Source organism: Chlorocebus sabaeus, chromosome 23, assembly GCF_047675955.1.
Source record: "Chlorocebus sabaeus isolate Y175 chromosome 23, mChlSab1.0.hap1, whole genome shotgun sequence".
Taxonomy (NCBI): domain Eukaryota; kingdom Metazoa; phylum Chordata; class Mammalia; order Primates; family Cercopithecidae; genus Chlorocebus; species Chlorocebus sabaeus.
Genome location: NC_132926.1, coordinates 28,148,318 through 28,292,496, shown reverse-complemented (window position 1 = coordinate 28,292,496; position 144,179 = coordinate 28,148,318). Strand labels below are relative to the sequence as shown.

General features: G+C 40.4%; 2 protein-coding genes across 9 annotated transcripts; one reads left to right on the top strand and one right to left on the bottom strand.

The window, feature by feature from the left end:
- Positions 1–70,898: 70,898 nt before the first annotated feature.
- Positions 70,899–123,644, bottom strand: FAM114A2 (family with sequence similarity 114 member A2). 6 transcript variants are annotated; one of them, XM_038005710.2, is made up of 15 exons: positions 123,553–123,599; positions 122,990–123,130; positions 119,392–119,615; positions 118,910–119,009; positions 118,370–118,462; positions 114,057–114,148; positions 112,762–112,896; positions 111,790–111,948; positions 111,009–111,132; positions 91,930–92,009; positions 82,694–82,816; positions 82,083–82,222; positions 76,931–77,003; positions 74,049–74,102; positions 70,899–72,240 (listed from the first exon to the last, which is right to left on the bottom strand). In XM_038005710.2, exons 3-15 carry the CDS (start codon positions 119,599–119,601, stop codon positions 72,106–72,108), a joined length of 1,518 nt encoding a protein of 505 aa, XP_037861638.1. In that variant the 5' UTR covers positions 119,602–119,615; positions 122,990–123,130; positions 123,553–123,599; the 3' UTR covers positions 70,899–72,105. The 6 variants fall into 6 exon arrangements, with proteins under 6 accessions (XP_037861638.1, XP_008013270.2, XP_008013269.1 ...); XM_008015079.3 differs by lacking the exon at positions 122,990–123,130 and having other exon boundaries at positions 123,553–123,644; XM_008015078.3 differs by having other exon boundaries at positions 122,990–123,612.
- Positions 123,639–142,540, top strand: MFAP3 (microfibril associated protein 3). 3 transcript variants are annotated; one of them, XM_008015076.3, is made up of 3 exons: positions 123,639–123,706; positions 134,641–135,101; positions 138,029–142,540. In XM_008015076.3, the coding sequence occupies exons 2-3, from the start codon at positions 134,807–134,809 to the stop codon at positions 138,820–138,822; spliced, it is 1,089 nt and encodes a 362-aa protein (XP_008013267.2). In that variant the 5' UTR covers positions 123,639–123,706; positions 134,641–134,806; the 3' UTR covers positions 138,823–142,540. The 3 variants fall into 3 exon arrangements, with proteins under 3 accessions (XP_008013267.2, XP_072866667.1, XP_037861655.2); XM_073010566.1 differs by lacking the exon at positions 123,639–123,706 and adding an exon at positions 128,907–131,315; XM_038005727.2 differs by lacking the exon at positions 123,639–123,706 and adding an exon at positions 131,359–131,379.
- The last annotated feature ends 1,639 nt before the right edge of the window (positions 142,541–144,179 follow it).

Here is a 144,179-nt window from a genome sequence, read left to right as displayed (position 1 = left end):
TATTCGTCTAGCTAGTGGTCTACCTATTTTATTAATTTTTTCAAAAAACCAGTTCCTGGATTAATTGATCTTTTAAATGGTTTGTCATGTCTCTATCTCCTTCAGTTCAGCTCTTATCTCTGTTATTTCTTGTCTTCTGCTAGCTTTGGGGTTTGTTTGCTCTTGGTTCTCTAGTTCTTTTAGTTGTGATGTTAGGTTGTTAAGATGAGTCTCTAGATTTTTTGATTTGGGCATTTGGTGCTACAAATTTCCCTCTTAACACTACTTTAATTACATCCCAGAGATTCTGGTACATTGCCTCTTTGTTCTCATTAGTGTCAAAGAACTTCTTGATTTATACATGAATTTCATGATTTACCAAAAAGTTATTCAGGGGCAGGCTGTTCAATTTCCACGTAGTTTTATGGTTGTGAGTGAATTGCTTAATCTTGAGTTCTAATTTGATTGCACTGTGGTTTGAGAGAATTTTTGTTATGATTTCAGTTCTTTTGCCTTTGCTGAGGCTATGTGATCAATTTTAGGGTGTCATGTGGTGATAAAAAGAATGTCTATTCTGTTGTTTTTGGGTGGAGAGTGCAACAGATATCCATCAGGTCCACTTGATCCAGAGCTGAGTTCAGGTCTTGAATATCTTTGTTAATTTTCTGTCTTGATGTATTCATCAGATTCACCTGACCTAGAGCTGAGTTCAGGTCCTGAATATCTTTATTAATTTTCTGTCTTGGTGAGTTGTCTAATATTGTCAGTGGGGTGTTATATTTTCCCACTATTATTTTTTAGAGTCTAAGTCTCTTTGAAGGGCTCTAAGAACTTGCTTTATGAATCTGGGTGCTTCTATATTGGGTGCATATATATGTAGGATAGTTAGCTCTTCTTGTTGAATTGAACTCCTTACCATTAGGTAATGCCCTTCTTTGTCTTTTTTTAATCTTTGTTGGTTTAAAGTCTGTTTTGTCAGAAACTAAGATTGCATCCCCTCTTTTTTCTGCTTTCCACTTGCGTGTAAATTTTTCTCCATCCCTTCATTTTGAGCCTATGTGCATCTTTGCATGTGAGATGGGTCTCTTGAAGACAGCATACTGATGGGTCTTGGTTCTTTATCCAGCTCCCCACTCTGTGTCCTTTAATTGGAGCATTTAGCACACTTACATTTAAGATTACTATTGTTATGTGTGGATTTGATCCTATTATCATGAAGCTAGCTGGTTATTTTGCAGACTTGTTTATGTGATTGCTTCATATTGTCACTGGTCTGTGTACTTAAGTGTGTTTTTGTAGTGGCTGGGGGGTACTGACCTGTTGCCAGCCCAAACACATCTGTAGGAGGTGGCTGGAGACCCCAGTTGGGAGGTCTCACCCTGTTAGGAGGAATGGGACCAGGGACTTGCTTAAAGAAGCAGTCTGGCTGCATTTTGGTAGAGCAGCTGTGCTGTTGGGGATCCCTTCAGCCTCTGCCCCAACCTCAATCAGTTCTGGCTCTCCAAGGCCCACAAGCTGGACTAGCTGAGACACTCAAATAGCAAAGGCAGCAGCCCACTCCACTCCCTGGGCACTCCATCCCAGGAGAAATTAGGATTCTGTCAGCTGCAGAACACAGGTAGGGGTGTCTAGAGGCCCTGACTGGGAGGACCCACCCAGCAAGGAGGAATGGATTGGAGTCCCATTTAAAGAAGTGGTCTGGCCATGCCTCAACAAAACAGCCTCACAGTGCTGGGTGGTCGACTTAGACTCTCCAAAGCCCACAGTCTAGAACAGGCAAGTAATCCAAAAACAAAGGTAGCAACTTGCCCCCTCACCCTAGACATTTCATCCTAGAAAGACCAGAGTTGGAGGTAGCTGGAGGCCCTGGCTGGGAGATCCTGCCCAGTGAGGAGGAATGGATCAGACTTCCACTTGAAGAAGCAGTCTGGCCACATTTTGGTAAAGCAGCTGTGCTGTGCTAGGGGGTCCCCCCTTGTCTGGACTGTTTGGACTCTCCAAAGCCAGCAGGCTGGAATGGCTGAGTCATCTAAACAACAAAGGTGGTAGCTTGCCTCTCCTGCTGGGCACTCCCTCTGTCCCAGGGACAGAGCAGGCAGGGTTGGCTGGAGGCCCCAGCTGGGAGGTCCTGCCCAGTGAGGAGGAATGGATCAGGGTCCCACTTAAAGAAGCAGTCTGCCCTCATTTTGGTAAAGCAGTTGTGTTGCAAGGGAAGTGAAGGGGGGCGCTCTTTCCTTATCCAGACTATCTGGACTATCCAAGGCCCACAAACTGGAATAGCCTAGTTGTCCAAACAGCAAAGATGGTGGCCTACTCCTCCCCCTGGGGGATCCATCCCATCTCAGGCAGGCTTCACCCTATTGCCAGTGACTGGCTAGAATTCCAAACCAGTGGGTTTTATCTTGTGAAGTGCCAGTGGAAGTGGAGCCCGCAGACCAAGACTGCTTGGCCCCAGCTTCAGGCCCCTTCCTAGGGGTATGTACAAACCTCCCACCTTGCCTGAGTTGCAGTCACCTTTATCAGGGATCCCAGGGCTGGAGTATGTAAAGCTCCTGGGTCTCTGTGCATGCTTGAGCAGCTGCTCTGTGGAGACTCCACATAGTCCTATGTGTGTTGGACCCAAGGCCCTGGTGGAGTGGACTCATGAGGGTATCTCCCGATCCCAGGGTTGCAAATATCCATGCAAAGATCTGTGGAAGAAACGTGGTTTCCCAAGGTCACAAATTCACTCATCGTTCCCCTTGGCTGGGAGTGGGGGTTCCCTTGGCTCTCTGTCGCTCTTGGGTGGGTTGTCACCCTGCCCTGCTTTTCTTTGTTCTCCGTGGATTGAGTTGTTTCCCTGATCAGTCCCAATGTGAGTACCTGGATATTTCACTTGAAGGTGCTGTATTCACTCACCCCTCTGTTCCTCTCCATGAGTGCCCCATGGTAGCTGCTTTTAATCAGCAATCTTGCTCCATTTACTGGAATGTTTATAACATTCTGTAATGAAGCAAAAACTAATCATGAAAATTTTTGGTGCCACACTGAGATTAGCTAATTATTTTATGAGAAAATACCAAAGAGTTGTTGAAATTAAAGTTATTCTTTTTTAAAAATGAAATTTTGGGTCTAAAAAACTAGAATCTTGCAAATCTTGTATTTTCTGGGATGACAACTAGCTGTCAGTTTACACTACCAAGTATATATTTTCAACAATGACAAAAAGAATGCACCCTTCAAGGTAAATGTGAAATTTTCAAAATGTATTTTTAAAAATTATCTGCTTTTTAAAAAAAAAAAAAAAACTCATGCTAAAGAGAAGGCATTTTGAAAAGAAATATTGGAAATATTTTCCTGTTGTATGTTGCCTAGATTGAGTTCTGAATAAAACTTCACTTTCTAAGCTGGATTTTAAAAATCTTCCAAATGAAGAATTTCAGTGGTTTTAACCTAGTTTTAAAGAGAAAGCAACAACTAATTAGCCTCTAATGAGATAGAAATTTGCTAACCAAATTTAAACTAAAACCTGTATGTAAAAGTGGTGGAGAGAATTTTAAAATGAACATTATGATTTACAAAATACATCCAATTATACCTTTCTTCTCAATGGATTAACATATTTCTGTGCAGTATCTTTTTTATTTTTATAGTCATTAAAAAGCAAGTATAAGAATAAACTGAACTTGGACAAGAATTCCTAAATATCTAAGTCCTAAACCAAGCATAGCTCAACTACATTGATCTCCCTAAAATATTAATACTGTTTAACTGTTTTACATGCTATGTGAATAATATTTAACTAAGAGTGAAAAACATTTATTTTTAAATATTTTATTTCAGCTCTTATGCTTTTAAAATATCTATTTACTGTATGTTTTATAATATACCAAATATCTAGTACAGTGAAATTTGAATGTCATCTTAAAATAAATATACACACATTGAAGATGTGTGCTCCACAATATCTTACTGAGACGAAAGCTGGTACAGAAAGCTTGGTAGTCTCTGGTCTAAAGACTCATAGATAGGGGATTTGGAAACCCAGGGCCTAGAAGCACTCTTGGCCATGGTCATATTTGCCAGAGTCAGAACAGCTCGGCATCAGATGCCAAGTCCCTGCCATGGCAGCCAGTAGATAAGAACAACTAAGCCATGTGAGTTCTCTGAATGCAGGGAAAACCCCAAGGGTCACTCTCCGGTCCTATCTCAATTCTAACAGGTTACATGTTTTTTGAAAAGCTTCACAGAGTTTAAAACTTCGTGTGGAGCTAGTGTCGAGCCAAAATATTTCCCTTGCTCAAAGTTTACAATCCATGGACCTTTCCTATTTTCCACTGAATTTCTCTTACCAAAAAAGGAACAAATTTTACAATAAACTCACATCATCCTTACATTAAAGATTTTAGAGTACATCAATCCAATGGTAGAGTAAGTAGTCATTAAAATAATAAAGTAGACACTTATTGATTGATATGAGGTAGAATAATGTTTATGATAAATTGTAAAGCAAAAAGCATATGTACAGGATATGTACAAAATATAAGTGCAGAATAACTCTGCAACAAACATACACACACACACACATAATTTCTAACTGTAGTTACATCTGAGTGATGGGATGGGGGTGAATTTTTTTATTGCTCAAGTGTATTTTTTTTTTTCCATTACAAACTTGTATCATTTGTATTGGGAGGAAAAAGGCTGTTGTTTTTTGTTGTTTTGTTTTGCTTTGTTTTGTTTTGTTTTTTGAGACAGAGTCTTGCTCTGTCGCCAGGCTAGAGTGCAGTGGCGCAATCTCGGCTCACTGCAACCTCCGCCTCCCAAGTTCAAGTGATTCTCCTGCCTCAGCCCCCAGAGTAACTGGAACTACATGTGCACACCACCACGCCCAGCTAACTTTTTGCATTTTTAGTAGAGATGGGGTTTCACCATGTTGGCCAGGATAGTCTCTATCTCCTGACCTCGTGATCCACCCACCTCGGCCTCCCAAAGTGCTGGGATTACAGGCATGAGACACTGTACCCGGCCAAGGCTGTTTTTTAATTGAACTGATCCAAATAGGTATTCCCACTGAACGGCCCCTAAGACGGGTTTTACTTGAAACAATGAGAATAACAATCACCCTTACTATAGAATGATAATTTTGTTTTAAAAGCCTTTTTAGTCCATTACCTCCTTCAACTCTGGCAACACAATATTCTTAAGGCACCAACAACCTGAAATTGTTTCTCTCCTGCTCAAACCCCCTTCTAAAGCAGTCTACTATTCCAGAATAAAATCCAACATCATTTGTATGGTATGCGGAACTCTTATAATCTAGCCTTATCCTGCGACTTCAGCTTCATTTCCTTCTGCTTCCCACCTTCCCATATATTCTAGCTACCCTGTTCCTGAATCCATCATACGCTTCCCTGCCTCTTTTTTATCTTTTCTCTCTAGAATGCCCTTTGTATATGTTCTACTTTATGAACTCTTGTCCGTTCTTTAAAACTCAGATCAAATGTTTCTCTATTGGGAAATTATTACTCACGCATTATATTCTCTTTATCCTCACAGCCTTTTCATTTTTCTTTGCTAGCACACTTCCCTAGGGGACAGCAAATCCCTCAAGAGCAAGAGCTCTGTTTATTCAATTCTGAATTAACATTAAGAACAAATTCTGGCACACAGGTGATAGTCAATAACTAGTAGGTTTCTTAAAGAAAAGAAAGGTACCTTTGCACAAGACATAGGGAAGAAAAAGTTAGATTAAGATAGGATTCTCAAGCGACATGGCTAGACTTAGTAAGGGAAATCTCAGTGTGGTTCAACAATAAGTGATAAGACAGACTCAAGCAGGAAAGGGTATAGCAACTGCTATATTTGAATCATCCCACCCAATCAGTACTCCCAAAGGTCTCACTTTCTCTTGACAAGACAGGAATTTGATACTTTTCATGTAAGTTTGTGATGCTAAAGACAAAACAAAACAAAACTTGGCAGGAGCTTCCCATGGTCCTGAAGCTGTTGAACTCTAGCCACCCATTTCCCTTCATTCATGAAGAAATTACTGATGTCCTTATGTGGTAATGGAACTGCTTTAGGCTCTAGATTAGAAATATAGTGGTCAAAAAGACAGATAACAGGCCTGGCGTGGTGGCTTACGCCTGTAATCCCAGCACTTTGGGAGGCCGAGGTGGGCAGATCACAAGGTCAAGAGATCAAGATCATCTTGGCCAACATGGTGAAATCCCATCTCCACTAAAAATACAAAAATTAGCTGAGAGTGGTGGCATGTGCCTGTAGTCCCAGTTACTTGGGAGGCTGAGGCAGGAGAATCGCTTGAACCTGGGAGGCGGAGGTTGCAGTGAGCCAAGATCGCATCACTGCACTCCAGCCTGGTGACAAAGCGAGACTCCATCTAAAAGAAAAAAAAAAAAAAAAGATAGATAACAGCTCTGCTGTGTTTTTGGAACTTACATTCTAGTTGTGGACAAAGACACTAGACAATGAAAGAAAATACATACCAGATTCTGAGAAATTGCCAAGAATTAGAATAAAGTGACATGAAGATAAAAAGTGGTTACTTTATTGGATGGTCAGGAAAGGTCTCTCTGAGAAGGTAATATTTAAGATAGAGTCTGGAAACAAGAATCTACCAGCCAAAACAAAAGCATTCCAGACTGATAAAACATTGTCCTCCTCCCTAAGAGGAGAATGAGCTTGGTATGTTCAGGAAAGAGACAAAGTCAAAGTTGTTGCAGCATGGTGAATGAAGGAAACAAGATGGCGGGGGGCAGGAAGAGCAGGTATATAATCAAATAAGGCTTTTTATGCTAAGGTAAGGAATTTCAATCCTTTCCAACTTGATGAGATAATTTGCTAACAAGGAATTTTCAGGCAGCACCAACAGATGGGTAGAGGGCTGTGACCCTCCTCTGGACTAATCCTGAACCTTAATTTTTAGGACTAACCAACCATGTGATTTCTCTGGTTATGGTCTTGATCCCTAAGACCAGACTACGTAAAATTGAGTGTGGAGAATATGGGGTTAGGAGTATATACAAACGAGAAAGTAGATCATTTATAATTCTATGAGAGACTAACATAAAACCCAGGGGAGCCAATTTGGAATGTTGCTAATCAGACCACTAGAATGTGAGCTTCAGGAACGCAGGTCCTTTGTCTGTCTTATTTATAACTAGATCTCCAGTGCTCATAATTGTGCCTGACACACATGAGGTGCTCAATATATACCAAATGAATAGACAAGTGAAAAAAAATGAACAAAAGATGTGGTAGCCAAGCCAATGTATCTTGCACATCTCCAACTACTGGGAACTTTGTTTACCAAACGTCACTGATGAAATTCACCAAGTTTCCCATGGACTTCCACCAACCAGTGCCCGAAGGTGGCACAGATACTGTGGCATGCCCATTATGGAGACACAAGTCTCCCTGATAGCCTTAGTGAGTTTTCCTTTGACTGCTCATTGGTCTATGATGCTTCCACCAGGCCTTCTTTCCTTCTTCCTTTAGTAGGAGCCTGACTTGCATGTTAGTCTGATAGATCTCCCAGCCTCTCCTTCTTCCCTCTCCATTATTTCTCCCAGCACTTCTCCTAATTAAATCCCACCTTGGCTTCTGCTTCTTGGAGCACCCAGACTAATGCAAAAGATTTAGAGTACTTTCAACTGAGATGCAAACTAACAGAATCTCTTGCTCATCTGGTATTACCTATTTATGTACTTCCTTTCAAGGCAGGAATTAAGCAACCCTGAAGCCGAAGAGAAGAACAGGTCTATAATTGCTCCTAAACAGTAAAAGGGAGATGTCAAAGAGATACTGAAAAAGCTTTCTTATATTTCTTCCTATGTTCTGCTGTATATAAGCTACTTTATATCCTAGTAAATTCTTACTTTAATGTCTTTAAAAATTAGGTTCTTTATAGCTGCAATTTCCATAACTCAAAGCCTTTGATCAGAAAGCAATTTTTTATCTAGTCTCCTGAATTCACTGATAAAATAACCAGTGATTTCTGTGCTGTATTCAAAGATATACAAATCTCTCACACATCCTTGATCAAAATTTATTATCCCAACATCCATGTAAATTAAGTGGAGCACAGAATACTATACCCATTCCACAAGTGAAGACACTGACATTTAAGAACACAAAGTAGCTTCTTAGTAATTTACAGAATACAGAGTACCCACACATAGGTCTCGTGACTTCGAAAACAGGGCTCTTTCTCCACATCATGCTACCTGTCATAGCTAGGGCCACGGAGTGAACATCTTATTTTTTTCCATTCCCAAAATCTATTTTGCTTTTTTCTGACAACAGCATCCCACCTCTATTTTATATTATATGTTAATTACGGGGCTTTCTACCAGAGCTCAGAAGGTGAATATATGACCCAAGATATGCAAATCATACATTAAATTCTCTATAAATAGACAAAATAACCCAAGCAGGGCCACTGAAAGGCACCTGGAATCTTGCTGTATGGATTAGAAAAATGGTGTTTTCACTGGAATTGCTAAGCTGGTAGGCTGTAAACATGAGACATTATGCCTGGGAATAAATCAATGCAGCAAAATGTACAAGGAGCTCAAACAATTCTATTAAAATATAAGAAACATCTAATAGTCTAATTTAAAAATGGGCAAAAGGTCTGCACAGACATTTCTCAAAAGAAGACATACAAATGGCAAACAGGCATATGAAAAGGTGCTCAGCATAAGTGATCATCAGAGAAATGCAAATCAAAACTACAATGAGATATCATCTCACCCCAGTTAAAATGCCTTTTACCTTAAAGGCAAGCAGTAACAAATGCTGGCAAGGATGTAGAGAAAAGGGAACACTTGTACACTGTTGGTGAGAATGTAAATTCATACAACCACTATGAAGAACAGTTTGGAGGTTCCCCAAAATACTAAAAGTAGAGCTCCCATACAACCCAGCAACCTCACTCCTACTCTGCACCCAAAAGAAAGGAAATCAAAATATCGAAAAGATATCCATACTCCCATGTTTATTGCAGTACTATTCACAATCGCCAAGATTTGGAAGCAACCTAAGTGTCCATCAACAGATTAATGGATAAAGAAAATGTGATACATATATAGAATTAAGTACTATTCAACCATAAAAAAGAATGAGATCCTGTCATTTGCAACAACATGGATAGAACTGGAGGTCATTATGTTAAGTGAAGTAAGCCAGGCACAGAAAGACAAACACCACATGTTCTCACTTATTTGTGGGAGCTAAAAATAAAACAATTGAGATCTTGGAGACAGAGATTTACCAGAGGATAGAGAGGTTATGGTAACTCTCCATCTAGGATAGAATGGTTACCAGAGGTGGGAAGGATAGTGGTGAGGTTAGGGGAAGTGGGAATGGTTAATGAATACAAAAAGAAAATAGTTGGAAAGAATTAATAAGACCTAGTATTTGCTAGAACAACAGGGTGACTATAGTCACTTTTGACTATAGTAAAAAAATTAACTGAATCACACATTTTAAAATAGTATACAAAGTATGATTGGATTGTTCATAACACAAAGGATAAATGTTTGAGGTCATGGATATCCCATTAACCCTCATGTGATTATTACATTCCTGAATCAAAATATCTCATGTAACCCATAGATATATATACCTACTATGTACCCACAACATTTTTAAATTAAAAAATAATTTTAAAATATATTAAAAAGCTATATGGTGAAAATCACGTCCTAGAAATGGAGAAACATGAATGCTCAGGCCAGGTGCAGTGTCTCACACCTATAATCCCAGCACTTTGGGAAGCTGAGGCAGATGGATCACCTGAGGTCAGGAATTCGAGACCAGCTGGCCAACATGGTGTAACACTGTCTCTACTAAAAATACAACAATTAGCCAGGTGTGGTGGCATGAACCTGTAATCCCAGATTCTTGGGAGGCTAAGGCATGAGAATCTCTTGAACCCAGGAGGCAGAGGTTGCAGTGAGCTGAGATCACACTACTCCACTCTATCCTGGGAGATATCCTGGGAGACTTAATCTCAAAAAAAAAAAAAAGAGAGAGAGAGAGAGAGAGAAAGAAACGAACAGAAGAAACATAAATGCCCAGGGATTCCAGCACCTGGATCTAGCTATGCCTAAAGCTGTGAATTCTAGATTTTACAATTTTGAGAGCTAATAAATGCCTTTTAAAAAATTTTAGATACATTGAGTTGCATTTCAGTCAATTGTCAAAAGCATGAAAGAAAGGAATCAATATTATATAGATAGTGATAGTAACTCAGAAAGGAAAAAATAATCACAGTAATTGTTATTATTTAGAACTGGAATGTGGCTAGCATGTGGCTTTATGTAAACTAATTCTTTTCCTTTGTTTTCCTTTGCTTTTGTTTTTGTTTTTGTTTTTTTAAGTCATGGAGAACAGTTTCCAAAATCCAGTTTTATTTCCATTTCTACCAATGAGCAGAGACAAGAACTGAAATTAAGAAACTTCAAAGGGATTTTTCCTTGAACTTCAAAAAGTCAGTTAGATAATTCTTCCTAGACATGTTAATGTCTGCACCAGAAAGAATAAAATACAGTTTCTATAATTCCACAAGCTTTAGATTTTCAGAGGAAAGGTAGTTTGTCACTGAAGTAAAGAGATGAAAAGTGGGGATAAAGGTGGCTCAGAGGAAAGAGGAAAAACTTTAGATCAATACTGGAAAATGTTAGAATATACAAGTAAAGTCTCACCCCAGCATCCTCTGCTCCCCTCACTTTATCTTTCTTCATTGCACTTACCACCTGACATACAATATGTTTATTTGTTTACTTATTGTCTACTTCACCACCAAGAACATGAGCACCATGTGGGCAGTAGCTGTGTCTGTTTCGTTCATTGCCCTATCTCCACCTTCTAGAAAGGCAATGGCACATAGTGGCTACTAATAAATAATCGTTGAATGTTTGTTGAGAAGATATTTGCATTTCTACAACCCTTTTTCTGAATTATGTATTATATAAGAACATTTAAGTATTATAGCAATATCAACTGATGATTACCTTCAACTATTTAAATGAAATTTGATATGCATGCAAAAAGCAGAAATGTATGCTATCAGCAACATGTCTATTTACCATGCAAACTGGTACCATGGTTGATTGAATCATAAGTCATGGCAGCATCACTTTTGCAGCTAAAACACCTCAGAAGGAGAAAATAGGCTACAGAGCTGTGCTCTCTAATACATCAATCACTAGCCACAGGTGCCCACTCAGCACTTGAAATGTGGTGAGTCTGAATTGAAATCTGTTGTATTAAAAAAACAAAGTAAGTGGGGAGCTAGTTGGCTTAACAGAAGCCTCCAACAATTGTCCCCTCCAAAGGAACTTCAAATTTCACAACTATGTACACATAAACAACACCTTCATAAGAACCAAAAATCAGGTGAGCACTCCCCTTACCTAGTTTTAACTTCCTATCACTGAAAGATGCACTGAAGAGGGAAGAAAGGCCATTAAATTGCTGACACCATCCCTCCCCAGTCCCCCCACAGTGGCTGTGTGGTGTTGAGAGAGAGTCTGTGCACTTGGGAGTGGGAAATTGCAGTGACTGGGAAACTTTGCTTTGAATTCAGTGATGCCCCATCAGAGGAGAAAGCAAAACTCAGCTGGACTACACTCACCCATGTAGGGAGCATTTAGACCAGCCCTAGCCAGAGAGGAATCACCCATTCCAGTGGTTGGAACTTAAGTTCCAGTAAGCCTCACCACTGCAGGGTAAAGGGCCCTAGGGCCCTAAATAAACTCCAAAGGCAGTATAGGCCACAAAGATGCAACTCCTAGGCAAGTCCTAGTTGCTGAGCTGAGCCCAGAGCCAGTGGACTTTGTGGGCACATGACCTATTGAGACACTGGCCAGGGTAGCTAAAGGAGTACTTGTGCCACTCCTCTTCCATGTCCAGGCAGCACAGCTTGCAGCACCAAAAGAGACCCCTTCCTTCTGCTTGAAGAAAGGAGTGGGAAGAATAAGAGAACTTTTCTTGCCTCTTAGATACCAGCTCAGCCACAGTAGAATAGGGCACCAGTTAGAGTCAAGAGGTCCACAATCTAAGCCTTAGGTCCCGGACAACATTTCTAGATGCACCCTGGAACAGAAGGAAATCTTCTGCCTTGAAGGGAAGGACCTATCACCTGCTGACTAAAGAGCCCTTGGCCCCTGAATAACCAATAGCAATACCCAGGTAGTATACCATGGGCCTTGGGTGAGACTCTGAGAGGTGCTGGCTTTAAGTGAGACCCAGCACATTCCCAGCTGTGGTGGCTACAGAGAGAGACTTCCTCTGCTTGAAAAAAGCAGAGGGAAAAGTAAAGGGGACTTTGTCTAGATACATGCAACTTACCAAGCTTGAACCATGAAGAAATCCCAAACCTAAACAGACCAGTAATAACTAATGAGTTGAAGCAATAATAGAAAGTCTCCCAGCAAAGCGAAGCCTGGGACCCAATAGCTTCACTGTTGAATTCTGTCAAACATATTCTTTAAAGAAAAATTAATACCAATCTTACTCAAAATATTACAAAAATAGAGGAGGAGAGAATACATCCAAACTCATTTTCTGAGGTCAATATTACCTTGATACCAAAACCAGTCAAAAACACCTCAAAAAGGGGATAGGCACGGTGGCTCATGCCTGTAATCCCAGCACTTTGGGAGGCCGAGGCGGGTGGATTGCTTGAGGTCAGGAGTTCAAGACCAGCCTGGCCAATATGGTGAAACCTCATCTCCACAAAAAATTAGCTGGGCATGGTGGCAAGCACTTGTAATCCCAGCTACTCAGGAAGCTGAGGCATGAGAATTGCTAGAGCCATGGAGGTAGAGGTTGCAGTGAGCTGAGATCACACCACTGTACTCCAGCCTGGGTGACAGAGCAAGACTTTGTCTCAAAAAAAAAAAAAAAAAAAAAAAAAAAAATCAGGAAAAAAAAACTACACGTCAGTATCACTGACGAACATTAATAAAAAAAATCCTCAACAAAATACTAGCAAACCAAACTCAACAACACATTAAAAAGATCATTCATTATAACCAAGTAGGACTTATCCCAGGGATGAAAGGATGGTTCAACATATGCAAATCAATCAGTGTGATATGTCACATCAACAGAATGAAGAACAAAAATTATATAATCATTTCAATTGATTCTAAAAAAGTATTTTATAAAATTCAGCATTGCTTGATGATAAAAACCCTCAACTGGTTATAGAAGGAACATACCTCAACATAATAAAAGCCACATGTGACAGACCCATAGTTAGTATCATACTTAATGGCAAAAAAAACAAAAGCCTTTCGTCTATGAATGGAAACACGACAAAGATGCTCACTTTCACCACTGTTATTCAACATAGTACTGGAGGTCCTAGCTAGAGCAATCAGACAAGAGAAAGAAACAAAAGGTATTCAAATTGAAAAGGAATAAGTCAAATTATCCATGTTTCCAGATGATATGATCTTATATTTGGAAAAACCTAAAGACATCACCAAAAAATACTATTTGAACTGATAAACAAATTCAGTAAAGTTGCAGGATACAAAATCAACATACAAAAATCAGTAGCATGTCTACATGCCAACAGTGAACAATCTGAAAAAGAAATTAAGAAACTAATCCCGTTTACAATATTATAAATAAAATTAAATATCTAGGAAATAACTTAACCAAGAAGTGAAAGAGCTCCAAAAAATAGGGTATAAAGCATTGATGCAAGAAATTAAAGAGGACACAAAAAATGGAAAGATATTCCATGTTTGTGGATTGGAAGAATCAATATTGTAAAAATATTCATTCTACCCAAAGCAATCTACAGATTTAATGCAATCCCTACCAAAATACCAGTGCCATTCTTCACAAGAATAGAAAAAAAAATCCTAAAATTAAGAAAAAAATTCTAAAATTTATATGAAACCACAAAAGACCCAGAATAGCCAAAGCTAAGCAAAAAGAACAAAACTGGAGGAATCACATTACCTGACTTCAAATTATACTACAGAGTTATAGTACAGTATTGGCTGGCACAAAAACAGACATATAGGCCAGTGGAGCAGAATGAAGAACCCAGAATTAAACCCGTACATGTACAGTGAACTCATTTTTGACAAAGGTGTCAAGAGCATACATTGGAGAAAGGACAATCTCTTCAATAAATGGTGCTGAGTAACCTGGATATCCATATGCAGAAGAAAGAAACCAGATCCCTATCTCTCACCATATGCAAGAATCAAATCAAAATGCAGTAAAGGCTTAAATCTAAGACCTCAAACTATGGAACTACTCCAAGAAAACATTTTAGAAACTCTCCTGGAAATTGGATTGGGCAAAGATTTCTTGAGTAATCTATAAGCACAGGCAACCATAGCAAAAATGGACAAACGGGACCACATTAAGTTAAAAAGCTTCTGCACAGCAAAGGAAACAATCAACAAAGTCAAGAGACAGCCCACAGGATGGGATAAAATATTTACAAACTACCCATCTGACAAGGGATTAATAATCAGAATATATAAGGAGCTCAAGCAACTCTACAGGAAAAAAAAAAAAAACCTAAGAATCCGATTTTGAAATGGATGAATGATCTGAATAGACATTTATCAAAAGAAGGCGTACAAATGGTAAACAGACATATGAAAAAATGCTCAACATCAGTGATCATCAGAGAAATACAAATCAAAACTACAATGAGATATCATCTTGCCCCAGTTAAAATGGCTTTTATCCAAATACAGGCTATAATGAATGCTGGCAAGGATGTGGAGAAAAGGGAAACCTTGAACACTGTTGGTAGGAATGTAAATTAGTACAACCACCATGGAAAACAGTTTGGAGGTTCCCCAATATACTAAAAGTAAAGCTACCATATGATCCAGCAATCTCACTTTTAGGTATAAAACCAAAAGAAGGGAAATCAGGATATTGAAGAGATGTCTTCACTCCCATGTTTATTACAGTTGGTATTCACAATAGCCAAGATTTGAAAGCAACCCAAGTGTCCATCAATAGATTAATGGATAAAGAAAATGTGGTATTTATACACAATGGAGTACTATTCAGCCATAAAAAAGAATGAGATCATGTCATTTGCAACAACATGGATAGAACTGGAGGTCATTATGTTAAGTGAAATAAGCCAGGCACAGAAAGACAAACATCACATGTTCTCCCTTATTTATGGGAACTAAAAATCAAAACAATTGAGCTCATGGAGATAGAGAGTAGAAAGATAGTTACCAGAGGTTGGGAAGGGTAGTGGTGGGGTAGGGAGAAGTAGGGATGAGTAATGAGTTAGAAAGTTAGAAAGTTAGAAAGAATAAAAAAAAAAAGTTAGAAAGAATAAGACCTAGTATTTGCTAGCACGACAGGGTTACTATAGTCAAAAATAATTTAATCACACATTTAAAAATAATTAAAAGAGTATGATTGGATTGTTTGTAACACAAAGGATAAATGCTGGAGGAGATGGATACCCCATTTGTCCTGCCATGATTGTTACATATTGCATGCCTATTTCAAAATATCTTATGTACTCCATAAATATATACACCTCCTATGTATCCACAAAAATTAAAAATTTTTAAAAACTCTAAAAAAAATTACACAAGTATTCAGCCTTAGTACAACAAAAGACTTAATAATTTTTACTTTGATTACATGTTGAAACATTTTTATATATTGGGCTAAATAAAATATATTTTAATTACTACAACAAAAGGCTTAAATTAATAATTTTTACTTTGATTACATGTTCAAATGATATTTTTATACATTGGGCTAAATAAAATATATTTTAATTAGCTTCTCCTATTTCCTTTTCCTTTCTTTAATGTGACTATGAGAAAATTGAAAATCTTTGGCTTGAATGTGTAGCTTACCTCCTACTTCTGTTGGACAGATTACTACTGAGTGCCTGTTTTACAAACTCAAGCCTGGAAACTTGAATGATAAACACTAAAATCACTTTCTGGCCTCTCGCTTGATTATTCCAGGAAGCATCAAGTGTCAATGTAGTGTCAATGTTATAATAAATACTTTCTTTTGGCTACATTCTTTCTCTCTTGAGCTAATTGTTTAATGTCTTTGTGAGATGGTCCTTTTTTTAAGCCAAGAATTCCAATAGTGGAATTCCTGACAAAGCAAATGCCACAGGGGGTAACCACAAAGTGCCCTCGGTACATGAAATATCTTACTTATTAATTTTGATGCCAGAGACAATTTGATATCTCTCTGTTTAAAAATCTTGCACATTAAATCAGCAACGTTGAAAAAATTGGCTTCTCTCAATCCTTACTCCCTTGCTACCTGCAATTCATACTGTTCTCCCTTCTTGGAATTTCCATCTCATTTTCATCAATTTTAAATGTTTTCTCATCTGGTGATATTAACAAAGAGGGTTGAATTGTTGCTTATCTACCTTCAAGGTCTATTTATTTTATCGCTTATCACCCAGAGTGGGATTAGAGTTCACCCAGTAACTGTAAATCTTAGAGACAAAGCCTTCTAATTTTTTGCTTCAGTCCTGCTTCTCAGGAGACAATAGTCAAAATGAATGAATGAACCATCTAGGCCCCAGGAATATTATCTACATTGCTCAGCTGATTTCTCAAAATCAAAAGAAATCCAGAGGAACTGCTCTGATTTTCCATAAGTCAAGGTTCAGATGCCACCCACGGCCCGTCCCTGATTTCCCATGCCAAGTCCAAGGGCTGGACTTGTTTGTAGACATGTTTGGCTAGACTGGGAGGCAGGGAGCTCGAGATCGATAGTGTGGTCCTCGGAAAGACACTTCAGAATCACCTGGGATCTTATTAAAAATCCAAATCAGTAGACCTCATCTTATACTTCCTGAGTCAAAAATCCTGAGAGGATTTCTGGAAAAAATTTCCAGTCTTGGCCTGGAAATCTGTACTTCAGTACACTTCCCATGTACACATGCCCTAAAGCTTGAGAACCAGAGAGAAGTGTAAGCAACAATATGGAAGGGAAAAATGCAGGGAGAAGACAAAGGAAAAAGCAGACAGAAAGGCAGGGATAAACATTTCCAGAGGGTGGTATTGCTCTACATTTCCATACTATCATGTAACTTTTTCTTTCTCAAACATTTTTCTTTAGAATACATTGCACAACACTCATAAGCACATTGTCCCCCAATGTCTTCACCAACAGCAGCTGAAGCATTGTGCCAACATTTATGAAAGATAAATGAGGGTAGGCCACGTCTATAACTCTTCTGGGTAGTCTTGTGAAATCCTTAACCAAAATGAATTGAGCCCAGATAGGATATTCTAAGGAAGAAAGCACAATAGAGCTTACTGATAAAGACAGCCTGTTCTACCCACTCCAAAGCCAGGCTGATTATAGTAACTATAGACCCCTTCATAGTGTCTGCAAAGCTCCCCAAAGTCCTTTGAATTCCTCAGCCCACCAGCTCCACAAGCCATATTTACACAACATGACCCTGCCCCTAAGTCACAGTTGTCTGGCCCTTTCTTTGGGGAACATGGAATTGAGGCTGAGAGATTCTTGTTCAGTCTAGGCTAGTCTCCTCAATGGGGTAGATACAAATTCAAAAGTTGTAACATGGCTGTATTCTGGCATCCCTGTAATCTAAGAAGAGAAAGCCAGTGCTCGGGGTTAACAAAAAATAAGAGATGGCCAGGTACCATGGCTCATGTCTGTAATCCCAGCACTTTGGGAGGCCGAGGTGGGTGGATCACAAGGTCAAGACATCAAGACCATCCTGGCCAACATGGTGAAACCCCGTCTCTACTAAAAATACAAAAATAAGTTGGGCATGGTGGCATGCATCTCTAGTCCCAGCTACTCAGGAGGCTGAGGCAGGAGAATCCCTTGAACCTGGGAGGCAGAAGTTGCACTGAGCCAAGATCATGCCACTGCACTCCAGCCTGGTGACAGAGCAAGACTGTCTCCAAAAAACAAAAAATAGACAAGAGCAGTGTATTAGTCCATTTTCATGCTGCTGATAAAGACATACCTGGGGCTGGGAAGAAAAACAGGTTTAATTGGACTTACAGTTCCACATGGCTGGGGAGGCCTCAGAATCATGGCAGGAGGTGAAAGGCACTTCTTACATCACAGCAGCAAGAGAAAATGAGGAAGAAGCAAAAGCAGAAACCCCTGATAAACCCATCAGATTTTGTGAGACTTATTCACTATCACAAAACTAGCATGGGAAAGATCAGCCCCCATAATTCCATTACCTCCCCCTGGGTCCCTCCCACAACATGTGGGAATTATGGGAGATACAACAAGTTAAGATTTGAATGGTGACACAGTCACACCATATCATTCTGCCCTCAGCCCCTCCAAATCTCATGTACTCACATTTCAAAACCAATCATGTCTTCCCAACAGACCCCCAAAGTCTTAACTCATTTCAGCATTAACCCAAAAGTCCACAGTCCAAAGTCTCATCTGAGACAAGGCAAGTCCCTTCTGCATATGAGCCTGTAAAATCAAAAGCAAGCTAGTTACTTCCTAGATACAATGGGGGTACAGGTAGGTATTGGGTAAATACAGCCATTCCAAATGGGAGAAATTGGCCAAAGCAAAGGGGTTACAGGATCCATGCAAGTCTGAAATCCAGCAAGGCAGTCAAATTTTAAAGCTCTAAAATGATCTCCTTTGACTCCAGGTCTCACATCCAGGTTACACTGATTCAAGAGGTGGGTTCCCATGGTCTTGGGCAACTCCACCCCTGTGACTTTGCAGGGTACACCTCCCTCCTGGCTGCTTTCACGGGCTGGTGTTGAGTGTCTGTCTTTTCTAGGTTCAAAGTGCAAACTGTCAGTGGATCTACCATTCTGGGGCCTGGAGGACGGTGGCCCTCTTCTCACAGCTCCACTAGGCAGTGCCCCAGTAGGAACTCTGTATAGGGGCTCCAACCCCACATTCTCCTTCCATACTGTCCCAGCAGAGGTTCTCCATGAGGGCCCTGCCCCTGCAGCAAATTTTTGCCTGGGCATCCAGGCATTTCCATACGTCTTCTGAAATCTAGGCAGAGGTTCCCAAACCTCAGTTCTTGACTTCTGTGTACCCACAGGTTCAACACCACATGGAAGCTGCCAAGACTTGCGACTTCCACCCTCTGAAGCCACAGCCTAAGCTATACATTGACCCCTTTTGGCAATGGCTGGAGCAGCTAGGACACAGGGCGCCAAATCCCTAGGCTGCACACAGCATGGGGACCCTGGGCCCAGCTCACAAAACCACTTTTTCATCCTAGGCCTCTGAAAATGTGATGGGAGGGGATGCTGTGAAGGTGTCTGACATGGTCTGGAGACATTTTCCCCACAGATTAACATTAGGCTCCTGGCTATTTATGCAAATTTCTACAGCTGGTTTGAATTTCTTCCCAGAAAATGGGCTTTTCTTTTCTATTGCATATTCAGGCTGCAAATTTTCCAGACATATATGCTCTGCTTCCCTTATAAAACTGAATGCCTTTAACAGCACCCAAGGTACCTCTTGAAAGCTTTGCTACTTAGAAATTTATTTCAATCTACTTAGAAATTGATTGAAACCCTCGATGATCACTCTTAAGCTCAAAGTTCTACAAATGTCTAGGTCAGAGGCAAAATGCCACCAGTCTCTTTGCTAAAACATAACAAGAGTCACCTTTGCTCCAGTTCCCAATGGAGAAATTGGGAGAATATTGCTATCAGCATTTTGGGCAAAGCTATTTAACAAGTCTCTAAGAAGTTCCAAACTTTTCCACATTTTCCTATCTTCCTTTCAGCCCTTCCAACTGTTCAAATTTCTGCCTGTTAACCAGTTCCAAAGTCACTTCCACATTTTCAGGTGTCTTTTCAACAACGCCCCACTCCTGGTACCAACTTATTGTATTAGTCTATTTTCATGCTGCTGATAAAGACATGCCCAAGACTGGGGAGAAAAAGAGGTTTAATTGGACTTACATTTCCACATGGCTGGGGAGGCCTCAGGAGGTGAAGGGCAGTTCTTACATGGTGATGGCAAAAGAAAATGAGGAAGAAGCAAAGCAGAAAATGCTGATAACGCCATCAGATCTCATGAGACTTATTCACTATCATGAGAATAGCATGGGAAAGACTGGCCCTCATTATTCCATTACCTCCCCCCTGGGTCCCTCCCACAACATGTGGGAATCCTGGGAGATACAATTCAAGTTGAGATTTGGGTGGGGACACAACCAAACCATATCAAAGGTCAACCTTTTGTTCTATTCAGGCTTTCAATTGATTGGATGAGGGCCACTTACATTAGGGAGAGCAATCTGCTTTACTCAGTGTACCCATTCGAGTGGTAATCTCCTCCAGAAACACCCTCACAGACAAACCCAGAACCATGTCTAATCAAATATCTGGGCACCCTGTTGCCTAGGCAAGTTGACATATAAAATTAACCATCATGGGGACTCTCTCAACCTGTTGCAAACATACTTCATTTGGCCTCTACTGCAATTCCAGCTACAGGTCCCAGGATTTAGCTTTGGTACATCAGCCCCATCAACACCTGCCCAATGGGTGCTGGTTTTTGTAGATATACAGTGCAGAAGTTAAACAAGAGGATCCAAACATCTCTTATATAAATCACACTTCAATTAAAAAAAAAAAAAAAGCAAAAGGAGTGAAATGAGGGCAATGTTTCTGCCATATGACCTGCAGTGAGACTTTGCATCATGACAACTGTCAGAACATCCTCAATGCATTGACAGATGCCCAACTGGAGAGTAAGAAACCTCAAGCTGAGGAAGCAATATGTTTGAAGTAGCAGAGGTCCCCAAGACCATCCCAGGTTTGGTCAGAAGATTTAGTACTCAAAGCCATGATGTATTATGCTGAAAAGATACAAATCAAACTTAGCAAAGGAAAAAGGCACATGGGCAAAGTCCAGAAGAAACCAGGAACATGCTTCTAAGAGTCATCTCCCAGTGGAGCCACATTTTCTCTATGCTTAATTCCTCCAGTATCAAATTGTGACAATATATGTGAAAGGCTGTCTACTAGGGAGGCTTACTGGAGACTCATCACCCAGGGTTCTCATTAGGGGTTGCTTATGTAGGTACCCTCTACTTGGCCCAGACCAAAATTCCAGGCTCCCAGAGGGAATGTAAGTGTGCAGCATAAACCACATTGTTTGCACAAACAATTTAGGCACAGGGAAGGAATGAAGAAATGATGAGAACTACACTTATGTCCCTTCCTTTGCATTTTAGCTAAAGGGACATTCCCTTTAAACAAGTTCCCAGACACCAGACAAGAGTCAACCTTGCAAGCAAGCTATTCTAAGAATAGCGATCTCAAGCCTACTATATGATTTTTTTAACACAAGCTGGAAAGAACACGTGCACACAGACACAGGATTGGGGATGAGTGTGAGAATGGAGGAAAGGCAACTGTTACAGAGAGGGAGGTGGGAAAAGCGAAATTCAGTAACAAAAAGTTGTGAAATGTAGAGTTCCCTGACCACCCCATGGGACTTGCAACAGAGGTGCTGCTCATTTGTTCAACTGTCGCAGGCTCAAACCCCTTATGGGAGAAGGAACAGGCAGAGGGGCAGGTGCAAGAGCCAGGGTGAGCACTTTTGGGCTGCAGCCCCATGGTAGCATACAAGGGTGTGTTACAATTAATGCTGTTTTAGAAATTTCCATCCATAGATAGCTAATTTCTAATTACAGCCTTTTACACCCTGCCTTATTGGTACCAAGGTCCTTGTCCACCATCCAAGAAAAATCAGTTCGCACAAACAAAGGATGGTGAATGCAGGTATTTTATTGAGTGATGGAGTGGCTCTCAGTGGGATGGATGGAGAGCTGGAAAGGGGATGGAGTGGGAAGATGATCTGCCCCTGGAGTTGGTCATCCCACGGCCAATCTCCTCTCTAACCATCCCCAGCCAAACTCCTCTCGATGTTCAGACACTCCTTGTCTTCTCTTCTCTGCTGTGCTGCTCTGCAATGGAGTTTGGGGTTTATATAGGCATGGGATAGGGTCATGGTGGGCCAGAGTGGTCTTGGAAAAGACAACAATTGTGCACATAAACAAGAATGCCTGTTCCCATTTAGGGCCGGGGGTTTCCAGTCTTGAGAGTGGGGCCTTTGCTAGGGAACCGCTCTCTTCTACCCAGCATTTCCTTGCCTCCCGTCTGTATCAGTTGGGCCAAGAACTGGACTTTTTTCTGCCACTTTCTCCTGCTGGCCTCACTGAAGGAACTTGGAGATGTATTGTCCCTAGTTCAGAAGTCACTGGAGGGTGAGAGTGGGAGCATTTACTTCAATGGTCACACAAGGAAGGCAAGAGAATTTACCAACTCTCAAAGAATTTGGGTACTCAGCCAGAACACACGGACAGAGATCATAAGGTCATCACTGAGTACCCCAATATATCCAGAAGTCCTATTTACAAAAAGGATCAGCAGAAATGTGAAATTCTGAATGCTCACATAAACTATCTGCAGTTGATGAAGCAAAAATTGAGCCTCCTGCACAGGTAAAACAAGTAGACAAAGGTTTCAGGGTTGTAACATGGAAAGGAACACAACTACTGAACACTTGCAATTGAATGAATGTATCTTCAAGATGTTGCTATTTAATTATTCATTGCACACAAGTTCTAAAGATTCTAAATAAAGTAGAATTCGCTGTTACTGGAGTTTCTTCAGTTGCAATAGAATATTCTCTTTTTGTTTCTCAGAAAATAAAAATTAACAACTCATCTGTGATTCAAGAAACATTTGCAGAAATATTTTTGCCTTTTTTGGTCATGAGGTTAGAACCACAAATATGTATCAAATGTTAAAAGAAAACTGCCCTTAAATCAGCAAGATACAAGGGCACTGTAAAGCAGAGATCTTACAGGAGAAAAGATCCCTGGTGGCAAACAATTGCTCTTGCCTTAGGATTAGAGTTGTGTGTATTTAAAAGGCGATGGTTTTTATTTTTAAAGTGGTTGCCTAAAAATTCTTGGCATCATCTGAGAAAACCTCAAGGACAAAGGCAGAACCTAAATGCAAAAATGCTTTGGATGGCCTTACCAACTCTCCATCACAGACTGAGAGCTTTGCTACACTTAGGCCCCTTCCATTGTATTTTAGCTAAAGGGACATTCCTTTTAAACATGTAAATATCTGTTATAATCATAAAAATCCTGCAGATACCAACCCCAGGGGAAGGCTGAAAAGCAAGATGAGCCCATCTGTTAGCTTAATAGGAAAGGCTCAGAGCCTGGGGAGGACATAAACAATGTCTTCCAAGGAGCATCTTTCTCCCTCTCTCTGACTCTATTATACTGATAGTCATCTACATAATAGTAACTTACTTTTTAACAGACTGAAAAGTTCAATGTCTGAAGTCAAGGGGATCCACCATCTTTGTTGGATTAGACAGGATCTAGGAAATTGCAAAGAAAAGGAAATTTCTGCCTGAGTCTATGGATGATAAAGGAGTCTGTTCAGAGATGTAATCATCCAATACATAGTGCTGTGTCCCGCACTCAGGGGAAAGATACTCTAAAAGCTTACATCATTGTGAGCATCTTATGTCTTCCTCCATCTTCCTTATCACTAACAAGTGGTAGGAATAGTTGTATTTGATTTGTACCTTTGGGGGAAAATCTTTTTATGTTAAAATGCACTTGATGATTCTATCTTTCATAAATCTAAGTGTAAAAACACAAAACACGGAGGAAGAAAACTAGATTGTGTTCGTGCTGAAAAGCAGTGGGTGGGTGCAGAGACACTGATCGAGCTCTCTCCATCCTGCAGCTAGGCTGGGGGATGACAATTTTTCCCATCACCCCCTTGGTTCCCAAACTGTATTAGACATCTTCCTGTCTGTAGTTTCTCCCCCGCACCAGATTTCTGAGTTGCTTTAGAGACAAAATGGAACAAGCCTGGTATACTCTCACATATTAGAATGATGATGGCCAGAAATCTATTAGATTTCTTGTGAAAAAAGTTACAGCATCAGATTTAAGATATAATATGGGGTGATGAAGTGGTTATCTAATTGGGCCATAGCCCATGATTCTGTGGAGAATTCCAAAGTGGGTGAAAGGAAAACCAAGAGTAGATCTAGCCACTACCCCTACTTTGGTCAGAGCTGCTCCTTCCTTATTTATCTGCATGTGTGTGCTCACATGTGTATACCCATGTGTCTATGCATAGGAATGTGCATATATGTATTGATCATATGATTGATCTGAAAAAAAGGATTGTGTTACCCAGAAAAACAATTTAACAGTTTATGAACTATTGCTGGAGATGACGAAATAGTGAACTAAGAATCAAGTAATTAATTTCCTATATGGCCTCAGGCAAGTAACCTCATCCCCCTAAACCCTTTTAACCTGATCAGCTATATAAAAGGGGTAGCCTTTCTTTGTCCAAAGTTCCCTCCAGCTCCAGAAGTTCATGATGCTTTGATGGAGAAGAGAGTACCTCAAGGGAAGGAGTCAAACTATCACAAGCGTGCAGAACTCTCCTTGGAAATCAGAGAGGCCGTCAACGCCTTTGGAAAGGGTGAAATGCCTTTTCCTGTGTTAAAGCAAATGCAATACTTGGCAAAATGCCACTCCGAGCCATGTCTCAGTCCCCAGATGCTTTCTGAGATAGCTTCTGGGCCATAGAAAACAGAAGTCCAAATCTTGCATTGAAAATAATTGCTTTTTCCCCCCTAGAAACTCTTCACTTTGCTTCTGTTGTAAACCAAAAATAAACTTCTGAGGCCCTACAACCATCTGAATGGACTTTCTCTTTGGCCAGGGCACTCTTAAAATTTAACCTGAGAGACTGGTTCAGACCATGACAGCAAATGGGGGTCACACAGGCTTCATTATACCTCTCCTGCATTAAAATCAACACAGACCTTAAGTCTGATAACAAGCATTTACAATCTATTCTCTCTAAAGCCTGCTACCTGGAGACTTCATCTGCATAATAAAACTTTGGTCTCTACAATCTCTTATCACAACCTAGACAATTCCTTTCTGTTGACCCCAGTTCTTTAAACTCAACCAATTGTCAACCAGAAAATTTAAAATCTACCTACAACCTGAAAGTCTCCCTACCCCCAAGTTGTCCTGCCTTTCTGGACTGAACCAATGTACATCTTAAGTATATTCGACTGAAGTCTCCTGTCTCCCTAACATGCAACCAAGTTGCACCCCAACCACCTGGGTCACAGGACCTGCTGAGGGTAGTGTCACAAGCCATGCTCACTCGTATTTGGCTCAGAATAAATCTCTTTAAAGATTTTACAGAGTTTGACTCTTTTCATCGACAGTATACACCTTCCCCCACCCACATGCACATGCATATACACGTTATTGTCCCCAGCACTAGTACACTATAAGCAAGGAAATTCAGCATCTCCCTGAATACACAGAGGAACTATGGGCTGAGATGTGGGATTGATTGGCAGCCAACTCCCTGGAAAAGGTCAGACTATCGGGAATTCATGAATGGGGCTGTCAGATAAGTTCCTTAAGTAAGTTCCTCTTCAAAGGTTTAATTTCTGACTTCCTTGTTCCCTGTTCTTGAGATCAACTTCCTTGTCCCTTCTCCTAAGCTACCTGCTCTGTAAATGACTTCTCCCACCAGTCCCAATCTGTAATTCTTCCTTATTTGGAAAGAATTTTTCCAAAATTCTTCCTTATTTGGTAAGAGCCAATCACATCTCTTCCTTATTTGGAAAGAGCCCTCTTTTACTCCTAGCTACCCATTCTGTATACTGCCCCTCTCACCAAAAGAGCTCTTCCCACCAAAACTACCCTTCCCGCCTTTGCCACACCCTGACATGCCCAAACATGTCTTGTACCATAAAGGACAACCTCTCTCTTCCCTAATTATGTATGTAATTATTTATGTAATTATATGTATGTAATTATGTAATTATGGCCTAATTAGCCATACTCAATTTTAGACAGTAGCCAATCAGGTCAGTTTAGACTGTGCAATCCAACTCCAGCCAATGGGGACAGGACACAGAAGCAGGGACTAACTGCATTAGGCATAAAAACCCCTTCCCTCCTTTGTTCGGTGTGCTCTCGCAGTGGCCAGAAGTGCAAGCAGCACCCTTCTGCAGAAGTAAATTTGCCTTGCTGAGAAATCCTTTGTTTGAGTGCTCCTTTCCCTCGTGACTCAGAGCTCTTGTTTCTAACAGGGCAGAAAAAGTATCTTCAGGCCATCCAGTTACACTTTCTGGAGTCTCTTTCTCTTAAATTCTTCAAGCTCCAGGTATCAATTTGGCAATTGTATGAGATGCTATGCTAGCAGCCAAGGGTACAGAGGTGAGCAAAGCATGGTCTCCAGTTCAAGAAGCCCTTAGCCTGTGGGTAGGCAAAAAAATACCCACTATAATGTATAATGCTGAGGACTCTGATTGCTGAGGGCAGGAATGTCTTGGGCATTATTCTTTACTTAGTGCTTAACAAAACTTCAGTAGCATAGCACATGCTCAATAAAGATTTGTAAAATGAATAAATAAACTTATGGAAATGTAGGAGGGAAAGCAGTTAGTTTTGACTGAGTTGTGGGTGGGGGAGAAAGCAATTGAAGCTGTACCATTTGTTCATAGGAAGACTCTGATAAGCTGTGAAATGCCTGATGCCACTTGTTGCTCTTCTTTCTAGGAATTTGTTCATCTTACCAGGATACAGAAAACTTTCAGTCAAGGGAATCAATCTCTGATGTTAAAATACTAGACATAACCAAGTGAGGTTTCTCAGGGTTGATTTGTTTAGGTTTTAGGTAGAAATGGGTACACTGAAATGTTCAGTCTCAGTTCTGATTATTACTGCCTTTTTTGCATTGCCATCCCTCCTGCCTTCCAGCAATATGCACCAAGGCAATAAGTGATTTATAATTTAACACCCAAGCACACTAGTTTAATTGAGGGGTGCCAAAACACTAGAACCTCAAAAAGTATAATTAACATATTTCAATTTATTCAAACCTTCCTCTCCACTTATAATTAATGGGGCTGGGAATAGAATTACCAGATAAAATACTGGATACTAGATAAATTGAAATTCCAGACAAACAGTAAATAATTTTTTAGTGTAAATGTGTCCTCAACATTGCATAGAACATACATAACCCTAGACACATGTAAAATGTGGCAGCCCTAGTTGGAGGGAGAAGAATTAAGGTAAACAGAGCAAAGAAGTATGTCCTTAACAAAATTTGCCACCACAAAAGCCAAAATAGACAAATGGGATCTAATTAAACTAAAGAGCTTCTGCACAGCAAAAGAAACTACCATCAGAGTGAACAGGCAACCTACAGAATGGGAGAACATTTATGCAATCTACCCATCTGACAAAGGGCTAATATCCAGAATCTACAAAGAACTTAAACAAATGTACAAGAAAAAAACAAACAACCCCATCAAAAAGTGGACAAAGGATATGAACAGACACTACTCAAAAGAAGACACTTATGCAGCCAACAGACACATGAAAAAAGGCTCATCATCACTAATCATCAGAGAAATGCAAATAAAAACCACAGTAAAATATCATCACATACCAGTTAGGATGGTGATCATTAAACAGTCAGGAAACAATAGATGCTGGAGAGGATGTGGAGAAATAGGAATGATTTTACAGTTTGTGGGAGTGTAAACTAGTTCAACCATTGTGGAAGACAGTGTGGTGATTCCTCAAGCATCTGGAACTAGAAATACCATTTGACCCAGCCATCCCATTACTGGGTATACACCCAAAGGATTATAAATCATGCTACTGTAAAGACGCATGCACACATATGTTTATTGCAGAACTATTCACAATAGCAAAAACTTGGAACTAATCCAGATGTTCATCAATGATAGACTGGATTAAGAAAATGTGACACATATACACCATGGAATACTATGCAGCCATAAAAAAGGATGAGTTCATGTCCTTTGCAGGGACATGAATTAAGCTGGAAACCATCATTCTGAGCAAACTATCACAAGGACAGAAAACCAAACACCACATGTTCTCACCCATAGGTGGGAACTGAACAATGAGAACACTTGTACACAGGGTGGGGAACATCACACATGGGGGTCTGTCAGGGGGTGGAGGGCAGGGGGAGGGATAGCATTAGGAGAAATACCTAACTTAAATGACAAGTTAATGGGTGCAGCAAACCAACATAGCACATGTATACCTATGTAACAAACCTGCACATTGTGCACATGTACCCTAGAACTTTAAGCATAATTAAAAATAAATAAATACATAAATAAATAAAGTAAAAAATTAAAATAAAAATTGCCACTAAATCCAAAGTTCAGGTGTTAGAATCAGTTTCAGACTTTCCCGTATAGTCCTATTTCCTTGGAATTCCATTAGTCCTGCAAACATTTGCTCTCTTCTAGGTATTCTTAGAAAATCCTTGACCAAAATGAATTGAGTCCAGATAGGATATTCTAAGGAGGAAAGCGCAATAGAGTTTACCTGATAAAGACAGCCTGTTCCACCCACCCCAAGGCCGGGCTAATGATAGTAACTGTAGATTCCTTCATGGTGTCTGTAAAGTTCCCCAAGGTCCTCTGAATTCCTCAGCCCACCAGCTCCACAAGCCATACATATACAACATGACCCTGCCTGCCCCTGAGACAGTTGTCTGGACCTTTCTTTGGAGAATATGGAAGTGAGGCTGAGAGATTCTTGTTCAGTCTAGGCTAGTCTCCTCAATGGGGTAGATACAAATTCAAAAGCTGTAACGCGGTTATATACTAGCATCCCTGTGATCTAAGAAGAAGAGAAAACTGGTGTTTAGGGTTAATAAAAAATAATAGACAAGAGGAGTGTATTAGTCCGTCTTCATGCTGCTGATAAAGACATACCCAAGACTGGGAAGAAAAAAAGGTTTAAGTGGACTTACATTTCCACAAGGCTGGGAGGCCTCAGAATCATAGCAGGAGGTGAAAGGCACTTCTTACATCATGGCAACAAAAGAAAATGAGGAAGAAGCAAAAGCAGAAAACCCTGATAAACCCATCAGATCTCGTAAGACTTATTCACTATCACGAGAATAGCATGGGAAAGACCGACCCCATGATTCCATTACCTCTCCTGGGTCCCTCCCACAACACATGGAAATTCTGGGAGACATAATTCAAGTTGAGATTTGAATGGGGACACAGCCAAACTATATCATTCTGCCCCAGCCCCTCCAAATTTCATGTCCTTATATTTCAAAACCAATCATGCCTTCCCAACAGTCCCCCAAAGTCTAAATTCATTTCAGCATTCACCCCAAAGTCCACGGTCCAAAGTCTCATCTGAGACAAGGCAAGTCCTTTCTGCCTATGAGCCTGTAAAATCAAAAGCAGCTAGTTACTTCCTAGATACAATGGGGGGTACAGGTATTGGGTAAATACAACCATTCCAAATGGGAGAAATTGGCCAAAACAAAGGGGTTACAGGGCCCATGCAAGTCTGAAATCCAGCAAGGCAGTCAAATTTTAAAGCTCCAAAATGATCTCCTTTGACTCCAGGTCTCACATCCTAGGTAGCTCCACTCCTGTGGCTATGCAAGGTATCTCCCTCCCGGCTGCTTTCATGGGCTAGTGTTGAGTGTCTGTGGCTTTTCCAGGTGTACGGTGCAAGCTGTTGGTGGATCTGCCATTCTAGGGCTTGACGATGGCGGCCCTCTTCTCACAGCTTCACTTAGGCAGTGCCCCAGTAGGGACTCTGTGTGGGGGCTCCAACCCCACATTTTCCTTCCACACTGCCCTAGCAGAGGCTCTCCATGAGAGCTCCACCCCTGCAGCAAACTTTTGCCTGGGCATCCAGGCATTTCCAGACATCTTCTGAAATCTAGGCAGAGGTTCCCAAATCTCAATTCTTGACTTCTGCGCACTTGCAGGCTCAACACCACTGCTGCCAAGGCTTGGGGCTCACCCTCTGAAGCCACAGCCTAAGCTCTTTGTTGGCCCCTTTCTGCCATGGCTGGAGCAGCTGAGACACAGGGCACCAAATCCCTAGGCTGCACATAGCACAGGGATCCTGGGCCTGGTGCATGAAACCACTTTTTCCTCCTGCACCTCTGGGTCTGTAATGGGAGGGACTTCCATGAAGGTCTCTGACATGGCCTGGAGACATTTTCCCCATGGTTTTGGGGATTAACATTAGGCTCCTTGCTACTTATGCAAATTTCTGCAGCGACTTGAATTTCTCCTCAAAAAATGGGTTTTTCTTTTCTATTGCATCATCAGGCTGCAAATTTTTCTAACTTTTATGCCTGTTTTCCTTTTAAAACTGAATGCCTTTAACAGTACATTTAAAGTCACTTCTTGAATGCTTTTCTGGTTAGAAATTTCTTTCACCAGATACCCTAAATCATCTCCCTCAAGTTCAAAGTTCCACAAATGTCTAGGGCAGGGGCAAAATTCTACCAGTCTCTTTGCTAAACCATAGCAAGAGTCACCTTTGCTGCAATTCCCAACAAGTTCCTCATGTCCCTCTGAGACCACCTCATCCTGGACGTTATTGTTCATATCACTATCAGCATTTTTGTTAAAGCCATTCAAGAAATCTCTAAGAGGTTCCAAATATTCCCACAGTTTCCTGTCTTCTTCTGAGCCCTCCAAACTGTTCCAGCTGCTGCCTGTTACCCAGTTCCAAAGTTGCTTCCACATTTTTGGGTATCTTTTCAGCGACGCCCCACTCTACTGGTACCAATTTACTGTATTAGTCTGTTTTCATGCTGCAGATAAAGACATATCCAAGACTGGGAAGAAAAAGAGGTTTAATTGGACTTACAGTTCCACATGGCTAGGGAGGCCGCAGAATCATGGCAGCAGGTGAAAGGCATTTCTTACATCTCAGCAGCAAGAGAAAATGAGGAAGAAGCAAAAGTGTAAACACCTGATAAACCCATCAGATCTCGTGAGACTTATTCACTCTCACGAGAATAGCAAGGGAAGATCGGCCCCCATGATCCCATTACCTAGGTCTGTCCCACAACAAGTGGGAATTCTGGAGATACAATTGCGCTTTGAATGGGGACACAGCCAAACCATATCAGATATTCAGAAAGGGACAAAAAGTAAAGAGAATGAAAAGTCTCATCATCTTCATTTTAGCCCCTTCTGAGAGTCCAGCTGCATTTCTGCCTGCAGTTTCCATGAAAACAAGCTATATCCTTAATAAGTTCCCCCCTCTTACTTGATCCAATTCAGGTCAGTTTCTATAATATCAGTTAGTACTGCAAATAATTTATTTTTTAACCTGCCTCTTTTCACAAAGGATTTCAGACACCCATGAATAAAAGATGGATAGCCAGATGGATAGAAGACAGACAGATTGACTTCTTCCTGAGAGTGCAGTCACTGATGGGCAAAGCAGCCAAATCACCTATCCTGTTCTACTAAATCCATCAATTTATTCTGCAAGATGTCCATTGAGCACTTGCTCTGTTTCAGGATCTTTTTGGGGTGCTGGGATGCAGTAGTCAGTAAGTTGACCAAAGGTCTGCCTTCCCAGAACTCTATGTACACACACACACACACACACACACACACACACGTAAACACACACACAGTGGGGCAGTAATCCAGAACAAGATGATGTTGGAAAAAACAGGAAAGAAAATTCAAATCCAAGATACGTTTCAACAGAAGACATTGAAAGAATTATTGCCCCATTAAATACATGGAATGAAGAAAATATTATATTTATGCCTATTGCCCAGGAGAATGAAGGTGCCACTTAACAAAAAGAAAAACTACAAGTGAGGAAAAACTTAAACTAGTCTTCTGCTGCGCTCTGTGTACAGTATGATTGTTTTATCATTTTTTCCAAATTATCAGCCTTCCTCATTCTTTCAACTAACCTATGTTCTCCCTCTATTTAAAAAAGGTAATTCAAAAACTATCACCACACACCTGCTAATCATAAAATCAGAGAAAATATTAATAGAGATAACAACTGATAGAATTGACTATTAAAAAAGAAAAATAGGCCAGGCAAGGTGACTCACACCTGTAATCCCAGCACTTTCAGAGACTGAGGCATGAGGATCACTTGAGGTCAGGAGTTCGAGATCAGTGTGGCCAACATGGTGAAACCCCATCTCTACTAAAAATACAAAAATTAGCTGGCCATGGTGGCAGGTGCCTGTAATTCCAGCTACTTGGGAGGCTGAGGCAGGAGAATCGCTTGAACTGGGGAGGCAGAGGTTGTAGTGAGTCGAGATCATGTCACTGCACTCCAGCCTGGGTGATAGAGCAAGACTCTGTCTCAAAAAAAAAAAAAAAAAAAAAAAAAAAAAAGAGAGAGAAAAGAAAAATATATATGGAGTTCATATAAAAAGATAAATATCTCAGCATAAACATACCCAAGGGAAAATTGGATCACACAGGGACAAGGAAATACAATATAGGTACAGGTAATTGGTAAATTAAAAGCCTATCAATCTCTCCAATAATCAAACAAATGTAAATCAAAATATAAAACTTATTTTTCACCTGTCAGATTGTCAGTGTTGAAAAAAAAAAAACCAGCATATATATAGCAGGTAAAAAACTGTGGTGGACGGAAGTGAGGATTCTTCACACTTCACAGAGAGCAGTTTGGTGATACATGCCAAAACATTAAATACGTTCACTCCATGGCCCAGCAGTTCTACTGCTCAGAAGTTTTCTTTAGGAAATAGGAATACAATGGAATATAGTTATAATGACATTATATTCACTGTAGATATGCTTACAATAGAAAAAAATGGAAACATTTCAACACATCAGTTAACATGGGAATTGATCAAATCAACTAGGTATATCTACCCATACAATGAAATATTAGCCACATAGTAAAGATGATAATATAGGTTTGTATAACATTCACTGGTATGGAAAAGATGTTCACAACCTACTACATGAAACAAAGCAGTTACAAAATAGTTTGAAAATAGGGACTCCGTTTTTCTCGTTTTTAACATATGTCCCTATTTACATGCATGTATTTGAAGAAAATTTACCACCTGGCCAGGCATGGTAGCTCACACCTGTAATTCCAACACTTTGGGAGGCCAAGGCAGGAGGATGGCTTGCACTCAGGAGTTCGAGAGCAGCCTGGAAAACATAGTGAGACCCCAGCTCTTGAAAAAAAAAAAAAAGAAAAATAAATAAAAAGAATGTTCACCACCATATCAACAAGGGTTATGGGTGGCTGGATAATGGCTGATACTGACTTTCTCTTTTAAAATGCATCTTCATTTTCTGATTTTTCCAAAGAGAAATCTTACAATCAGAAAAAAATAGCTATTAAAAATACTATTATAAAAAGATTTCATTCAATAATAAGAACATTTCATAATTATAATATAAATAATTGGCCAAAATATATTAGCAATTCATTAAAGAAGTTTAAATCACATACAAACATGGGAAAATATTCAACTTTATAAGTAACCAAAAAGATGAAAACTAAAATATGCCTTTAATTTTAGTGAATATTTTTTAAACTTTAAAATATGCAATGCAGGTTAGCAGTAGTTAAACAAGCATGATCAAACATTGTTAATAGACATATAAAATGGTACCACCCTTTTGGAAAGCAATTTTCAAATATTTTTAGAAATCTTTAATTCTTTAATTTATTCATACACTTTGATGCAATATTTCTACTTTATAATATTTCAAAACAAATAAAATTAGATGCAGAAACACACACATGCAATGTTTAGCAAATCATGTTTATTATAAACAGAAATTTTTAAACAAAATAAATATCTATCAACTAGGGAATGATTTAGTGTATCTTACAATGGAATATTATGGCCCAGCACAGTGGCTCGTGCCTGTAATCCAAGCACTTTGGGAGACCAAGGCAGGCGGATACTTGAGGCCAGGAGTTCGAGACCAGCCTGGCCAACATGGTGAAACCCCATCTCTACTAAAAATACAAAAATTAGCTGGGCATGTTGGCGCACACTTGTAATCCCAGCTACTTGGGAGACTGAAGCAGGAGAATCGCTTGAACCAGGGAAGCAGAGGTTGCAGTGAGTCAAAATGGTACCACTGCATTCCAGCCTGGGTGACAGAGCAAGACTCTGTCTCAAAAAGAAATATATATATATATATGTAATGTATCATGAGACACTGGTTATTATATTTATAAAGAGTTCATGATAATGCAAAAGCACTTACATTTTTTAAATATATAAAGTTAAATATATATAATTTACATAGGCATATTACATATGTATATGTAAAAACTAAGTAAAAGAAAATAAATAAGAAAAAGAAAAACTATACCAAGTTCTTAAAAATGTCTATGAGTAGTAGGACTAAGCGTAATTTTTTCTTCTTATACTTTTCTGTATTTTCTAAATGTTAAATCATGAATATAGATTATTTTTATAATTGAATTTTTCTCCCAATTTTCTTCTCTAGGCTTGGTAGCTTTTCTACCCCATGAAGCTACAGCACTTAAATATTCAGTTTGCCATATATAGTCATGCCCAATAGCTCATTTTTATCATATCATACCCTTCTCAAACCTCCTGTAGTTCCCCATTGCCTAAGATACCAAGTTCAAATGGCATGTTGGCATGACTTTCAAAAACTCAATAAGCTGCCCCCAACCTAGCCTCATTTCTCACTCTTCTCCTAAATGGCACCTGCATGCTCATTTCTGACCATTTTCATTCCTAGTTTTGATCCAGGCTGTCTCCCCACCCGAATGGCCCCTCGCCATGACCTCTGCCTCTCCAAGAGCTTTCTCTCCTTATGAGGCTCAGACTAACCCCACTCCTTTGGGAAGCTTCCCATGATTACTCTGGCTGTCCTGATCTCACCCTTCTCTAACTCAGTCTCTATTATTTAACAGCTCACTTTGACCTTTGCCTTACACTGCCCTCTGTAGCTAATTGGAACAGTATTTTTCAGGTGGATTGTATATTGGCAGGAAGAGACGCTACACATGAGCACCTATTAACATTTTCTGTCTACTTGCTAAAATAAATCAGAAACATAAGGCAGAGAAAAGTGGCCTTTGCAGAGCAAAAACCATGGCATCACCTTTCAAATGTTCCCCCAAGTCTCCTAGTAGGGAACCAGCAGCTGCTCAGTAGGGTGGAGGAACCCTGTGCTTCCTCCACCACAGGTATGATCTTCCCTATCTGCAAGGTTCAGTGTTAGCTGTACAGTGGTCCTCCCTTATCTGCAACGAATATATTCCAAGACCCCCGGTGGATGTCTAAAACTGTGGATAGTATCAAATCCTATATTTTACTATGTTTTTTTCTACACATATATACCTATGATAAAGCTGAATTTATAAATTAGACATAGTAAGAAATTAACAATAGCTACTAATAAACTACAACAGTCATGACAATATGATATAAAACAGTTGTGTGAATGTGGTCCCTCTCTCAAAATATCTTGTTTTACTGTACTCCCCTATTTTCAGCCTGCAGTTGACCACTGGAAACTGAAACTGCAGTTAAGCAGAGACTACGGTAGTAGAGCTCTTTTGTACCCAAGCCCACCTTACCATTTAGGAAAATTTACCCAATAGTCTGTGTATGTAATAATCCCCTGTGAGGAGATATTTCTAGATGTTAGACTCTCCTGGTTCTTGAAATGACTGCAACCTCAGTGAAGCCACATCTTCCCCTAGGAGGCAGAAAAGTAGAGTGTGTGCCCAGGAGTTTCTGAGAAGTGTAGCTTTTTTAAGCATCCCAGGTAGCCATGGCCCCTCCCTTGGTTAGCCACCATTTACAACCATAGGGCTTCACCCTCAGCAAGACTGTAAGGGTAAGGGAATGGGAACCAATGCTTTTTGATCACTTGCCATAACCATTAGGGTCACCATCATAACATATTAAGCACCAGTTTTGAGCTGCTCATGTGGGCCAGGAATGTGATATGAATTATCCAATCCATGTGATAATACTGTGAGGTGAGTATATCATCTCCACTTTTTCAGATAGAGACACAGGGTCTCAAGGTCAGTATCTCACTCAAGGTTGCCTACCTTCAAAGTAGCAGGGCCAGATGCAGAGCCTCTGCCTGCAAAGCACCACCCCATGGGGCTTTCTGTAAATCCTTCACAGTGACCATCTCAGTCAAGAACTCTGTCCTGACATCTAACCTAATTCCTGCATGTCGCAGCTTCACACCCTTTCTTCCTGTTCTCTTCTTGGAGGAACTGGTCCCCAGGCTTGGAAGCAATCGCTCTTTTGCCAGAATTGTTAAATCACTCTTTGGCCATCTTTCAGGATGAATCATTCTAGATCTTCCTAGGCCTCATATTTTGAGCCGTTAATCGTTTCCATTCTCTTCTCCTGAACACTCTTCTCATTCTCTGCAGCCCTGTGACATGCACTCTCCATTTTGAAAGGTCCTTAAGAATTTCCAGAGTTGTTTTGGGCTTTTTATTTTTTTTTCCAAGGGACTTGGAGAGGCATGCTGGTCAGGGATAGGAAACCTTTCCATCTATCCAAATAAAATGACTTGTTTCTGAGGGAAGAGAGATTAGAGGAAAGCTCAGAGGGCTGGGGCCAGGAAAATAACTTTGAGACTTAAAATAGATGAATTCAAATAAAGATGAATCAGAAGCACAGGATTAAATTTTTCTGAGGCCTCCAATTTAGCAGGAAATGTGCTGGATAAAATAGATTTGGATTTGATTTATCAAATGCAAAATGTTTTTTTCTTTTTTAAAAAGTGGGTATGATTCTGAGTATACTCCAAGCCCTCTCACTATCAAAATCAAGTACCACCAGGCAGCCATTGCCCATGAGTCAGAGTCAGGTTAAAGCTGGATGCCTGGCTGAGTCCCTCCAGAGCTGGCATTTTCCAGTGGCTTGCCATGTTAATCGGCGTAAGAAACAGCAGGGGTGTAGAAGCAAGAATTCCAGGCTGGAAATCAAGCCCCAGTTCAACCAGATGACCTTGGCAAGTCCTGGGCCCTGGATCTTCCTGGCCCTCCATTTCTCCAAGTTTAAACCCAAGGACTTGAGACTACATGATCTCAATGGTCCTTTCTAGGTCTTATATTTCATAGTTCTCCAACGAATATCAGCAGTTTCCAAAATGGCTTCCACCAAGCACTGATCCTACAAGATGCTCAGTGGAAAAGCAGTTCAGGGGTCCCATATGCTGGTAAAGCCTGCATATGTGAGCTTCCCCTTGAGATTTAAAAAGCTTAACTTAATTCAACCCATGAGTTCCCAAATCTTATACCATGACACTCTTTTTTTAAAGGTACTAATACCCTGTGAAATGTATTTTGGGAAACACTGACAGTAAAAGTCCATCCTTCCTCCCTTCTTACTTCTGGAGTTTTGTCATCAATGGTAACTCTCCTCCCCGCCATATCAGAACTTGGAGAGCTCCATTTGGCATGAGAGACCCTGAGGATTCTGCCCTTAATTAAAGGAGCATAAAGGAGCAAGTCAGACAGTGGGCAGGCAGAGGCAGACGTGGGCTATCTGTGTTTGCAAACAGAACCAGGGCTAAGATGGCAGAATGATGAGATCACTGTGTATTATGTTTTGCCCTTCATGCTATGGAGAGACTGCAGGTGCATCCCTCTCCCTGAACATCACTATGGAGGCCCTTGCAGCATGCTGCCTTTCCTCAGGGGCTCAGGTGTTTCTGGACAAATCAAAAGAGTAGCAAGACCATCCGAATAACAACTACCCACTGGGCTGCTGTTTTGGAAAAACCTAACCTCACTGAGGGGCTCTTAGTCTTCTCAGGCTGCCATGATAAAATACCACAGACTGGGTGCCTTAAACAACAAAAATTCATTTCCTCAGTTCTGGAGGCTAGAAGTTCAAGATCCAGGTGCCACCGGGGCTTGTTTCTGGTGAGGCCTCTCTTTCTGGCTTGTAGAGAGCCTTCTTCTCACCGTGTCCTCACGTGAACTTTCCTCTGTGCATGGGTGAGAGAGAGACCTTTGGTATCTCTTCCTTTTCTGTAAGGACATTAATACTATTGGATTAGGGTCTCACCATAACCTCATTTATCCTTAATGATCTCCTTAAATGCCCTATCTTCGAATACAGTTACCTTGGGGGATTAGGGCTCCGATGTAGAAATGTGGAGGAGACACAATTCAGTCCTTAACAGGGAGATTCCTCTGGATTGCTACAGAGAGGGAGGGAGAGATGTGAGTTTGAGAGTTTAAGAAGCAGAAAGAGAGGAAGAAGCAGCAGAAATGTCTTCAAGGGTTAAGTGGATGAATGGCTGTAGTCTGTAGGTATATCCTGCTCCAGCAGAGCCCTGGGAAGTGCTAGTACATCAAGGGGGAGGTTGTGACACATCTGGAGAAGCTGTGCCCTGACACCATGCATGACTCCTTGGGCCACCTTGGCACAGAAGGGCAAAGCCACCTGCAGTGAGGTCACATAGATTTGGACAAGGAATGACTTGTGTGGACACAAAGTCCAGGCTGCCCACCAAGTGCGCAAGACCTCAGGACATTTTCCCATGCCGTGGAATAAGAAAGAGCCCAGAAATGACAGAAATTTATTTTCCCACCATCCATAATGATGAAATCTTGCAGAAGATTAAATTTGTTTTAGAGAAATAAAATAAACACAGCCCACACTTTGTATTTTGGAGGAAATTTTACAGCTGACACTCTGATGACACTAGTTGTAAGCAGGATGGGTGGGAGGCCAGGCCACTAAGATCCAGTCCAGATATTGGTGAAAAAGATTTGGCAGATTCCAAGCAAGGGACAGCCAGCTAAAAGTTATTAGACAGGATTTGTATTGATAAGCAATGCAGTCGGATCTGACCCCTTCAGGACAACCAGGCCCCAATAATTCACCCTGTTTTGCCCTGCTTGTTGATTTGATGAGAGGTATATTAGTTTCTTGTGGTAGCTATAACAAAATATCACAAAGTTGATGGCTGAAAACAACAGAAACTTATTTTCTCACAGTTTTGGAGGCCAGAAGTCCAAGATCAAGGTATTAGCAGGCATGCACTCCTGCCAGAGACTCTTGTAGGGAGCTCTGTTCTTTGCCTCTTCCAGATTCTGGTGGCTGCCACCATTCCTTGGCTTAGGGCTGTATCCCTGACTCTGTTTTCACAGTCTCTGTTTTCACAACACCTTCTCCTCTTCTGTGTGTCTGTCTCAAAATTTCCTCTGCCTCTCTCTTATAAGGTCACCTATGATTGCATTTAGAGTCCATCCAGACAATCCAAGATAAGCTGCTTCTCTTGGGATCCTTAACTTAATCACAACTTTTGCAAAATAAGGTAACATTCACAGGTTCCAGGGAGCTGGCATAGATATCTTGATGAGGGGCTGGTATTTTCAGCAGACCACAGGAGAGTCAAGACCATGGGTAGCTTAGCCAAGTGGGGCTTATTCCACCAGCAGACAAGTCCACCACCACAGCCCCTAGTATGAGGCCTGCCACACAGTGGGCTCTTAATGTTTGTGAAATGAAGACTTTGTTGGATAAGGGCCAATATGATAAGAACTAGAGCTATCAGCTGGGCTTACCCTTGAGAGGACTTCACCCAGTAGAACCCAAACTTTTATATTCTTTTTGACTAGATTAACTTACACACAAGCACGAAGCAGAGAGTGGAGGTGGAGTATGCATATTCAGGTATCCACTTACAACTTCCAGCTTTTTCAATTGCCAAGTGAGGAGAGTAAAAGAAAATGGCATTTACTTTAACGATCATTTCATAAAAGAAAGAGCATTTTAGTACCAAAAGGAAGGTCATTCCTTTAGAATAAAGGACAGTGTTTAAAATTAAATAAATCCAGCCTCATTAAAAATTCACTTTGTGGTCCTTTTTTTCCTCAGTTTGCCACAAATGAAAATTCCATCACAGACCTACACCAGTTTGCAAATGGGCATTTGAAAGCAACTGCAGGGAAAAAAAGGTTGGAAGGGAAAAAGCCACCTGATCCTAGGAATGAGGAAAACAGCATCTGTCATTGGGAGAGTCTCCCCCTCCCCCAGATGCCCCAAAGGCCATCGGAACTCCAAGGCATTGTCCTATGACCCTTTCCCTGCCCATAACACAGCCACTGCAGCCTTCTACCAGGACCCACTGAGAGTGAACACAAGGGAACCTCTTGAGAGATGCCCGCTGTGGCATGAGACTTGGTGATAATAAACAACCTGAACCCTTCCTTCTTGTCTCTGCCTTCCCAACTTCCTCCTTCCCTCTGACCAACTCAATCTCCGCCCACTTCTGCCTCTGGCAAGACCTTCCCTCCTGTGGCACTGATACAAAGTCCGAGAGGCCTTTGCCATTTCAGTTCCTGTCACTCCCCACCTGCCAGCCTCACCAGATGGCCTATGGTGTGTGTGGTCTTGTGCATATGCCCACATTCTTGAAGACCCTCTCGCCCAACCAGAGAGCTACCCCAGGGCTGTGTAAGCAGCATCACTTCCTAAGACCTAAAGTGTCTCTGTGCCTCATCTGTAGGTCCAGGTAAGGCGACCTCCACATCGATTCCCCTATTGCTGGGGAAGCCAGCCAAGGAAGGATACATGTTCTGCCTGGTGCAAAGTAACCACGGGAGCTTCAATGCTGCAGTCCACAAAGTTTTCAGGACATGTTGCAAATAGAAGGCCACTCGTACCCCAAAGCCAAGCCTGACAAAGTCCCTCATGCCGGATAAGAAGTTCTCTCCTATTCGTGAGAAGAACTTAGGACCTTGTAGATTGCTGATTGACCTGGTGTTTGCACAGCAGTCTGGAGGATAAAAAAGACCAAATGCCTTAAACACAAGCCAAAGCCTTTGACCCAGTGAGGTCAATTCTAAAAATTCTAAGAAAACATCAGAGATCCATCCACAATTTAGGTATCAGGATGTTCATTACAGTTACATATATAGTTTTGGGAAAATGGGAAATATTGACACGTTGGAATCTCTTGCAACTAATAAAGGTTGCCTTGTAAAAAGATTTCTTAATGGCATTTAAATACAGTCACTGTGCAATGTCACTATATAATAATAAGTTGAGATATTAGTTGGTGTTTGTTTTTATTATGTAGAAAAATCAGGGGAAATGGGAGCTGTTGTATTTTGTTCTCCCTAGTTTTCTTCTCTCCTATACAAGCTAAGACTGCGCTCACTGGTCCCAGGGGAGATACGTGTTGCAGGGAAACCTCCCCTCTGGGTTTTTGTTCCAAATTCTAAATTCACTGGGGCAATTTGCAGAGGATAGGGAGAAGCTGTTGATGGGGAGAGACGGAGGGGAGAGAAGAGAGGGCAGGAGAAAGAATTGCGGACTGTCCCTTTGCCTCTCTTACCATCCAATCCCCCCTGTACCACAGCCAGATGATGTTCCTCAGGGGAATGGTGGCAGCGTGTCCCGGGGCATTCGGTCCTAAGTCCCAGCCCCCTCTCCCCATCTTGGCAAAGATTCTCTTGGCAAGCCTGGCACAGAACCTGCAGCATGCCCAACTTCAAGGGACTTTGCACATATGGCAATGTGCAAATCATGATACACACCAAGGGCCCAAGACAAGACTTGCACTATTTCCAGGCCAGTTCTAGGGAGATTCAAAGGGTGAACATGGAGAACCCACCAGTGAGATAGAGGAGGTGCACACAGTCAGAAAATATTTGGTGTAAAGAACTAACCTGCCTCTTCTTACATGTGGCATAAAATTCATACCAATGATAAAAGCTAAGTGCACAGACAGGTATGGTCTGTATCTTCCTCATCTTGTATTTTTTAAAAGGATGTATATGTATAGATGTATATTTATATAGACATAACATACTGGCTGAGATGTATTGACTGTTTACGAGGTGCTGAGCAGAGTCCACTCACTGCCCTAACTCTCTAGACAGCCTGTGAGGGACAATGCCATTATCCTCATTTTGCAGATCAGGAAACTGAGGCACAAGGAAACCAAGTCATTCACTTAGGGCTGTGAAACCAACAAGTGTCAGAAAGAGGTTTTGAACTCAGGTCTTCTGACTCTAGGGTGCCCCTCACCTCCTACAGCCCCCCTGTCGGTGTCACCCCGGTGTGAGTGCCCTTCTGCAGATTAAACTCCCAGAAGCATAGACAGTAAAAGGTTCCTACTATAACCTTGGTGGTGAAATTACAGGAAGTATTAATTTCTCTCTGCGTTCTTGTCTACATTTTCTATTAAATAAATATGCCTTATTTTCACAATTAGAGAAAAATCCACTGTACTTAAAACAGAACAGAAAGGCCTTTGTATTCTCTGAGACCTCAAGATGCTCCCAAAGGTCAGTATGGCCCCCAGCGGGGAGTGAATCCTCCTACAGCTCAGCCCCAGCCCTCTCAGGATTTGGTTCCCTTGCTGGGCTCCTGCCCCTTGTGTCCAGGCTGGCTCCTGGGCCAGCAGGATTGAGGCGAGTTGCCTCTTTGGGGCCTGGAGAAGGGAGCCACATAGATAGAGAGCTTAGCTGAGTAGCTTTCTCTCTCTCTTTGGAGAGCCTGAAAGGGAATGCAAAAGGCAGCTCCTCACAGGCATTTCGTCTCCCCCATCACCACCCGCAACCCTGAATCTGCTCTCTCATGGTGTGGGCAGGTTCCTGGGGGGGGTCAGCTGTGCAGGAGTGTCCCTCTGAGACCCGAGGCTGAGGGGCAGTGAGCCCTGACCCTAGTATCAGGCTCCAGCCAAGGAGACAGACCCCTGCCTGGACTAGAACTGGGAAAAGAGCCTCAGATTCTGCTGAGAGAGGACAGTCTGCTGAGAGCTCCCTCAAAAGGGGAGCGCAGAAATGTCCCTGATGATCAGAAACATGTGTGGACATTCCTGAAAATCCAGATCAGCCTCTGCAGATCGTAGATTCTCTAGGCAGAAAAGCCTTGGGAAGTTTGGCCCCCCACCATCCCATTTACCCTGGAGAGCCCTCCCCTCCGTTGCACTGTCCAGAAGCCTCTTCCCTCTCCTGGCTGGAGTATCTTTCTAACTTGTAAGGAAAGTTGCTCTCTCTACTTCTCAATGTGTAGTCTGTCTTGAGCTCTCCAGTCCAGGAATTCCAAGAGCCCAGGGGGCTCCGTTCCAGGAATTCCTACCTCTTGGGGGCTTTGCACTTGCCACACCCTCTGCCTGAAACACTCTTCATGGGATGAGCTGGGCATCCATGTGTCAGTCACTCCTCCAGAGCCTCCTGACCACCCTGAGTAGAGAGCCAGGTCTTGAGCACAGCATTCCCCAGCCAAAGGTCCCAAACTCAAAAGAAGGAAATTGGCGCAGTGTAGGTGGACAAATGGTCGCTGGCACTGGACTCATGGGCTGGATGATGAAGGGGAGTAGTGGGGACTGTACCAAGCCAGGAAGTAGGTGCCCCATCCAAAGAGGGAAGTCGCTGCACAGCACAGTTTGGATGCTGCCTTGTAGAAATATAAACTGTGTGGCTGAACCTTCAGTTCACACAGGGAAGAGAAGTCAGAAACCTGGATCTCCATGAGAACTCTTTAGGTTGTTTATATCTGTTGAATACTTCCATGCATGCATGCCATAGGCACCTACAAAGATTGCTTCCCTGGGGTGAGCTCTGGCACCCCAGCCTGAGCTCCCCCTCACCCCGGCAGCTCCTGGTCCCTCACCCCACACCCAAGGCCAGGCCTTACTCCTCTCACACCTGTCCTCACCCCTGCACAGTCAGGCCTTCCCCCTCTCACGCCTGTCCTCAGCCCTGCACAGCCAGGCCTTGCCCCTCTCACCCCTGTCCTCAGCCCTGCACAGCCAGGCCTTGCTCCTCTCACCCCTGTCCTCAGCCCTGCACAGCCAGGCCTTGCTCCTCTCACCCGTGTCCTCAGCCCTGTGCCCCATGCCGAGCATGCACCTGATTGTCCTGGCTCTAGCCTTACCGACATAAGGGCCTAATGTCCCCACCTGTAACCCAAAAGAAGGAAAGAGCCCAGGACCCCAAGAGGGTTTCAAAGGCTGCCAACCCCATGTGAGTGCCCGGCAGCCTCTACTGCCAAATCACCAGGGAACACAGACAAATGCCACCCCCGCCCCTTGAGTTGGTGAGAGCTATTTCCCACCACATCCTGTCCTCCCACCCACAATCTGCAAACCAGCATGTGTGCCTCCATTTCACTAATTGCAGGCTGACTGATGGGGCTGTAACAGCATTCTGGCTTCTGGGTACGGGCAATCAGAAGCCAGGCTGGAGCCTCGGCAAGGTACTGCCTGGACCCGAATGGGGAGCTGACACCTCTCCAGTTCCATGAGCTCTGGGACCCTTTACCACATAGACTAGAACTGATCCTAACATCCTCCCCAGCTCTGGAGCTCAGTTCCTAAATTCCCCAGGAAGGGACTTGCAGTTAGAACAAGGCTGTCAATCTCCTGACCTCACCAGGCGTCCTCCGACAATCCAGAGACAGCTGAGATTCCAGCTGTGGGGAGGTGGGAAGGAGATCACATGACTTTCTTCATTGATTAGTCAGATAAACTGGTGGCCCCACCTCGATGCCTGCTTCCAGGCTGAAATTGATGTGCAAATTCGAGGGTTTGTTCATGAGTTCAACAGTTGCAACAAACACTGCTGACATGGGCTGAGTGGTTCCCGGGCACCAGATGCTCTCTACATATTAGTTCATTTAATTCTCACAGCAGCTTTACGAGATTGGCATTCACATCTGCTTTTTATAGATAAGGAAACTGAGGCACAGAGCAGTTAAGTAACTGTCTTAAAGTCACATGGTCTCTTAGTCCATTTGGGCTGCTATAACAAAACACTGAGTTGCTTATCAAAAACAGAGATTTCTTTTTTTTTTTTTTTTAACTTTACTTTTGAGTTCTGGGATACATGTGCTGAACATGCAGATTTGTTACATAGGTATACATGTGCCATGGTGGTTTGCTGCACCCATCAACCCATCATCTAGGTTTTAAGTCCCACATGCATTAGGTATTTGTCCTAGTGCTCTCCCTCCCCTTGCCCCCCACCCCCTAACAGGCCTGGTGTGTGATGTTCCTCTCCCTGTGTCCATGTGTTCTCACTGCTCAGCTCCCACTTATGAATGAGAACATGTGGTGTTTAGTTTTCTGTTCCTGTGTTAGTTTGCTGAGAATGATGGCTTCTAGCTTCATCAATGTCCCTGCAAAGGACATGAACTCATTTTTTTTTATGGCTGCATAGTATTCCATGGTGTATATATGCCACATATTCTTTATCCAGTCTATCAATGATGGGCATTTGGATTGGTTCCAAGTCTTTGCTACTGTAAATAGTGCTGCAATAAACATACGTGTGCACGTGTCTTTATAGCAGAATGATTTAAAATCTTTTAGGTATACACCCAGTAATGGGATTGCTGGGTCAAATGGTATTTCTGGTTCTAGATCCTTGAGGAATCGCCACACTGTCTTTCACAGTGGTTGAACTAATTTACACTCCCAACAACAGTGTAAAAGCATTCCTATTTCTCCACATCCTCACCAGCATCAACAACAGAGATTTCTTTCTCACAGTTCTCGAGGCTGAGAAGTCCAAGACCAAGGCATCAGCAAATTCAGTGTGTCGTGAAGGCCAGTTTCCTGATTCATAGACACCCGACTTCTTGCTGTGTCTTCACATGAGAAAGGGAAGGCAGGAGGGATCTCTCTGGAGCCTCTTTCATAAGAGTTTTCATCCCATCCATGAGGGCTCGGCCCTCGTAAACCAATTACCTACCCAAAATCCCACAAGTACTCTCACATTGGGGATTCAGTTTTACTATATGGATTTTGGGCGGACACAAACATTCTGTCTACAGCACATGCCTGATAAGTGACAGAATTGATATCTAAATTCAGTCCATCTGGTTCCAAAGGCCATACCCTTAACTGCCACTTTGTACTTATCAAAAATCTACTCCAGGTATTGCAGATGTGTATTAATTCACATGGAGACATCTTACTCATTGTTATTATTATCAATCTATTATCGAATGAAAAAGAAGTGGCAAAAGAATGTATAACAGTTTGATCCCTTTGGGAGAAAAAAATAATATATATATATATGAACTTATAATTGCAACAGCTAGAACATAAAAAATAATGTACTGTGACAAGGTGGTGGAGGAGGGTGGCTACAAGCGTACACTTGAGCGTCAGACAGACCTCAGCTGAATCCAGGAAGCCCCACTCTCTCCCTGTGTAGCTATTTCCAGCAATCACTTGCCCTCCCTAAGCCTCAGTTTCCTCACCTGTAAATGAGAGGTTGAACCTAAAATCATCAGTGTACAGGTCAAACACAAAGGACCATCTAGTGTGTTATTCCATTTATATGAAATGTCCAGAAAAGGCAAAACTGCAGAGACAGAAAATAGATTAATGGCCACCTGGGGCTGAGCGTAGGAACTGGGATTAACTGTAAATGAGCCTAAGGGGTTTTACTAGGATGATAGAAATATTCTAAAACTGGACTATGCTGATGGTTGCACAACTTTTTAAACTCACTAAAAAAATCTGTGAATTGAAATGATTAAGGAATTAAAATGGATGGACTTTATATATAGAAATTACACCTCAATAAACTTCTTAAAAATTATGTAAAACTGCTATTAAATAGTAGGCCCTCAACAAATAGAGGTGGTTATTACCATTACAATTGTTAATGGAATTATTAACAGCTTTAGAAAGTGGTATTCCCAATAAATTAAAACATTTTTGCTTATGCTTACCTGTAATTTTTACACTTGTACAAGAGATGTATTTCTTATACAATAAAAAGAGAAAGGGAAAAAATCAATTCCATTAAAATATCATAGAAGGAAAGGATCCTATTATCATGGGAATGATTTTAATTTTCCTCCCTCGGCTTATTTTCCATTTTGCAACAATGAATGTGTACTGCTTGGATAAAATAGTGGATTATAGTTTTTCATAAATAGCCTATGTTATATTCCATCTTGTGCTAGACACCAGGCAGCATATAAGGTGATCTGAGAGGTTGTCCCCTAGGGTCTTGCCGTCTAGAGTGGAGGCAGAACAGATAAAGGACCGATCTGGAAAGTTAGAGAACAGGCAGTTCATGCTAAGAAACCAAATGAGTTGCCCCCAGCAAGGCTAGAGGGCCCCAAAGAGGAGGAATGTGCTGGCTCAGGGCCAGGAATGCTCTCCTGCGGCAAGCCTGGAGCAGGGCCTGGGGAGATAGCCAAAGAGGTGGAATGTCCACATACTCATAAATATTAACTGAGCACCACCTCCATGCCAGACCCTGCAAGGAGCTGGCGATGCATGGTGATAGGACCGACAAGGTCCCTGCTCTGCGATGCCACACTCCCTGGGCATGAAGGGGTGTCGAGACCCTGCCGCCTTCAGCTTGGCTCTGAGCACAGCATGCACCAATTATCCTTTGTCTGGTCAATGTGCTGGTGCCTGGGGAGGGTGAGGAGGTGGGGAGCCTCCTCAGGGACTCCCCACTGCCCAAGCCCTCATCCACAGCTGGGCAAGGGCAAGAATTAGAGAAGGCCCAGAATTACAACCAGGCCTGGGTTCTCATGCTGGCACTGGTTCCACAGGAGTAAGTCCCTTCCTTGCCCAGACGTCAGTTTCCTCATCTGCATAAACGAGAGTGTAATGGTCATGCGCTGCCGCAGCTCTGTAGCCAGAGCTTCTAGCTTCAAGCCTGGCTCTGCTACCTACCCAGCAACTTGACCTCAACCAACTTTCTCAGCCTCTGAAAGCTCCAGTTTCCTCTTCTGAGAAATTGGGTGAATTGCTAGCACCTAACCCAGAGAGGTTTGTGGGGATGGGGCGCACTGAACAAGGTAAAGCATAGAAAGCTCGGAACAGGGTGCCAAGCATATACTTGGCAAATGTAAACTACAGCTGCAGCTTACTTCCAAGTCTATGCCGATGGCTCTAGGGGATTCGGAATTCCTGGGGCATCCCAGCCTGGAAGATTGTGAGGTAACAAACAGCACCAGCTCAGCAAAAGCCTAACAGGATAGCTAGAATTTGGGAGGGAGAGAGGGGCTGTAAAACCAGGAGGGGAAAACAAAAGAGTACGTTCCTCCCATTAGCTTTGCACGCCCCTTATCCACATACTCAGTCCAGGGCTGACACCTGCTGGCTGGAGAGGAGCATTGCAAAGAAAAGAGACCTTTCCCACTGGCTGGGGGATCTAAATGCAATGTTTAACCCCAGAGAGAAAAGACAGGTGGAAGCCTTAGATATGAGGATGAAGGGGTCTAGGGATGTTTGCATTGGAAAGGTTTAGGTAGAAGGAATTTAGGCTGCTGTGGAGCTAAGAGACCCAAGTTCAAATCTCAGCTTTTCTACTTATCAGCTGTGAGACTGAGACCTCCCCATGTCTCAGTTTGCTTATGTATGAAACGGAAATAATAGTGTCTCATTCTACGGTGAAACTGCACATAAAGTGCCTGACAGAGTTGGTGACTCCATAAAGGTTATTTTTCCCTCTGGATGTCTTCACCTCACTCCTGGGATCTCTAAGGTGAAGTACCTTGCAGGGGTCCTCAAACTTATTTATGTCACCATCCCCAAGTGCCTATCAAAAACACAAATGCTCAGGCTCCCCTGATGTTGCTGTGGATCAGCTCTCTGGGGATGACAGCCAAGGTGTCTGCGTTGTAGCAAACTCCCAATCCTTATGCCCCTCCAAGTTTGAGGGCCTCCAGAGTCTTGTGAGAGCACCAGGCCAGGAGTCTAGCTTTGGCTCTCCCAGGGGCATTCCATCGGCCTCTCTGTCTCCATTTTCCCACCCACTAAGTGTGACCAGGAGTCCTGCCTGGCATGCTTCTCAACAGGGAGGGTGCTTTGGAAACTGTGATGCTAATGCTGACATGAAAAAGCAGGAGTGTCCAGAATAATCGGGCACTTGCCCTCATGGGCTCTCTCCTTGAGAATGAGCTTAGGAGAGATGAAGCCACCAAAGTCAGGGTGGAGATGGAGGAAGATGATGGAGAGAAGGGGAGAAGCTGGCATAGCTCCTTCAGGGCATCCCGGGGCTGGCTGTGCAGGGATGGGTGATCAGGAGCTGGTCACCCATGCACTGTGTGACCCATCCCAGCAAGAAGAAGAGGCAGGCAGCATGGAGAGAATTCCAGCTGTGAGACCCACAGAAGCCCCCACAGTAGAAGCCAGTGGGGAGAGTGGGAAAGAATCCTGGCTGTGCCTAGAATGGCAGCCCCTCCACCGCCCTGGGGCCCTCCCAGGTTGCCTTCCTCTCCCCTCCTGGGTTCCTGTAACCTGGCTACATTCGCAACCTCTACACCCTGGAGGCAGATGGGGTTTTTGTTTTGTATGTTTGTGTGTGTACAGTAAAATCAAGGCTCAGAGAAGAGAAAGGAGTCCCTTGCCCAACTTCTTAATGAATCCTCAGCCCAAACCTCCCTAAAGTTTCATGACAATAACAGCGGAGGCTGGTCAAGGATTATTTCTGTCACACAGAGGAGAAATCCAGATCAGAAATGACATGTAATTTATCCAAGAACACAGAGCAGAGTTGAGCCTCAGACTAGGCTATCATTACTGCCACGTCGCGCATGTTCATTCTTGCTGCAGGTAAAAGACTGGGCCAGTGCCCCCCTGGGTCACTTCCAACTCTCTATTTTCTAATTCCAGGACTGCAATCTATTCTTTCAAATTTATGTCTTTCTGGTTCCCCCAGTGAACCAACAGCTCAAACCAAAATGGCCTCTTCTTGATTCCCTAAACAAACCTGAGACTTCCCACTTATTTTTCTGTTCCAAACCTCCCCTCACCACACCCAATTACACCCCCATTCTTCCATACTTGTGAACGTTCTCCAGTCCTTCAAAGCCCAGCTGAATTCTCACCTGCTCCAGGAAACCTTCTCCAATCCCCCCAGTGAAAAATAATATCGACGTGTGTGAGCAGGGAAATGGAATCAGAAATGCAAGCTATTTAATGAGCAGCCCTACCTGGCGCTGTGCTATGAAACACATATACCTGTATTATGTGCCTTCTATACATGTACATTATTTGCAGTACAGTTAACCCTTGAACATCATGGGGTTTAGGGAGCCAACCCCAGGAACAGTCAAAAATCTCTAACTTTTGACTCCCCCTAAAACTTAACTACTCATACCCTACTGTTCACTGGAAGCCGTACGGATAACATAAACAGTCAATTAATACATTTTTTGTTTTGTTTTGTTTTGTTTGATGGAGTCTCTGTCACCCAGGCTGGAGTACATTGGCACAATCTCGGCTCTCTGCAACCTCTGTCTGCTGGGTTCAAGCGATTCTCTTGCCTCAACCTCCCAAGTAGCTGGGACTACAAGCATGTGCCACCACACTCAGATAATTTTTGTATTTTTAGTACAGACGGGATTTCACCATGTTGGTCAGGCTGGTCTCGAACTCCTGACCTCATGATCCAACCGCCTTGGCCTCCCAAAGTGCTGAGATTACAGGCGTGAGCCACCATGCCTGGCCAACTAATATACATTTTTATGTGTTACATGTATTATATACTGTACTCTTACTCTAAAGTGAGCTGAGGAAGAAAAAAATATTTACTATTTATTATGTGGAAGTGGATCATCATAAAAGTCTTCATCCACATCTTCACATTGAGTAGGCTGAGGAGGAGGAGGAAGAGGAGGAAGAGGGACTGGTCTTGCTGTCTAAGAAGTATCGGAGGTGAAAGAACATCTGAGTGGAAGTGGACCTGCACAGTTCCAACCCGGGTGGTGAAGGGTCACCTGTGCATGATGTACATGTGTATATATTATCTCATTTCATCTGCAAAATCTCAACAAACAGTTGAGAACAAAGAGTAAGCCTGTCTTACAGATGTGGAAACCAGATCTCAGAGAGCTTATGTGGCTCGCTTAAGGTTATCTGGAAGGCTATGGTCTCAGAGAAAGGCTCAGGAAGAAAATATTAAAACCCAGTGTAGGAGAGGGTGGGGGTGTGACCGGGAGGCAGGTTTCAGAGCAACATGAGAAAGAATGTGAAGCAAGCAAGAAACTAAAAATCCTTGAGAACGTGTGGTCAGAAGGCTCCAGGTCTAAAACACCAGATGGGAGAGTCGTTTCCCTCATGCAACAGAAGCGTGTTAATTCACACAGCACCTTCATCTGCTTTATCTCATTTAAAACAATCATCTTTTTGGATAGACAACAACATCATCATTCTACAGAGACAGAATCAAAGGCTTGAGAAAATCCTAACCAAGCTCACATAGTTCGTAAGTGAGACTGGAACGTGAAGCAAGCTGGATTTCAGAATCTGTGTTCTTTCTGATACACAATTGTATTATTTACAACATTGCCTAGAAATGTTTGCATAGAAGGCTGCCTCCACTCCTGGTTCACCCTCTGTTTGTTACCGGGCCTGAGAAGCCACCATTCTGCATGTCAATGCACCCTCTCAACGCTCATTGAACTCTGACATAGTGTGAAAAGCAGCTTGTGGATCTTCACGGTTTTTTTGATCTTCAAGAGCTTCATGTGAAAATAAAATGATGTCTAGAGTAGCTCACCTTTCAGTAGATCCATGGATAGATGCCAAAACCAGGCGCTGGATAAAAAGAAAGCAGAGCAGGGAGAAAAGGGCTCAGAGCAGGAGTGAACACCCGTTCATTCAACAGAGGGCTGTGAGTCCCTCCCTCGCAGTTGAGGGTGTGGTGAGGACGGACAGCCCCCCACCCGCACCCCCTCCCGCCTCCTGGATTCCCAGACGCCTCCTCCCTCACCAGTTTGCAGAGTGGCCATGGAGGAGGAGAGCACAGAAGGGCACTTCCTCCCTTGGGTCCTGATGGTCAAATGAGTGGGCACGTCCAAGCTCTGAGAATCTCAGCAGCTGCCATAGGCTCCACCACTCTCCACCACTGCAGAGGGGCCAAGGGGGCCAAGGCACCTGCCAAGGGCTCACCTGCTGCCACTGCCCTGGAGAGTCCTGCCCACTCTCAGCCACAAGCTCTACCTGTTACCACTTGTCACCCTCCCAAACCCAGCTGTGAGTAGACCTTTCCTCAGTGACGCCCCCCCCCGACCCCCACCAGCATCCAACCTTTCCCCCCATCCCCACAGCTGGAAATGAGCTTTCCCTTCTCTGTGGTTGCATCCTCCCTTTGTCCTCTCCCCCTTCCCTGTGTCTTCATCTTGTCCACCCAAACAGATCCCAGTCCAGGAGTAGGTTTTGATTCCCTCGGGGATCCCTCCGGGGTCTAGCACCTTGTAGGTGCTAGTAACAGTTTCTAAAGCAATGAGTGAGTCATTGAGTGAGTCAGGCAAGTCAAGCAAGGACAAGCTCCATGGTCCTGCCCGTGTAAAAGCAGCTGGTTGGCGACAAGCCATCCAAGCCACAGCATGTGGGTGGCTTGGGTCAGTCAGACTTGTCTACCTGAGACACCAGTAGCAGGCAAGCCCACCAAATGCCAGTGAAGGGGAGCCAGGTATCCATCCTCAGGGAGCCCTAAAAACCCTGAGCGATTGTGGGCAGTGCTGACTTGGTTATCTAACGGGTTCAGACAGTGCTTTCTCAAAGAAACTTTCATGAAAAAGGAACTAATTTTGAGAGGTGATCTGCAAGAACAGAGCCTGTGGTGAAATGTGTGTGCTGAATACAATTCTCTCCTTCTTATAGGCACACAGTGCCTCCAGCATCTTAAGGCTCTGTGAGGTCATGCTGCAAGGCAACTGTTTAACTTCCAGTTTCTCACACTTACTTGACAGCTTTATTTTTCTTTAATAAAACCTATTTAACATCTCAAGAAACTAGTGTTCCAGTGGTCACAATTAGAAAATGGCAGGGAGCTGGTTTTTCAGATATTTTAGCTCTAAAGGAGGTAATTTACGATGATCTGGGAAGCCTTCCCCTCCTTCTTTTCCTCAGCTATCCTTCTGCCAGAAAAAATAATAAATAAATAAATAAATAATGAAATAAAAATAAATCTATACTTTATAGGAATTGCAGCCTTAAAGTAAAAGGACAAAAATTACAATGGCAGATTTTGAGGCTCTGGCCAGCGACATGGGAAAGCAGAAGAACAGGGCCATGAAATCTTTGTCCTCGGTCATTTACTGAAGATCTAACCTTCAGCAAGTTTCTTAACTATTCTGGGCCCTAGGTGTCTGTTCTGTGAACAATTGTGAGGATCAAATGAGTTACTAAGTAACAAGTGCTTAGATCATCACCTGAAAGATTCGCAGCATCCAAATAACCTTCCCTATTGTTAATGGCCTTTATTATCTGAAAAGATATGAATTTAGTGATTTCCTTTTCCATGCACATGGTAACTTGAGGATCTTATGACTTAGTAATATAGTCCTTTATGTGCATAATTATGGAGCAAAATGGACAAAGGACAGAAGAGAGACAGTAGGCACTAGGAAAGTTTGGAAAGGGAAGTACTTGCGTGGGTCACGCAGGGTCACTGGGAGTGGGAGGGTTAGCTGGGCCAAGCATGAGCAGAGAGGAAGGTGAGTGCAGTCCTGGGGCAGGAAGAGCATCAGTCAGCAAATGCCTGCAGGTGCCCATGAGCACAGCCCAAGCCTCATTAACTCTGTTCCATGTGGGTGGAGAGTTTGTTCCAAGAAGATTGCTGTTGACAAGACACCAAACCAACCACTGGGAGTTGGCGGCTTTGTTGATGTTTGGCCAAGGAATAGAGTCATCTCCAGGTCCTGGAGGTAATGAGAAGTGACAGACGATCTGTTGAGCAGAATGCAGCGTTTGCTTCCCCAGCTTGCAACATTTGCTTCCCTGGTGTATCTGTGAGGGCCTCTCCTCAAAGTCCCTCCCAGGCGGGGTTGGTTGAGAACTATGATTTTGCAAGAGAAAGAAGCCTACTGAGGCCACTCAAGAGTCAAAGAGTTTCTTGGGAAGATTTGGGGGTATCTTGGAGAAGACAAAAGCAGGAAGGTCAGCTGGGCCTTGGGAAAAACTGGAAAAACACCCAGTGCCAGGGCAGGTGCTCTGTCTCTGGCTCTCTGACTTTTTCTCTTTCATTATCTCTTTCTCTCTGAATCAACCTGGATTCTCTATTCCAGTCTCTCTCTCCCTGTGTGTCTGTGCTTATATTGCTTTGGCTCTCTCCATCTCTTTGTGAATGTGTTTTCCCTTTTTGCCTCCTCCCCCCATCTTTATTCAGTCTCTTGCTTCCTCTGTGTCTCTCTCTTCCTCCCCTATTATGTGTGTGTGTCTGTGTTTCTGTGTGTGTCTCTCTCTGTGTCTTTCTCTCTGTTTCCCTGTCTCTGTGTGTGTGTCTCTGTGTCTTTCTCCCTGTTGAATGTGTGTGATTTTCTCTCTGTCTCTCTCCATCTCCCTCTCTCCATCCTCATCCTTTCTGTCACCGCCCCAACCCTCAAGGTGGTGAGAGAAAGAAAATTACCACCTCAACCCTGGAGTCGACTTGACCTCTTAGTTCCAATGTCCAGTGATAACTCCCTTTCAAGATGACCATTCCTGGTCTAACAGTTTCAGCCAAGGAGAGTCATGTGACACCAAGATAGCTTCAGGGGACCATTCCTTCATCTAAGAACGGGTTTGGGGTGGACACTCACCCTAAAGTATGGCTCCTACAGCAGGACAGAACTGCATGGTGAAAAGAGTACTCAATTCAAAGTCAGGTGATTAGGTCTCCTATTAGCACTGTGTGGTCTGAGGCCAGGGACTACCCTGCTGTGTCTAAAATATTCCAGCTAGAAAATGAGGAATTGGATAAGGTGCTCTGTTACAAATACTTCTAGCCCCCCAAATTCTATGATGTTCTACTTACAAAACAGGTATAGAGGCCGGGTGCAGTGGCTCACGCTTATAATCCCAGCACTTCAGGAGGCCAAGGGCTGAATCATCTGAGGTCAGGAGTTCGAGACCAGCCTGGCCAACATGGCGAAACCCTGTCTCTATTCAAAATACAAAAATTAGCCAGGCATGGTGGCAGGCACCTGTAATCCCAGCTACTCGGGAGGCTGAGGCAGGAGAATTGCTTGAACCTGGGTGGCGGAGGTTGCGGTGAGCCAAGATCGCACCGTTGTACTCCAGCCTGGGTGACAGAGCGAGACTCTGTCTCAAAAAAAAAAAAAAAAAAAAGGCATGGAGACTGGGAAAAACAAAGAACGTGGAAAATGGCAAGGGAGCAGAACATTTAAAAAAGAGAAAATCATGTCCTGTAAGCAAGAGTTGGTAAGAACTGTCTCTAGGGCAGTGGGCTGTTATACCTGGGATGCCAGAGAAGGGGATCTATGGTTCCTGAAGTTCAACGTGCCTCATCCGCAGAGGCTGTTTTGGGTGCAGATTTCCAGGTCCATCCCAGATGGTCTGATTCAGTAAGTCACCCCCAGTGACCCTGGTGCAAGGGGTCTCAGAACCACCTTTGAGAAATGCTGAGTGAGACTTTTCAAAGGATTAGAGCTGCCTTACTAGGAACTGGGCTTTCTGTGGAGGGCAGTCTTCTCCCACCTTTGAGGGCACACAGGAAAGGCAGGGCTACCCTTCTCGTTCTCTATTTCTTCAGCACTCTGAAGTTCTAACAGAAACAAGACTGCATTGGGAGCTCAAGATCCAAGTGGGGAAAAGTTTCAATGTCTGCCTCTTTCTCTGGGCCTCACTCTTTAAACTAGAGGCCATACATCTTATCTCCAGAGAAGAGAAGGGAGAATGCAAGGGTCAATTAATCCTCCTCTGCCTCTTCCATTACAGCTGAGCTTTTAAAGACTGGACTCTGGGTTAATGGGAATGTCTCCAAGATACTTTCTGGGCCGGAAGATAAAGTACTACCCTCTCGTTGAAGCCTTCAAATTCCTCCAGCTTCCATGCATCTCCCTCCTCTAAGGATCCATAGCACTTGGGCTAAGTCTGTACCAATCAGCACCTAGGGTTTTATGTGGCTTAAGAAGAACCCAGACATATCTGAAATTCCTACTTTAACAGGGGGCTCAAGAATTCACAAAGCACCTTCACACCAACCATCCATTTAATCTCAGTAATCTCATGGAGTTGATTGTGTATCTGATGGAGAGACTAAAGATCCAAGAGGCTAGGCTGGAAAAAGGGCAGAGCTGGAGGAGAATGCGGGCCTCTGCCTCCCGCTTCCTTCCATGTCCTCATTCCTCCAGGAAAGCTGTGACTTGGAGAGAGGAGCGTGCGGGAGGAGAGCACTCTACCTCACCAGGGCTGGAGCTGGGACCAGGAGGAAGTGGGTTGTGGTAGCAAGTGGATGGAGCAGTGTGCTTGTTAGGCAGATGGCACTGTCTCAGAAGCAAGGAGAAGAGGTAATCAGCTGGGATAGAAAGCTGGGAGAAAGAGGAGGCAGCAAGACAGAGTAGGGGACAGTATGGATTTCTGTGTCAGGAAACCTGGAACCTACATGTGTGACCTGGAGCAAGACTTGGCTTCTCCACAGGTGAAGATTGCCTCAGTTTCCCCATCTGTACATTGGGGAGGTTACATTCACTGGTCTCCAATGTACCTTCCTCCTCTAACACGTGGGCTAGTCCATCACTGGCTGCCTCCCTGACTCTCTGCTGAGCCATTATCAAAAGAAGGCTGAATAACTTGAGCCAATATGACCTAAAGACCACAGAAATTTTTAGGATAACTCTGTTGCTGTCCTATTCCACCTCCCACCCACCACAGCTAGAAAGTTTCCTAGAAGCCTCAAAATTCTCAGGTCACAGAGGATGGCAGGCAATGCTGCAAAAAGCTACAGTGACAAAATCTGACCAGAAGATGGAGCCAAATGCCCTTGAATCCGAAACAGTTTTATTTGTAGAATTTTTAATCTTAGGGCTACAGTGCAGAAACTAAAGCTACAAAGGCAGTAAGAGATGTACTCAAGGTCCCCCATCTGCTCAGGGGCAGGGCTGGGAACCAGAACTCATCTCCCGCCCCTGAGACCAGACAGTATCTTTCTACCCTACTGTACTCTGCTTATGCTACAGGATTGTGGTCAAGCTGAGTTCATACCAAAATGCTTGGATCTAGTTATAACTCATTTCTATTAGGCTGGTGGGGACTGAGGAAGGGAGCCACCAGTTAGAAGAGCCAGGTTAGTCAATCAGAACACCTGGGTTCCTGTAAATGGCTTCACATACCCCAAGTCCTTCCCTGGCTTTTCATAAAACTGCAGTTCTGAGATAATGGCTCAAAATCACCTACCTTTATGGAGGACCCTGAGCAAGGCTCAGTTGACCTAGAAGTGAACCAGGTGGGAGTGTGGATGTGCAACATGGTCAAACAGCCAGATCTGAAGCTCTCCTCTCCCCTCACCCACCCCACAGCTGTGTTGACTTCCGGTAAGTCTCTTAAGCTCTCCAAACCTATTGGCTCATCTGTAATGTAGAATGATGATACTACAGACCTGTTGGGTTGTTTTGAGGGTTACATTAAATAATTTAGATTAAAGCTCTGAGCATCATGACTGTCATATAGTAGGTGCCCAATAAACATTGGTGTTTTGTTGTTACTGAGATATGTGTCAAAATGACCTAAATGAAGTGATAAAACAAAAATGGACACGAAAGGCATAGCTAGTGTAAGTGGACAGTTTTGTTGTGTAACCATTCCTCTTGTACTCTCTCTCCCCTCACTGCCCCTTCTCCAATCCCTCCTGAGCTCCAACCCCCCTGTCAACTGCTTCCAGCAGTGAATGGAAGCATTCCTTCTTTTTCTTGATGATCACTTTCTATTTTTCTATCACAAGCAGAAAAAAAATCAAACTTTACCAAGATGAGGCCGGACGGGACTGGTGGAGGTTACATGGCCAAGGCATGTGGGGGTTCCCAGGGAGGTCATGGGAGTCCCAGGCCCTGGCCTCCAATTCTACTTCTTCACACCCTGAATGTCTCCAGAATTTAGTTTCCATTCCCATGCCGTTTCCATTCTCCTTGTCCCTTAATGCCCCTGGCCCTCTCCTGCAGACTTCTCAAGACCCAGCTTCAGTTCCCAGCCAGGGAGTTTTCCGCCTCCCTGTAGACCACGCCAATCCCTGTGGTCCCACATGTAATTCTACAGTGTCTGTTTCAAAGGTATAGATGGTTCTCTAGAGAGACCCAAAGCTTCCTTCTAGACAGAGGTTCCAGACTCAAGGTCAGAAAACTCAGGCTGCTTAGAGCAGTGGAAGGAGCACTGTGCTGGCAGTCAAGGGACCCTGGTCTGAGTCTGACCCTGCTCTGATTCCCTGTGTGACACTGAGCACTCCCTCCACCCACCCTGGGGTGGCATCAGCCCTTTGGCCAGAGCTTATCCTATGCCTCTCTACTCAGTTCACTTCTGCCCTGGGATTTAGCAGCTCTGGGGTCCAACCCAGCTCTGCTATGACTCCTGACATGACCTCTGGCAAGTTTCTTCACCCTTCAGGACTCAGTTTCCCTGTGTGCTCTGAGTACTGGGTCCAAAACCACAGTCTGGTGCCTTTTACCAGCACTCCTGCCAGCTCTTTGTCACTGCTGCTGCCGTCCCTCTCACTGCCTTTGTCCTTCTGCCAGGGAGACACCATGTCCACCTCCGCTGCTCCTCATGGAGGTCACTCTTCAGCTTCCCCTTCTCTTTCTGCTGCACCTTCTTGTAATCATCTTTGCCACACCCTGGAGGGGATGGTGGAGAGAAAACAGGCTCAGGTGAGAGGCTGGCTTGACAACACGACCTGCAGTGACCAGGATCTGCTTCCTCTTTATCCACCTCCCATCCTCCCTCTCCTCTCTCTTATACCTCTATAGGGTTTCTTCAGCTTTCTCAAAGCAATTTCACATCTATTATATTATTCAGTCAGAGCCTCACTGCCACTTTCCAAGGTGGGCAGGGAAGGGATTAGGAACCCATTTTACAGAAGAAGAAACTGAGGTCCACAGAAGGAGGGAGACATTTCTAAAATGATACAAGAAAATTGGTGCCATTGGACGAGAACCTCAGACTCTCTCCTAGTCCTGCCAAGTAGGGCAGGACTATGAATGAGGGAAACATCCCAGCTCACATATCAACACTGACTGGTGGCGCTATAGTTAAGAACATCCCAGGAAAGACCCGGAGCCCCTGCTAAGCACTGCACAGCCTGGGGTCAGCCTTTGGGGCTCCTGTGCGCCATTGGAATGGATGCGTGGCCACCTGGTATAATGAAGTGACATGAGCGTAACCAGATGATGCATGTACATATGGCATACATGAGCTAGTGCATTTGAAATTCAGCAATTTACAGATGTAAGTTCCCCAGTGACCATTTATTTCTGCTCATAGTTGACATGGCCTCTGACTCCAGTATTGTTTATCTGTAGTTCCAGACTACCTGATAGACCACATTTTCTGTAGATCCTAATCCAGATTTCTGGAAACTCTGGAGATAGTTTCCTGCTGATAAGGCCCCTTCTCCCACTGCACCCCAAGTGACAGCCCCCTGAAGGACATGCTTAGGATACAGAGAAAAAAAACTCATGTAAGCAGGAACACAGGAACTCACACTTTAGGACAGAATTCATCTCAACTGAGATGTATTGCTTCTGTGTACGTCAACCTGAGAACAAAGAATAATAGCAGCTGACCTCTTCCTGGGACGTTCTAATATAGACAGCTGGTTCATGAACATTATCTTACCTGAGGAGCACATCAGTCCTACGAGATACACATTGTTAGCCCATTTGATAAATGAAGAAATGGAGGCTTAGAGAGGTTAGAGGAATTTCCCAAGTACTCACAGGGAGTCGGCGGCCGCACAGAGTTCTGCAGATATCTCCCGACAAAAGACAGAGTTGGGTCAAGCCCAGGGTGGGGTACAGAATCAGGCTGCTTTAAAGCTGCATATACCTCCTTGTTCTCCTGTCCTATGTCTCCCTCATCAAGGCCTTGGCCTCAAAAATCCCACAAGTCTGAAGGGCTCCCCTCCATAGGGAAGGCTTCGCCATGGTGCTCCACAGACAGACCCACCGCAGGGAGGGTCACTCCAGCCTGGGGAGCACAGGCTCCAGGGACCCGCAGCCCTGATACCTTATTTCAGAGGAGGGATGACAGCCACCTAAAGTCTGCACCTCCATTCCTCATACATCCACCCAGCCCTGAACTCCACAAGCACAGCTCTGCTGGATGAATGTGTTCCTTCTCAGCCTGGATTGTTTTATTCTTTCCTAAGAACGCCAACACCTCCCCCTGCCACCTTCACCAGAAAACTTGCCCAGAGCAGAGAGCACAGGGCATTAAAAATGTGACAGCAGATGGTGAGGACTGGAAGAACAGTTATATAAGGGAAAACTGAGGCCCAAGGAGGTAGGGAGGTGCTCAAAATCTGTTAGGGAGTTGAAGAACTCAGGGAAGAACCCAGGTTCCGCACCTGGCTGTGCATCTGCTCAGCTCCCCGGCATCCCTGGATCACAGGAATCAGTTCATAGCCCCCTTGACTCTCCCAATCACTCCTTTCCTCCTCCACAGGGAGTCTGCCCTCTGATCTGAAGACCACTCAGCCTGAGTGTGGAAGGAGGCATCCATGCCCAGTGAGAAGGTGACATACGGCCCGGTGCAGTGGCTCACGCATGTAATCCCAACACTGGGAGGCCAACATGGGTGGATTACTTGAATCCAGGAGTTTAAGACCAGCCTGGATGACATGGCAAAACCTCTCTCTCCAAAAAACACAAAAATTAGCCAGGCTCAGTAGTATATGCCCATAGTCCCAGCTTCTCAGGAGGCTGAGATGTGAGGATGGCTTGAGCCCAGGAGGTTCAGGCTGCAGTGAGCCAAGATGGTGCCAAAGCCCTCCGGCCTGGGTGGCAGAGTGAGACCTCATCTCAAAAAAAAAAAAAGAACAGAAAGGAAGATGAGTTTCTCACAGCACAGCCGACTCAGAGGTATAGGTGCTCTCTTCTAACTTGCCTTTGACTCACAAACTCTCATGGTGTGTAAATATCAGGTCTCACTGCCCATCCAAGGGTAGAGGAATTGGACCTTCTCCATGTGGCCCTAGTAGGTAGAACTGGGACCAGTGGGTGAAATTTATATAGAGGCAGACTCCAGCTCCATATAAAGTATAACTTTATTATAGTCAGACCTATTCTAAAATGGAATAGGCTGTCTCCCAAAGTAGTGAGCCCCCAACACTAGAAGTAACCAACTGCTGGGGATGTTATAAAACAAAGTTCCTCGAAGTGTAACCCACTTGCATTAGTGTGTCCTGGGAGGATTCTTAAAGAGGCAGATTCCTGTGACCCACTCAAGACCCTAAATCAGACTAAGTGTGGGCCTAAGAACCTACCTTTTTAAGCCCTTAGGTGATTCTCATGTAGGATTCTGACCCACCAAGGAATGTTTGAGAATGTCTGCTCTAAAATAATTATTGGATGGAATTTGTTCCCTTCCATCTCTCAAATTCTATGACTCTCTCATTCTGTGAAATATATATCTTCCCTGGGTATTTGTATTGTACAAAGGACATCATAAAAACAAATTGCTTTTTTAAGCCATAAATTCATCATGGACGGCTGTTGACAAAGGAGATACTACGGGGCAGGCAAACCACAAAAGCAGCCGTTAATCCTCCCTGTTCCTATACCCAAAGTGGCAGCCCTATCACAGATCCTTGGCTGCCTGTGACTCAATGATCCCATTCAATATCATCTCAACTCCCATGGATCCAAGGCCCAAATTCCTTAGCATGGCAGGAACCAAGGAAGACTACAGAGAAAAATATCCACTTAACCATTCTGAAGCTAGAGAGCAAACTGCTTTCTCTGCTAGCTTACTAGATGCTTTCTCGGGTGCTCTGGAAGGATTTTATACTCTCTATCCTTCCTGTTTTCAGCCCTGAAGTGGAAAAACTGGATGTACAAATGTCCCATGCATCACACTCACATCATGACAACTGTCCCCAGCCAAAGCCTGGGGCTTCCTCTTAAACCCCACCCCAACCTCAGCCCCTTTGATCTCCCTGTCAGCTTCAGGGAGCTTCCATAAATTGTGGAGACATTTCATGCCAACCTTTAGAACACTCATTCCTCAGATCCCGTAATGCAACTTCTGGGAAATAATCACTTATATGTTCAAAGATGTATGTAAAATGGTATCAACTAGAGCATTATCAAAGTAATAGAGATAACAGAATATTAGCTAACACATATATGACACTCATTTCATTTCCTAAATGCTATTTATATGTTAACTTATTTAATCCTCACTAATATTCTGAGTTTATAGGCAAAGACATTGAGGCTCCAAGAAGTGAACTACCTGCTCAAGTTCACACATCTAACCTAGATTTACACCCAAACAGTTTGCCTCTAGAGCACATGCTCTTAAGAACTTGGTACATTTCCCTTTAGTAACTGAAACATAAGAACCAACTGAAAAATAACAACCAAAAATTAGAAACCACCTGAGTGTCCTACAAAAGAATTGGTCAAATAAAATAGAGCTTCTCTAAAAATGAAATATAAAGCTATTAAAAATAAGGTTAAAAATATTATTGTCTTATTAGACAAATATGCTCATAATGTTTGGTAATGTAAGAAACACAGGGAATAAAACTACATTCCATAAGAATAAATTTTGGATAAACATGCATATGAAGGAAAAAATACTCTGGGGAGTTTCTTGGCAGGGAAGTCTTTCTGGAGGAGGCTGGTATTGAGCCAGGGTTTGGAAAGCTACATTAGGGGCTTGGGCAGAGGAGGCAGTCCCTGACAGATGCTGTGGCCACTCAGAATTACCCACTGTTGAAGTCCAGAATAGGTCCTCAGCTTGGGATGCTTAGCACTGACTGAGAGTCTAGAAATCACCATTCAGTTCTGCCTCTGTTATGAACTGCAGATTGAATGTAGCCAAGACCCATTCCCTCTCTGGGTCTCAGTTTTCCCATTTGTACAAAGGCAATAATGATACCTTCCCTGCCTCTTCCTTAAGCCAGGCTGGAGGTGCAAAGCTCAAGTGAAGGCTTGAGCTATGAGATTCCTAAGGTGACCAGTGAGTGAGCAAAATTGACTCTCTCTACCGACCACGTACTGAGTCCTTACTATGGGCAGAGACTGTGCTAAATGTTTTGCAGGAATATTCAGGTCTGCCTTCATGAATATGCAACCAGTACAGGCATTCAAGACCACACTTAGAAAGGCCAACGTTTGGGGGTTTAATCTCTGTGGTCCCATCTTGAAGTGTTTAATAATTTCATCTTTGAATTCCAACTTGTTAAGGGAAGTCCAATGGGACAATGAAACACGTGCTGGGACATGGAGCCGCGGTTCCCCCATGGCCCAGTGCACTTAGGTAGGGCCCAGGTACCTATAAGAGCCTGCACTTACCTGGCAACTATCCCCATGTCTGAGGGAGCAAAACATTAAATAGCAAATAAAAACACCATGGCAGGCCAATGACACTGTGGACAAAAGGAAAAAGCTTTTGCTTTTGCTTTTTTTTAGACAAGGTCTCATTCTCTCACCCAGGATGGAGTGCAGTGGTGCCATCATGGCTCACTGCAGCCTGGACTTCCCTGGGCTCAAGGGATCCTTCCACCTCAGCATCCCCACCACGCCACCCAGTAGCTGGGACTATAGGCATGCACCACCACGCCCAGGTAATTTCTGTATTTTTTGTAGACACAGGGTTTCACCATGTTGCCCAGGCTGATCTCAAACTCCTGAGCTCAAGCAATCCACCTATCTCAGCTTCCCAAAGTGCTGGGATTACAGGCATGAGCCACCAGAGCCTGCCTTCTTCTCCTTTTGAATTAAAAACTCCATATTTTCAGTTTGCACTGGAGCCTACAAATTGATTAGCCAGCCATAACATTCCTGTAAGACATGTGTTCATTTTATTCCATTTTATAAGTGAAGAAGTACAGCTTTGAGAGTATATTGCCCAAGGTAACACGGCTGGCACTAGCTTACCAGAATTTGAACCCAGGTCAATTTGATCCCAGAGTTCATGATCTTAACACTGCATTGTATATAAGAATTCAGGCAACTGCATATGTGAGGAGTCCCTCCAAAGCCCTGTAACCACAATCAAGGTCATCGCTATTCACACCAGGGTCAGCTTCTCACCTAGGTGAAGAAGGCAAAGCCCTCACACCAGGAAATATCTTTTCTGTCTGCTAAGAAGTTATTGCCTGGTCCACTAAAATGAGGGTTTCATCCGCTGTGTGAGATTCCACTCTCTGAAGGAAGCTGAGTGGGTCTCATAAAAAAAACCCCAAGGTGCACATTTCAGCACCATTGCCTACTAGCTGAGTGACTTTGGTCCCTATCTTGACTCCTGGGGAGCTCAATTGCCTTGTGTTAAAATAGAATTGGAAATACTTATGTGAAAGTTCTTTACAAATCTGGTACAAATCAAAGGTGGTACCATGGCTATTAGACACCATCTGACCTTGCCTGCATCAGCACGAACTGGCCAGAAGCTGGCTGTTTTCATTGTATTCATTATTAGTCTATGCATGAGCAAATGCACTGGGTACTGGAAATATGAGCGACTGCATCTTCTTTGAGGAGGTAGCAAGAAAGAGACTTGAGAGAAGCCTAGTGATCACAGGAATATCATTTGGCCTCCAAATGCTTTATTCAGGATCCCAGATTCTTTCCTGCTGTTCTCTAAATGAAATATGTAAGCAAAACTCACTATTTACAAAGTGTGCGAGGTGGGGGAGAAAGGAGGATAGGATCCAACCAGTAGCTCTGACTCTAGGATGAAGGAAATAACCATAATATTGCAGGTTCAAACTGGCTGAGGTGGCTAGAATGAGGCTTAGTCATGGGCTTACTTCACCCGACAACCACACTCCCCTCTCACACTGCCAACCCAGAAATCCAAATGAGGATTCCTTAACTAGGAAACATGACCACAGGTAAGGGACCGCAGAGGGTGGGAGAAGCAGATTCTGTACCGGTCCCCATGTTCCAAGGGCTTTATCATCTTAATCCTCACTCTTGGAAGCAGTTATTATTATTTACATTTTAAAGTGGAGAGCACAGCCTCGGAGTGTCATCATTTACTCAAGAATATCTCTCAAAATGTTAGTCCTTACCACCAGGTCTTATTCTCCATAAAGTACTTCCATATACATTATGTTAAGAGATGCACAAGATGTCACAAGGCAAACAGAGGTGGATGTTATTATTCTTATTTATGGATTAGGAAACTGAGGCTCATAAAGAAAAGCTAAAAAACTAAGGCAAGAAGCCCAACTTCTCCTCTCATCCTTCAGGAGGCCCAGAGTCATACAATTAAGACAGAAACAAATTTGCCTGGCAGAATATCAGGAAGTCTTTGGGGTCTCAGAATATCCTCTGCCATCTTATAGTCATAATCAATTATAGCTAACATTGATAGGGTGGAGCGCATCGCCTTACCCAACCCTGTGAAGTGGGTACCATCCCATTTTACAGATTGTGAAACTGAGGTGCAGAGAGGTTGGATGAGCAGGGCACATAGGCAATAAAAGGTGGAACTGGGACTTGAACTGAGGCTCTCCAGCTCCAGAGCGCACTCTTGCTCTTAAACATATTGTTCTTCTGCTTCCTAAGGGAAAATGAGCAGGAAGAAGCTTACAAGCCAAAGTGGATTCTACATGATCACTGATAGCTGATGGGGCTGCCTATGCTAGACAGCAGTGGTCCCTTACCCAATTCCATTTGAGTGGCCATGCAACCCTGAAGATATAGAAGCAGCAAGAACCATCCAGTCTCCTCCTTAAATCCCAAGGAACTACAGGAAAACAGAAAAACTTTGGCAATATTTGTTTTTATTTGTTGTTGTGTTTGTTGGTTCTCTATCCTCTTAATTTAGGTCTTGGCATCTCTTTTCCACCTTCCACATTTGGTGGATCCTGTCCTGGTTTCCCTCCTGGGACTTCTTAACAGGACCAGCTGCCTTTCCAGGTGGGCTCTTGGTGAACTTGACTGAGCAAGCTCACAGATATTTTGTCTTGCCACTTCCTGTATTTTCGGTAATGAAGAGGCAGGCATGCATTCAACCAATGGGACTCTTTAGAGACCCTAAACTCTACTGCAGAGAGTGGGCTTATTTTTCACATCCAATCAGAATATAATAGGATATCCTCAGTAAGTCACATCTCTTCAAAGGGTGACAATCACTCCGTTACCCTGTCTGTGCTGGCTGCCTCTATCCCTCAATCTGCCCAGGTTTGTCTTCTTCCCCGTAGGGCAAGATGGGGAGTTTTTGGATTATTTCTTTACTGTCTCCTATTAAGTTCAGGTCAGAATTAGCTAACTGGCTCAACATCACTCTAACCATGAAGAATCCAAACCCTTTCGCTCAGTCTCTTCTTTTTATGGCTGAGAACTGAGAAGCAGTTAGTGCAGTGGTTATGTACACAGGCAAGACAGGGGTTGAATCCACGCTACCACCCTCACACCACGTTACCTCAGGCTGATGTCTTAACTTCTGCAGGCCACAGTGTCTTCATCTGTAGACAGAGATAAGAACAGTTCCATCTTCGTGGGACTATTGTGAAGATAAATAGGATAATGTATTTAAAACCTTCAGCACAGTGACCTGGCATGTAGTAACTACTCACTTGATATTAGCTGTTATCATGATTAATAGATAGAAAGCATTTCAGTATAAATCCTGTGAGGTAGGGGTGGAGCCACAATTAGTATCCAACTGTCTTGGGCAGCTTTCATTTAATTTGTAGAGCTTCCTTCATCTGTTTAATGCAGCATATGGCATTAATGATGCTGGAAACAGAATTTCATAACCATCTTTTCTACTAAATTGGTGGATTTCAATGAAGAATGACAGAATCCCTCAGGGAAGCTTCTCAAACTCCCGCACTCCTCTCATCCCACTTTGGCTACCAATATAACTGCTTTTTGAGAGGAGCCAGTCTGAGCCACACTTGCCACCATTCCTGCTTCCAGGTGCTCATGACAGGGACACTCACAAGGGCCAGAGGACCCACTAGGTCTTCGTTTCCACTCCTGGGGAGTAGGCCACATTGCTTGACTTTTTGGCTCCCTGGCACAAAAGACCTCCTCTTCCTTTAAAAATAATTGAAATATTTATTGAGATAACTACAGATTCATGTACAGTTATTAGAAACAGAGAAATCCTGTGTATCTTTAATTCAGTTTCTCCCCATGATAACAGCTTGCAAAACTAAGTATCCTTTCACAACCAGGATATTGACATTGATACAATCCATCTCTTACTCTGATTCCTCAGTTTTCTTACATGCATGCACATGCACGCACGTGCACATGCACACCATATAAATAGTACTTATTTGTATGTTTTGTGTGTGTGCATGGCACACACGCATTTAGTTCTATACATTTATCACATGTGTAGGTTCATGTGTCCACTTACCAACCACCACCAGTCAAGATACTGCATCACCACAAGGATCCCTCCTGTTGCCCCTTTTTTTTTTTTTTTTTTTTTGAGACGGAGTCTCGCTCTGTCGCCCAGGCTGGAGCTCAGTGGCCGGATCTCAGCTCACTGCAAGCTCCGCCTCCCAGGTTTATGCCATTCTTCTGCCTCAGCCTCCCGAGTAGCTGGGACTACAGGCGCCCGCCACCTCGCCCAGCTAGTTTTTTGTATTTTTTTAGTAGAGACGGGGTTTCACTGTGTTAGCCAGGATGGTCTCGATCTCTCGACCTCGTGATCCGCCTGTCTCGGCCTCCCAAACTGCTGGGATTACAGGCGTGAGTGTATATGGTTGAAACTTCTCATTTCACAGCTAGGGCGACAGAGGGAGACCCCGTCTCAAAAAAATAAATAAATAAATAAAAATAAAATAAACATATTGGTACATTCACAGTCAAGTTGGGAAAACAACTTCTTTTGTAATATAGCTTTTTACAGTTTGATGTTTTGGAGTGAAATTCCCCCTCCCTTCAAGAGTATGATGCTTTATCAGATTCCACATGTAAGAACTTGGCATGAGCCCCTCTCCCCTTGGCACTGTTACATTAAACCTTATCAGACTCCCCATATGCAAATTACCAAGTTACTGACCCCAACTACTGGACTTCAAAAATATATATACACTCAAGAGTTTAACAGACACCAGGAGAGCTTAGGCAGAGCTACACTCTTGTCAGATGCTTCTCCAAATACAGAGCTCAGACTATGTGCCCTGTCATCCTGTGACAGGATGACACCCTGTAGCCTTCGTGCTAATATCTGAAGACCGGCCCTAGAGGGACCTCACCTGTCGCATGTGTCTCCACTGTGGTGGTCAAGCCTGCTTCCCCCTAAAACCACTCGTAGAAAGGTATATCTCAAACATTAACTAGACTTACTCTTCACAGAGGTCTGCTCCTATCCTAACTGAGCAATTGGACTTTTAATAATTTTGGAACGCACTTACTATATGGTTAACGTACCTCTTCTATAGAGTATATTCCCTGTGAGGTTTGTTCTCATTATTCTCCCCCTCTTAAAGCATTGTGAAGCTACAATGTTCACTTTCTATGGAAATAACCTAGGTGATTTGTGAAATCATACTTTGATCACCTATTTCCACTATATAGAATAGCTTTATAACTAGCTTGGGAGCACAGAATGGCTAATGTATACAGAAAGAGACAAATGTAGGACAACACAAGTAGAAACAGATGATGGCTTCACTCAATTTGCAGTTTCTGTATCTGTTCTTATAAGGGTAGGCCAGTCAGATACTTAATTCTGGAAAGTTCAACATTGACTTGTGAGGGTGAAGTGGTAACTATAAACTATCTTCCTTTGCTTTTAGCTCAAAGGACAAATGAATTGACAGAATATTCAGTTGTGTTTTTTTTTAACTGTCTTTAGGACTTGATTGGGGAAATGATAATTAAACATGAAGGGCCTTTGGGATTTGGCTGGACGATACAGTAACAGGGAAGGATGGGCTTCAAGTTAAGCAGGGAGGACCGAATGAACTAGTGTTTGAGGAACATTAAGGATATAGTCAGAAAGTCAGACCAGTGGGCAAGTTTTCAAAATTCTCTTCAAACAGTTGCCAGAGGCCTTTATGACATGTTAACTAAGAGGCTTATTATTTTTAGAACATACTCATTTCTCAAATGCTTTTTAAGTCTTTTATGAAAAGAGACATCATGTTGAGTTGTTAAGAGATAATAAAAGGGCCAGGCGCAGTGGCTCATGCCTGTAATCCCAGCACTTTGGGAGGCCAAGGCAGGTGGATTACCTGAGGTCAGGAGTTTGAGACCAGCCTGACCAACATGGAGAAACCCCATCTCTACTAAAAATACAAAATTAGCCAGGTGTGGTGGCACATGCCTGTAATCCCAGCTACTTGGGAGGCTGAGGCAGGACAGTCACTTGAACCCAGGAGGCAGAGGTTGCGGTGAGCCAAGATCACACCACTGCACTCCAGCCTGGGCAACAAGAGCAAAACTCCATCACATACACACACACACACACACGAAGAGATAAAACATCTTAGTCTCTGACATTTGTGAAATATCACACTTGTTGAGCGCCCACTGTGGGTATAATTTTATTCTGGGTTTTTCTAAACTGAAGAATTCAGGTTTAAAATTCAGAACACCTCTAGAAATACAGAAAAATTTCTATTTCTCAAATGGAGACATCAATAGCAACTACCTATAAAATAGCTCTCCCTCAAAAAGGTCTTTCATTAAAAACAAGTACAAAAGAGAACATCTTTTTTCAGCAGTAAGAACCCACGAGATCTTGTTCTTTGGTTATAGGATTGAAAAAATCACATTTGTACACCTAGCACTGATTTCAGATTCGAAGTAATGCCATCTATAAAAATCATAATTTCACATTTCAGAGGCCTGTCAACCTGGATATCTATGCTTAAAAAAAAACTATCAAAACAAGTAAGGAAAATATAGCTTGTCTTTAACACATTTCTAAGGTATTATGTAAAGAAAAATAGTTCCATAGAGGTTTCTACTTCTTTTAGATCAAATTAATAGTCTCTCTTAATCACAGCCTTTAAAAATCTCAATAGCAGAAAAAGACGCATTTACCCTAGCAAAACTTGAACATTTCACTTTTTAAGGTTTTAAGTGAATTGGAAAGGCATATATTAGTAATTAGTGGTAAATCTTAGACACCAAAAATTTAAAAGGAAAATAGTACCAAAAGTGTAGCTGTTACCAAAAAACTACAACACTGTAACTACCCCAAATAAAATAATGAAGCACATACTATCCAAAAACCATCACTATAATCCAGCAGGTTCCATAGTGATCCCTGAATTTACCTACTCATCTGTCATGAATGTTTATCTTTCTCTATACCTACTGGATCAAGGAACCTTAATTCTTTTTCAGTATATTTTATGTGAAGAGTAGACAATTGTTGCTCACAATTGGGCCTTTCATCATTTCACTAGTGGTCCCTAACTCCATTAAAACACACGCACACACACACATATATATACACACACACACATATATATGGGGGGTGGGGAAGCTAATGGGGAAGATGAGAAAAAAAGAGTTGGTGAGTCATATTTACCTTATGTGAGACCTAATCTAAAATTTGCCAAATTCAGTGCTGAAATCTGAACAGGTGTATAAAAAGAGTTGTTACTCTCTCCTTCATATTTATACCGCATTTCTTGAAAGAAAAACCTTAAATACGTTTCTAGGTTAAGGATTTAAAGTTGCCACACTGCCATTGTACAAAAGGCTGAACAGACAGCAGGCAAAGTGACCAGTTTCTAAACTTTGCCCTCAAGGGATACAGGTTCAGACACATCAACCAAGCTTGAGGCAACAATTCAAAACTGGAGACACCAGCCTTTGTAACCAGAAGGCAACTGTTTTTCTGAAACTTCAGAAATATTCAAGCTGGGAAGGGTGAAATTTGTCTTTAAGAAGGAATATTCAAAAACTTTCTGATCATATTAAGACAGAATATAGGCAGAGTAACATTGTAGTGCTGTTGGTATACGTTTTTAAACCAACTTTATTTATCTTCCTTGCTTACTGACTCCTGCCCCAAAGAAGGATATTACATGGAAACAGTCTTTATACTAATCTATATTATGGCTTTGCGTTCCTATTTTTTTTGGTCTGAGTAAGATATTAGGGCTCGTGCTTACAAAAGCAAATGAAAGGATCAAATAACATGATTAATACATTTTATTACAAAGCTTTTAGAAGATGAGGGGCAGAGCTAACAAATTACCTTAATCATTAAAAACCACAAAGTTGGAGAATTTTTTTAAAAACAGTGGATACCAAAATAGCTTTTAGGAAGATGACAGCTTAATAGTCTCTTAAGTTGTTGAAGACAGCAAAAGAAGGCTTAAGATCTGGAGGATAAAAGTTATATTCAAAAACATGCTAAAGAATACATTAAAACAAACAAAGAACGAGCAAAAAATAAATTGTGCCTTAGAAGTTAAATCCTATCATAAATGAACATAATTTCTGAAGGACTATGGCCCACATCAACACTCAAACAAAAAAAAACCTCATTGCTAAAACAGTTTCAACATTCCTTTGGAGTTTGCTGTAAAGAATTTATCCTGCATATAGGGTAGACATGAAACACATCTTGAAGAGACTCAGAATATCTGCAAACATAAAACTGCTTCTCTAAATGGCATTTACTGGCCTTGAATCCAGTAGAGTAGGGTTCAGCTATGATATGAAATGTGTCATCCTGGGGACGGGGGAGCAATTTGAAGAAAAAGGGCACTTTGCTATAGTTAATTCATGTGGCTGTAATAGTCTACAAGTTTCTCCTCAATGCCAAATATCTATTAGAATTTAAAAATGCATATGAAACTTTCTATTTCCAAGAATTCATGTGATAAAGGGTAATCATCACAGAGTTTACATATGCTCAGTTTTCTTAAAGCCATAGATTTTATTCCAGAAAGGAGAAAGTACACGGCATCAATAAACCACACATGCCATGAATTTTAGAACACTAAATTATTTTTCTCTGGCTTATCAACCAGTTATATCCATGGGCTGCAAATTATACCCACGACAAAATTGATAACATTTTGCAACATGTCAAAGAAAGACCAACATTTTTGCCTGAGTATCCCACTAACCTTTATCTAGAATTATTATTCTTGGACTTTCTACAGAAGTTTCTTTTCAAATAATTTATGAATTACAACAACTGGAAAGAATACTGTGAGGACCTGAATACTTCAATTAAACACTGAAGGCAACAATCTTTCTCTTTAAACCATCTCTCTTGCCTGAATTTTTATATACTAAAATAACCCCACCCCTTCATTTCTGCAGGAGTAGCCAGATAAGGTGGCATTCCTTGGCCATCACAAGTCCCAGGTCAAAACATCTCCGTTCTTCAATGTTCTAACAAAGGCTTCTGGCCCTGCAGCTCATGCCTGTGTGATTCAATCTTGTTCTCAATGAGAGAGATCTCTAGCACAGGTAAGAGTAGCTGAAAGGCGTCCTGGATGTAGGAGGCACTGTTTGATGCCTGCCAGGATTGAAAAAACAAAAAAAGAGAAAACATTAGTTATTTAAAAGAGAAGATATACTGTAAGACAACAAGGGGAACAGATTAATTTTTGTAATCTAACTGAATTCATAGCCTGGCAAATAAGAGCAGTGACTTGGCCATTTTGGTAAACTCTATTATAGGGAAAAGGATCCAGCTCTTTAGATGATATGACAGCAAAACAGAATGTTAGCATTTTTGTCCAACTTGCCCATCAGAAATGGTAGCTGTTCTTTGGCAACCTGCTCAGACCTGGCATTCAAAGCTTATTTATTCCTTTATTGAGTGGGGTAGATTATGTCACAATATTGTGGTCAATTACTGAAAGAGGCTTTCAGAAGGCTATAAATCCTACACCTATAGAATTTCTAGCCCATTATGATAGCTCTTCTTCCATGGACTCAATGCAATCAGTGAGCACAATAACTGCTCACACACATAAACAAACAATACTGCTTTCAAAGATGACAGTATAGATATATTTCTACCTTGAACAACATTTTTCAGAAGTGTTAGAGAATCATTACCCTCAGTTTGCTGAAGGTAATTCATTTATACTGAAAAGCCCTCACCTTTCAAAAGAATATCAACAGAGACTTCATTACATTAAGACAAAATGTATAATTTCACAGACAAGAGTGTTTCAAATCTGTATGCAAAAAAAAAATCAACTAAAAATAATAGGGAGCCCATATCAAGTGAGATTACCTTTTTAAAATTTATCAGTGGCAAGTACTCCTATTTAAAATTCAGTGTGACATTTAATACTCAATTTCCCACACACAGGAGACCTCAGATATCATCTAGTTAAATCTCTTATGTTGCGCATGAAAATAACGCAGTTTGTCAGAGTCACACAACAAATCAAGGAAGATCCAGAGCAACACTGGGCTCCTGGTTTACAAAGTCCTTTCTTCTGCCATTTACTAAATCACAAACTTATATTTTTAAAAGTTATTTAAGTAATCAAAATAGGTTCCCTGACTACTCAATTAAAACTGTGTAATTAAAGAATTAAAATCATTTCCTTGATGGTAATGTCAAAAGAATTTAAAACTAGAGAAGAGTTTGGTAGTTAAAACATTTTTTCAATTAACATCTAAAACTTAACTATCAAATATATATTTTTCCCCCCAGACTTACATAAACATGTTTTTAAAAAATCATCAAAAAGTCTATGTTGTTTGCACAGTTAATTTCAAGGTAGACTTCTTAAAACATGGAATCCAGAAAACATCACATAAGGAGGTAATATAATCAGTCACAGGATCCTCTTTTCCACTGACTTAAACCATCTACTTTCTCAAATCTAATGGAATGATGAGGATAATGTAAACACTACCTTTCTGACAAAACAAAGCATGATTTCCTAGCAAGGAAATGACAAAATGTTTTGTTTTATAACAAACCGCTGCATAAACTTTAGTCCTTTAGGAAGCAGCGCTTACCTGTTTGTAATTTTCAGCCCTTCATGTTTACCAGCTGGTATTCAGAAGGTGTTTCATTACTGTGAACCGTCTACTAAGCTATCAAGGATTAGTACTAAGTAATGATAATCTACTGCTTCTTCCATTGTACTTTACCCTGCAGCTTCAACTGTATGCTTTGTAATTAATAAGGAAGGAATACATATCAAATATACACTATTTTGGTCATGTCTACATCAATATGGTTAAATTACCAATATGGTAAAAAAAAAAATAAAAAAGCCAAAAACAAAAGGCTTCAGAAGAGTTAATTAGTACATAATACCTTTGGAGTCTGAGACTTAAACAATTACTACTAACCTCTAGAAATACTGCAGTGATTAATGGGTTAAGGACATCCGCCATTTCTTTGACCTGGAATAAAGAATACATTTTTAAGTGAGCAGAGTAGGTTAAGTAACAGTAAGTGGAGTACGATCACACTTTAAAACACACACACACACACACACACGTACATAAATATTAAATATAAGCATAGAAGTCTCGACTGAGAGCAAAATGTCATCTTCAGAAAGTGAAATTGTAAGTGTTTTAAACTTCCTTCTTATCTTTCTGTGCTATCCATATTGAGAGTGTATTGTTTTATACCTTTTTATTGACTTTAAAAAGTATCATTTGACCACAAAATCTTAGAACTATTTTAAAACAAAATATGTAGATATGGAACATGTGCTCAAAAAACTCAAGGGTCTTTAACACAGGCTGTTTAGAAAAGTCTTATAAATAAATAATGTAATTTAACACTTGTATGTGTCAGCATCTTATAGTTGATATGCTAGCTTAAAGTATCCTTATGGAACACACAGAAAGATTTGGCCTTATAAGATTAACTTCAGGAAACCCAGATCCTCTTGTCAAGAAAATACTACAGGGAAAAGTGAAGCTGTACCAAAAGATTATCCTTTACAGGAATAATCTAAACTCAAATTTTAAAAAATTAACTTAGGCCATGGTCTTAATTAAAACAAATGTAATGTTCATGACTAGAGCTTTTAAATAAACAAATACATAAATAAATAAAATTTAAGAGCCCACAGTAATTTTGCTGCTACACTGACCCTGATATACTTACTATAAAGTGATTTTCATTTGCTTGTTTAAAATGCCCTTGATTTTATCCTAACTCATTATTACTGGTTTCTCAATCATCGTCCATAACTCACACATCTTCATAAATTTTTACAATTCCAGTTTTGAAAATCCCCAAAGACTTTAGCTTTAACTACATCTTTCCCACTGACTGGCAACTGCATACCGTGAGCACTGCCATAGTCTAAGTACAGAGTTGCTCTTTAAAACCAGAGTCAAAATCTGAAGTTTGAATTTTATCAAGGTCTATATTTCCATTACAGGTCTCAGAAGATAGCATAAAAAACACTGAAAACTTCATAAACAGAAATGAACAAAAATTAATTAGAATTAGACATAGACAAGCTGATCCTAAAATTCATATGGAAATGCACAAGGCCCCAAGTAGTCAAAAAATCTTGAAAATAAAAACAAAGTTGGAGGACTTACACTTCTTGATTCCAAACCTACTACAAAACTACAATAATCAAGACAATATGATACTGGCATTAGGATAAATATACAGATTAATGGACTAAAAATCAGAGTCCAGAAATAAACCCATATATCTATACCTAACTGATTTTCAACAAAGAAGCCAAGACAATCTAATGGAGGAAAGAACAGTCTTTTCAACACATAGTACTGGAACAAATGGATATCCATATGCAAAAGCACGAAGTAGGGCCCCCTACCTCACACCATACACAAAAATTAACTGAAAATGGATCACAGACATAAATGTAAGGGCTACAACAAAACTTTTAGAAGATTAGGGGAGTAAAACTTCACTGCAAAGGACACTATCAAAAAAGTGAAATGACAACTCATGGACTTGGAGAAATACATTCTCATCAAAAATCTGATAAGAAACGTGTATTGGGAAAACATTAGAAGAAAAAAAAAACTCCTACAAGTAATAATAAAAACACAAACAACCCAAGTTTTAAAACAAGCAAAGTGCTGAAATAGATATTTCTCCAAAGAAGTCAAATGGCCAATCAGCACATTAAAAGATGTTCAACATTGGCCAGGCATGGTGGCTCATGCTTGTAAACCCAGCACTTTGGGAGGCCAAGGCGGGTGGATCACCTGAGGTCGGAAGTTCGAGACCAGCTTGGCCAACATGGTGAAACCCCGTCTACCAAAAACACAAAAGTTGGCTGGGCATGGTGACGGGTGCCTGTAATCCCAGCCACTCAGGAGTCAGAGTTAAGAAAACCACTTGGACCAGGAGGTGGAGGTTGCAGTGAGCTGAGATCATGCCATTGCACTCCAGCCTGGGTGACAAGAGCAAAATTCCGCCTCAAAAAAAAAAAGATGTTCAACATCTTTAGCCATTAGAGAAATGTAAATCAAAACCACGAGATATCATTTCATACCCACTAGGATGGCTAAAATAAAAACAAACAACAATTAGTATTAGCAAGGATATGGAGAAACTGGAACCCTTATACATTGCTAGTGAGAATGTAAAATTGTGCAGCCACTTTGGAAAACAGTTTGGTAATTCCTTAACGACCATATCGCCCATATGACCCAGCAATTCCACTCCTAGCTATCTACCCTAGAGAAATGAAAACATATTGATATAAAAACATACATGCATGTTCATAGCAACATTATTCATTATAGCCAAAAAGCAGAAACAATCCAAACGTCTATCAACTGATGAACAAATTAAATGCGATATATATCCATAAGATAGATTATTATTTGGTAATAAAAAGGAAGCATTAATACATGCTACAATGTGGATAAGCCTCAAAAACACTATGCTAAGTGAGTGAAACCAAACACAAAATACCACATATTGTTTAATCCCATTTATGTGAAAGATGCAAAGCAACCAAATCTATAGAAAGAGAAAGCAGATTCATGGTGCTTAGGGCTGGGAAAATATGGAGTGAAAGGGAATGGGGATTGTACGAGTTTTGGGGAAGGCTGATGAAAGTGTTTTAAAATTAGACTATGGAAATGGCTGCACAACTCTGTAAATATACTAAAAACTTAAAACTATTGAATTGTACACTTAAAGTGAGCAAATTTTATGATATTTAAACTGCGAAAGAAACCAGACAAACATTATTGCAATAAGAGGCATGAATTCTTACCCCAGCAGTTGTTAGGCAGGTGGTGAACTCTTTAGACAAAGAGGACAACTCTTTACACAACACAATTGTCATCCTAGGAAAGAAAGGAAAAGTCAGAAACGTTCTTTTCTCCTTTTTTGATTTTCTTAATAAGCTATATTTAACAACTGTCAGAACAGAACAAATCACTCCTGGTACTAAATGTGAAAGAAGAAAGCTTTTCAAGGGAGTAGTAGCCCCCCTTATCAGTGGTTTCACTTTCTGCAGTTTCAGTTACTCATGGTCAACAATGATCTGAAAATAATTTCAAAAAAATTCCAGAAATAAATAATTCATAAGTTTTTAATTGCACATCGTTTTCAGTAGTGTGATGAAATCTCTCATTGTCTGCTCCATCCCACCCAGGACATGAATCATCCCTTTGTCCAGCATATCCACAGAACTCATTCATGAGTCAGCTACTAATAGTAGCCATCTCGGTTATCAGACTGAGCGCTGTGTTATCACAGTGCCTATGTTCAAGTAACCCTTATTTTACTTAATAATGGCCCCTGCTATGGTTTTGATATGTCCCCTCCAAAACTCATGTTGAAATTTTATTCCCGACATGGCAGTATTAGGAGGCGGGACCGAGTGGGAGCTGTTTGGATAATGGGGCACTGTCCTCATGAACAGATGAATGAAATTATCACAGTCATCAGTGAGTTCTCACTCTGGTGGGAATAAATTAGGTCCCAGAGAGCATGTAGTTATAAAGCAAGTCCAGTCTCTCATGCAGGTCTCTTTGCACATACCCACTCATCTTCCTGCTTCTTTACCATGTTGTGGAGCAGTATACGGCCCTCACCAGAAGTCAAGCAGATGCCAGTGCTATGCTCTTGGACTTTCCAGCCACCAGAATCATGAGCCAAATAAGGCTCTTTTCTTTGTAAATTATCTACCCTCAGATATTCTGTTACAGTAACACTAAATGGGCTAAGGCAACCCCAAAGCCCAAGAGTTGTGATGCTGGCAATTCAGACATGCCAAAGAGAAGCCATAAAGTGCTTCCTTGAAGTGAAAAGGTGAGAGGTCCTCACTTCGTAAGAAAAAAGAAAATTATATGCTGAGGCAGCTAAATCTACAATAAGAATGAATCTTCTACCCATAAAACTGTGAGAAGGAGAAAGAAATCATGCTACTTTTGCTGTTGCACCACTAACTGCAAAAGTTCTAGTCACAGTGGGTGATATGTACTGAGTAAGATGAAAAAAGCAAACTACTCATCTGACAGGGGACTAATATCCAGAATATACAAAGAACTCAACAGTAAAAGTAAAAAAAAACTCATTAAAAAATAGGCAAAGGACATGAATAGACATTTCTCAAAAGAAGACATACAAATGACCAACAGATACATGAAAAAATGCTCAATATCACTGATGTATGAATAATCAAGAAAATGCAAATCAAGACCACAGTGAGCTATCATATCACCCCAGTTAGAAAGGCTATCATTATTAAAAAGACAAAAAAATGGCTGGGCATGGTGGCTCATGCCTATAATCCCAGCACTTTGGGAGGTCAAGGCAGGTGGACCACTTGAGGTCAGGAGTTTGAGACAAGCCTGGCCAACATGGTGAAACTCCATCTCTACTAAAATACAAAAATTAGCTGGGCGTGGTGGAGCGCACTTGTAATCCCAGCTACTCAGGAGGCTAAGGCAGGAGAATCACTTGAACATGGGAGGCAGAGGTTGCAGTGAACCAAGACTGTGCCACTGCACTCCAGCCTGAGTGACACAAGCAAGACTCTATCTCAAAAAAAAAAAAAAGACAAAAAAATAATAGATGCTGGCAACAATTCCAAGGAAAGAGAATTCCTATATGTTGTTAGAACGTAAATTAGTACAACCACTATGAAAAACAGTATGAAGATTTCTCAAAAAATAAAATGGAACTACCAAACTACTGGGTATTTAGCCAAAGGAAAATAAATAAATATATATATCAAAGGGATACCTGCACCTGCATGTTTATTGCAGCACTATTCACAAAAGCAAAGATATGGAATTAACCTAAGTTAGTTGACAAATGGATAAAGAAAATGTGGTGCATGTATATATATATACACACATATACACACACGACACACATAATGGAATACTATTCAGCTATTAAAGAAAATGTCATTTGCAGCAACACAGATAGAACCACAGGTCATGAGGTTAAGTGAAATAAGCCAAGCACAGAAAGACAAACACCTCATGTTCTCACTCACATGTGGGAGCTAGAAAAACATGATCTTACAGAAATAGAGAATAGAACAACTGTGATACCAGAAATGGGGAAAGGTGGGTGGGTGAGTGGGTGGAGATGAAGAGAAGTTAGTTAATGAGTACAAACATACAGTTAGATAGAAAAAATAAATTCTAATGTTTGACAGCAGAATAGGGTGACTTATATTTAGCAATAATATTTTGTATATTTCAAAGTAATGTAGACACTTGAAATGATACCAACATATAGACATGATAAACACTCAAGGTGATGAATATCCCAAATACTCTGACTTGATCATTATACATTCTATGCATGTAACACTCACATGTACCCATATATAAAAATATATAAATTATATATAAACATATACTATAAATATATAAATCATATATAAATATATATCATGTATCTATATATAGATACATAAATATATATAATATATAATATATATTTCTATAAAATACATATTACATAATATACAATATATATTTAGTATATTAAATATATAATATATAAATATAATATATAATATACATTTATATAATATATAATATATTTATATATTTGTAATATATACATATTTTTTATATTTGTAATATATACATATGTAATATACATTATATTATAAAAATATTTTATATTTATATATAATATAAATAATATATATAAATATATGATATAAATATATATATTATATTATATAAAATTAATATATTATATATTTATTTTATATAATATATAAATTTTATATAATATATATTATACATTACAGATAGTCATATAATATATTATATATTTTTATATATTATATATTTTTATAATGCATTATATATTATATGAATATATGTTATATAATTATACGTTATATAATGTTATATATGTTATAAAAAATATAAATATAGAATATAGAATATGTAAATATATATTTATATAATTTACAATACAGTAAATATATATTATGTATTATATAAATATATATTAATTATATATATAAATTATATATTTATATGTATTATATATTATAAATATATACATATATTTATATAAATATATACTATAAATAAATTGTATATTATAAATATATAAATATATTTATATATGAATATATTATAAACACAAATTATATTAAAAATATATAATATGTATCAATAAAATATTTTTTTAAAAGATAGAAAAGGCATTAAATTTGTGGGTGGAAGACATGCATGGAAATGTGTTTCAAATGATGGCAATCAAGTGTGGTACTACCCACAGTTTCAGGAATCCACTAGGGGCTTAGAACATAACCCATACAGATAAGGGGGTACTACTGTATGCCTAAATCAGCCCGCCAATGTATAAGAAGATCCATCTGAGCAGGCACTCATGCTACAGAAAAAGGAAGTTCAGTCCTTAGAAAAACGTTTCTTTATAAAATCCTCTAGAAAGCAGTATATATTCAAGTCAAATCAAATAGAAAATAATTAAAATACATTTTAAGGAGACAACATCACACTCAAAAGACCCTACATTCCATTTAGAAAAGTTAAAAATATGTATTCATTAATTCTAAGAACCTCAGTTCTTAATAACAGTTATTAGTTACTGGGTGCTAATTACATGCCAGGCACCATGCTAAGGGATTTACATGTATCATTTCTAATTTTTACAACAACTCCAAAAGTAAGTGATTAGTCCATCTTTAATAATATTTACCTAAAGTCTTGTATGTGCCAGATTTTATTTACTTAAAGTCTTTCAAACAATGGGAACATATCAGTGAACAAGAAAAGTCCTAGTTTTCATGGATTCCAACTTACTTGCTAAATTAAGGGGGAGACTATATACATACACACACACACACACATATATGTATACATATACACACATATATATTCATATACATATAAGTGTTATGTGGTGATATAAGCTAAGAAAATAAAGCAGAGTAAAAGGACAGAGAATGGTTGGAGATGCTATTTCAGACTTTGTGGTGAAGGAAGGCTTTTCTAAAAAGGTGGCACTTGAGTAGACTTGAATTCAGAGAGGGAGTGAACCACATTTCAAAGAACATTTCAAGCAGCAGAAATAGCCTCTTTTCCACAGAACAGGCTCCTTTTAGGGTTGTGAGTCTCTCATCCTTAAGGATGTTCAAGAAGACAAATGAGCCCCCTATTATGGGATAGTGTAGTGAATGGTGATGGTGCAAGTAAAGAGGAAGTCTGCAGAAGACTGACAGCCCCTCCCAGTTCTAACAATGGGGACTCTCATATATTTGTTTCTAATTAAAATTCTCATTATTTCAATCAGGAGATTTACTCAGAAACTACTGGGCTTTTTCTTCCCCACCTATGATTATCTATACTATTTTTGAAAAATTTTTGTATAAATCAGCAATATCATGAGAAAAAAAGAATGGGTGCAGGACACTCAGTCAGACCTGGGTCTAAATCCCAGGCCATACAACACAGACAGATTACTTAACTCCTCTAGTTTGCATTTCCTCATGACTAAAACTGGACTAATCACTTACTTTTGGGGTTATAAAAATTAGAAGTTATACATGCAAATCCCTTAGCATGGCACTTGGCATGGTATATAATTAGCACTCAATAATAACTACTATTAAGAACTGAGGTTCTTAGAACTCTTCTCCATTTTCACTTACACCAAATTCCATTCCTATTAAAACTAATAATCTGTAAAGAAATAGTTTTCAGAACATGAGCTGGTTCACAAAAAGGGCAGATTTATAATGCTGATTTATCATGGTTCAATGAAAAGGAAAAAACAACCAAAATAAACAAGCCGTCTAATATGTGGATGGGTGTGAGGTGAATGGTTTCTTGAGAGAGATGTTTATAAAACTTTGGAAATAGGCCAAGGAAACTCCTGCAATTTGCATCATTTACAGGAATTCTCATTACACTTACTGGGAAAGAGTTTGGCTCCTTTCTATGGCTGTCACTTCCTGCTTCCTGCCATGCAGAACCAATGCAGCTGTTTTGTGGAACAGTTCAATTGAGCAAGCAGTCAGTTCAGCTAGACTCCGGATTGCAAACGCATGGATATCCTGGATGGAAAAACAAAATACAGCATAGCAAAACATTTGGTGGAAATGATACCACCTTACTTCTCTCATACTACAGGATTTGTAGCAGAGACTAATAGTTGCCTTCCAATAAAGAGTGTCTTCTTCTTCCACAGTGATGTAATTTTACAGCTGGGCTCAAAGCTACAAACACAAAGGCTCCCCTGTAGTCAGGTGTGACCAAGTAACTAAGTTTTGGTCAAATGATTTAGATAACAAGTGTCAGGCGGCAGTTTCTGGAAACCTTCCTCATGATAAAACACACATGCATCCTTTCTCTCTTTTTTCTTCACTCCTCCTTTAATCTTATAGTCTGGATCTAAGATGCTACAATCCTAGATCACAAGGTTTAAATTATGGATAGCAGTGTAAAAACTAGGAGCTTGGGTCCTTGATTGTGATACATCTCAAATCTACTAAAACAAACAAAAAAGCCTTAGTTGCTTTGGCTACCTCTATTGAATTTTTGTTGACTTGCTCAGTATTTTCTGCTTCCAACTGTTTTTCTCCTTCTTCATTCTCTGCTAATGGCTTGGTCAGAGACTTCCTGATCCATTCGTGGGCGGTATTTCTTGCCTAAGTAAGAAAAATATTGGCCATCAACAATTCAATTCAGTTCACCAAAATTACTGTGCACCTACCAGGAACACAATAGCATCCTAGAAGTAAGGGCACTTGTTACCTGAACATACCATCTAGCTTTTCAGTCCTTATCGTTAAGTCCTTTTCAGCATTTATCACTGCTGTCCATCATTCCTTTTTTAAATTCTCTACTTGATGGGGTTTTTTTTTTTTCTTTTTTTTTTTTTTGAGACAGAGTTTCACTCTTGTTGCCCAGGCTGGAGTGCAATGGCACAATCTTGGCTCACTGCAACCTCCACCTCCTGAGTCCGAGCGATTCTCCTGCCTCAGTCTCTCGAGTAGCTGGGATTACAGGCAACCGCCACCATACCTGGCTAATTTTTGTATTTTTAGTAGAGATGGGGTTTTGCCAGGTTGCCCAAGCTGGTCTCGAACTCCTGACCTCAGGTGATCCCCCTGCCTTGGCCTCCCAAAGTGCTGGGATTACAGGCGTGAGCCACTGCACCTGGCCTCTAATCAGCTTTTCAAAAAACCAAGGTATAATTTACATACAGTAAAGTGCACAAATCTTAAGAGTATGGCTTAAGAAATGTTTATACGTGCATATTCCTGTTAAACTGTGATGAAGATATAGAATATTTCCTCATCCCTAGAAGGTCCCTTCATGTCCCTTCCTCGCCAATACTGTTCCAACCATGTCTCCCTCCTCCTGCCCAAAGACAACCCCTCTTCTGCTCACTATAAATAATTTTCCCTGATCTTAAAATGCATAAAAATAGAAATATAAGTTCATTCTAATTTGTGTTTGGCTTAAGCACAACATAATGTCTGTTAGATTTATCCATGTTGTTGCATGTATTAGTTCATTCATATTAACTATTGCGTAGTATTTCATTTTATATACAGTCATGCACCACATAATGATGTTTAGGTCAACAACAGACCACATATATAATGGTGGTCCTGTAAGATTGGAATACTATATTTTTACTCTATCTTTTCTATACCATTGTGTTGCAACTGCCTACAGTATTCAGTACTGTAGCATGCTGTACAGTTTTGTACCAGAGCAATAGGTTAAACGATATAGCCTAGGTATGTAACAGGCTACATCAGCTAGATTTGTGTAAGTACACTCTCTGATATTCGCCCAATGACAAAACTGCCTAATGATGCAGTTCTCATAACATATCCTCATCAATAAGCAATGCATGATTGTATATATCACAATTTATCCATTCTCCTGATAATGAATCTAGTTTTCTTTGGTTTTTGTAACCCCACGTTCTTCTGTTCTCCTCTGACCTTTATGATCATTCCTTCTCAGTCTCTTTTATATATTGATCCTAGTTGGCCAGTCTCTTAAACACCAGTATCATTTGGAGGTTTAGCCTTCACTTTTCACTTGTCTCATCCTATTCCCTCTCCATCGATCCTATGCCAGTGGTTTTAACTATCCTCAGCCTACTGTTGACTCTTAGATCCTTATTTCTCTCCTTTTTTTTTTTTTTTTGAGACGGAGTCTTGCTCTGTCGCCCAGGCTGGAGTGCAGTGGCCAGATCTCGGCTCACTGCAAGCTCCGCCTCCTGGGTTCACGCCATTCTCCTGCCTCAGCCTCCCGAGTAGCTGGGACTACAGGCACCCGCCACCTCGCCCGGCTAGTTTTTTGTAATATTTAGTAGAGACGGGGTTTCACCGTGTTAGCCAGGATGGTCTCGATCTCCTGACCTCGTGATCCACCCGTCTCCGCCTCCCAAAGTGCTGGGATTACAGGCTTGAGCCACCGCGCCCGGCGATTTCTAGCCCTGACCTCTCCTGAAAATTTATTCCAAATGCCTGCTAGACAAAATACTCTGCAGGCATCACACACATAACAAGTAAAAACTTTGAACTCATTGTCTTCTCTTCCTACCCCCAAATTTTTCAACCTCTTTCATTTCCCAAAGTTTCAGAATTGCCATCATGTACCAGTCACCTGAGCCAAAATATAGGGGCCATCTTAAATTTTTTTCCTCTCCAATCAATCACCAAGATGGTCTGATTTTATCCAAGTCCCTTGTCATCCTCTTCCTTCCCGTCTTCCTCCTCCCTATTACCACTTCTTGAGTTCAGAGCCACTTCATGACTGGTCTCCCTGCTTCTGATCTGTTTATCTTAAATCTATCTTCCATAATGCTACCAGTGATCGGTCTTAAGCCCAGGGCTGACCATTCCTCTTTCCTTCAATGGCTCCTCATCAACTAGATCATGCTCTTTACATGATGTAACAAGTCTCCATGACCTAGACCCTACCTACTTTTCCAGCCTCATCTCTTAACATTTTCCACTTTATGTTCGGTAAGAATGACCTCAACTGTACTTGTTCTTTCAATCCTCTACCCAGATATCATCTCTTTCAAGTAACTTAAATTTAGTACTTAACCAAATATAGTAGAATTATCTGTTTCCTAACTAAACTATGTATTATAGGATAGCTAGAGTGTGTTTTTTGTTGTTTTTTTTTTTTTTTTTTTTTTTTTTTTTGAGACGGAGTCTTGCTCTGTATCCCGGGCTGGACTGCAGTGGCCGGATCTCAGCTCACTGCAAGCTCCGCCTCCCGGGTTTACGCCATTCTCCTGCCTCAGCCTCCCGAGTAGCTGGGACTACAGGCGCCCGCCACCTCGCCCGGCTAGTTTTTTGTATTTTTAGTAGAGACGGGGTTTCACCGTGTTAGCCAGGATGCTAGAGTGTGTTTTATTTGGCTTTGCATACCCAGTGTTCAGAACACTGTGAAGAACATCTACTGTTTTGGATATAGATATGACCAGCATCCGTATCTCCTTTCTTTTGGTGGCAGGTTCTAGATTCTCCTTAGTTCATGTGATCTGCATGGAGCTGCTTCCATCTTTTGGCTCCAAAAGTTGGCTAACCATTCAGATTTAGCTACTGAGAATATTAATACCCATGTCCACAGAGTAAGTGGTTCACAGATGAAAAAGTAATCCAAGCCAGATCAATGGACATCAGTCCCAGGACATCTGGTAAAATTATCAACAAAAAGAAGTGTTCTTTTAGTTGAAGTTACTGAAATGGAAAAAAGTCACCCACCCTAAAGCTGCCAATGGTCATTTTACCACCATATGGAAAAGCTTCCCTAAGAATGAAGCCAAAACAAAAGGAAGCAAGCCAAAACACACAGATAGGGATAGAGATAGGTTCCTGAATAGAGGATGCCTGAAGCCAGTTCTCTTCCTTGATTTTCTGTTTTCTTGAGCTACTGAATTCCCCTCTTTTAAATTAGTTTGTTATTTTTTTAAGTTTCTTAACTTGAGTTTCTGTCATTTGCAAGTGAGAGAGTCCTGGTTTCTCAGAAACTGTTTATTATCATCTACTTTATTAACTTTAAATACACAGAATGTGTTCAAAGCTGTCATGAGGTAATAGGAATCCAGAGAAGACTTTGAGAGTGATTCTAAATGAGAAACACAGGTTTTATTACATGCACAGTACTGGAGTTAGACCTTGAAGGATCAGTAAGTGGGGCTACACCCAAGGCCACCTGAATGAGCTAAAGCAGACCTGTGTTCCCAGAATTTCACTGTAGGGTTCTTTCCCTACATTCTCCCACAAAAACATTCAGGAAGAATCTAGCTCTGATCTATACCTTCCCATTAATTAAGCATTAACCTCTCAAATTCAAAACACCAAATAGCATGAACTATATAAAGGCTTGGAAACAGAAAAATGCAAAGTGTTTAGGCAAACTGTGAGATATCTAGCAAGACCAAAATACAGGATACAGGCATTTTACTCATTCATTCATTTATTGCAAATATATACTAACACTGTGCCAGTGCTAGGGACTCAATGGTGAATAATACAATCTAGGAGCCTGCTCTTCTCTCTCCTCATAAGGCAATTAACAAGCAAACAAATACATACATAAAGAAAATAAAAGGGAGTAATGATGAGTGTGGGTAGAAGGTGGCTTGAGTTTGGGTGGTCAGAAAGGGTCTCTGAAAAGTTATGTTTCAGCTGAAATCTGAAGGAATTGGCCATACAAATATTTAGGCAACAAGAGTTGTAAGCACAGGGAAATGAGCGTGGTACACCTGAGAAACAGAACAAAGGCCAGTAAGGAAGAATATAGAGGATGGGGAGTGTGACAGAAAATTAGGTTGGAGTAGTGAGATTTATAGAAGAGAACAGTGAGAGATGAGGCTGGAAAGAATCCTAACAGTTGACTAATAATACAAACAATATGTTAAATTATGTTCAATATCTTTGAAGAGACAAAATGAGTAAAAAATGAAGAATTAATTTATCTGAGGTTAAAAAAGAAAGAAAAATGGAAAGTGATAGACCACATAAAAGAAAAAATTGATACCATAAATTTAATATACTTGAGGGAGTTTTTTTTGAGATAGAGTTTCACTCTGTTGCCCAGGCTACAGGGAAGTAGCATGATCTCAGCTCACTGCAACCTCTGCCGCCCAGGTTCAAGCTCAGCCTCCTGAGTAGCTGGGATTATAGGCACCTGCCACTGCGCCCAACTAATTTTTGTAGTTTTAGTAGAGATGGGGTTTCACCATCTTGGCCAGGCTGGTCTTGAACTCCTGACTTCGTGATCTACCCACCTCGGCCTCCCAAAGTGCTGGGATTACAGGTGTGAGCCACTGCCCCTGGCCAGGAGATATTTTAGTAGGCATAGAGCTTACCCAAAGTGACCTCTCTTGTAATAAATATATTAAGTGAAATCATCACGAACTATTGTGCCAACTCAAGGTAATTTATTATCCTTTTCCAAAATTATGTCATCCACACCCACAATTCAGTCTGGAACTTTCCAGTTGTTGAGATCTGCAGATCTCAAAAGGTACCTTTGAACTTGGCTTCTCCAAAAGCTTATTTATTTCCAACAGAAAAATAACGAGGCCTAGAGAAGAAAATGAATTTGTCCAAGGCCACACCACATGTGAGTATCAGAACAAGAATCAGAATCATAGAATCATATTCCCAGACTCCTAATTCAGTGCTCTTCCCCCTACATCACAGCCTGCCATATAAATCTTTTGAGGGTCAATGGTTAAGGCCTTGATCCTTAATCAATCTACATCTTAAGTCTCAATGCCTAAAATTTAAACAATCTGAAGATTGCTTTCAGAGAATGGCTAGAACTGCCAGATAGATAAGCAGTTACTGGTCTTCCAAAAATTATTATTAATGTGATCTCTCATTAAGCATGTAAACTATGTCTTTCTCATGATTATTTCCCTAGCACCTAGCAAATTACTAAGCAAAATAAAGGTTTATTGAACATATATGTATATTTATTGAACAGCTACATGTAGAGGACATCGGGCTATCTTCTGTGGAGCCATCAACAGTGAGCATTTATTTACTATAAGCCAGGCAGTTTGTAAGAGCTTTGTGTGTGTGAACACATTTAAACCTCACAGGAACCCTACATTATTATTACTCACCATACAGAGAGAAAAAAATGAGGCTCACAGAGGTCAAGCAACTTCGCTAAAGGTCACACAGAAAGTAATAGGTAGTAGAGCTGGAATTTTAAGGAATAGGTATGTACAGATCCTGCCTTTGAGAAATTTAAGCTACAGGATAGGAGGTAAGATATACATATTTTTTAAAAACTGTGATAGATGTACAAAAATACCTACGCACAAGGCTAAGTGAAAAAGGCAGAGTGCTAAAGAACAAATACAGTATGTTGACTTTTCCATCAGAGGAGATAAGAAAATATATCTGCTTATCTTTACAAAAAGAAACTCGGGAAAGATAAGCCAAAAACAAGAAAGATGAATACCTACAAAAACAGGAGAACGGAGTGGAAGGGAAGTGGGAGGGAGAGACCTGAGTATATTTTTTGTGCAGTTTGATTTTTGGAAGCGTGTTAATACCCTACATATTCAAAAACAAAATTAACACATAGGCAGCAAATAGAACAATTTTTTGTAGGTTACTTTTATAGTACAGATTAAGTATCACTTATACAAAAATCCAAAATTCTCCAAAATTTGAAATTTTTTAAGTGCCAATATGATGCCACAAGTGAAAAATTCCACCCCTAACCTCATGTGATGGGTTGCAGTCAAAATGAATTCAAAATTTTGTTTCATGCACAATTTTTTTTTTTTTTTTTTTGAGACAGTCTCACTCTGTCGCCCAGGCTGGAGTACAGTAGTGCGATTTTGGCTCACTGCAAGCTCCGTCTCCCGGGTTCATACTATTCTCCTGCCTCAGCATCCTGAGTAGCTGGGACTACAGGCACCCACCACCACGCCCGGCTTGGCTAATTTTCTGTATTTTTAGTAGAGATGGGGTTCCACCGTGTTAGCCAAGATGGTCTCGATCTCCTGACCTCGTGATTCGCCTGCCTCAGCCTCCCAAAGTGCTGGGATCACAGGCATAACATACTGCGCCCGGCCTCCATGCACAAAATTTTTAAAAATATTGTATAAAATTATTTTCAGGCTATGTGTATAAGGTATACATGAATATAAATAAATTCTGTGTTCAGACTTAGATTGCATCCTCAAGATACAGCACTGTGTGTGTGTGTGTGCGCGCGTGCGCAAATATTCCAATATCCAAACAAAAATCTGAAATCTGAAACAGTTCTCTATTCCAAGCATTTTGGATAAGGGATACTCTATAGTATAGGCAAAGCAATAAAACCACTTCAGACACATCTCATAATTAAGGAAATGTGGTAATATTGTTGGGAGACAAGGTTCCTACTGTAGAAGAGAGATACAAATGTGTAACAGGGAAAGGCAAGGAAAAACCCTGTAGGGATGGATTAAAATTGGAGTTATACTATGTGTGAAATCATGATTTCTAAAACACATATAGGTGTACATGTGCACATATGTATCTACATACATAACACATATAGGTATATACGTACCTGAGTATATTTTCTAGCTCTGCTGACAGCCTAGAATCAGAGTCACGCCAGTGGCGATGAGTACACTTAGTACTCAGGTCTTGGTTTATGAAACCAAAAATCAATGAATCATGCTTTCGCAAAGAAATGTCTGGTTGTGGGGCTGGGGCACAGAAGGTATTAAGATATAAGAATATCTTGTTATGCCAGAAAGTAAGGAAGCACCCCAAAATGATGGAGGCATGCGACCTAGGAGCCAGCTTGAAAGACAAATCTGAACATCAAAATATTAAGGACAGTGATGAATTACAAGCCAATGGGGAAAAAGCAGAACTCCATGAAAGCATACTGACAACAAATAAAAAAAGAATGAACAAAATGGGGGAGAAAGGAGAGCTCATGACTATACTGGAACGCTTAAAGCCAACTGGTAAATCTTCACACTAGATATTGGTGCAAGAATCATAAATAGATGCTAGATTTAGGAGAGAAATTATGATGAGCAGCAGGATATTTGTATGGTCTTACAGTATCTCCTCACAGAACATTTATTAGCAAGATAAATAAACTGTAGCTTAATAAACTGTAAATAAACTGCAGCTCTACAGAAAGAAATCAGACAACACATCACCAATAAGGGGTAAATGAATATCATGTACTTTTAGATGTGATACCCTGGGCAGGACATACCATTACTTACAGGGTATTTTGGCCAGGAATGTATAAACTGACATTAATCATGAGAAAGCATCAGACAAACTCCAAAGCTTGTTTTTCAAAAACACCAGTGTCATAAAAGACAAAGAAAGGCTGAATAACTGTTCTAGATTAAAGGAAACTAAAAGTACATGGCAGCTAAATTTGTGATCATGTACTGGCTCCAGTGTTGAAGGAAAAAGTTTGATATTATTGGACGTTATTGGGTCAACTGATGTAACTGAAATACGGAAAACAGATTACAACAAATTAGTACAACAAAAGTACTAATGTTAAATTTACTGAAGTTGATAGCTATACTGTGGTTATGTAAGGAAATATCCCTATCCTTAGCAGACACATATTGAAAAATTTAGAAGAGCAATAATGTTTACAATTTACTCTCAAATAGTTACAAAAATAATGTGTTTACATGTGTATATGTGTATTTACACACACGGAAAGAACATATGTGAAAGCACAAATGTTTAAGCAAATAAGGTAAATATTAATAGTATTGGATTTGCATAAAAGGTATACAAATATTGTTTGTGCTACTCTTGTAACTTTTCTCTAAGTTTGATATTATTTCCAAAATAAAAAGCACTATAATACAAGATCAAAAGAGCTGTAGTAAAGTGTTACAGTAGAGGTAAGGGAGATGAGCTGCCTGGGGATGATCTAAAAAAGCTTTCTCAGAGAATACACCTTTTTCGATGGGCATAGGAGAGTGGGATAACACACCAAACATCATATTCCTTGCCCTGGGGGATGGAGACAAGGTGACTGGGTTGACTATGCAATAGCTCTCACCTCTCCCTGGCCAGGAAACAATGTGCACCTGCAGCTGACTGGTCTTGAAATGCTTCTCAAGATTGGTAGAGGTGGGTAGAGGTAGCAAGCAGTCCATGACCCAGTGAACAGTGTCCCATGAGCAGGCACTGGCTTATATTTGCCAAAGAACCTCCCTACCCACTCTAAGCTTTGATTAAAGTCTCTCCACATTTCAGATATAAGAAAATAGTTCCAGAATCAGCACCAAAAATAAAGGCCTTGGTCATAATACTCTCTCACTTCCATATGCCAATAGTCATTATCTGAGTCACTGGGCTCTGGGTAATGACAACCTCTAATCCCTATGGGCAAGGCCACATATTATTTCTAAATCATTCAGACCCCTGAGAACAGTGAGTCCTCAACAGAGGCTCACCCATTGGAATCATGAGGCTGGTCAGCACTGCCAACTTTTAATGACCAACATTGTAGCCTAAATTAAGCTTTCAGATAAGCAAAGCATCCCAACTGAAAACAGGTGAAGATGGGACACATGTTGGAGGGCAGATGTGGGTTCAACACACTAACTTAGAGGAGCAGAAGGCAAGTAGATGCAGAACCCAATTCTGGGTGAGAATACACCCTCGATTTTGGTGACACCTCTGCCAGGAATTTATAATCTTATAGTCTTTATCCACTACATTCTTACAAGTAAAATAATGAAAATCACCAAGAAGCGATAACTTACCCTGGCAAGTTTCTCTGGTTTGGAGGAAACGTGCAGCTGGGAAAACAGCTCTGTTATGTCCTTGGTAAAATCTTCATCCCCTAAAAAACCAAGTCCCATATAAAACACTCCAGAAAGACTGCTGAGGATCATGAGGTGGCAGGCAAGGAGGAAGAGGAGAGGAGTGGTAATAGCAGTAGCAGTAGTAGTAATAACAATAGTAGCAGCAGTAATGTACATCAGCATGGTGCTTTAGTGCTTATAGTATCCTTTTATGTGTATTATATCAATAAATGCTTCAATGGGCTTGAGAGAAAAGTGACATTATTCCACGTTAGAGGTGAAGTGATTAAGGCCTGAAGACATTAAGTGACTTCCCCAAGATTGCACAGCAAAGATTAGTGGTCAAACCTTAGTCTTCCTACTCCAAGTCCAAATCCTGTGCTGTGCTTTTTGCATTACATCCAGAGCATGAATGTAGAAATGGTGACAGCATAGACTAAGCAAGTACTGTGCATGCACTTCCAAGAAAGTGGAATTTTGTTTTGTTTTGTTTTGTTTTGTTTTTGTTTTTTTGAGACGGAGTCTTGCTGTGTCACCCAGGCTGGAGTGCAGTGGCCGGATCTCAGCTCACTGCAAGCTCCTCCTCTCGGGTTCACGCCATTCTCCTGCCTCAGCCTCCGGAGTAGCTGGGACTACAGGCACCCGCCACTTCGCCCGGCTAGTTTTTTGTATGTTTAGTAGAGACGGGGTTTCACCGTGTTAGCCAGGATGGTCTCGATCTCCTGACCTCATGATCCGCCCATCTCGGCCTCCCAAAGTGCTGGGATTACAGGCTTGAGCCACCGCGCCCAGCCGAAAGTGGAATTTAAGTTGGGACATCAAACTTGAATACAAGTTAGTCAGGAGAATAGGAAGAGTTTCAGGCAGAGAAACAAACGCAAAGAGCCAAAGGTGAAAGAAAGTATGCCAAAGAGTTTAATATGATTGACAGTATCTAATGTAAGGGGGAGAAGTGGTAAGCTTTCTAGAAAGGTAAGATCCAGATAATAAAGGCCATATAATCGATGGTGAAGAATTCAAACTTTATAATGAGGAAGTGAGGAACCACTGAATGGTTTTAAGCAGAAACAGAATCACATTTAAATTTTAGAAAGATCACTTTGATGGCTGGGTGGAGAATGGATTAGAAGGGGGAAAAGAAGGGAGGCAGGCTGAGGCAATAATCCAGGATCCAGGTAAGAGAAAATGGTGGATAAGAAAAAAAGAGGATCGATCATTACGCATCCATCATAATTAAAAATAAAAAGAAGAGAAGCAAAGGGGATTCCAGAACGTTGGAAGGATGGTAAGGAAGCTGTTGGAGTTAGTCTTGTGAAAGATGATGGAGAACCAGGAACACTTACAAAGAAACAAACAAGCAAATGGGTGACTCAAAATCAAAAAGCAATTAGCAAATCCAAACAAACAGTGGGAAATGCTCTCTTTCCCTCTCCACTCATCTGAATCCTACACACTCCCTGCTTTGTGGTCCAGCCCAAGGCTTCTCTGCAACATGGAATGCAGAAGAGAACTCTTGTACATAGAAATCTTCTAGCAATCTACTTACAGTCTATAGAATATTTCTTAATTCACTATAGTTTGCCAGGGCAAATCATTACTGCTTCATACTCAGCATCTTGCTTAATATTCCCAGGAATAAAAAAGTGTATCTTGGCTCTTCTCTCTCCATCCACTATCCTTTTGTCCTTCTCTCTTGGTATTTAAGGCAGAGAATTAAATGATTTCATGATCTCAGGTATAATAAGGTTTGGGAAAAGCTGATCTCACTAACTGACACAACTCTTCCTACATAACACATTTAAACAACTGCTAATAACATTCTACTATTTAGGTAGACATTTTGTTTTCTCAAATAATTTGTAATTTGGATACAAGGGATGAATCTGAATCCATAGTGGGATGCATATACCCAAACGGGTTCACAAAATAATTCAATGGAGGGCAGGAAAAAAAAAAATGGACTTTTTATTTATAGAAATTTATCTCATTCTACTAAAAATTCTATTTTAGGGTATATTTTAGAATGTAAATTATAATTATGGTAGTACATATAATTTATATAAATTAAATTTATACAAATCTTCCAAGCAGAAAGACTCCTTCTGAAAAAAGGAATCAGGTATATATGGTAGAGGGGCAAGAGTCCAGGATGCTGATGGAAAATGAAGATAACCAACATCATCACTGGTTCTATGGTATTCTCTCCCCTCTGAAAATCACTTTTTAAAAAAACAGCTTCACAGAGACAAAATTAAATACTAAGGTCACTATTGCATTCTCAACCAAAATCACTGGGAAAGGCTGGGGCACAGTGAGCGGTGGGGGGAATCCAGTGCTATCTTTTCAGAGTTCTGATCTCTGGAGAACACGTAGGAAAAAAAAAATCACAGACACAAAACCATCTGTTCAGAAAACTGCTTGGAGTTCTCTGAACGGTATTTAAAGACTGGAATTTCTGATTACTATGGAAAGCCAGATGTTGAGTAAATTGAACAAATACTGTTAATGGCACTACAAACAAATAATTTAAGTTTATAAATAACTGAGGATTGTCATGTAGAGCTTGATTAGGAAATTAGGAACAATGGAGCAACTTACGAAAATCAAAATTATCGGTTTCCTGCTAAGACTTTTAAAATGCATATTTTTACCTATTTATTTATGCCCTTCTAATAATGAAAATAGCCACATTTGTTGAGTGCTTACTATGTGCCACATATTAAATACAGTATTTCATTTAATCCTTGTAACTTGAGAGGAATTAGCATACTCTTCTTACAGGTGAGGAAACAGAAGCTCAATGTTAAGTAACTTCCCAAAGTCACATGGCTAAGTAAATGGCAGATCTTGATTTTGAATCCAAGTCTAATTCCAAAACCCATCCTTTTATTCACCATGCTATACTGCCTTCTCAGTATCTCAAGGCAGCTTTAGAAACTTATATTCAAGAACCGTTTTCCAATGAGGACAAGTACCTTTACATAGAATAAGGTATCATTTAGCAAGATGCTATATAGCCAGCCAGTTTGACTTCTTAGTTAGGACACAATGCAGAACACAAATGGAAACAAAAAAGAAAAAGCCCTGAAAGTAGGAGAGATCACGGCAGAAAGGAGGCAAGAATAGACTGCAGCTCCCACTCGGATGGACAGAGCAGCACATGGAGGCTCACATCGTGAACTTCTGCTCCAGAATGACAGCAGGAACACATTAGAAAGCCGAGAGAACCCATACACCCTCTGAAGGAAGTGGATTGCTCCTGCAGGACCCGGGAGACCTCCCAAATACTGTGAGTGCCCAAACAGTGTGGAAGTGGGAAAGGGAGATCATCCGCCCCAGAACACACACCCCATTAGGGAACCTGAAGGTCTAGATTACGGGAGACAAATCTGACCTCATTGGAGCTGAGTCAACTTAGAGAACCAAGTGAAATACAGGGGTAGAGGAAGCAGTAGGAAAATCCCTGTGGGCTCGCTGGGTTCTCTAGCAAGCAATTTCCACCTTGCCTCACAGGGGTTCTTGGGGAGGAAGGGCAGAGGCACTGGGAAAAGGCCACAGGAAGAAGGAAACCTCCAGTTGAACTTTGTAACAATTTGAACTGATGGAGAACTCCCCTTAACAGAACTCAGGAGAGGGCATGAATCCAGTGTGTGGACTCCACAGGCAGGGGAAGAACGAAAGCCCTACTTGCTTTCACAGCTGGGAGGTGGGTAGTCTGGGGCAAGTTCTCAGCCCTGCTTGCCCACTGCCTGAAAATGGACTCAGTGTGGTTGGGGGGTGGGCAGAGTGGGAGTGAGACCAGCCCTTTGGGTTGCATGCGAGCTGGGTGAGGCCTGTGACTGCTGGCTTTCCCCCACTTCCCTGACAACCTGCAAGACACACCAGAGGCAGCCATAATCCTCCTAGGAACATAACTCCATTGACCTGGGAACCTCATCCCCATTCCCCACAGCAGCCACAGCAAGACCTGCCCAAGGAAAGTCTGAGCCCAACCCTGCCCTTCCCACCCTGATCTGAAGACAAATAACATATACTCTTGGGATTTCTAGGGCCCTGCTCACTGCCTGTTCTTCTCCATACTACCACAGCTGATGCTCTCTTGAAAGTGCCACCTCCTGGCAGGAGGCCAACCAGAATAAAAATAGTGCATTAAGCAACCAAAGCCAAGGATGCTCACGGAGTCCACATCACCCCGCTGCCACCTCCACCAGAACAGGTGCTGGTATCCACAGCTGAGAGACCCACACAGATGGTTCACAGGACTTTGTGCAGACAACCACCAGTACCAGACTGGAGCCCGGGAGACTTGCTGGGTGGCTAAGATCCAGAAGAGAGATAACAATCACTACAGCTCGCTCTCAGGAAGTAACATCCCTAGGAAAAGGGGGAAGAGTGCTACGTCAAGCAAATACCCCATGGGACAAAAGAATCTGAACACCCTTGTGCCTTAGACCTTTCCTCTGACACAGCCTACCCAAATGAGAAGGAACCAGAAAACCAACTCTGGGAATATAACAAAACAAGGTTCTTTAACACTCCCAAAAATCACACTAGTTCACCAGCAATGGATCCAAACCAAGAAGAAATCCCTGATTCAACTGAAAAAGAATTTAGAAGGTTAGTTATTAGGCTAATTAAGGAGGCACCAGAGAAAGGAAAAGTCCAATTTAAGGAAATCAAAAAAATGATATGAGAAGTGACGAGAGAAATAGACAATGAAATAGATAGCATAAATAAAAAACAACCAAAACTTCAGGAAACAATGGATGCACTTACAGAAATGCAAAATGCTATAGAAAGTCTCAACAATAGAATTGAACAAGCAGAAGAAAGAACTTCAGAGCTTATAGACAAGGTCTTCAAATTAACCCATTCCAACAAAGACAAAAGAAAAAGAATAAGAAAATATGAACAAAGCATCCAAGAAGTCTGGGATTATGTTAAATGACCAAACCTAAGAATAATCAGCATTCCCGAAGAAGAGAAATGTAAAAGTTTGGAAGACGCATTTGGAAATCGAGGAAATTTCAAGGAAAACTACCCCAGCCTTGTTAGAGACTTAGGCATCCAATACAAGAAGCTCAAAGATCATCTGGGAAATTCATCACGACCATTGCCTAGGCACATTGTAATCCGGTTATCGGAAGTTAAGACAAGGGAAAGAATCTCAAGAGCTGTGAGACAAAAGCACCAGGTAACCTATAAAGAAAAACCTATCATATTAACAGCAGATTTCTCAGCAAAAACCCTACAAGCTAGAAGGGATTGGAGCCCTATCTTCAGTCTCCTCAAACAAAACAATTATCAGCCAAGAATTTTGTATCCAGTGAAACTAAGCTTCATAAACGAAGGAAAGATAGTCTTTTTCAAACAAATGCTGAGAGAATTTGCCACTACCAAGCCAGCAGTACAAGAACTGCTAAAAGGAGCTCTAAATCTTGAAACAAATTCTGGAAACACATCAAAACAGAACTTACGTAAAACATAAATCTCGTGACCTATAAAACAAAAATAAAATTAAAAAAAAAAAAGATGTATAGGCAACAAAGCACAATGAATGGAATGGTGCCTCACATCTCAATACTAATGTTGAACGTAAATGGCCTAAATGCTCCACTTAAAAGACACAGAATTGCAGAAAGGAGAACTCACCAACCATCTGCTGCCTTCAAGAGATTCACCTAACGCATAAGGACTTACACAAGCTTAAGGTAAAGGGGTGGAAAGACATTCCATGCAAATGGACACCAAAAGCAATCAGAGGTGGCTATTCTTGTATCAGACAAAACAAACTTTAAAGCATCAGCAGTTAAAAAAGACAAAGAGGTACATCATATAATGGTAAAAGGCAGTGCCCAGCAGGAACATATCACAATCCTAAACATATATGCACCTAACACTGGAGGTCCCAAATTTATAAAACAATTGCCAACAGACCTAAGAAATGAGATAGACAGGCTGGGGACAGTGGCTCACACCTGTAATCCCAGCATTTTGGGAGGCCGAGGCAGGCAGATCACCTGAGGTCAGCAGTTCGAGACCAGCCTGACCAACATGGAGAAACCCCATCTCTACTAAAAATACAAAATTAGCCAGGCGTGGTGGCACATGCCTGTAATCCCAGCTACTCAGGAGGCTGAGGCAGAAGATCACTTGAACCTGGGAGGCGGAGGTTGGGGTGAGCCAAGACTGCATCATTGCACTCCAGCCTGGGCAACAAGAGCAAAACTCTGTCTCAAAAATAAATAAATAAATAAAATAAAAATGAGGTAGATAGCAACACAATAATAGTGGGGGACTTTAATACCACACTGACAGCACCTGACAGGTCATCAAAACAGACAACAAAGAAACGATGGATTTAAACTATACCCTGGAACAAATTGACATAATAGATATATACAGAACATTCTACCCAACAACTGCTGAATATACATTCTATTCAACAGTGCATGGAACTTTCTCCAAGATAGACCACAAAAGGGGTCTCTATATATTAAAAAAATTGAAATTATATCATGTACTCTCTCAGATCACAGTGTGAATAAAACTAGAAATCAACTCTTCAAAACCATGCGAATACATGGAAATTAAATAACCTGCTCCTGAATGATCACTGGGTCAAAAATGAAATCAAGATGGAAATTAAATTATTCAAACTGAATGACAATAGTGACACAACCTATCAAAACCTCTGGGATACAGCAAAGGTGGTGCTAAGAGGAAAGTTCATAGCCCGAAACACCTACATCAAAAAGGCTGAATGAGCACTAACAGACAATCTAAGGTCACACTTCAAGGAACTAGAGAAATAAGGACAAACCAAACCCAAACCCAGCAGAAGAAAGGAAATAACCATGATCAGAACAGAACTAAATGAAGTTGAAACAAACAGAAATACAAAAGATAACTGAAACAAAAAGTTGATTCTTTGAAAAGATAAATAAAATTGATAGACCATTAGCAAGATTAAGCAAGAGAGAAAATCCAAATAATCTCAATTAGAAATGAAATGGGAGACATTACAACCGACAACACAAAAATACAAAAGATCATTCACGGCTGCTATGAACACCTTTATGCACATAAACTAGAAAACCTACAGGAGATGGATAAATTTCTGGAAAAATACAACCTTCCTAGCTTAAATCAGGAAGAATCAGATACCCTGAATGGACCAATAACAAGCAGCGAGACTGAAATGGTAATTTTAAAAATTACCAACAAAAAAAAGTCCAGGACCGGATGGATTCACAGCAGAATTCTACTAGACATTCAAAAAAGAATTGGTACCAATCCTATTGACACTATTTCACAAGATAGAGAAAGAGGGAACCCTCCCTAAATCTTTCCATGAAGCCAGTATCACCCTAATTCCAAAATCAGGAAAGAACATAACCAAAAAAGAAAACTACAAACCAATATCCCTGATGAGCATAGATGCTAAAATCCTTAACAAAGTACTAGCTAACCAAATCCAACAACATATCGAAAAGATAATCCACCATGATCAAGTGGGTTTCATACCAGGGAGGCAGGGATAGTTTAACAGATGAAAGGCAATAAATGTGATATACCACATAAGCAGAATTAAAAACAAAAATCATACAATCATCTCAATTGATGCAGAAAAAGCATTCAACAAAATGCAGCATCCCTTTATGATTAAAACTCTCAATAAAATCAGCATACAAGGGACATATACCTCAATGTAATAAAAGTCATCTATGACAAACCCACAGCCAACATAATACTGAATGGGGAGAAGTTGAAAGCATTCCCTCTGAGAACTGAAACAAGACAAGGATGCCCACCCTCACCACTCCTCTTCAACACAGTACTGGAAGTCCCAGCCAGAGCAATCAGACAAGAGAAAGAAATAAAGGGTATCCAAATCAGTAAAGAGGAGGTCTAACTGTCACTGTTTGCTGACAATTGTTTACCTAGAAAACCCTACACTCTCCTCCAGAAAGCTCCTAGAACTGATACAAGAATTCAGCAGTGTTTCTGGATACAAAATTAATGCACACAAATCAGTAGCTCTTCAATACAATAACAGTGACCAAGCAGAGAATCAAATCAAGAACTCGACCTCTTTTACAAAAGCTGCAAAAAAAAAAAAAAAAAAAAAAAAAAAAAAAAACCACTTAGCAATATACCCAACCAAGAAGGTAAAACACCTCAACAAGGAAAACTACAAAACAATGCTGAAAGAAATCATACGATACAAACAAATGAAAACACATTCCATGCTCATGGATGGTAGAATCAATATTTTGAAAATGACCACACTGCCCAAAGCAATCTACAAATTCAACACTATCCCCATCAAAATACCACCACCATTATTCATTGAACTAAAAAAAATCCTAAAATTTGTATGGAACCAAAAAAGAGCCCACACAGCCAAAGCAAGACTAAGCAAAAAGAATAAATCTGGAAGCATCATATTACCTGATTTCAAACTATACTATAAGGCCACAGTCACCAAAACAGCATGGTATTGGTATAAAAATAGGCACATAGACCAATAGAACAGAATAGAGAACCCAGAAATAAACCCAAATACTTAAAGCCAACTGATCTTTGACAAAGCAAACAAAAACATAAAGTAGGGAAAGGACACCCTGTTAAACAAATGGTGCTGGGATAATTGGCTAGCCACATGTAGGAGAATGAAACTGGATCCTCATCTCTTACCTTACACAATAATCAACTAAGACCTGAAACTATAAAAATTTTAGAAGGTAACATTGGAAAAACCCTTCTAGATATTGGCTTAGGCAAGGATTTCCTGACCAAGAACCCAAAAGCAAATGCAATAAAAACAAAGAAAAATAGCTGGAACTTAATTAAACTAAAGAGCTTTTGCATGGCAAAAAGGTCAGCAGAGTAAACAGACAACCCACAGGGTGGGAGAAAATCTTCACAATCTATACATCTGACGAACGACTAACATCCAGAATCCACAATGAACTCAAACAAATCAACAAGAAAAAAACAATCCAATCAAAAAGTGGGCTAAGGTGGGAGGCCGAGACGGACGGATCACAAGGTCAGGAGATCGAGACCATCCTGGTTAACACGGTGAAACCCCGTCTCTACTAAAAAATACAAAAAACTAGCCGGGCGAGGTGGTGGGCGTCTGTAGTCCCAGCTACTCGGGAGGCTGAGGCAGGAGAATGGCGTAAACCCGGGAGGCGGAGCTTGCAGTGAGCTGAGATCCGGCCACTGCACTCCAGCCTGGGCGACACAGCGAGACTCTGTCTCAAAAAAAAAAAAAAAAAAAAAAAAAAAAAAGTGGGCTAAGGACATGAACTGACAATTCTCAAAAGAAGATAAACAAATGGCTCTAAACATATGAAAAAATGCTCAACATCACTAATGATCAGGGAAATGCAAATCAAAACCACAATGCGATACCACCTTACTCCTGCAAGAATGGCCATAACCAAAAAAACAAAAAATAATAGATGCTGGCATGGATGCAGTGAACAGGGAACACTTCTACATGGCTGGTGGGAACGTAAACTAGTACAACCACTACGGAAAACTGTGTGGATTTTCCTTAAAGAACTAAAAGTAGAATACCATTTGATCCAGCAATCCCACTACTGGGTATCTACCCAGAGGAAAAGACGTCATTATATGAAAAAGATCCTTGGAGGGGTCCGTTCCGAGATGGCTGAATAGAAACAGCTCTGGTCAGCGGCTCCCAGTGTGATCGACACAGAAGACGGGTGATTTCTGCATTTCCAACTGAGGTACCTGGTTCATCTCACTGGGACTGGTCAGACAGTGGGTGCAGCCCACGGAGGGCAAGCCAAAGCAGGGTAGGGCATCGCCTCACCTGGTAAGTGCAAGGGGTCAGGGGAGTTCCCTTTCCTAGCCAAGAGAAACTGTGATAGACTGTACCGGGAAAATTAGGACACTGCCACCTAAACACTGCGCTTTTCCAACAGTCTTAGCAAACGGCACACCAGGAGATTATATCCTGTGCCTAGCTCAGTGGGGCCCACTCCCACGGAGCCTTGCTCACTGCTAGTCTGAGATCGAACTACCAGGTGGCAAGCCTGGCTGGGGGAGGGGCGTCCGCCATTGCTGAGGTTTGAGTTGGTAAACAAAGCCTCCAGGAAGCTCGAACTGGGAGGAGCCCACTGAAGCTCAAGGAGGTCCCCCCGCCTCTGAAGACTCCACCTCTAGGGGCAGGGCATAGCTGAACAAAAGGCAGAAGAAACTTCTGCAGACTTAAACATCCCTGTCTGACAGCTCTGAAAAGAGCAGTGGTTCTCCCAGCACAGTGTTTGAGCTCTGAGAATGGACAGACTGCCTCAAGTGGGTCCCTGACCCCCATGTAGCCTAACTTGGAGACACCTCCCAGTAGGGGCCAACTGACACTTCATACAGCTGGGTGCCACTCTGAGATGAAGCTTCCAGAAGAAGGGTCAGGCAGCAACATTTGCTGTTCTGCAATATTTGCTGTTCTGCAGCCTCCGCTGGTAATACCCAGGCAAATTGGGTCTGGAGTGGACCTCCAGCAAACTCCAACAGACCTGCAGCTGAGAGACCTGACTGTTAGATGGAAAACTAACAAACAGAAAGGAATAACATCAACAAAAAGGACATCCACACCAAAACCCCATCTGTAGGTCACCATCATCAAAGACCAAAGGTAGATAAAACCACAAAGATGGGGAGAAACCAGAGCAGAAAAGGTGAAAATTCTAAAAACCAGAATGTCCCTTCTCCTCCAAAGGAACACAGCTCCTCGCCAGCAACAGAACAAAGCGAGACAGAGAATGATTTTAACAAGTTGGCAGAAGTAGACTTCAGAAAGTCAGTAATAACAAACTACTCCGAGCTAAAGGAGGATGTTTGAACCCATCGCAAGGAAGCTAAAAACATTGAAAAAGATTAGACAAATGTCTAACTAGAATAAAGTGTAGAGAAGACCTTAAATGACCTGATGGAGCTGAAAACCATGGCACGAGAACTACGTGGCACATGCACAAGCTTCAGTAGCTAATTCGAACAAGTGGAAGAAAGGGTATCAGTGATTGAAGATCAAATTAATGAAATAAAGTGAGAAGAGAAGTTTAGAGAAAAAATAGTAAAAACAAAAGAACAAAGCTTCCAAGAAATATGGGTCTATGTGAAAAGACCAAATCTACGTTTGACTGGTGAACCTGAAAGTGACGGGGAGAATGGAACCAAGCTGGAAAACACTCTTCAGGATATTATCCAGGAGAACTTCCCCAATCTAGCAAGGCAGGCCAACATGCAAATTCAAGAAATACAGAGACCACCACAAAGATATTCTTCAAGAAGAGCAACTCCAAGACACATAATTGTCAGATTCACCAAGGTTGAAATGAAGGAAAAATCTTAAGGGCAGCCAGAGAGAAAGGTCAGGTTACTAACAACGGGAAGCCTATCAGACTAACAGCAGATCTCTCAGCAGACACTCTACAAGCCAGAAGAGAGTGGGGTCCAATATTTAACATTCTTAAATAAAAGAATTTTCAACCCAGAATTTCATATCCAGGCAAACTCAGCTTCATAAGTGAAGGAGAAATAAAATCCTTTAAGACAAGCAAATGCTGAGGGATTTTGTCACCACAAGGCCTGCCTTACAAGAGTGGTCCTGAAGGAAGTGCTAAACACAGAAAGGAACGACTGGTACCAGCCACTGCAAAAACATGCCAAATTGTAAAGACCATCGATGCTAGGAAGAAACTGCATCAACTAATGGGCAAAATAACTAGGTAACATCATAATGACAGGATCAAATTCATACATAACAATATTAACCTTAACTGTAAAGGGGCTATATGCCCCAATTAAAAGACACAGACTGGCAAATTGGATAAGGAGTCAAGACCCATCAGGGTGCTCTATTCAGGAGACCCATCTCACGTGCAGAGACACACATAGGCTCAAAATAATGGGATGGAGGAAGATCTACCAAGCAAATGGAAAGCAAAAAAAAGCAGGGATTGCAATACTAGTCTCGATAAAACAGATTTTAAACTAACGAAGTTCAAAAGAGACAAAGAAGGCTATTATATAATGGTAAAGGGATCACTTCAACAAGAACTAACTATCCTAAATATATATGAACCCAATACAGGAGCACCCAGATACATAAAGCAAGTCCTTAGAGACTTACAAAGAGACTTAGACTCCCGCACAATAATAATGGGAGACTTTAACATCCCACTGTCAACATTAGACAGATCAACGAGAAATAAAGTTACGAAAGATATCCAGGAATTGAACTTAGCTCTGCACCAAGCCGACCTAATAGACAGCTAGAGAACTCTCCACCCAAAATCAACAGAATATACATTCTTCTCAGCACCACATTGCACTTACTCCAAAATCAACCACATAGTTGGAAGTAAAGCACTCCTCAGCAATTGTAAAAGAACAGAAATCACAACAAACTGTCTCTCAGACCACAGTGCGATCATATTAGAACTCAGGATTAAGAAACTCACTAAAAACCACACAACTACATGGAAACTGAAAAACCTGCTCCTGAATGACTACTGGGTACATAACAAAATGAAGGCAGAAATAAAGATGTTCTTTGCAACCAATGAGAACAAACACACAACGTACCACAAACTCTGGGACACATTTAAAGCAGTGTGTAGAGGGAAATTTACAGCACTAAATGCCCACAAGAGAAAGCAGGAAAGATCTAAAATCAACACCCTGACATCACAATTAAAAGAACTAGAGAAGCAAGAGCAAACACATTCAAAAGCTAGCAGAAGCCAAAAAATAACTAAGATCAGAGCAGAACTGAAGGAGATAAAGACACAAAAAGCCCTTCAAAAAAATCAATGAATCCAGGAGCTGTTTTTTTGAAAAGATCAACAAAACTGATAGACTGCTGGCAAGACTAATAAAGAAGAAAAGAGAGAAGAATCAAATAGATGCAATAAAAAAATGATAAAGGGGATACCACCACCGATCCCACAGAAACACAAACTACCATCAGAGAATACTATAAACACCTCTACGCAAATAAACTAGAAAATCTAGAAGAAATGGACAAATTCCTGGACACATACACTCTCCCAAGACTAAACCAGGAAGAAGCTGAATCGCTGAATAGAGCAATAATACACTCTGAAATTGAAGCAATAATTAATAGACTACCAACCAAAAAAAGTCCAGAACCAGATGGATTCACAGCCGAATTCTACTGGAGGTACAAAGAGGAGCTGGTACCATTCCTTCTGAAACTATTCCTATCAATAAAAAAAAAAAAGAGGGAATCCTCCCTAACTCATTTTATGAGGCCACCATCATCCTGATACCAAAGCCTGGCAGAGACGCAACCAAAAACGAGAATTTCAGACCAATATCCCTGATGAACATCGATGCAAAAATCCTCAATAAAATACTGGCAAACTGAATCCAGCAGTATATCAAAAAGCTTATTCACCAAGATCAAGTTGGCTTTATCCCTGGGATGCAAGGCTGGTTCAACACATGCAAATCAATAAACATAATCCATCATAGAAACAGAACCAAAGACAAAAACCACATGATTATCTCAATAGATGCAGAAAAGATCTTCAACAAAATTCAACAGCCCTTCATGCTAAAAACTCTCAATAAATTCGGTATTGATGGAACGTATCTCAAAATTAAGAGCTATTTATGACAAACCCACAGCCAGTATCATACTGAACGGGCAGAAACTGGAAGCATTCCCTTCGAAAACTGGCACAAGACAGGGATGCCCTCTCTCACCACTCCTATTCAACATAGTGTTGGAAGTTCTGACCACGGCACTCAGGGAGGAGAAACAAATAAAGGGTTTTCAATTAGGAAAAGAGGAAGTCAAATTGTCCCTATTTGCAGATGACATGATTGTATATTTTAAAAAACCCATCATCTCAGCCCAAAATCTCCTTAAGCTGATAAGCAACTTCAGCAAAGTCTCAGGATACAAAATCAACGTGCAAAAATCACAAGCATTTTTATACATCAATAACAGACAGAGAGCCAAATCATGAGTGAACTCCCATTCACAATTGCTACAAAGAGAATAAAATACCTAAGAATCCAACTTACAAGGGATGAGAAGGACCTCTTCGAGGAGAACTACAAACCACTGCTCAATGAAGTAAGAGAGACAGGATACAAACAAATGGAAGAACATTCCATGCTCATAGAGAGGAAGAATCAATATTGTGAAAATGGCCATACTGCCCAAGGTAATTTATAGATTCAATGCCATCCCCATTAAGCTACCAATTACTTTCTTCACAGAATTGGGAAAAACTACTTTAAAGTTCATATGAAACCAAAAAAGAGCCCACATTGCCAAGACAATCCTAAGCAAAAAGAACAAAGTTGGAGGCATCATGTCACCCGACTTCAAACTATACTATATGTAGTATAGTATAGTATAGCATAGTATAGTATAGTAATAGTATAGTATAGTATAGTATATGTAGCATAGTATTTGTATACTATACAAGTCTACAGTAACCAAAACAGCATGGTACTGGTACCAAAACAGAGATATAGATCAATGGAACAGAACAGAAGACTCAGAAATAACACCACACAGCTACAACCATCTGATCTTTGACAAACCTGACAAAAACAAGCAATGGGGAAAGGATTCCCTATTTAATAAATGGTGCTGGGAAAACTGGCTAGCCATATGTAGAAAGCTGAAACTGGATCCCTTCCTTATGCCTTACACAAAAATTAATTCAAGATGGATTAAAGACTTAAATATTCGACCAAAACCCATAAAAACCCTAGAAGAAAACCTAGGCAACACCATTCAGGACCTAGGCACAGGCAAGGACTTCATGACTAAAACACCAAAAGCAATGGCAACAAAAGCCAAAATTGACAAATTGGATCTCATTAAACTAAAGAGCTTCTGCACAGCAAAAGAAACTACCATCGGAGTGAACAGGCAACCTACAGAATGGGAGAACATTTTTGCAATCTACCCATCTGACAAAGGGCTAATATCCAGAATTTACAAAGAACTTAAACAAATTTAGAAGACAAAATCAAACAACCCCATCAAAAAGTGGGCAAAGGATATGAACAGACACTTCTCAAAAGAAGACATTTATGGAGCCAACAGACACATGAAAAAATGCTCATCATCACTTGTCATCAGAGAAATGCAAATCAAAACCACAATGAGATACCATTGCACACCAGTTAGAATGGTGATCATTAAAAAGTCAGGAAACAACAGATGCTAGAGAGGATGTGGAGAAATAGGAATGCTTTTACAATGTTGGTGGGAGTGTAAACTAGTTCAATCGTTGTGGAAGACAGTGTGGTGATTCCTCAAGGATCTAGAACTAGAAATACCATTTGATCCAGTGATCCCATTACTGGGTATATACCCAAAGGATTATAAATCATGCTGCTATAAGGACAGATGCACACATATGTTTACTGTGGCACTATTCACAATAGCAAAGACTTGGAACCAACCCAAATGTCCATCAATGATAGACTGGATTAAGAAAATGTGGCACATATATACCACAGAATACTATGCAGCCATAAAAAAGGATGAGTTCATGTCCTTTGTAGCGATATGGATGAAGCTGGAAACCATCATTCTGAGCAAACCATCTCAGGGACAGAAAACCAAACACCACATGTTCTCACTCACAGGTGGGAACTGAACAATGAGAACACTTGGACACAGGGTGGGGAACATCACACAATGGGGCCTGTCATGGAGTGGGGGAATGGGGGAGGGATAGCGTTGGGAGAAGTGCCTAATGTAAATGATGAGTTGATGGGTGCAGCAAACCAACACAGCACATGTATACATATGTTAGAGGCCTGCACGTTGTGCACATGTACCCTAGAACTTAAAAGTACAATAATAAAAGAAAAAATAAAAGAAAAAGATACTTGCACACGCATGTTTATAGCAGCACAATTCACACTTGCAAAAATGTGGAACCAACTCAAATGCCCATCAATGAGTAGATAAAGAAACTGTGACATATATATATATATATATATATATATATATATATATATATGATAGAATACTACACAGCCATAAAAAGGAATGAATTAACACATTCGTAGTGACCTGGATGAGACTGAAGGCTATTATTCTAAGTGAAGTAACTCAGGAATGGAAAACCAAACATCATATGTTCTCATTAATAAGTAGGAGCTAAGCTATGAGGATGCAAAGGCTTAAGAATGACACAATGGGCTTTGGGGACTCGGTGGGGAAAGGATGGGACTGCTCAGGTGCACAAACTGGGTGCAGTGTATACTGCTCGGGTGATGGGTGCACCAAATTCTCACAAATCACCTCTAAAGAACTTACTCATGTAACCAAACACCACCTGTTCCCTGATAACCTATGGAAATAAAAAAATTGAAAAAACCCAACAAAAGACAAAGAGCACTGGTAAAGATAACTATGTAATTATAAATGATATAAATGTATATTTCTTCTCCTTAAGTGATTTTAAAAGAAAAAGAAAAAAAAGTCCCTGTTTGTAGAGAATCCACACACTTAACTTTATGTTTCCTGTCGCAGGAAAAACTCTAAGACCCTCACTCAGAGCTTTTTGCTTTTAACAGACATCTTGAATGAAACTAGTTACCTTGTTTCTCGCCCACAGATTGGAAATAGAAAACCAAATGAGATTCATGGGATATTAGAAGCCAGTTCACTAACAGTGAAGTAAAAGATGAACAGATAAATGAACAGAAAGAAATAAAGACGTACAAATTCTAAAAAGCAATCAGAGACATTTTTAAAAAGCATTGCAGTTTAGGTTATTTAATCTGGTAATTCTCAAACTTGTTGGTCTCAGGACCTTGTTGTACTTGTAAAACTTTCTGAGAACATTAAAGAGCTTTTTTAGTGTAAGTTTTATACATATACATATAGAAAGTTATAAAACAAAGTGTTCATTAATTCATTCAAAACAGTCAACCCACACTAGTTATTAACATAAATAACATACTTTTTATTTTAAAAAACTGTATTTTTCAAAAAAGAAAAATTTTAGTGAGAATAGTGCCATCATTTAATATCATGGTTGAATCTCTTTAATATCTAGCTTAACAGATGATAGCTAAATTCTCTTATCTACTTTTATATTCAGTCTGTTATGTTGCTTTGTTTAAGTGTATGAAGAAAATTCAACTTTACAAAGATACATAGTTGGAAAGGGAAGAAGTATTTTAATAGCCTTTTCAGATAATTATTAATATTCTTTAATACTACACCAAAACTCAACAAGTGGTCATTTCTTAAAAATTAGTTGCAATGAACTATACTGCTATATACCTGAAATCATATCATAAAATTTTGTACACTAAATTAAAATCCATTAGGTCTTTTACCCATGGTGATTTGACATTTAGAATATATTGGTTCTCTGAGTTATGCAGATTTTCCAAATGCCAATACATTTCCTTGTAAAATAAAAAAAAGTGATCATATTTTAACAAATATGATCACCACAAATTTCATCAGAAGAGTCTATAAGCACTGGGAAGCTGTCAAGCTCACCACAGCAGCAAATATGTTTTACAAAGTTTCAACCTTCACTTACATTTTTATCACGAGTTACAAATAAATTAGTTGCTTTCCTTGAAGAAAAGGCTCACTTCATTCATTTCCAGGAAAATGTGTACCAATTGTCCTATTCTGAGTAGTCTCTGTGACTGTTATCCTTTCAAGTAAAAATGGTATTCCATGAAAAAAGAATGTAGTTCAGCTCACAACTCAAATAATGTAAGTGCTTTTCCTGAGACAAACATCATACTTCAGTAGGCATCACACAGAATATTTGTAAGACGCATACTTAAAGGTCAAGATTTAATAAAATTAATAATGTTTACTGCATCATCAAGGACAAGATTAAATAAAACTGGCACTTTTTTTTTTTAACTGCCAATGCATGGCAATAAAAATGCAATGACACTAGTAGACTTTGCTAACATCTTGATCCATGTTATGGCACCAGCAATTTTACGCATGATTGTTATTCACCATCAGCACAAATGCCAAAGCAGGAAAAAAAAAAAATCATACTAATTTTTTAAAAATTCCTAAGCAGACAACATCTTAGTATTATGATGCAGAGTTTTGACTCATAGACGCCCTGAAAGGATTTTGGGAATTCAAGGGTCTACAGACCACACTTTGTTCATCATTGATTTAACCTACTACATGGGTGATTATCTCTACGTCTTAATGAAACCTGAGAGAATTGTTCCATTCACTTTTAAAGTTTATAACTGATTATTTCATCAAGAAAAGGCAAAACTGTATTCGTTAGATTCCACTTTTTAAAAAAAGATCAGTTAGTCTATATCTTAGAAATATTTCCTGCTAAAATGTTAATAAAACAATCCTTAGAACTTAACATTCAGTTGCCTGGCAATTATGCTTTATGTCAGTCATCTCATTTCCTGACCCATCTCATTTTCTGATAATTTTGCAAATACACATAGTATTTACATTTACATTTTCAGAGAAATGAAGATATTAAAATATGGCATAAGGGTTTTCAAAATAAAAAAAGACAAACTATCACCCACATTATGGATAACTGCCACCCTGCATGCCTCAATTCAAGACAGAATCAGGGGTTACGAGAGTCAGAGAGGCAGAGGTAAAGTACCTAGGAATATAAAAGCTCATATGAATGACCAGTCAAACTGAGGCAACAACCTGAAGAGAACAGCTTTCTAACTGCAAAAACAGGCAAAGACATGAGTTGCAAGATTAGACCTTGAGAAGTCACAAAGAGTTTGGTTGGAAGGAGGCAGGGAGACACGGGCATAAGGCCAACTGCCCCCATCAATGCGTAGTCAGGTGCAAGGCTGTAGAGAATTTTACACAGAGAATCTGCATTAAATTTTCACTGAAAAAGTAAAATCAAGCCAGTGTAATAAGACAGTAAATAATTTATTTCAAGGGCAATGCACTGCATACAAACACACTGCATCCTCTCCACTCAGATACTAAATTTCAGTATTACCTTTTTTCTCTTCTTCCTCTTCTTCACAAAATTCTGCTAGAGAAAATGCTTCTTTGAGTTGCTCTAATTCAACTTTTAGAGTTTCTAATTCTTCTCCACTCAGAGAATTAAGGATAGATTTCACCTGAATGGATATAAGAATAAAATGTTATAGGAGTATGAAAGAAAAGAAAAACATTCACAGATAGGGAAGAGACTATATATAGATCATATTGAAGTCAAAATTACGAGCTGACCAGTCAGCACAAGTTATTCCTTAAGAACCTCAACACAAGAGGCTGGTTATGACAGAAAGGTAGGGAGACTCTGTACTTCTAAAAGTAATACCAGCCAGAAATTCCTGGAAATTATCAGTGTTTAACAACGGCTTAGAAATCACAGAAAAATGAGATAATCTTAAATCAATTAAAAGCTAACAGGTAACTGTACACAAATTGGCAGCTCAAGTCAACAGGTTTCTTGGCAGCCTAGGTCAAAAAAATTAAAAACAAAACAAAACAAAAACCAAAGCAAAGAAAAAACAACAAATGTCCTATTAAGACCTCTTTGTTAATCCGCCTTTTTCGTCTAAATTTAAAGAAATAATACTTGACTAATTCTATTTCTAGCAATTAGTTCAGTCAAACATGTTTTTAAATTTATTTTGTGGTAGTATTTCCAACGCATCTCAAGCCGCTATCAAAAATACATTTCATCTTCCAAATGTACAAAGAGAAAAGAAACTATGCAGCATTCTTTTACTTGAAGACTTTTTCCAGTTGAGATTTTGGCTTGGAATTACCTTTATTTCACTTTCTCGAGAAAGCATCTCCAGAGCTTCTAGATGTGAAAGGCCTTGAAATTCATCAAAGAGTAACCCATAATGAGTTTTCTTTTCTGTTTCCATAGTAACCTCATTGGAGTTCCATATCTCTTCTTTCTCCTTCACCTCTCGTAAAACCTAAAAAGAGATGGAGGCATTACACTATAGCAAACAATGAGAGCTCAAGGGTGAGTTCTGAGAATTGAAGGAAGCAAAGCTTAGACATATTACAGTACAGAGGATTGCCCTTTCATTCTTGGCATTGCAATTCAAATCTGGTAGACTCAGGAGCTACAGAAAGAAAGATGATCACACAAAATTTGAGACGGCGTTTCACTCTGTTACCCAGGCTGGAGTGCAGTGGCACGTCTCTGCTCACTGCAACCTCTGCCTCTCGGGTTTAAGCTATTCTCGTGTTTCAGCCTCCCAAGTAGTTGGGATTATAGGCATATGCCACCATGCCCAGCTAATTTTTGTATTTTAGAAGAGACGGGGTTTCATTATGTTGGCCAGGTTGATCTTGAACTCCTGACCTTAACTGATCCACCTGCCTCGGCCTCCCAAAGTGCTGGGATTACAGCTGTGAGCCACCGTGCCTGGTCACATAATTTGATCCTAGAAAGTGCAAATAACACCCAAGGAACCAGTTTCTCTGAAAGTGATTTAAACATTAAAAAGAAAAAAAAAAAAAAAAAAAAACCAAACCCTGACAAGGTTTAGCATTTTGTACTGCACTGATGGGAGGATCCTGTAGAAAGGAAACAGAAGGAAAAAACAGCTGGGTATTTCTGTAAACAGCAGAGCTCTCACCAATCCCTGACCCTCCAAAAAACGCTTCAATAAAAATATTATTGAAAATTCTTGAAAACACTAACAAGGTTCCAAGTAAACAAAGGCAAAAATACAGATCAAAAGAGAAACAGGAAGTAAATAGGTAAAGATAATCAGTACCTGAGATAGTGTAGCATTTCGGTTCATCAGACCCTTGGTTCTTTTAAATCCAGGATCCCCTTCAGCTATCACATCCATTGTCTTTTTTCCAATGAATTCTAAGGCATCCAAACCCCCACTGATAACACTCTTTCCCTAGAAAATACATGAAACCTCATTACAACAATATTGAGAAAACATAATGGTATGCATATTTTTATTATTATATAAAAATAGTGGCTAATAATACCAAGCATTGGCAAGAATGTAAGGCAAATAAAACAGTCGCACACTGCTTATGGGAATGTAAATAGGTATAACCACGTTGGAAAACTGTTTGTCTGCATGACCCAGCAATTCCACTCATGGTTACATCCTAACAGAAATAAGTACAGAGGTTCATCAGAAGACATGTACAAAAATGTTCATAACAGCTGTTTGTAATAGCTACAAACTGAAAACTACCCCAATGCTCACCAACTATGAAATGAACAAATAAAACGTGACAAAGCTTCACAATGAAATACAACAAAGAAAATCAAATCTTCCACACAAACTCCACCATAGATACATTATACAAACATAATATTGTGTGAAAGAAGTTAGCTACTATATGTGATTCCACTTATGTAAAGCAAATGCAGGTAAAATTAACCTATGATGGTAGAGGTCAGGATTATGGTTATATTGGTGCAGGAGAGGGGAAGACACAGGAAACTGGGAGAGGACACAAGATGGTGGGGGGATCTGCTGCACGGTAATACTGTTTCTTACTCTGGGTGCTTCACACTGAAAATTCAAACAACACTTATTGTTTCGTTCTTCTGTATGTATATTTCAATAAAAAGTTAAAAATTTAAAAAAATACTAGCTATCTATCCTCATGTAGCAAAGATATTTAGCTTCCTAGACAATCCTTTCACAAATCTTTTTAATCATAGTTTCGCAAATATCTGTCAAAAAGATCACATTTCCCCTTTGCCTAAAAGATGCAACTACGAGAAAAATATTTTTGTAAAGCAGACATTTTTTTAGGGCCACCAAATTAAGAATTCATAATACATATATTGCCTCTCTGTAACTCCTACTCCCTTATTGATACTCCTTTATTTCCTACTTTCATCCTTATTGCTTTAATGAAAGTTTTCAAGTAGCATTCACTCCACCCATAAGATCAAAGTGACTGGTCTTCAGTGGCCTGGACTCCTTTAAAAGTAATCAGTCCACATGTATGTTCAAAGAAAAGAGAGAGAAAGATATGCAAATTCATTATAATTATGGAAAGGAACAGGCCACCTTGCACTTTTTTTACTTACTGTGCTCTGAACAGCAGTAGAGATAGTTGAGAATACACCAAATGCCCCAGTCACCGGGGAGGAGTTTTCATTCTCTTTGGCATTTGTCTCTCCTACAAGAGGGAGGGGATGTGTAAACATGAAGCACAGGTCCCTTAACTCTTATGCTTTATTAGCAACTATGTGAATTTTTTAAAACTAGACCCTGCTTACTACACACAAGGCTTTAACCCTTTTTATCATTTTAAACCATTTGCTTATTTTAAAATGAAAGCTAAGATAGGCAATTTTCATTTTCATTTCATTTCAAAAATAAAATCTAGTTTTGTAAACAAACAGCTGATATATACAACAGACTACATGTTGTATGATTCCAATTATATAATCTTTGGGACAAAGCCAAACTATAAGGTCAGAAAACAGATCAGTAATTGCTGAGAACTGACAGTAAGTGGAACAGAGTGACTACAAAAGGGCATGAGAGAACTTTTTTGGGGTAATAAAAATATTCTTACGTCTCAATTATCAATACAGATATAGGAAACATTCCATATATCTGTATTGATCATTCTATAAAGAATGTTTTCTATATCTGCATAATCACAGTGTACTATGATTACATAGTATAAACAGAAATATATATACTGGCCAAAACATGTAAAACTGTACATCTAAAAAGAATAAATTCTACTGTGTGTAAATTATAACTCAATAAATTTGATTTTTAAAAATCCAGTCTATTTTAAATTTTGTCCTAGAAAATTACGATTAGTAGAAATCAAACAGACATACATTACAAAGATGGGTATATTTCAAAAAAAAATCTATTAACTTTAAAAATTTCACATAGGAAAACAACCATTATACCAAATAATTTAAGTATTATTAAATACTCTATTATCGAGAGGACTTCCACTTCCAGCCATAATAGTATTAACTGGTATTAGATATGCCCTCCTGCCACAACAACTGAAAAACTGGACAATATATAAGAAGCAACTGTCTTCAGACATAGGACAATAGGCAGTACAAGACCTTGGTTCACACAAGAAAAAAAAAAGTAAACCTTACAGTTGGCCTGGCTTTCTGTATAGAGGAGCTTTCCAGGCCATGACAGAGGGAGAAGAAACCCAAGTAGGGCATGGCAACCAGTATGAGTGGAAGAAACGGAGACTGGAATCTGGGAATGCTGAAGCAATCGGAATTTGCAGGTCAGAAAACCACAGAGAAGGAAGCCACATAGCTAAAGAGTTCTAAGAATCTGCAATAGGCATGCCCAAAGACAACTTTAGGTGTTTTTGCTTAAATACTGCACTGCTCAGGCAATGGGAGACTCCAAGAGTCTGTACAAAGAACTACCACGGAGCTATAAGCTAAGCAATCCCCAGAGATCATGCTGAGAAACATCTGACTTCCAACCACCAAAGCAGAGACTTTAGTAAACACCTGGGAATTAAGGTAGAGACTTCAGAAGAGTCAAGCCTTAGCAGTAAAGATAAATAGTACTTAGTTGGAGTAAAGGCCACTCTAGACTCACCCTAAACAAGCTTTATAAAAAGCCTTGGCCAGGCAAGGCAGCTCACACCTGTAATCCCAGTACTTCGGGAGGCCGAGGCAGGAGAATCACTTGAGGTCAGGAGTTTGAGACCAGCCTGGCCAACATGGCAAAATCTCACCTCTACTAAAAATACTAAAATTAGCCAGGCATGGTGGCTCATGCTTGCAATCCCAGCTACTTGGGAGGCTAAGGCAGGAGAAGAGCTTGAACCCAGGAGGCAGAGGTTGCAGTGAGCTGAGATGGTACCACTGCACTACAGCCTGGGCGACACAGTAAGACTCTGTCTCAAAAAAAAAAAGAAAAGAAAAAAGCCTTAAAAGCATCAATTTAAGTTGCAAATACCTTAACTGCCCGCTGACAAAAGGAAAGCAGAAGATAGTACCCTTTAAAGGAAGACAACAAAATCCCTAACAGATGATCAGTGACTTCCATCAGTGGCCTATACTTATCTCAAAATTCTGAAAAGATACATGTTGACTATAAGACATATCCTTGGCAGAGGAATTAACCCCCTTCCCCAGGAACTTTAGAAGATAGAAGGGGTTTAGTATCAAAAGGCAGTCCATTGTAATTTTGAAAAGTTCTCCCTGTTAAACTCTTTATTAAACTAAAACTTAACTCCATATAACTTCCACTGAGTAGTACTAGTTACTAGTTCTCTCCCAATAAACCATGAATAATAAACCTAATCCTCTTCTCCATGCTATTCTTCAGAAAAAAGACCAGTATATTCTCCCAATCTCCCTTCTCCAGATTACCAGATTCAATATCTCTTACAAGACTTTCTCTCATAAGACTTTAATTCTAGACATTTCACTATTGTGAAAGAAAATAAAATCTCAGGACCCCAAATTTACTATGTCAAAAGATAAAGTTAAGCTGAAAGCTCAGTTACACAAAAAACTGCCTTTCCTTTTGTTCCTAAGCAGAAAGGCCAGACAGAAGGTCAGATGTTTCCACAGGTAGCTACTCTACGTTTACTTTATCTCATGTAAGCTACCAATTTACTGGGCATAAGACATACACATAATTTACTCTACCTCTGCTCTTTCCTTTTACACATAAAATGTGGATTCAGTGAACACTGACCAAAGATTCAAAAGAAGGCAACCACTTGCCCCTCTTATCTACCCTCCCCCTTTCTTTTCTTCCTCTTTCCCCTACAGCCCACTCTTTCTCCTTTAAATATTGAAGTCCCCAGACCCTCTTCAAAAAGAGTATGGAAGATAGATTGTTTCTGTGGTTTGTGTTCCTTTTTCCCAGGTGTATCCTCAAACTTAGCAAAATAAACCTCTAACTTGATTAAGACCTGTCTCAGATACTTTCTGATTTATACTATCTAGCTCACTCTTTTCAGGATTCACCCAGTTTTTCAAAGTCCTTCTTAAAACATGGCCCTCTGTGGTAGGTATCTTTCAGTATCATGAAGATGCTGTTGTTAACATATTCAAAGCCACTTCTAACCCCCTTTTTCCTTGCCTGCTAAACCCATATCCTGATCTTGAGGTTTCTGATAATGCCCACAACTCACTCTCTCAGCACCTCTTGCTGCTACATCAAGAACATGAGATCCTGTTCCAGGCAATGGCATTGGAGAAGAAACATGCTTGGGACTGCTGGAAAACATTTCCCCTCTTTAAAGAAAGAGGGATGCATGAGGAGAAATGACACTTCCCATCTACTTCATTCCTGACTTTGAGCATGGTTGTTTTAGAACACTGTACTTGGAGCTGCAGTATTATCAGGCAACCATAAAGAAACTATACAGAAATCAACAGAGAATACTGTAGAGAAGCCAGCCCAAAACCTTGACATCATTGAGCCACTAAACTAACTCTGGAACAGCCTACTTCTAGAGTCCGTAAGTAAGAAAAATACACTGACTTTCATTCACACATTCTGTTACTTGCAGCTAAAATAGTTTAACTGATGCAGGCATCACTAAGAACAGTGCCTTCAATTCACATACATAGTCCTTTGCAGCCATGTTTATACAATGTAACTTGTCTCCTAGCCATAACCGATCCATGGACACATGACCCAAATTTAGACTGATCTAATTCTTTTACCTAGGAATTCAGAAGTGGAAATAACTGATGCCAGAATTCAATATAAAGCTGGAGCTGAGGAAAATAAACAGCAAAAGTCAGTCTGCTTCAAGAATAAAACAGATCAACAAAAAAAAACAAGACAGACAATAAAGCCCATGAGAGATGAAGAATACAAACAAGGCCTTGAAAAGATTCCTATTTTCTGGTCCCAGGCCCTCTAGATTTCTGGTTATATATAATTCTAGCCTTCATGGTTTGAGAGCAGGTTTCTGTCCGATCAAGGCCAGCCTCTAGAATTAAACTTAGTCTTCATAAAAATCTGAACACAAAAAGAATACACCCCCAAAACAATACATTAAAATATTTTTCTTGTGTCACAACAGACTCAGATTCAGCTAACTCTTACTGGTCTCTCATTCAATTATGCCAAGCAAAATGCTAAGCAATTTTTATATTGTATATTCATGGCCTTATTTGTTAAATATTTACAACAATCACTTGAGATATAAAATATTCTATTTCAGATGTGGAAAGTGAAGTGAAGGGACACATAAGCGATTAAATGACATAGATGTCTAACTGGGAGCTAAAGATTCTAAATCCTTTCTCACTACAGTCCCATGATGCCCTGAGTATCAGATGTCCAATAAATACCTACTGAAAAATTAGTTCAACTGCTCCATTTCAATTCATAATTCTAGGTCTTTATGTTTCCATATACTGACCTGCTACATACTTGACTTCAGTTGAAATTTCACTGGGACTAGGGATTCCAAGGGAAGTCTCTGCCTTCTCGATGACATTTGAAATACCTTGTCCTAATGAGAAAAATGATAACTTTTTTTTGCTATTTGTCACCAAAACTGAAGAAACAAACCAAAATTCAAACTTGAAGATTTAAATCAAGTTGATTTAAATGATTTAAATTTAAATAAAATCATTTATGACCACAAGACATGTTATTTGTGTAACTAATATGTATGTTACATATGTAACTAATCTTGGCACTATTTCCCTAAAAAAAAATTGATTCATCATTACCAAAGAATAAGTTCACAGTAATCATTCCTAGACTTCAATATTCTAACGAGGAAATGCTACAAACTCTAGTGGCAGTATACATCAGCCCATCATTACTAATGCATCCTCAAACTATAAAGCCTTCGAGTAAACATGGAAGGAAAAAGATTTTTAACAAAGTCATATGCAACACAGATCCATATAAAATACACACATAAAAATAACTAAATGACTGATGATCTTACCTACTGTGGCTACCGTAGCTGAGGCTGAAGAGAGTATAGACTTGCCCCAGCTCCCCCAATAACCCCACCTGGTCTGGGGTACATCTTTGGAAACATTATCCTAATTTCCCAGTAGGCAGAAAAACAAAAGGCAAAGAAAAATGAAAAAAATTAGAGGAAAATGAGAATGTACAAAGTATCTAATTATTAGCCAAAAGCATGGGTGAACAAATACATATTATTAGCTAAAAAAATGTATTGCTTGACTGGCAGATATATGCTATCAGTATGTAATATATGCTATCAGTATGTAAGCACCATGTAGCAAAAGCAATTACTCATAAAGGCATTTATAGCATGGAAAAGACTATATTTTAGGGTTGTAAAGAGAAAAAAATAAGAGCAATTCTAAATTGGCATTTATGCCAAATTTCTTTTAGCCCCAACACTTTTTAATCCTAGTATTTTCATAGATACCCTATTTTGTCTGTGGTCTGTGATACCTGAATAGGGAGAACTTTTGAAGTCTCAAGGTCACTGGAAGGTTTGGTCTCTGGTCTTTTCCGAGTGGAAACTACAGGTTCTGATTTACTCTCTGGCTTGGCACCTTGGTCAACAAACTCAGAATTCTTGGCTGGCTCACAGTTTCCATCTTCAAGGATGGGGGCTGCTTCAGGTAGCAGTGGAGTCTCAATATCATCTTTATCTGACATGATTAGAACATCACCTGGTAAAATTAAAGCCCCCCCCCACAAAAAAAAAAAAACATTTATATAGGCTTCTTTGGTATAAAGTATTTGTTTAAACTTTTTAGTTTGAGATTATCATAGATTCACATACAAGTACAAGGAATAATGCAGAGACCCCACACACCTACATCCAGTTTCCCCCAATTATAAAACTTACACAAATATAATATCACAACCAGGAAACTGATATCAATGCAATCCACTGATCTCATTCAGATTTCATCAGTTTCACATGCACTTATTTGTATTTAGTTCTATAAAATTTTATCACATGTATAGCTTTGTGCGACTATCAACACAATCAAGATACAGAACAGTTCAATCACATGGATTCCCTTGTGCTATCCTTTTTTAGCCATAACCACTTGCCACACTCCTTCCAACCCAAAGCAACTACTGATCGCTCTGATGGACAGGTGTTCTCCATCTCTGTAATTTTGTCATTTCAAGATGTTATATAAATGAAATCATACAGCATGTTATCTATTGAGATTGACTTTTTTCACTCAGCCTAAGCCCCTCAAGATCCATTTAAGTTGTGTGTATCAATATTCCTTCCTTTTTATTTCTGGGTAGTATTCCATAGTATAGATGTATCACAGTTTACCCATATATCCACTGAAGAATATCAGTATTGTTTCCAGTTTGGGACTATTACAAATAAAACAGCCATGAAAGTTCATGTATAGGTTTTTGGGGGAACATAAGCTTTCATTTCTCTGGGGTAAATGACCAAGAGTACAATTGTTGAGTCATATGGTTAAGTTCATGTTTAGTTTTACAAGAAACTGCCATACGCTTTTCCAGACTAGCTACACCATTTTACATTTCCACTAGCAATGTATGAGTGATCAAGTTTTTCTGCATTCTTGCCAGCATTTGACACTGTCGCCATTTTTTAATTGAGCCACTCTGACAGTTAAGTGGTGATATCTCATTGTGGATTTCAGTTGCATTACTCGAAGGCCTAATAAGGTTGAACATCTTTTCATGTGCTTATATGCCATCTGTATATCCTTGTCAGTGAAATATCTTTGTATCTTTTGCCCATTTTCTAATGAGATTTTTTTTTTTTTTACTGTTTGAGTTTTGAGAGCTCTTCATATATTCTGTATTTGTGGTTTACAAATTTTTTTTTCCAGTCTGTAGCTTATCTTTTAATTGTCTTCTAGGGCCTTTCGGAGCAAGTCTTTAATTTTAATGAGGTATAATTTACCAATTTTTCCTTTTATTGATTGTCCTTAAAAATCTTTTTAGTTATTAATCATTCCTACCTCAATTTTTCCAGGACATTATGAAATTTAAGCCATTAGATAGGATTTATGTCAGATCAACTTCTGAATACCAATGTTACTCAATTCAATTCCTTCCAGATGTAGAGCTCTTTGGCAATTAAAGCCAACATACTATTAGTGTTTCTACAAAGAACAGATACTAGTTTCCAGGATAATCAAGGATTATCAGGGTAGAAAATCAATACATCTCACACATATGTACACACACGCCATAGGTATGTACTGATATATACTAAGTGCAGAATTAGACCCAACCCATGCCATCAAAATGTTTCTAATGTATTAGAAAAGAAACGCATATTAAAACTAAGGCAGACTGGATGCAGCACTATAACTGAGGTGCTGCATTCAGTCAACACACAAAATGCTGAAACATCCCTGCCAGACCATCCAACACACAAAATGCTGAAAAAGACAGAACTCCATTAGAATCAGACAACGTAATTCATGAACAAAGTACCTGAAATAAGCCTAGAGCAATGGTCACAAACTGGGAATTCGAGTGCCAAATCCAGCCCTCAGATGTTTTTATTTGGCCTGCATGGTATTTAAACTTTGCAAAAACTAGTTGCCAAGATTTAAAATCAGACTTCATATAAAATATAGGCTTCCAACTTCTCACTTGTAAAATTGAAAGATCTAGCAACACAGGGCCCACATTTAACTTTCTAATAACCAGCTTGTGCCAAATAGCTGCTGGGCCCTTTTAGCTGGGGCAGTTGCTCTCCAGCTCCCTATAACCTCCCATGCAAATCCACTTCACTCAGATTATGCTATTATGCTACCTAATTAACCTCTGTAGGCATCTGAGTTGGCAACACCTGCCTTAAAAGAAGCATACGATTTTGACAGATGATGATGCCAATGACAGGATTCAAGGATATGGAAACAACATGTGGGTACAGCCAAAGGCCTGAGGTCTGACAGTATAGAATATGGACAGTTACAGTAGGGAGTAGTTACCATGGCAGGGAGAAGAATAGGAAGGCAAGAAGCTAGAGAAGTAGATTAAGACAACACTATGGAGTTCAGAATATATGGGTATATAATATAAACACATTACACATTTCCAAAACACAGAGAAAAAATCCAGATACAACTACTCACTGACATACAAACCAACTTAGAAGTAGCCATTCATTCACTTGCAAACATTTTTTGCGTACCTACTACGTACCCAGTAGTACTACAGTACCTGTGGAGATAGAGAACTAATGTAGCCATTTACTCCAAGGTCCTAACAGGAAAGACGAGACAGTTTTTGCACAAAGTTCAATTAATGTTCTGTGTATATGAATAAATGTTTCCTATCTTTTCCTTATGCTCTCTCCAGGTTGCAACACATCATTATCATCATCATAAATAAATACAGTATACTATATGTAGAATATATAATATACATATTACATAAATTTATATAATTCCATGAAAGACTGGAAGGACATACTCCAAAATATATTTTTAAAGACAGGGTCTTGCTATGTTGGCCGGGTTGGTCTTGAACCCTAGGCCTGGCCTCAAGCAATCCTCCCCTGCCTCAGTCTCCCAAAGTGCTAAAATTACACAAGCGAGCCACCATGCCCGGCCAAAACAGTCCCTTTACTAAAATATTAAACACTGGTTATTTCTATTCTTTCATTTGTGCCAGATACTTGAGCTAAGCCAGAAGAGAATTTTTTATGGTGATGGCTGTTTATTTTATCATTACTATCGTTATTAGAATGACTGTACCATCTCTGTTCTCAACTCATTCATAATCTAGGAGAAAGGTAAAACAATAAAAAGGAATAAACACCAAGTACGTGGAACTGCACTATTTAGTGTTTTGTAAGTCTTCCAGGCATTGTGTAGTAAGCGTGTAGAAATAATTGTAGTTTCTTCTCCAGTTATTTTCCCAATTGGAGGAGAAAGATTCCAATAACTGGAACACTAAAAATTAAATGGCTGAGCCATATCTTTAAGAAATAAAAACGCATACGCTTACACACACACACACACAAACACACACACATATATATACATATATATATTATATACACTCCCCCCGCCCCATTTACCAAAATGGAGAGCAGTACAGCTTAGTAGCTAAAAGCACGGGCTCTGGAGTTAACTTTCTTCCTGTCCTGCAGCGATTGTGGGGAAGTCAGGTCACCTGTCTGCCTCTCCGTTTCCTCACCGTCAAATGGGGTTCTGGGTCCCTATAAAGATTCAGTGACGCGATATATGAGGGGCTTAGAACAGCGAACGGCACGTAACCGCCCACAGCTTGACAGCTGCTATTTGTTGGTGTGGTGGTGGTTTGTATCCTTATTATCGTTATTAATACGACTGTCTCTAGATCAGCAAACATGCGCTCTCACTTCTTCCCACATCCAAGAATGGGTCCCAAACGAGAGATCCGCTGTAAACGTCCGCTCCCAACTAAGTTCTCAGGCGCTGACAACAAGAACTCCCTTACACAAACGTAGCGCTTCAATCACTAAAGCGGTTTCACAGCCCTCGACCCTGCCGCGAGATGTAAGCTGCCCACCGTCAAGTCACCGCTCCCTAACGACTTCGGCTGCCCGGGCCCGGCCCCTGAACCTCGCACCCCTACTGCCTCGTCCAGGAAGCTCCGCACCTATCCAGCTGCCACCCTCAGAACAGCCACCGCAGCCGACTCGACGTCCTACTGCCCCGGAAGTGCTCATTCAGCGCAGAGGCGGGCCGGGCTGTCCGAGAAAACTTCCGGTTTAAGCTGCCGCTGGGGCCGGAAGGAGCTGGACGGTGGTCGGGTAAGTGACTGTAAGGTTGGGGTGGCTGCGAGGGGGCTGCTAGGAGCGCCGAGGCGTGGATTGTAGCCTGTGGCTTGGGGTCGGGAGTGCAGGAGACGAAAATGTCTGCCATCCTTTTGAAAGTCTGGCCTGGGTACGGGAGTTCGGTCATCGGACACTTACTGAGAGCCAAATACCTGCCAGGCACTGCCCTGGGCTCCAGGGATACATCAGTCAACGAAGGGAAGGGCCCTGCTCTCAAGCAGTGCGAGAAGCAGATTATAAACAAGTCAACAAACAGGATTATCTAAGGTGGTAGTAAGTGCTGTAAAGAAATTTAGACTGGATAATGTGATGGAACGAACTGGGAGAGTAATAAGCCGTAAGAAAATCTGGAATAGAGCATTCCGGGCAGAGAGAATAGCGCGTGCAAAGGCCATATAGTGGGAACAAACTTAGCAAAGTCAAGGAAAAGACAAAGGTCACTGGCTAGAGCAAAAGAAGCAAGATGAGAATGGAGAGAGATGAGGCCAGGGACTTGAGCCCAAATCTTGTAAGGCTGATGAGCAAGGATAAAGAGTTTGATTTTTATTTGGAACCCAGTGGAAAACCATCGAAGGTTTCTAAGCAGATGAGTGACATGATCTGATTTATGACTTTAAGATTACTCCTGGGCCCTCATCAGACAGATACAGCTCCTCTGTTGCCCTTGAGCAGTGAAAATGCTTGAAATCCAGACTGACAGAGCTAGGAAGATATTAAAATCAATCTTATTGTACAGATAGGAAAAATTGAATCCCAGAGAGGTGAAGGGACTTAGCATTTTAAGAACTCATGTTTTCCAACTCCATTTAATGCCTTCGGAATTATCATGTTAATTCCCAGATAAGAGTAATTGTCACTGCTAAAACTCTTCAGATGTTTTCCTTTGCTTTTGACAGTAGTTCTCTAAATTTAGGTTCATCTGTATCACTTGGAAGCTAGTTAAAAGTCCAAAAACAAAAACAAAAAAAAACCTGTTTAAATATAAAATGGATCATTTCCTCTGATTTTTCTCTTGTAATGGAAAATGGATAGAATTTGGGGCCAAAGTATGGAATCTTGAGAAGCCACTTATCTTTTAAATGCTGCTGATAATTATAGCAGCAGTTCTCAAACTTTTTGATCTTAGAATGTCTTTATACTTCTAAAATTTATTGAGAACTTCGAAGGGTTTTTGTTTATATATAATAGCTATCAATATTTACTATTTTAGAAAACAACTTTCAAAAATTCATTTTAAAATAAACTCACGTTAACATAAATATATAACAGTATATATTGTTACACATATGTGTGTTTATATGTTTTGTATATATATAAATATATAACAAAAATATAAAGGGTATTTTCCAAAATAAAAAATTGAGAATGGCATTGTTTTACATTTTTACAAATCTCTTTAATGTATGGCTGAATAAAAGACAGCTAGATTTTCGTAACTTCTACCTTCATTCTCTTAACAATATCAATCATCATGTAACCTCTAGAAACTTACACCATATTGTGTGAGAATGTGAGTGAAAAAGCAATATGTCCTAATATTATGTAAATTGTTTTGAAAAAGTCTCAGGGACACCCAGGAGTTCCTGCACCACACTTTAAGAATTACACTGAATTACAGTGATTGTCATGCCAGTAAAAGAAATATGAATTTGATTTGTAAATCAGTAAACGTTTATGCACATTAAAAATGCAGATGCCCAGGCATCCCCTAGAGATCCCAATTCAATAAGTCTGTGGTGTCAAGAAATCTGCATCTTTAACAAGCACCACAGATTAATTTGATATAAATGGTCTAAAAATTACAGAGTGAGAAAACCAGTCAAATGATTCTCTACAGTGTTCTGCCTACTAAAACTCAAGATAGGTGTCTTTCCTTATCTTCATCTCTCTCCATCAATGGTTTCAAGAGTCTGAAGCTCTGGAAAGTTAGTAAGTTTGTAGCAGACACCTTTCAGACTACCAAGTCGATGAATGTCTGAAGTCAAAATTTTGAGCACTTGCCACAGGCAGTGGCCCTGTGCTAAGGACAGAAGGTTTTTAGACTCTGTCATTCATAAGCTTACAGTCTTTTGAACGGATAACTAACTGCTAAGAGGAAAGCTGGTAAGTCTTACGATAGCGTACTCTCAATGTGCTACAGGACTGACAGAGGAAAAAAAAAAACTCATCTGACAAGAGGGTGGGCGTGAGAGGGCTTCCTGAATAAGATGAAATTAGAGTTGAATATTATATTATAGAGAGGGTACAGTTTCCCCCAGAAAGATATTGATGGGAAGGGGCAGAAAGATTTGTTGCTGCTGCTGTTGTTGTTGTTGAGACGGAGCCTCACTTAGTCGCCCAGGCTGCAGTATGGTCGCGTGATCTCAGCTCACTGCAAGCTCCGCCTCCCGGGTTCACGCCATTCTCCTGCCTCAGCCTCCCAAGTAGCTGGGACTACAGGCGTCCGCCACCGCGCCCGGCTAATTTTTTGCATTTTTAGTAGAGACGGGGTTTCACCGTGTTAGCCAGGATGGTCTCGATCTCCTGACCTCATGATCTGCTCGCCTCGGCCTCCCAAAGTGCTGGGATTACAGGCGTGAGCCACCGCGCCCGGCCATGAGCAGAAAGATTTTTAAGCAAAAGGAACAACTAAAACCAGAACTTTAAGGTGAAAAGTTATTTAGAGAGAATAGAGTAAAACAAGCATAGTTTAGGCTTTGAGCCATGGAGGAAAGCTGGATAGATTATAGGATTTAAGCAAATAAACGAATGATAATGATAATCAGCCTGTAGGTGAGGAAACTAAGACCACTGGAGCACATCATAGCTAATTTGTGATAGAGGTACAACTAAAGACCAGACTTAATGTTTAAATCCATTCATTCCTCCTGCAAGCAGTTATTGTACATAGAGGCACCGCTGGGCTTCTCATGACTTTCTGTTCTGCTGCCTGAATCTATTCTTGGAGAATTATAATGCCAGATTGGAATTTTAAGCTTATCTCATGGGCAGTGACAAATCACCAGTAGATTGTAAAATGATCCTGAATTGCTCAGATTTGTGTTTAGGACCAATTCTGAGTGCCACAGTGTTTGGATGGATCATAGAGGTAAGAATGGCGTTAAGGAGATCCATTCTGAAATTAAAGGGATAGTGTGGTATACCCAGGTGAGATAAAAGGGTATGATGTAGGAGAGGGACAATAGGACTTATCTGAAAAATATGTAGGAGGTGGAATAATAGCAATAGCATATATTTATAATTTACCCACATTAGTTCATCTTATCCTCACAACTACCTTATGAGACAGTTACTGTTAATATTATTTTATTTAATAAGTGTGAAAACTAAGGCCTTGCAAGCCTATGGCTTCACCCAGGGGTAGGATCAGCCACCTTAACTCTAGAGCCCATTCTCCTAACCACTGAGCCATGATTGTCTTGCAATTTTGATACTGCAAAACTGGAAGAATTGTCTGGCTATTATCTAAGCTGTTCATAAGCTGAACAAGTAGATCTGAGGGTAAGAGCAGTTTTATCTTAATTAGACTGAGTTTCAAATAGTGAGAGATGTTTCAGACTATAGAGAGGGAAAAATGACCTGGGAAGCTCATAAATCTAAGCCTGTTTCATTGATGTTTTTGTCATTTGCATCCTGTAGCTATTCAGCAAATACCTATAGCAAAAAGGATGTAAGTTATGGGTATCACTGAAATAATCCTGGGTTTAAAGCAAAGCTCTGATAAATACGGAAGATGTTTCTCTGGGTGCCAGAAGATATGTTGAAGTTTGAGCTCAGACTGACCAAATGCTAGTTATGAGGTATGTGATGGCTCCAAGATACTACTAGAAATATAAAGGCTATTTTAATTAGAAACTTTTAAGTAAATGGCCCTCAAAGTAGTGATTACTGTTTGAATATCACTAACCTTTGTTATGTTACAGATCCCTATAATAATGCCTGCATCTAGGCAGAACAACTTTGTGTTTGTTCTTTGCAAAGGATAGGGTAGTGCTAACAATCTGCTCTTCATTTGTGTTTTCTCCTCTTTGCCAATTCAGGATGCTGCTTTGTCAATTTGTGTGCCTGGTGTAGGAACTGGTCCATTTTCCAAGTGTGACAGTGCAGGCAAAGAGTGGATGAGCTGTAAATGCAGCCTAGAACACATTTGATTATAGAGAATGAAGTACTAATATCCCAATATAATTGGAGGTTAAAAAAAATATACTACCTGGGCATCAATGTGTTTCCCTGCTTTGCATTTTCTCAGAACTATTTCTGCAAACATCAGTTTCCTCAGCCAACTTAATATTGAGTCACCAGAGCGGAAATCAGCCATATTACTTCCTTATTTATGTTGAAAATTGGAACAGAATGGAAATATTTCTTCCCTCAGAAGTTGGCAGGAACAGCAACAAGACAATCTGTTAGGGGCGACAGCTATAGGCTCTTCTCTTTCTCTTTCTAAAATAATATAGTCGATATTCTACATGGTTTTCTGGGGTAAAACCATCTACATTTCTGATTCTTTATGATCCTAGGAAAGCTTACATTCTGTATACCTAAAAGATGAAAAAGGAGTTGGATTAAACTTGAGTCTTACACTTATCTATTACATTTTTATTTATTAATGCTGAAGAAAGGTAAGATAGGCTGGGTGTGGTGGCTCACGCCTGTAATCCCAGCACCTTGGGAGGCCAAGGCGGGCAGATCACCTGAGGTTGGGAGTTCAAGACCAGCCTGACCAACATGGAGAAACCCTGTCTCTACTAAAAATACAAAAAATTAGCCAGGCATGGTGATACATGCCTATAATCCTAGCTACTCAGGAGGCTGAGGCAGGAGAATCGCTTGAACCTAGGAGGCAGAGGTTGCAGTGAGCCGAGATCTCACCGTTGCACTCTAGCCTGGGCAACAAGACCGAAACTCTGTCTCAAAAAAAAAAAAGGAAAGAAAGGTAATAAAAAATTTTACCAAGTAACTTCATCCACAAACATCGTATAGCCCTTTTTAACTGATAACAAGAAGGTGACACTTTGGTTTTCCTTTTTGAAATCTATTCTTGGGTTTCAGATGTTAGCTGCTGCATGAAAAATAGCAGGCATGATATATATGTCAATTTTTTTTTTTTCCAAATACAAATGCATGTACTCTTGTGTCTCCCGTGGCATCTAATATACCTGCCTTAATGACCTCAGCCCACTTAACTGATTTGGTGAACAAGTCTACATCTGGGGATCTATATATGAGGAAAAATTAAAGGATTGGAAATGAAAGTAAAATAACTGTAGTATAAAGTATCATATGTTCAAAGCATGCAGGCCTAATATTATTATAGGAAGTCCCAAACATGTAAGTGAATTGCATTCCTAAAACTTAAAATTTGTCTTTTCTCTGTTGCATTCACAGCATAATTACATTTCAGTCACATCGTCTTAGATATAGTTAATTGTTTCTGTGCTGTCTTTCAAGCTGGTTTGTAAATTCTTGAGGGTCTAGGACAGTGTCCTAATTCTCCTTAGCAACTCTTGCACCACCTACTCTACTTCATCTTCCACAATGGGTCCTTGACCTAGTTGAACTGTTGTTTTAAAGTCATTAGTCTAGAATGAGCAGAATGGTCATAGTCAATGCAGTTTGTGTTGCAAGAAGCAGAAACCCATTCAAGCTGACTTAGCAAAAAGGAGACCTAGTGTGAGGAAATAATAGTACCCTGATACCAAGGATGATTTGTTCTTCCCTCGCTGTTTTTTCTGCTTTGTCACCTTCTTGGACACGTATCTTTGCCAGTGTTTTCTCTCAGAGCTGCTGAACAGCCTGTTACCTGCAAATGGGTTATATCTGTTAGTCTCTCCAATCAGAAGTCCTCTGTGTTCAGGATGTACATGGTATGAGTGAAGTGCCCAGTATTAACTGGATGTGTAAGGCTATTGTGCAACCTCTTTCTCTTGTGACTCAAAATCAGTGTACCAGGCTACTTCTGCCATGTTTGGCCTAAGAGCAGTTTAAGGGAGTTTATAGTGTTTTCCTAAATCCTGTCTGGTAGGTTTCTGTAAACTTCTAGTAGAGGCAAATGGCTGTGTCTGTACAACACAGGAACCGCAAATCTTGGCCACATGGGCAGTTTGCTTGCCACACTCCACTGCGTAAGGAAGAGAATAGAGATCTATGATGAAGATTGCCTGGCAGCCACAGATACAGGTCAATCACTTTTTGTGAAATTAATCTTTTTTCTCCTGCCTTACCATTTCCCCATTTATTACGTTGTTTGCACATTCATCTTCACTTTTGTGGTTTCAATTTTGAGTAAAATTTAATAAAGGTGTTTCTTTTTTAAGAGTCATAGGAGAGCCAGGAAGTAGAATTCTATCAGGCACCAAAGCAGCATGTTTGAGTCTCTCTCTTTCCCCTGCTTCTCTTCCTGTCTTCCCACTCTCTCCCTTCCCTATCCCTCTTGTCCTTTCTCACAGCTTCTCCTTGTATGTGGTCCAAACCTGACTGCCTCAGCCCCCACATGCTTTCTTTTCCTCAAATGACCCTGACCCACAAGGGTCTCAATTCCAAGTTCCAAGAACAAAGATTCTATTAGCTTACTTTGCCAATGGATTGTCTTCCTCCTAGGCCCAAGAAGATAGGGATAGGGCTCAAAGAGGGGAGCCGTGGGGTAAGTGGATCACAACAAAGCTTCTCTACCACAAACTGAGGACACATACAATGTCATATCATGGTTGGTATCCAAGCTCAGTTTACAATGCTGTATGCTCCATAATATTGCAAAATATTTGCATTGAGAAAAAGAAAAATGTGAAATTTTAAGTTTAAGATTAAAATTGCATAATGGTGTCCCCTTCCCCCAACCCCCAAGATTTTTAAATGGTTGCATGGTATTCTGAGTGTTTTATAATGATGTAACTGTCAAATGTAAATTTTAGTACAATATCTGAAAGAACCATGAACAATAATAATAGAGCTTATTCAGTAATTACCATTGTCAGACTCTGTGTTTTATATGTACTACCTCATTCAGACTTTGCAATAATCCTGTGAGAATAGATTCTGTTATTTTGCCTATTTTAAAGATGAGGGGCTGAGGCAGGGAGATTAAGTCATTTATAAAAGTTGCAAGGCTGGTTAGTCAGAGATAGCATTTGAATCCTATACTCTGAACCTCTCTGCTACGCAGCGTTTATTAGAGACCTTCAATTATGCTGATCCAGAGTAATCTAAATCTAGAATGTAATGTGAGTGATTATATCTCTCATTGGAAATATTTAAACAGCCTGAAGCACCATTCTGCAGGTCAGTTGTAGAGGAAATTGAGGAACTGTATTAGTGGCCCTTAGGTGCAGTACATGAATCCAACACCTCAAAAACACCCAAGGAGCCAATTAAAAGTCATAAATTCCAAGGCGCAAACGCAGAGTTTCTTACTCGTTCTGGGGTGGGACCCGGGAATTCATGTTTTTAAAAAGCTCTTCTGGCAATTGTGACACTCAACCTGGTTTGGAAACTGCACTTGCTAATCTTTTATTCCTACCATTATTCCCTAGGACAAGATGGTAAATGAAGATATCAGATTGGGAGTCAGAAGAATGCCTTTAATTAGGTGCTTTTAAGGTCTTTCAAGATTGTTAGCATTGACTGTTTTTGTTTCAGATAATTTATAATAGGTAACTGTATGTCAGTTTGAACTATTATAATCTCTGTTGCATAACATTATTCAGTTTATAAAGATCTGTCACATACTGAATCAAATTTAAACTAATCTCCATCAATATTTATTGAGCATGTGCTAGTTATGACGTATAGCAATAAAAAATATAGGCCTTGTTCTTAAGGGGTAGGTGAGATGGGATAGACTGCCTGGCAGTGCAGAGCAGCATATACCAGCACCAGATGAGTAGGGTAGGTGGGGAGGGCCCTGGGGTGAAGGAGAAGCCATCCTTTATACAGCTATACTCTGAATTTATGTAGGAGGAATAGCTAAGGCCTTGATAGGAGGTTCAGGAAGTTTGTGGGAAGGCAGAATTCCATGTGGCAGTTATGCTTTGCCAACCCTTGTGTTGGTAAGGACACTGATTGCCCTGCAGCCCTCGCCTGTGACAGCTGTTCATTCTGCTGAAGTTCCTGAATATCAGAGCAGGATGACCGAGTCCATTTCCTTTCTTTCCAGTTTCTTCTACACTAGCTACTTTGATCCTGGGGGGATGTGACCATACCCCCAGGTGATCTGCCCACATTTGAGCCTCTCAGTTCTTGGACCTCTTCATCATGGACAAATCTCTCCCTCACTCACTTCAGCCACTGAAGCTTCCGGAGTCCATCTCCAGTTTCACCGTTGGCCCAGTTAGTTCCCCTCCAGAATCAGGAATCAGACGCAGCATTTTTGGCCACTGCCTCTCTTTACCACAATTTTTTAGCTCTTTTTCGTGAACAACTCCTGACCAGTGACCCCTCTCCTTTTTCCTTGTCCCTTGGCCCTCTACCTTGAGTGCTTTCTTTCCAATTTTTATTCCTGTTTCTTCTTCAGGTCCTGCACCTGAAGAATAGGTGCTGTACACCTCACTTTCTCAGAGGCTTTCCATGATGAGATTAACTCCCCAGGTCAGGTCCTCCTGTAGCATCTGTATTTTCCCTTGGGTAACATTGAGTATATTTTGTATATATGTAGTTAGTGTCCATCGTCTGCCAGACTGAGCTTCATGGAGGACGAGACTGTCTGTGGGGCAGTAGGTAGGCACATGGTAGGTGCTCAGTAGATACTGTTGAATATATGAAAATGTATCCCGCCAATCTAAAACTCAGTGGTGAGGAAGAGTAGAAAGGAAGGAGATGGCAGGATAAGAAACGAAGTGGCATTAAAATAAACTGGAGTTGTGGGGGGCTTCTGGTTTTGGTTTTGGTTTTGGTTTTACTACAGAGAGAGCAAGCCTCCAGCTCAGAACCTTAAGCAGGGAGTAGTATCTCTGGAAATTAATAACACTTCTTTGTTTTCATTATGTTTATGTGTATGGTTACTTTTGTCCACAGAACCAATATGAAATTTCCTTTTTAAATAAATGTGAAAGTAAAAATAAAATGAGTAGATTTAAAAGAAAAGCAGAAATGATGATAATTTGGTTCATGGATATAGTAGAAACAAAAACAAAAATGACAGGAGAAGGAATGAATGAAGTTTGGAAAATGCTGCCATGGATGAAGCCATAGGAACTCCTAATCAAAGTTCTGGGGAAAGTTTGGAGCATTTTTGCAGCACACTCATAGCCTATCACCATTGAGAACCACTGATCTAGAATAAAGTACAGAATTATGTCCTCCAATTGCTGTATATCTTGTAGTGAAAAAGAACTTGGAAATTTACATGTCAAGCCCCTAGCACAGTGGTTGGCTTATGGCAGTCATTCAATAAATGTTGTTTCCATTGTTTCTACCCATCACTCTCTCCTATAAAAGAGACCGTATTCTAAGCTAGATTCTCCTGCTAACTTGTAGCATATCATAAGAAGCAAATCACTATGCACTGAATCAATTAGATTATATTACTTCCAAAATCCCCTCTCTGCCTAAGTCTTTGTTTCCTTTAGTGTCCTTTTAGTGCAGCTTTAGGAGGAAATGGAAATAAACACATTTAGTGTGTCATGTATAGCCAAAGTCTGAAGTTTTTTTATTTTACTCTATATACTCCATCCTTAAATTTTAAAGATTTAGAAACGTGTTTGTCACCATTCAACCATCCTTTCAAGGGCTAGTGAAAATTAAATGACATTTGCACCATACTGTAATTTGACTTTGCAATGTTTAATGGCAAAATACAGTGATTCATTGCTTTTTATGTTCTGTGATCAAGCAGCATTCATATAAGTATAAAGGAGAGTAAATGTCGTTTCCAAAACTAATTATCTTGGGGCTTTATAAGACATGAAGCTAGGCATTTCATCCCATATTTTATAGAAATAAAAGTTGAAATTTTTCTTTGAGAGTCGGTGGCTTAAAGGGGGCATCAGATTACTGGGAAGGTGATCATAAATACATAGACTTTTGGAGTAGGATGTTATTTTGCCTTTTATTCATGATATTTTGCTCTTCTTTTAAATTTGTCTAACAGTCTGTCCCTGTAGTTTTATATTTGCATTTCTACTAACTAGAAACTTAAGATGTCAATTCCTCCCTTAGCTAGTTTACAGAGTTTGAGCTAGAAATTTTTACAAACTATTAAATACACTGTATTTTGTCTCTTGGTATTGGAGAAACTATTAAAAGAAAATTCTGTTGTCTAACATTCTTGTCCATGAAGGAGGTTGCATAGCTTTAGAAGTCAATAATTCTATTTATGTGTATGCAGTAAATGCAATTTTCTTTCCAATATTAAAACAACCCACCTCAAGTGCCCCTGCATTATTTATATGTAACATATCTTTATACTTGAATTACTCAAATTTTGAGCTCCATGGTTGTGGTTATGATATGTCAGTTGATTTACATTATTGATATAACAACAGATGGTAATGGTGCAGGTTGAAATAAAAGATCATTAAGATAAATATTTTAGCCTTCATTGGCTCCCTGTTGCATAAAATTTGTCAGAATGAAATAGAATCATGGCATTTCAGAACTGGAAGAGTCCTTAGAGATTATCTCATCCAGTCCCTTATTTGACAGATGAGAAAACAGAAGCCCAGAGAGAATGCTGCTTGCCAAGGTCGTACAGCTAGTTAGTAGCGAAGTTAGGACCAAAATCTAGGTCTACTATTTCCCAATTCATTGCTTTTTCTGCTGTCTCTGTGTGAGATTTTTAGGTCCTATTCTATCTAATTACTCTCCAATGTCAGCACCAATTATTCTAATTCACATCTATTCATATCTGGAACATACAGAGTTTCACCCCATTATGAATCTCAGTTGGTTAAACTTTGTATCTGGCTTTCTTTTAGGTTGTTCTCCACTCACATCTTTTAATCTTGAAGACTAGAAAATATAACTGGATCTACCATTTGTTTGGAAAATTTCTCTACCAAGCAATAAATTACCCGCTGTGCTCTTGTAGTGTAGAAGTTTTTGAGTTCTCCAAATCTAAACAAGATTTTCTTCCATTTTCCCATGAAGCTACATTGTTGCTTATTCACTTTAGTGGCAAGTATTATTGTGCCAGCTGCTTTTGTTTTGGAAGATGTGAACTTCAACCAAATGGTTTCACTGGAAGCAAATCGTAGTTCTTACAATGCATCCTTTCCCTCAAGCTTTGAACTCTCAGCAAGTTCCCACTCGGATGATGATGTCATCATAGCCAAAGAGGGAACTAGCGTTTCAATTGAGTGTCTTCTCACAGCCCGTCACTATGAAGATGTCCATTGGCACAATTCAAAAGGACAGCAACTGGATGGCAGAGGCAGAGGTAACTGGTCAGGGTATAATTAATCAAGGTTACTCATTTCCTGTTCTGTCTTCTTATTTTTTAACAAGTTAAACAAGAAGTCTCAAAGATAAGGTGCCAAGGTGAATAGTTTAAAACATTTGAAAGGTCTAGAGTGTTGCACCTATCAGTAAAAGCAAAATAATTATAATTATTTAACCAGAAGAAGAAGAAAAAGAATCATTGTAAATTTAAAAGATGTTCACATGATGGCAATGAACTATTTTCTCTGCTTCTGATCAGTTGGTTTTCTTCTTCATTGAAGATAGAGTAAATCAGGGCTGCTGCATACAACTGTACAGAGGGTATACAACACAACTGTAGGAGCACCCTTCACCTAGACTACTATGTCAGTAGTGCAGTGTGGTGGCCCTTTGTGAATACATCCAGAAGGGTTTTGGCTAGACTTAAGAAAATTTGTTATAAATAAAAAAGTTTTGCTTTGAAATGAGTTGCTATAAACTTTAGAGGAAATCCAGGACATTTTTGAAAATGAGTATCAATCTGTGTATGAAACTTTGACGTCAGGTCTCAGAGAATTAGAAGGGCACTATGGAACATGTAAGCCCTTCCAGCTCATTTTTTTTCTATTCTATACCTTAATTTACTGGAAAAGAGAAATTTTTTTGCATTTTTTTGTTTCTGTCTTAAAAATCACATAAACGTAGTGATAATGTGTTCAAGGTCTACTTTTTGACAGATTTTTATTTAATTTTGCTATTCATGGATCTGTGAATATATCTTAATCCAGACTACTCCTAACCAGTGTTCTGTTTTAAAGATCTTTTTGATGAGTACTTGAGTTATAATGGATCTCAAAAAGAAATCACCATAAAAAGCCAAAGGGATGAAGATTAAATTCTAAGATCCCCACAGGCTACACTATAAGAAATTTTCTTGTTAGGAAGATAGTGTAGCCTTTTGAAATATAAAAGGATATTGATTATTCATATTAGGCTGGAAAATACAAAAGGAGACAGGTGATGCTTCCTTTAAACATATGCACTAAATATTTTCATCTATAGACTGAGTGACTAGTCACCAAGGAATTGAAGAGTGTGAATTGTTAGAGTATTTTTAATCAGCATGTTTAAAATACATAACTATTGAATTGGAATATCTAGAGTGATACCTGGAATGTGTACTTTGAACATGATTTGGGGTTCCATATTTGGACCCACTGAACTAGACTCCTGTCTTCTCTGGGCTCTATGATATCCTGACCAAACACCTCTGAGATTTGAATTATTCATTCAGTGTCATCACTGTAGACTGACTGCATAAACAAAGCCTTAGGTTAAGACAAGACCAGCCAAGTGGAATGGCAGTTTTATTTTTCTATTTTGCCTTTACTTTGAAAACCGCTAACATCTATCATTGATGCTTTCAGCAGCAGCTCTGGAAAATTGTATTAAATTTTATGAATCTCAAGTGAGAGGAGTTTAAAGAGCATGTCAGTCTAGTATAAGGTTCATAAATCTTGAGCTATTATCAGCAAGTGAACTAGAGAGTTTCGATTGTGGTTGTAGTGCAATGGTTGATGAATGGAGTCTTTGTAGTTCATCATACCTTGGATTCAAATGGTGTCGTTTCCATAGCTCCAAGTTCATAGAAGCTTATGGAAAATGGCTGTATTCATAACTACATGTTTTCCTCTTCTTGTATTAGTGAAGTGATGGCTCTTAAATATATTAATAGCTGTAGGATTGAGGTAAGTTTGGATGATGATGAAAATGGACAAAATCCAGAGTGCTTACTAATTTATGTACCACTAAAATAATCCAGAACCATAGAATCTTGGGGATGAAAGAGATTTTGAAGATTGGGCACTGAAGTCAGTGCTTAACAAGCAGTCCGCTAACCTCCCCTGGGACACCACCTCTAGTCATTGGAATGCATCCCCACACTGCAGGTTAGCCCATGCATTCCATCTTTGAATGGCTTTCATAGTTAAAGCACAGAGTGCTTTGGGAATGTATCACAAAAGTAGGAATTATGCAAGCAGAGCCAAGTTATTGAAGGATGTTGAATCAAGATGGGTAATCAATATGCTTTGCTTTTCTTACACTTGTGTATTTGTATATACATGTTCCCTGAATGAAAATACCTTCACATGTGTAAGAAAGGCAGTATGTTTTAGGTTGAAAATAGAAGGAAGCATAGGCATCTTAAGGGTAACTTTATTCTTTTTGCCAAGCTTTTCATTTACCGTGACTTGTGAGATGTATTTTTTGGCCTGTGTTTCAGTTACTCTTGCCAGAAAATCAAGATATCACCATCAACAAACGTTTCTTAACAACAAAAAAAAATTGATATGTGCAAGGCATACCAGATTGGGCAGTTAATTGAACAAATGCATTAAATTGCTAGGGGTTTTTTTTTTTTAATAATTTCTTCTTGTTATATAAGTTCACTATGGAAAGTGAGCAAACACAGTTAGAAGAAAATAAAAATTACTCATAAAATTTTTAAATATTATTTTAAATCATTGTTTTATATTTCTGAGACATACCCTCATAATATATGAAAATGTATTGGTTGCAATGTGATGTAGACACACAGATGTGTATAAACTATAAGCTTTTTTTATGATTAGTCATTTAGCTTTTTGTAGACATACCTGTTTCACAGAAAGGCTTTTGAAGTCTAACAGTGAAAAGGAAGCCATGTTAATTATTAGTGTCATGAAGGAAGATCTTGATTTCCTTTTAAGATCCAAGCTAAATAAATTCTGATTCTGGACATCACAATCTGCCCTTTTTTTTACATGATTTAAACAGACGGTAGAATCTAACAAATCAGTTGAGTTAAAGTACTTGATGAAGTGGAGGAATATTGATAAGGCAGCGGCCATATTTAGTAATCTTTTTTTTGCTATAATTTTTTTTTCATTTCTGTTCGATTATCAGGTGGAAAGTGGTTGGTTTCTGATAACTTCCTAAACATCACCAATGTAGCTTTTGATGACCGTGGGCTCTATACCTGTTTTGTCACCTCTCCAATTCGTGCCTCCTACTCTGTCACCCTACGTGTTATCTTCACCTCGGGAGACATGAGTGTCTATTACATGATTGTTTGCTTGATTGCCTTTACAATCACACTCATCTTGAATGTCACACGGCTATGCATGATGAGCAGCCATCTTCGCAAGACTGAGAAGGCCATCAATGAGTTCTTTAGAACTGAAGGGGCTGAGAAACTTCAGAAGGCCTTTGAGATTGCAAAACGTATCCCCATCATTACCTCAGCCAAAACTCTGGAGCTCGCCAAAGTCACACAATTTAAGACCATGGAGTTTGCTCGTTATATTGAAGAACTGGCAAGAAGTGTCCCTCTTCCACCTCTTATTCTAAACTGTCGAGCCTTTGTTGAGGAGATGTTTGAGGCTGTGCGAGTGGATGACCCTGATGACCTGGGTGAAAGAATTAAAGAGAGACCTGCCCTGAATGCTCAAGGTGGCATCTATGTCATTAACCCAGAGATGGGACGGAGTAATTCACCAGGAGGAGATTCAGATGATGGCTCTCTGAATGAACAAGGCCAGGAAATAGCAGTTCAGGTTTCTGTCCACCTTCAATCAGAAACCAAAAGTATTGATACAGAGTCTCAAGGCAGCAGTCATTTCAGTCCGCCTGATGATATGGGATCTGCAGAATCTAACTCTAACTACAAAGATGGGGCATATGAAAACTATCAGTTATAACCTACAGTGCTGTACAAAATCAGCTCTCAGAAAAGGAACCTGTTTCTTAGAAGAAGTAACATTTTGCCAAAAGTTTTGGGGGTTTCCCTTTGTTAATATTAAGCACTTCAGAACATGAATTGCCAAAGTCTTCATTAGAAGGCAGCGTTTTTCCTATCTGATACTTTTCAGTCATTTTCCTTAGAGCTTGATTAAATTATGCATGCTAAGATTTAAAGAAGCCCCAGATAAATATGATGGGAAAAGCACTGAACTAAGAGTCCCATGGTTTCTCTTCTGATCACAGTTCTTCCATTGGTTGGATCTGATACTTATCTTGGGACTTCAGTTTTTCTATCAATAAGATGAGGGATTAGGTGAGATCTGAGGTTGTTTCTAGCTCTATAGCTTCTTAACCCATCACCTTTAAATTACCAGAATCTTCACTCATCTCTAAGTAAACCTTTCCCTGGGCTTTTACTCCCTTCTTTTGGAAAGGATTAAGCTGAGATCTGAATTTCCACACCAATGTCATAATGCACAGAGGTTTTTGATAAACATCTGGGTGTTTTTCAGATGTTTTGCCATGTGGAGCATATGATGATATGTGCAAGGGTGAATCTGTTCAATGTAGCACATGTCTGTATGGTTATACAGATGTCAGGGAGCTAACTGCTCGTTTGTAAACTACTTTCCATGAGTAAATTGGCCCTTGTTGGGGGTGTATCATCTTTTTAACTTACTGAGACATCATTTTAGTTCATTGAGGTTGGCAGGGATTTCCCAACTGATCTTCCAAAGTGAGCAGTTTATTTCTAAGGAATAACGTCTTTGATACTTTTAGAATAAGAACAGTGTCAAATCATCTGTCTTCTGGAAACTCATGGATTTTGATATTTCTTTTAATAGAATATCTCAGGCTTTCCCTTTTTAAAAGTTTTGGACTCTACAAATAGGTTCTATATTTGGGATCTCATCCTAGGAGAAAACCCAGAACTGGATTCCTCCTAAGACCTCTGTCAACCCTCCTGCCTCTGTGGTCTTAAGTATGGTGCTATAGGTTGCATGCCTCTTTGTCGTGTTTGTTTGGTTAATATTTTGTTGTTGAGGTTTTTATTTTTGTTTACTTCAGATACATAATTCTGAGCTATGGCTGCTTTTGTAGCCTGTCCGAGAAGCACTAACCTGAAATAAGATTGGATAATTGTGAGGGTGTGTTACTGTATTAAAATACACACACAACTGATCTAGACATCAAGAGGAAGAAAAATGATGGATGATGCCACCTGGTTCAACTGTATATAATAAACACTTAAGATGACATTTCTTGCCTGGCTGAGATCTGATATAATGGAATTGTAAATACTCTTCAGAACAATTTCTTCAGCTACAGGAAGCATGGTGCCATATAATTTTAAGAACTTGGCAGTGGAGCTCCATTTGGGGCTTCACGTTTCTTCATTTGACTTCTGATTATTGAAGCATTACTTCAGCTACAGGCTCCTGAGGGAAATGTTCAGAGGAGCTTTTATCAGGATTTTAATTTAAGGTTTCAAACAGAGGAAGACAGGAAATTCAAAGTGTGACCAGATAAAACTCATGCCTCCCTTTGTCCAGGCTTATCAGAAGTAATACATCTGCTCTGAATAACATGAATGAATCAATGTGCAGTTTTATCAGATGGCATCATGGATAAAGATGATAATGCTGCCTTTTCTGTCTCTCAGGCTGTTTCCATGGGAACCTCTAGAGCCAAATAAAAGCTAACCAATCATTTAGCCAAAGCTTGCCTTGGCTCATAGACTGGTATTTCTTTAAGGAAAATTGTTTTTATATATTTGGCTATGAGAGCAAAGGCTCTTGAACATATCCTAGATTATGGAACACATTTTTCCCTTCCCACAATGCTTCTCTTGAAAAATTAAATTTTTTTTCTGTCCACCCAGACTGGAGTGCAGTGGCAAGATCATAGCTCACTGCAGCCTCCAACTCCTGGGGTCAAGCGATCCTCCTGCTTCAGGCTCCCAAGCAGCTAGGACTACAGGTGTGTACCACCTTTTCTGGCTAATTTTTGTTATTTTTTGTAGAGATGGGGATCTCACTTTGTTGCCCACGCTGACCTTGAACTTGTGGCTTCAAATGATCCTCCTGCCTCACTTCCCAAAGTGTTGAGACTACAGGCATGAGCCACTGTGCCTGGCCAAAAGAAATTTTAAATCCCTTGTCTGGGGTCAGTCTTCTAAACATCCCTCAGATTTCAGATAGTACTTTCAACCCTGTCCTAACAGAGCAGGTTTGCAGTAATCTCTTAGAATATAGCTTGTCAGATTAGAGAATGGTTTTACCCCACGTGTTCTCATAGGAGACATTATTATTTGGAACCTTAAGGTAGACATGTTTAAAATCAAAGTCCTAAGAAACAGAACTTTGGAAAAATGGAGGAAATGTTTTTAAAATCTGTAAGTTTGCATAATACTGTATAGTAACTAAATGCAGGCTACGCCATTGTATCCTGGTTATTTTAGAAACATAGAGGTAGCCTAATTTGGTGGCCAAAGTAACTGGTTTACTTTGAGTGTACCAGCTTATGGTGCCATTGATGAGGAATTAAAGTAGGCCAAAATTTAATTGGAGTTGTCATTACTTCATAAAGCTAGTTTTCAAGAGGAAGAAAACCACACTTACTAATATTTTCTGTATCTAATCAAATACTCTTCACATATAATTAAGCCTCATGTTATCTTTTTGTAAAATCCTTAACCTTTTGAACTTCAACTACAGTCTAAAAGTCTTGATGGTAACTATAGTGTAATTATCTTTTTGTCTCACTGGATTTTATAGTTAGTGGAAAATGCCTTTACAAAATGTATTTAAAATAACTCTGTCATCTCATTTGTAAATTTTGTCATGTATTGTAATATAGTGAACATTATTGTCCTTATGAAATGGTAGCTTTGTGAAATACATTCACCAAAAATCAACATTTGAACATCTTTATGATTCCTTACCAGCTGAAGCCAGATAGACAGGTATCAATTGAGCTGATGCCCCACTTGAGTTTATAGGCTGTTTGATAACTGCCTGTCCTCCAAATTGTGTAGGTATACGTTATGATGGTTTAATTCTTGAGTAAGGGCCAGCACGCATTTGTATTTTCTACCAATTACCTTGATAGAAATATCTTGGAAATTGCTGAACTGGAACGGTTTTGAGAAGACTCCTGGCTTCTTTTTTGCCTCACTTAACAAATATCTTAAGGTCAAAGCAATATCTGTGCACGGCTTTCCTTTTGCTCTTCCAGACACGTGAGCCTGTTGGTATAGTCCTCTTCACCCTCTGCATGTAGCTTCACCCTAGATAGACTTTTGTCTCTTGGGTCCCAGATGGCACAGGAGCACTGCATGCTTGTTTTCTAGAACCCAGCCAGTCATGGGTGCTAGCCTCGTCTCTACACACCAGCAAGTAGAACCCAAGTGTATTGCATAAATACTTCCTGAGTACTAGTAAGAGAATGCATTCTTTTCTCATATAGGGCAGGAATGTTGAAAATGCTCAGCCTTACATAGAAACTCCTAGATTTTCATTAATGCATTTCACAAAAGTAAGTATTTCATATGATTCAGATGATGTTTAAATTGTCGGCATTTTAATAAATACTTGCATTATAATTTTGTCTCTTTTTTAAAAAAAGTCATACTTGAATATAATTTATTAAACGTTCAATGGAGTATATAGTCTATTTGAAATTTCCTATAGAGTATGTTTCATTTGTATGTTTGATGAAATTTGATGTTAATGATTTTAAATGGGTAATTTTTTGGGGGGAGGGTAGTCTCACTGTGTCACCCAGGCCAGAGTATGATGGCATGATCATGGCTTATTGCAGTGTCAACCTGGGCTCAGCAATTCTGCCTCAGCCTCCTGAGTAGCTAGGATTATAGGTGCACGCTAACGCACGTGGCTAATTTGTGTGTGTGTGTGTGTGTGTGTGTGTGTGTGTAGAGATGGGTTTCGTTATGTTGCCCAGACTGGTTTCTATCTCCCGATCTCAAGTAATCTTCTTGCCTGGACTTCCCAAACTGCTGAGTTGGCAATCATGAGCCACAGCCCGCAGCATAGGAGCCAGTATGGCTGGAATCCACTTTGACCTTACAAATATTTACACCTAAGCACTGTGTATGTTTTCAGTGCTATGAGCTACACTGAGATGGGTATCCTGCCCACAACGGGCCCGTGGATACCAGACTATCCTCCCTAGGCCCAAATACAGCAATTTACTCTTCTGAAGTAAAGCATTCTTGGCAGAGGCAAGAGCTTGAGAAAAAAAGATAAGAGAATTTGGTACATTTTAAAAGAGCTTGTAATTATAGTGTGTAGTTTATGGTGAGACTTGGCGGGCAGGAGGGTTAGCTCTGGTAGAAGCAAAAGTCAGCAGTCCCATCAGGATGAAGAGTGGTGATGGTTAACAGGCATGGAAAAGCACCAGGTTAGGAGAACACAAAGGCAACAGATAGGAGGTGAGACTCATTACTTAAATGCCACAGACTCCTTAGAATGAAAATCTAGGCTTTATCTCCCTATGGCAAAAGATTGCTGGACTTGAAATCCTGATTTCACCCCTAGCCTTGTAACCATGGACAAGGGCTTCAGCCTTTCTCGGCTTCAGTAAAATGGAATTGATAATGTCTACCTCACAGAATTAACACAAGGATTAAATATAGCAACCGGTAAGCAAACACTGTGTTAGCTCTGATCTACCACACTGTAATGGGCTAGTTATGCAGCTGGTGTCAGCTTTGTTAGTAGCGTTGCCTTGTCCAACTGATGACTATATTTGCATTAGTAGTCAACTAAAAATTCCTCCACACCTCAGAATTGCATTTGGCTGCATGCCATAGGAACCTGATTGTGGTGGCTTATCGTAATAGCTAAGAGATTTATTTTTCTCAAATCCAGAGATAGGCAGTCCAAGGCTGGTGCAGGGGCGTAAGAACTGGCGTGAGGGACTCGGCTCTTTCTAGACCACTCTCTGTCCTTAACATGTGGCTTTCATCCTCAAGGTCACAAGATGTCTTAGTTTGGGTTCCCCCAGAAGGAGTTCCTGAGAAAAGGATTCACATGCAGGTAGTTTATTTGGGAAGTGATCCCAGGAAGGTAGGGAAATAGGGAAGTGAGACAGGCAAAGGAAGAAAGTGCACACAGGGTGTGTTAATGAGTGGGTTACTGCTGTGGGCAACTAGTGTTCAGTCCCACTGGGGACCTCAGGGAGCTCTTTCTGCCCCAGGTGTATGTAGCTCATGCCTCAGAGTTATCCCACCTCAAGGCCAAAGAGCTGGGATATTTATCCACCAACTACCATCTGTCATTAGTTAAAGGCC

Excerpts from the sequence above, each read along its gene's own strand:
- FAM114A2 (XM_008015079.3), bottom strand. The coding sequence starts at position 123,622 with ATGAGCACTTCCGGGGCAGTAGGACGTCGAGTCGGCTGCGGTGGCTGT. Across the intron at positions 118,463-118,909 it reads AGCTACGGTAGCCACAGTAG|GACAAGGTATTTCAAATGTC; the intron begins GTAAGATCATCA and ends TTTTCTCATTAG. Across the intron at positions 72,241-74,048 it reads TCACTGCAGTATTTCTAGAG|GCATCAAACAGTGCCTCCTA; the intron begins GTTAGTAGTAAT and ends CAATCCTGGCAG.
- MFAP3 (XM_008015076.3), top strand. The coding sequence starts at position 134,807 with ATGAAGCTACATTGTTGCTTATTCACTTTAGTGGCAAGTATTATTGTG. Across the intron at positions 135,102-138,028 it reads ACTGGATGGCAGAGGCAGAG|GTGGAAAGTGGTTGGTTTCT; the intron begins GTAACTGGTCAG and ends TTCGATTATCAG.